This window comes from Cornus florida, unplaced genomic scaffold (genome assembly GCF_030987335.1).
Source record: "Cornus florida cultivar Cherokee Brave unplaced genomic scaffold, ASM3098733v1 CherokeeBrave_3.0.0_Hap2_Chr09, whole genome shotgun sequence".
In the NCBI taxonomy this organism is placed as follows: Eukaryota; Viridiplantae; Streptophyta; class Magnoliopsida; order Cornales; family Cornaceae; genus Cornus; species Cornus florida.
Genome location: NW_026775579.1, coordinates 18,299,167 through 18,443,345, shown reverse-complemented (window position 1 = coordinate 18,443,345; position 144,179 = coordinate 18,299,167). Strand labels below are relative to the sequence as shown.

At 38.0% G+C, this 144,179-nt stretch overlaps 1 protein-coding gene across 2 annotated transcripts; it reads left to right on the top strand.

Annotated features, from left to right (window-relative positions):
• Positions 1-60,807: 60,807 nt before the first annotated feature.
• On the top strand, positions 60,808-141,840 carry LOC132273567 (serine/threonine-protein kinase STY46-like). 2 transcript variants are annotated; one of them, XM_059774534.1, is made up of 16 exons: positions 60,808-61,381; positions 61,994-62,108; positions 81,044-81,153; positions 81,301-81,414; positions 117,389-117,461; positions 118,323-118,433; positions 119,042-119,092; positions 123,651-123,790; positions 123,888-123,995; positions 126,081-126,154; positions 131,028-131,203; positions 132,198-132,293; positions 140,425-140,505; positions 140,611-140,661; positions 141,503-141,643; positions 141,740-141,840. In XM_059774534.1, exons 1-16 carry the CDS (start codon positions 61,200-61,202, stop codon positions 141,767-141,769), a joined length of 1,653 nt encoding a protein of 550 aa, XP_059630517.1. In that variant the 5' UTR covers positions 60,808-61,199; the 3' UTR covers positions 141,770-141,840. The 2 variants fall into 2 exon arrangements, with proteins under 2 accessions (XP_059630517.1, XP_059630515.1); XM_059774532.1 differs by having other exon boundaries at positions 60,810-61,381; positions 81,295-81,414.
• Positions 141,841-144,179: the final 2,339 nt, after the last annotated feature.

The window sequence follows — 144,179 nt, the reverse complement described above, 5'->3', positions numbered from 1 at the left end:
TCTCTACTTATACGTGGATGGCAGTTTCTATGCATTATTTAATTTTGTATAAGTTTTGAACTTATTTTGGAAATACTTGGGACATTACACAATTTGACATGGCTAGGGCAAGGTCCTAGTATGGGGGATGAGAGTTTCCTCTAAAAATATAGTGCACACTTGGGTTGTTCACGGGGGTTAGTAGCCCGAAATAACTGTTGACATCTAGTGCGAACTTGGGTTGTTCCCCGTGGGTTAGTAGCCCGATCAATTGCCATGTCTTGGTTTTATTCCAGAATTTGATGTCCAAGATATTTCGTTATTTGATTTCTCGTTTAATTACAAGTTGGCAACCAATGCTTAAATGTGACTTGTGATTTTTGTTTATAAAGTTCTAAAATTGTTTTAGAGACTTGTGTATTTTTGTATTTCATTTCAACCATTTAAGTAGTTGAGATAATCCCTTAGTTCCCTTTTGAACATAGACGCTAGGTTGCATGAACCACTTTAGTTGATTTTGTATTTTAGTTTTCAAGTTGATGACTTTGAGAATCTATATCTTGTTGCGTTGTATAGTATGTTTTTACATTGTTTAATTTCACAGGTATTGTGGTTTATGCTAGAAATGTTTTAAAGTATCTTAGGATGATCCCTGAGTCTCACTTTTAACATAGACATTAGGTGGCATGACCTTTTGAATTGTTTCACATTAATGTGATAAACTTGTAAAAAGTTAGGTCTTTGCGTGCTCATTCCTTACGAGTAATACAAGTTACTCATCCCTCGCTGAATGCGACTTGTTTCAGGCAAGAAGACGTGGTTTCGGGATGCACAATATCCCTTGGATGTTTTTGTAGACTTGAAGTATTTAATTCATGCAAATGTTAGCATGAAATGTTATTTTTGATTTAAAATGTCAAAACTTATATATTTGGTTCTAAATATGTAATGAGCACTTAAGTGCGTGATAAGCGCTGAATACTGTATATTCAAGCTCCCTAAATTACATTAACAAAGTCCATTAATTGATTATTTTATGTAGATTAACTCCATTTGCATGTTTTTGTACATTTTCAGGTTAAAGTGCAAAAAGGAAGCAAAAATGATGCCTTGTGGAATTTTGAACAAAAAGGGTGCCAATTCTGAATTTCTGGCAGCAGTAGAACCTGACTTTTGTTGCCATTTTCGACCTAGCAAACTCAAGAACTGGACTTCCATCATAACATAAAAGATTTAGAGCTCTGAATCAGATTTCCAAATCTTCAAGCGGTTCGTCATTCGGAGTTCGGAGCAGAGAGTTATGATCTTCTTAACAGAGGTGCGCAGAACTGCCTGGCAGCACTGAAGTACTACCTTTCTCCCCATTTTCGACCAACCAGACTTGAGAATTGGGTCTTCATCAAAACATGAAGTTTTTAAAGCACTGAATCAGCTCTCCAAATCTTCAAACAGATCATCATTCAGAGTTCGAGGTACAAAGTTATAGCAGTTTTACCAAAGTTGGTCAGTGCTGAGCAAGAAGAGCATGTTGCACATTACACTAATTTAGAGTGCTCGAGACCACTCTTCGAGTGCTCGAAAATCAGGCAGATTGCACTCGGAAATGGCTCAATTTCAGCCACTTGCACATTGGTTTCCTCAATGCCATCTTCCTTCTTTATGAAGTGGTTGGAGGTGTTCCTTGGAGGAGAGAGAGCCTTGACTTGAGCTTGATAAGAGAGAGGAAGGACCACACAAAATATAATGATATATTCTACAAGATTAGAAGAGAGAGAAGAGAGCAAAAGATGTGTGTTCTTCAAGCTCCAAGAAGGTTGCACGAAAATGGCCATGAAGATGGAGTTTCTTCCTTCTTCTAGCTTAGCAATGGGTAACTAACTCTTTCTCTAGGGAGGTGATGAAGTCCCTCCCTTGTAAGCATGTCCTAGGGTAGTCTATATTGGGGGATTGCAATGTATATTTATGGTCTTTTTCATAGCTAAGAGCACTTCATTTGGTGTAATGAATGTTTATGTATGTATGGATGATTTCTTCAAGCTCATTATCTTATGTTAGGTGATGTCTTGTATTAATCTTTTTGCTTGAGTTTACATGGTGAGAATGGAAACAAGGTTATGAAATGATTTAATGGCATGTTGATAGGTGACTTTGATAGACCATTGCTTAGGAAATCCTTTGATGGTGTATGCTTAATCTCTAGCTCCATGTGCTTCATCATTTTGTCAAGAATTTGATAGTCTTTCATTTAAGTAAACGTGTATAAGCTACACCTTAGTTAGGTAGTCTAAACATGTTTACCCTTTTGATGGATTATACTTGTTTGAGACCTAATGTACCTCCTGATTACTTACATGGCAACTATGTGTTGCTATGTAGTTCTTGACCATCATATGTTGTTTTTCCCCTAATTTAGGTCTAATCTAGCATATGTATAGGGTTGGAGGTGGATTCACTTCCTTAGTCTTCTTTACTCATCTTTCATCTCTTAAATTCTTGCAAGTTTTTCATTAATGCATATTTCAATTCATAGTATAAGTGACAAACAATCAACAACTCTTTATTACACCTCATCATCCTAAGAATGATTCTAGACATTTAGGTTGCTTTAGACTAGCGCAGTCCCAGTGGTTCGACTTACCCGACCAATAGCCCTATTTTACAATGATTCGTGCTATTGCGAAGGTTGATGTATGATTGACCAACCGATCAATTTTTGGCGCCGTTGCCGGGGACTTGCATACGGTTTAGCGACCAAAGTTCTAGGGTTAAATTTAGTTTGATTGTGCATATTGTGTTTTGTGCATATTTTTCGTGTGGTTTAACCATTTTCGTGTTGTAAGATTCTAGGGACTTGAAGCGCCGTGGGAACGCTAGCAAATTGTAAGTCTAGAGGACCCGAGGTAAGTCTCTTGACTTCTAGTTTCAACTTGTAGATACAGTACATGTGTTAATTTTAGAAGTAGTTAATTTAGTTGTGAAGCCCTTGTAGAGGCTATTATCTTGTTTAATTTCGTGTACAAGCATCGGTCCTTGTCGTGGCCATTTATTTTCAGTCTTGATAATTGAGGAGAAAGGGAACATCGTATGTGGAGTATTGATGATGAATTGTGTTGTTGAATATATGCTTTGTTGTTGATGTTTGGCCATAGGTCACTCTCTCTACCCACACTTGACTCGCCTATTGATATAAATTCACTTAAAAGAACTCTTAGACGGAACCTTAGGGAACCCACTCTTACAAGGGATCTTGAAACTGAATTCAATACAATGGGGGATAACGTAGGAAATCCGGGGAATGAAAGGGCTGAAATTCCTAATGTAGAACCAATGACTCTTAGAGATCATTTCATCCCTACCACCTATGCTTCTCCTTCTTGCATAGTAATGCCAAACATCGATGCAGCTCAATATGAGATCAAATCAAGCACCATCCAAATGCTTCCATCATTTCATGGCTTTGATAATGAAGATCCATATAAGCATCTTGATGAGTTCCTTGAAATCTGTTCGACCATCCGGTTGAGAGGTTTTCCGGACAATGCACTCCATCTCCATCTTTTCCCATTCTCCCTAAAGGATAGGGCAAAATATTGGTTGAACTCCCTCGCTCCCAATTCCATTACTTCTTGGGCTCAATTGCAACAAGAATTCCTTAAGAAGTATTATCCAGTGAGTAAAACCAACCAAATGAGGCGTTCCATTCTAAGCTTTTCTCAAGTTGATGGAGAACAACTCCATGAGACTTGGGAAAAGCTACAAGATCTTCTTCGGAAATGTCCTCATCATTTGATCCCAAAATGGCAATTAGTGCAAGCTTTCTATGCCGGCTTGACTGAAACCCATAGATTCATGGTTGATTCTTCTTGTGGTGGTATGTTCATGTCCAAGAATGCGGATGAGGCTTGGACCCTACTCGAGAATTTAAGCGAAAATTCACTTCAACATAATTCTCGTAGGGCTCCGACCTCAACCATTGTAAAGAACACCAACCCTTGTCAACCAAAATCAATAAGGGAGAAATCATCTCAAGTGGATGCCATCGCTCATAAATTCTACCAATTGATGGCACCACATCTTCCTCCTTCATTGTCTCAAAATTCGGCAAGTTCAGTTTGTGCTTCATGTACAAGTCCATTCCATCTCTCGGAAGATTGCCCCACACCGGAGCAATTTCCCAATCCCAACCAAGAGCAAGCTAATGCCATGTTCTCGCGGCCCGGGAACAATCCATATTCCAACACCTACAAACCGGGTTGGCTAGATCATCCGAATTTCTCGTGGCGGCAACAAGCCCCACAAAATTCCCAATTCCAAAACCAAGGGCGGCAAAATCAGCCCTCTTCTCAATATCAAGGTAGACCTTTCCAAGCCTCTTCAAGCTACCGTCCTCCTTACACTCCAAATGTCTCCAATCAACCTCCTGTGTGTCCAACTGACGAGATAGTAGCTGCAAACAAGCAAATGATGGAATCATTAAATAAGCAAATAATGGATGCCAACAAGCAACTCTTGACATCCTTGCAGCCTACTCTCCAAATGGTTCACTCTCATACTCAATCCATAGCTAATCTCGAAAATCAAGTGGGCCAAATAACTAACTCGGTGAATCAATTGCTTCAAAAGGACAAGGGCAAGCTTCCCTCTCAACCTTTTGAAAATCCTAGAGGAATGCATGTGATTGATGAAACCCCTCCTCCGAGTGGGCCGACTCATGAACAAGTTCAAGCTATCACCACCCTTCGGAGTGGTAGAGTGGTTGACAACAAGGTTGATGGAGACACAAGTGAGAAAAACCCTCCTTTGAAAAATCCAAATCCAAGCTCTTCAAATCCAAATTCAAGCTCTTCTAATCCAAATTCTTGTCCAAATACCATTCACAGAAATCCCACACATGTCACCCCAAATGTGGAAACTACTTATGAGCCAAAAGCTCCGTTTCCTCAACGTCTTTAAGAGTCGACACATTTTGGGAACAAGAATTGTAAAATTCAAGACATGTGGGAAGTTTTCAAGCAAGTGAAGATTAACTTACCCCTCTTGGATGCTATCAAGCAAATCCCTCCCTATGTAAAATTTCTCAAAGATTTGTGCACTCAAAAGCGCACTTCTAAAAATCATTTGCCAAAAAAAGTGAGGTTGACTGAAAATGTTAGTGCTATCATTCAACACAGCACTCCTCCGAAGTATAAAGATTCGGGTGCCCCCACAATCTCTTGCGTCATTGGTGATAGCAAAATCGAGAGGGCTCTCCTTGACTTAGGAGCTAGTGTGAATTTAATTCCATATTCAGTCTACCTACAACTTGGTTTGGGAGATCTTAAGCCGACTTCCGTGGTTTTGCAACTTGCCGATAGATCGGTCAAGTATCCACGAGGTATTCTCGAGGACGTTATCATCAAAGTGGACAAATTCTACTTCCTGGTAGATTTTGTGGTTCTTGATACGGAACCGGTCCATGACCCAAAAAAACACATTCCCGTGATCCTTGGTAGGCCATTTTTAGCTACGGCTAATGCATCAATTAATTGCCGAACCGGGGTGATGGACATTGCTTTTGGAAACATGCAAGTCAAACTCCACATCTTTCATGCAACTCAACATCCCTCCAATGAGGATGATTGTTTTCTTGTGGATGTCATTGATGAAGTGGTCGAAGAATCTCTCCCCTTCATTCTAAGCAAAGATCCTCTTGAAACTTGCATGTCCCATTTTGACTTCTCAAACTTTGATGTTGATCAAGCCATTCAAGAAGTCAATTCCTTGCTTGATATTAATGCTATCATGGATGTACCTCCTTCGAAAATTCCAAAAGAACCACTTCCCCAACTTTCCACCGCTCCTCCAGTCCCATCATTGTTATCTCCGCCACAACTTGAGCTTAAGCCGCTCTCGGCCCATCTCAAATATGTGTTCCTTGGTCCAAAGCAAACCCTTCCGGTCATTATTACCTCGGACCTTCAAAAAGACCAAGAGACCAACCTTTTAGCGGTGCTCCAAGAGCATAAAGAAGCTATTGGTTGGACAATGGCAGATTTGAAAGGAATTGACCCCTCCATTTGTATGCACCGCATTCATATGGAGGATGACGCAAAGCCTACTAGAGAGGTCCAGCGCCGGTTAAATCCAAATATGAAGGAAGTGGTCACGAAAGAGGTGATCAAATTGCTAGATACGAGAATCATCTACCCTATCTCTGATAGCAAGTGGGTGAGCCCCACACAAGTTGTCCCCAAGAAATCCGGTCTCACCGTTGTTGAAAATTCAGCGGGTGAGCTCGTGCCACAACGAACCACCACCGGGTGGCGTGTGTGCATTGACTACCGGAAACTCAATTCATCAACTAGGAAGGATCATTTCCCACTCCCATTTATTAATCAAATCCTAGAAAGGTTAGCCGGCCAAAGCTTCTATTATTTTCTTGATGGTTATTCCGGCTATAACCAAGTGGCAATCGCCCCCCAAGATCAAGAGAAAACAACATTCACATGTCCCTTTGGTACTTTTGCCTATCGACGCATGCCTTTTGGTCTATGCAATGCGCCGGCAACGTTCCAAAGGTGCATGATGTCCATATTCTCCAATATGGTTGAAAAGTTCTTGGAAGTTTTCATGGATGATTTTTCCGTATTTGGCTCCTCCTTTGACTCGTGTCTCAAAAATTTATCTCTTGTGCTCCAAAGATGCAAAGAGACGAATCTCATTCTAAGTTGGGAGAAAAGCCACTTCATGGTCCAAGAAGGCATTGTTTTAGGACATGTCATTTCTAAACGGGGAATCGAGGTAGACAAGGCAAAAGTTGAGTTGATCTCTAATCTTCCTCCTCTGAATTCCGTCCGTCAAATTTGTTCTTTTCTTGGACATACCGGATTCTATCGTCGCTTCATCAAAGATTTTAGCAAAATCTCACGGCCCTTGTGTAATCTCTTAGCCAAGGATGTTCCGTTCAATTTTGATGACGCTTGCATGGAAGCTTTCATCAAACTTCGTACTCTCCTCTCATCCGCCCCAATCATGAAACCCCCTAATTGGTCTCTTCCTTTTGAGATCATGTGTGATGCATCCGACTATGCATTAGGGGCGGTTTTGGGCCAACGTGTGGATAAACTTCCGCATGTCATTTATTATGCTAGCAAAACTCTCTGCGATGCCCAATTGAACTACACCACCACTGAAACAGAATTGCTAGCTGTGGTGTACGCCTTGGATAAATTTTGCTCTTATCTTCTTGGCTCCAAGGTCATCGTCTTTTCGGATCATGCCACTCTTAGGCATTTGTTAGCGAAAAAAGAGACAAAACCCCGTTTAATTCGATGGATCCTCTTACTTCAAGAGTTTGACATTGAAATCCGGGATAAAAAAGGGACCGACAATGTTGTCGCCGATCATCTCTCTCGCTTACTTATTGAGAAATCTTCAGAATTCGCAGCCATCCGTGATTCCTTTCCGGATGAGCAACTTCTTCAAGTTTCACATTCTACTCTTCCATGGTTTGCGGATATTGTCAATTATCTTACGGTTGGCAAAATTCCAACTCATTGGTCCAAACAAGAGAAGGACCGATTTTTCTCCCAAGTCAAGCAATTCTTTTGGGAAGATCCGGAACTATTCAAGTATTGCCCGGACCAAATCATCCGGCGATGCATTCCTGAAACCGAGGCCACAAGCATTCTAAATTTTTGCCATACTCTTGCTTGTGGAGGCCATTTCAGTGCCAAAAAGACCGCTAACAAAGTTCTTCAAAGCGGATTCTTTTGGCCTACCTTATTTCGGGATGCATACAATTTTTGCAAATCATGTGAACGATGTCAATAACTTGGATCCATGTCCCGAAGAGACATGATGCCCCTTACCAACATTTAATTGTTGAAATTTTTGATGTGTGGGGGATTGACTTCATGGGACCATTTCCATCTTCTTATGGCTATGAGTACATCCTTGTAGCGGTGGATTATGTGTCTAAATGGGTTGAAGCCGAGGCTACCAAAACCGATGATCATAAAGTCATGATCCATTTCATTCAGTCTCACATCTTTAGCCGTGTTGGTACGCCCCGAGCAATCATTAGTGATAGCCGATCTCATTTCCGAAATCATTATCTCAAATCCGTCCTTACTAAGTATTCAGTCATTCATAAGGTTGCTACACCTTACCACCCTCAAACAAGTGGTCAAGTAGAGATTTCTAACCGGGAGATTGAGCACATTTTGGAAAAAACGGTTAGACCGGACCGCAAAGATTGGTCATTAAGGCTAAACGATGCGTTTTGGGCTTATCGGACAGCTTATAAGACACCCATTGGCATGTCACCATATCGACTTGTCTTTGGCAAAGCATGTCATCTCCTAGTAGAATTAGAGCACCGTGCTTATTGGGCTATAAAAAGGTTCAATTTTGATCTCAAACAAGCCGTCTCTAATCGTGCGTTGCAATTAAATGAACTTGAGGAATTGCGTAATGACGCGTATGAAAGCGCAAAAATCTACAAGGCAAAGACTAAATCTTTTCATGACAAACACATCGTCAAGAAGTCTTTTGCCCCCGGACAAAAGGTTTGGCTTTTCAATTCCCGCTTGAAACTCTTTCCCGGTAAACTCCGGTCAAGATGGGATGGTCCATACATTGTCACTACCGTCTTTCCTCATGGAGCAATCGAACTTCGTGATCCTGCAAGTGGATCACTCTTCAAGGTAAATGGCCAACGGCTTAAGCCTTGCATTGACGGCACAATCCTAACCCGAAGAGTTGAGGAAGTCCTCTTGACGGATCCAATTTATGAGGATTAGTGCCTGCTCTAGCTTTGTCTAGCTATCGACATTAAATTTAGCAACTCAAGGGAAGAAAATTCTTTCAATTTCCAAGCTTCCTTCTCTTTGAAATTGCTCGTGCCTTGCAAATTTTCTGGGAAACGGTTTAGAAAAGCCAAAAATTTGATTTTTCTTAGACCTTCTCAACTCTAATTTTTATTCCCGGAAGTCTCCATCGCTTTCTAGCAATTTCATTAGATTTTTCAAATGCGACTCATGTGCATATTTTCTCATTTTTAATGAAAAGTTTGAAAATTTTCTCAAAATTCTTCATGCATTTGAGATGATTAAAAAGTTAAAAAATTGCAAGGTTTCAAAACAAAACTTTCAAAATTTCCCATGCATTGGAATGGAATGAATTTTCAAGTTTAAAATTTTCTCCAGAAATTTCATTCATGCATTGTGTGATGTTGCAAAGGTTTGAAAATTTTCTTACATCCACCCATGCTTTGTGTGATGTTCTGAAAGTTGGTAATTTTTCCATGCATTAGAAAATTGCAAAAAGTTTCAAAAGTTTCTTAAATTCTTTCATGCATTAGAGAGTAGTTGCAAGATTTTATTTTATTTTTTTTTAAAATAAAAAATAAAAAATAAAAATAAATAAATAAATAATCAATAATCAAATCTATATATATATACATATTTTTATCATAATCATAATCATAATGCATGCAGCTTTGATGCCAACATGATGCACAGTTTATTCATGCATGCAAAGGAACTTGCATTGTATTAGGTTCAGGTTCAAGAACTTGCATTGCATGAAATGGTCAAGAAATGTTAGAGTTTAGGTTCACATGTTGCATTAAGGCATCATTGCATTGCATTCATGCATTGCTTTAATCCTCATGCAAGCTTTGAGTGCTCCAGTTTTCCTCCCAAGCTTCATTCATCTGAACTCCTCCTACCCAACACTCAAGCCCACTGCATGCAACAGCTTGATCGATCTTCAAATGCCCTCATAAAGCTTACACTCAAATGCACTCATCAGTTGAGCTCATTGTCCAGGCTTCGAGCACTCGAAGTTGAACTTCGAGTGCTCGAACTTCTCTCACCCAAAGACCCCAACTCTCTGCCTTACTCTCGAGCAATCCCAACCCCATTCCGAGTGCCCAAGCTTCTTAACCCAACTCACTGCCCAAATTTCGAGCACTCAAAGACCAAGCTTCGAGTGCTCGAACTCCATCTCAAAAAACAAGCCAACCCAACCCATGCAAACAACCTCCTCTCGGCCACCTTCACTTCTCTCTCTCTCACTAGCCCACTCCAACACCATACCACCCTCATTTCCCTCCTCATGCATGCACCAACCTTCCTTCCTCTCTCTCTCTCAACCCCAGCTTGCAAACCATGCACAACAACCCACTTCCACAATGCACCAACCTTCCTTCCTCTCTCTCTCTCAACCCCAGCTTGCAAACCATGCACAACAACTCACATCTCACGCACCAACCTTCACTTCCCTCTCATCCCACCATGCAAGCTCACACCAACCAGCCAACCTTCCCACTCTCAAGCTCTCGGCTTCCCCCTTCTCCCCACCAACTCCAACCAAACCAGCCTCTCTCTCCATCAAACCATCACCCTCGACATCAACATCACACACATGGTGGCTCACATCTCACACATCAACCTCACACACACATCTCACACATCATGCAAACCATGCATGAACCTCTCGACATGCACCCAAAACCCACCCACACACCATGTAACCTTGCCTGCATTCCAACCATCAAGCAAACACCCTGCACCATCATCAACCCACAGCACCCATCTCTCTCTTCCTGCATGCATCAACCTCAAATCATCCTCCCCCCATCAACCATCTCGGTTACCTCATCCACCACCCCAACCCACCCATCCCTCATCCCTCCTCAACCATCCATCACCCAACCATCTTCACCATTCACTGAACCACCAACCTTACCACCTTTCTTCCTCCTCTGAACCAACTCATCTCATCCCCACGACCCCATGCACACCATCCCCATTCAACCACACGACAAACCATTATGCCAACCTCCCGAGCCCTCGAACTCAACCAAACAACCCCAACTCCAACACCACGCCACCTTGCATACCACCACTTACACCAAACCCACCCTCGGCTAACATTCCCCATAACCACTCTCACTCCTTCTAACCTAACAGCCCACCCAACACCATCCCCAACCCCTCCTCAACCATGCATGCACCCAAACACACTGCAGCCAACCCTACCTCTCACAACCCTATCCAACCATCTTCCCTCATCTCCACCATCCAACACTACCTTGCATGCAACTCATCCACACCAACCCAAACCAAACCATCTCTGCCAGTTTCTAGAGCACTCAAAGCCAAGCTTCGAGTGCTCGCCATTGCCCGAGCTCTCTCACCCAAGCCAATCGAGCCCACTGCCCCATTCTAGAGCACTCGAAGTCCAACTTCGAGTGCTCGAACCAAGCCCCCCCCCCCCCCCCCCTTTTTTAAAAGCCAACTCACCCCAACCACCTTTCCCCTCTTGGCTAGAACCAACCTCATCACCTTCCTTCTCTCTCTCTCACAAGCAACCATCCTCAACCCAACACCCACACCACTTCTCACTCACCTCAATACCCCACCACCCCATCATCTCACCTCCCTCTTCCTGCCTTCCTTCTTGCTCTCGGATACCCTGCAATTCAGGTCTGTGTCCTCTTCATTTGTTTTTCTTTTCCTTTGTTCATTCATGGAGTTTTACAAGGAGCATGGGCTTGTAATGTTGGAGTTTGGTTCTGTGTTGCTTGTTGTTGATGTTGCTCTATGCTAGAGCCTTGTTTGTGCACAAAATTTTTGGGTTTCCTCCTCCATCCCACTCATTTTCACCTTCTCCTTTTTGTAGTGCACGCCAGGTGTTCGTTGAAAGTCCTCAACCAAGTCCACCTCTCTAAATGTCTCGTGCCGGTCCTTCTCGCCCTCTTAGACCCTCTGCGGGTGCCCGTGCTGTCAATCGTGAGCGACCACATGATCCTTGGGATCGCAAACAACTCAACTATGAGCTTTCTTTTCCGCTCATGGATGCCTTTGATATTCTACCCACAACTTCGTGGGCTGTAGCCGAATTGACTAACCGGCATCTGCAGCACATTTGCGCGCCCCTTGCCAGGGTTGCCTACCCTCGTGTAGTGCGCCTCTTCTACCAAAATCTCCAATGCCCTGAAGAGCCACCCATTTCTCTCACTACATCCATTGATGGCACCACCTATGCTTTCACTATGACTGACATCATTCAGGTTTCTGGTTGCCCCATTGAGTGCCCCGATGACATTGTTAATCGTGAGAATCTCCTTTTATATGAGGAGCCGGATACATTAACTGTGGAGCAGATTGTCGCTGCCATTTGCAATGTTGACGATCCTAATAGGCCCCGGTCTTTTATCCGCAAAACCAATCTTCCGGAACGCCTCTGGTTCATTGACACTGTTTTCAAGCACAATGTCTGCCCTTTGGTGCATAGCACCGAGCGTAGGGGCCTCCTTTTGCAAGCCTTATATGCCATGGACCAAGGCCAATGGTTCTTCATCCCGGAGCTCATTTGGACCACATTTATGAAGTTTTGGCATGACGCTCATAATGCACGGGTTCCGCGAGTTGAAAATCGGAAATTGCCTTTGCCGTTTTTCATCACTCGGCTCCTTCAGCACAAGGGTTTCGTTGTTCCTCCCCATGAACCAAAAGGCGAAAAGATTAAAATTTTTACCAAGCGCCGGTGGATCAATGTTCTTAGGCATTCTAGTACCCCTCAGCCTGCTGCCCCCCTGTTCATCCAAGCTCCACCTCCTCCTCCTTCTGAGGATGCTTCCACCGCAGCAGCCGCTGCAAGGGTAGAGCCTCCGGTTGACTCTCAGCAGGACCAGGCTTTCATCCGGGCTAGCATTGCCGGTATTCATGAGCGGCTGGATCGTTTTGAGAATTCTTTGTCCGCGTACACTCGGACTCTGTGTGAGACTTCTTCACGTGCCGAAGAAGATCGTCATCTTGCTGCTGAAGACCGCCGTGCCGCAGCTGAGGAACGTCGTTTGGCTTCCACCGAATGGCGTAAGACTCAATCTCTCCTCCATTCCATCCTCGCCCGTTTACCCTCTGGCCCGTAGCTTGTTGCGAGTGTTGGACCTTATCTTTTTGTTTCATATGTATATATTTCTCTTGTATCTTTTGTTTTCCTTTTGAACTTTCAGAATTTGCTATGTATAGGTTGCTCTAGTAGACATGATCTATGTACATCTCTTTTGTAATCATGTAAAAACTCTTTTTGAAATGTAAATTCTCTCTTTTCTGTTAACTTTATGTATATTATTTTTCTATATTTATGCTTGTGCTATTAATGCTTTTGTGGTTGTTTCTTTTTGTTCTTTGTGATACTCTCCAGGTTGCGCAGTCCAATTCAAGTTTGGGGGTTCTTCTCACCCTGCCGTTTCCTCCCCTGGGTATTTTTGTTCCTTTTTATACTCTTTGTCATTTTGGTCTCTAACTTACATCCATGTCCCACATTGAGGACACTGTGTCGTTCAAGTTTGGGGGTGCATCAAAGCATTCTTGGCATAGTTTTGGTATCATATTTTTGAAAAGCAATGATAGTGTAACTTGGAACTTGTCGGAGACAAAGCATATGTTTAATACCTTGTGTATAGAAACAATTGAGAAATTTTTGAAAATAAAGAAATTTGAATTTGAAGTGATCATACAAATACAATGTAATCTGTATAAATGCATCAATTAGATTCTTGCTGGATTTACACTCTTATAAGCTTCACAATGCACAGATGCACATTGGAAACTTAACTGTGAGGCATGCAACTTGATCAACCTTGACCTTGACCTTGGCCTAGTTAATCTGATTTGATGAACCTGATAGATGAATATCTTTAGCATGATTTAAGTTCAAAAAAATAAAATAAAAAAAATAAAAAAAATAATATGAGAAAGAAAGAAAATAATGACCAGTTGAAGTTCGTAGCCTTTCCAACTTGAGTTATTAAGCCATATGGAGTGTCTATACACTTAACACCCTAAAGCCGTCTGGTTTGGGAGTTGTTGGCCTAACGCTTGCTACATGGGTTGGTTAGAAAGCTTAAAGGACTTAAACATTGCACGGTCATTCAAAAAATTTGTAATAAACATGGTTCGCTAGAGTTCGTAACCTTTCCAACTTGAGCTATTAAGCCCTTTGGAGTGTCTCTATACTTAACACCCTAAAGCCATCTGGTTTGGGAGTTGTTGGCCGAACGCTTGCTACATAGGTTGGTTAGAAAGCTTAAGGGACTTTAGCATTACACAACCATTCTATGTTTCGTTAATGAGTTATAATAAATTGTCAACAGGCAACAAAAGTTGCCGTGGAAAAAAAAAATCATGCCTTAGGGACTTCATGTAAAGGGGAATTCATTGATTTGAAAACTTGTGCCTTGGAATTGGAAAAGAAAATAAAAGCCGCATGTTGAGAATTCAATTCACTTTCACTGGAGTTTGAGTTATTTCCATTTAAGAGATGACAATTGAATTATTTATATGGACTATGATGTTGATGCATGCATGTTGAAATGGTTTTTGCCAATTTTTATATCAATGTTTCATATATGCAAGGTAGTCTTCCCAATGATCCCGTCTCCAGCTCTTTATCTGTTTCAAGTTGTATTTGAGCTATGTTTATGTTTATTTTTGCCATGGTGGATATTTTTGTAATAGCATTCCCATATTTTTCATTCCATTGAGCTTTGCATTTTGGTTTTGCTAAGCGACTAGTAAAATGTAAGTTTGAGGGTGTGATAAGCGCTGAATACTGTATATTCAAGCGCCCTAAATTACATTAACAAAGTCCATTAATTGATTATTTTATGTAGATTAACTCCATTTGCATGTTTTTGTACATTTTCAGGTTAAAGTGAAAAAGGAAGCAAAAATGATGCCTTATGGAATTTTGAACAAAAAGGGTGCCAATTCTGAATTTCTGGCAGCAGTAGAACCTGACTTTTGTAGCCATTTTCGACCTAGTAAACTCAAGAACTGGACTTACATCATAACATGAAAGATTTAGAGCTCTGAATCAGCTTTCCAAATCTTCAAGCGGTTCATCATTCGGAGTTCGGAGCAGAGAGTTATGATCTTCTTAACAGAGGTGCGCAGAACTGCCTGGCAGCACTGAAGTACTGCCTTTCTCCCCATTTTCGACCAACCAGACTTGAGAATTGGGTCTTCATCAAAACATGAAGTTTTTAAACCACTGAATCAGCTCTCCAAATATTCAAACAGATCATCATTCGGAGTTCGGGGTACAAAGTTATAGCAGTTTTACCAAAGTAGGTCAGTGCTGAGCAAGAAGAGCATGTTGCACATTACACTAATTTAGAGTGCTCGGGACCACTCTTCGAGTGCTCGAAAATCAGGCAGATTGCACTCGGAAATGGCTCAATTTCAGCCACTTGCACATTGGTTTCCTCAATGCCATCTTCCTTCTTTATGAAGTGGTTGGAGGTGTTCCTTGGAGGAGAGAGAGCCTTGACTTGAGCTTGATAAGAGAGAGGAAGGACCACACAAAATATTATGATATATTCTACAAGATTAGAAGAGAGAGAAGAGAGCAAAAGAGGTGTGTTCTTCAAGCTCCAAGAAGGTTGCACGAAAATGGCCATGAAGATGGAGTTTCTTCCTTCTTCTAGCTTAGCAATGGGTAACTAACTCTTTCTCTAGGGAGATGATGAAGTCCCTCCCTTGTAAGCATGTCCTAGGGTAGTCTATATTGGGGGATTGCAATGTATATTTATGGTCTTTTTCATAGCTAAGAGCACTTCATTTGGTGTAATGAATGTTTATGTATGTATGGATGATTTCTTCAAGCTCATTATCTTATGTTAGGTGATGTCTTGTATTAATCTTTTTGCTTGAGTTTACATGGTGAGAATGGAAACAAGGTTATGAAATGATTTAATGGCATGTTGATAGGTGAATTTGATAGACCATTGCTTAGGAAATCCTTTGATGGTGTATGCTTAATCTCTAGCTCCATGTGCTTCATCATTTTGTCAAGAATTTAATAGTCTTTCATTTAAGTAAACGTGTATAAGCTACACCTTAGTTAGGTAGTCTAAACATGTTTACCCTTTTGATGGATTATACTTGTTTGAGACCTAATGTACCTCCTGATTACTTACATGGCAACTATGTGTTGCTATGTAGTTCTTGACCATCATATGTTGTTTTTCCCCTAATTTAGGTCTAATCTAGCATGTGTATAGGGTTGGAGGCGGATTCACTTCCTTAGTCTTCTTTACTCATCTTTCATCTCTTAAATTCTTGCAAGTTTTTCATTAATACATATTTCAATTCATAGTATAAGTGACAAACAATCAACAACTCTTCATTACACCTCATCATCCTAAGAATGATTCTAGACATTTAGGTTGCTTTAGACTAGCGCAGTCCCAGTGGTTCGACTTACCCGACCAATAGCCCTATTTTACAATGATTCGTACTATTGCGAAGGTTGATATATGACTGACCAACCGATCAGTGCGCCATTTGGGATGTATTTGACATGTATGTAATGAGGCCATGGGCCAAGAACTTTTATTTTATATTCTAAGCACTTTTACTTTCAAGCTTAATTGTTAAAAAATAAAAAAATATTATGCCTTAACTTCATAACATTTGCATGGGTGGTGGGAAGTGGGTTTTAACACTTCCATAAGGTCTCTTCAATCATGCATGAACTTTGGCCAAGGGCCAATCGGTCATTTGAAACACTTTTATTATTTTAAGTTTCAAATTTCTCTTTTAAAGTTCATTTTTGTCATTTTTAAGGTTCGATAGGTTATATTTTGCATCGGGCCTTTTTGGGGCTAACGGGTCATTTCCGTGCACTTAAAATCACTAAATATGTTTGTGTGTATAATCATTTTAGCTTAGAAATGCATTTAGAGTCAAATGAGCATTTAGTACAAAGTTGTATTTTCATCATTTTTGGCCTAGACTGTTTTAGGGATATTCTGGGCATTTCACAGCACGTTTTATTTTTTCTTTCTACATAGTCGAGTAGAAAACGTGATTTTAGGGGGGGTTTTCTTCACAACATTTTTTCAGAAAATGCCGTTTCGGTCTCGAAAACCCCGCGTCAAATCTGATTTTCTGTGCGCATATGCATTTTTTGAAAAAGTCTATTATAAGGGCATTTTAAGGATTTTACGTCAAAAATAAAATTTTCTTTTGACATGGTCAGCTTTGAAAAATTATTTTGAGGGGGGTTTCTTCTTTATATTTTTCCAAAAAATGTCATTTAATGCCTCAAAACGGCACACGGATTTCAACATTTTGTTTAGGTCACTATTCACTGCTGTCAAAACACTGTTCATTGCTGTCAAAACACTATTCATGGCCGCTGCAACGTTAAAACTTTGTTTTGACTTTTCTCTTCCATCTGAACTCCGAATCAAGTGATTCTCGAGTCTAACTTGATTGATTTTTCGCTGTCTTTCCAATGGTATGCTCGGTAGCACCCAGATCTTGCTAAAAATTACTATTTTGTCCTTGGGGTTAAACTTGTCCGGTTTTCTTTTTTTAAAAAAAAAAAAAAATTACTTCCGCTATGCTTTCTTATGAGTTCTGTGATTTCATAGGCTCGAGCACTAGGTACCATGCTTTCTTAGAATATTTTTGGGGTTGAACTCCTTTAACATTGCTCGATCCAAGCTTCATGGGCTCGAGCACTAGGTACCATGCTCGAGCATCTGGAGCTCAATACTCAAGCATCAGTGGATGATGCTCGATCCTTTGTGGATGGTGCTCGATCCTGGAGGTAAGGCATGAGACATGGGAGCATAGCCTTCAATTAAAATCAATTCATTAATTTCCGACGCCTCTTGCTCGAGCTTCAGGGTCAAGGCTCGAGCACCCTGAAGTAAGGTTCGAGCATCAAGGTACTGATGCTTAAGCATTTGGACCTTGTTACTTTTCTTCTCTTCTTTGTTGTGATGCTCGAGCCTCAACACTTGGGCTCGAGCTCTAAGGCTTGAATTGCCTCAAACTTCACTAATTCAGCTCTCGGCTTGCTCTGAATGACCGGCAACAACTCTGTAAGCTTCGATATCATCATAAAGTCCCGGTTTTAATCATTTATCTGGGAAAGTAGCTACAAACACACAATAAACATAAATTAGTCTAATATTCGATAGAAGTATCACTTCAGGTCCTAACATATACGTACTTAGGGGCTCGAATATGCATATATTCAGTGTTCATCACACCCTTAAACTTACATATTAGTTGTCCCTTAGCAATACAGAACTAAAAAGCCACTTTTGTGGGAATCACTGTTGCATTTAGCCTATGCAACAAGCCTTTAAACTCCTAGGTTACCCCTAGTAGACGAGTTATAGTCTCGTGAGGGTTTCCAGTGAAGATACCCACAAACTTCTCAAATCATCCCTGCAGTTCATTAATCAGTCAAACATTACAAGTATACCAATCATTTAATCAGAACCACTTTCAACTTTCAATTTCAATTAAACAACCATAGTTCCCACATATCAGTTTAATCATTTATTCAACAATCTTAATCCCTAAAGATGCTTTTTGAAAGTGATCCTACAATTCATCGTGTGACTTACTGTCCATACTTGCTTTCATTCCTTGCCATTCCTTAATTCACAAGCAGACTTTTCAAATTCCAACTCCCAAGGTATTTTATTATTTTTCTTCGAATATGAATTTTTTTAACAAGGATACTGTGCAATGTTCAGGTTAATTAAGTTTTTTAAATTACCCTTGTAGCGAACTTTCAGCCAATGGGTTCCAGACCAGATAGTCTTAGGGCATTAAGTGTTAAAGCACCCCTAAGGACTTAATTGTTCAAGTAATCTAGGCAACCTAAACCCCTTATGTAACAAGCTTTCAGCTAATGACTCCTAAACCAGACGATCTTAGGGCATTAGGTGTCAGAACACACCCCTAAGGACTTAATCACTCAAACAATCTAAGTACAAACCTAAACTTGATCCTTGTCTATTTTTTTTTTTTTTCCATCATGTTTTGTTTCATTTTTTCATTCACATTGGTGAAGAAATTTTTTTTTCTTTGTTGCATACATACCAATATTTCTCTATTTTTTTATTTTATGCCTCGGTCATTAAAACTATCAAATCTACTTGATCATCTCAATCTAACTCAAAACTCAACAAGACTTCCAATTTCTACCCCACAGACTTCATGCAAATGTAAATATTGTGTAAAGTGTAGCATCTCAGAGATCAAAATCATTAAACAATAATCATTCTAACATTGTGGACCACAGGTCATCAACCGATTTCAAAAATTTTTAAGGAATCCTGTTCACCTTATTTTAGCATACACACCATTTCTAACCAACATTAGACAGCAAATAGAGTATATAACTATCAACAGACTCAAGCACATGCTTATATCATCAAATAGCATATCATATTCTTGTGTAAGCAGATTAAAAATTAAAAATTTTCCAATAACAAATTTAATTTTCCCCCAAGCCAACCTTACCCCTAAACTTATTGTGCACATTGTCCTCAATGTGGGAGAACAAAAGAGAATTAGAGAGATATTACCATACAAGCAGACCAGCAAAGATGTAACATAATAATGCAAAGATGGGTAAAAAGAATTTCCAGCATCCCTCCTTCAACATAGTGGTTCCTTAAAACCACCCAAGGTTGCTATTAGTTAAATCACCCCCAAACTTAATCTGTTGTATCTGGCAAAACAATAAACTCCAACACACATCAGAGTAACAAGTATATATGGAGTAAGCAGAGATAGAAATATCAACACAAGGATAATATAACCAAAAAGCAAGTATATATATCAGAAATCAGTACAATGCTTTTGAAAGAAAGACTTAGGGCAAAAATACATCATATGGAAATAAATACAACAAAAAGACTGCCCTAGTCAACAAAAATATAGAAAAGTCCTAAAACTAATCCGTAGGTAGTGGTGGTGGAACGAAAGAAGTGGATGGATCGGATGGAGTGCGGCGAAGTAACTCCTCCAATATGCTCTGCTACGCAGTCAACATCTGACGCAGCACAGTCTGACCATTCTACAGCTCGACCACCCTGGCCTGTAAAGCTCTAATCTCAGCCTGAAAAGAACTTTCAGGCTGGGCTACAGGAGCGAGTCTCCTCCTAACTTGAGGCCTAGAATCGGAGAGATAGACTTCCTCATTTGTAGCCTCCTCATCATCATCATTGTCCTCATCATCGTCCGCCGCTGCCATCACCACATTAATAGGGTCGGTAGAAAGAATAATAGACGGGGGTGGATAAGGTGGAACATGCAACTCGTAAGGCACACCCCTCGCCTCGGCATCCCTATGCCGTCGATCCTCTCGGATCTCATCGTCAACACCCCACTCCAGCTTCATCTCCTTGGGCATATGCCCAAAGACGTTGTTCCACTGCATGAAACGGTACTGGGTGAAGACAGTAACATCAGCCTCATTCGGGGGTATCAGAACCCCCACTATCTCCATCAGGTATATAACAAGCCTAGGAAAATGAATATGATGAATAGGAGGGCGTCGGGCCTCTCCCATCTCCTCATAAAGCCGGCGGAGCTGTACTAAAACTAACTGGGGAATAGACACCCAGTAGCCGGCGTGGAATGCATAGGTCACATCCACCATCTCAACACATCGCACTATCTAGTGTCTGATAGGGCAAGCATTGGCCACAAGGGCCGAATTCAAAAACTATAAACGTCTCGGAAGCTGTGACTTCTGGATCGTCTCTATGGTGGAGGCATGTCACCCCTGGCCCAAAGCACGGACCATTGCCTCCCGGGTCGTGCCCGGGGGAATCGGTGGAAATCTGGCCTGAAGAGCGGCTGGGCACCTGTGATGGCAACCTATAGCTGCAATAATAGTATCACAACTCACTGTCAGCTGTATGCCCTCGACAGTGGCTGTGAAATGGTCCTCTTCATCCTCCTCCTTGTCTCTTGCATGGAACTGCAAGGAGCGGTAAAAAGCTCGCACCAGCCTGGGGTAGGAAATCTGCGCTGGATGCCTCAAAAACCCAGAAAGCTGGCGAGCCTGCAGAGCCTCCACTGCCCAAAATGTATCGCGGTGCCTCTGAAAATCCTTTATAACAAAATTCCTCTATAACAAAATTTGTCTCATCACAGATCTTGCTATACCGCCATGAATCATCTAACGCCATCGCCGGCGTCCTAACAATTCTCTGCCTCGGCCATCTCGGCATCGCTATAATCTAAGAATAATATCCAAGCTAAACCCCCAACTCTGTGCTCCAATGCTCGAGCCTGAAGTACTGACGCTTGAGCCGTGGACTAGCTAATGCTCGAGCTTAAGGTCCTGATACTCGAGCCTGCTGCAAGCAAATGCTCAAGCCTCAATCTGAAGGCTCGAGCTTCCTGGTTTTCAACCGTAGCAAAATCACTCCAAAATCTTCCAAAATCAGTTCCAAATCACTCCAAGCACACCCCTACTTCTTCCTTAAGCACTCAATAACCCCCAAAGTCCAACAAATTCGTCCAAAAACACCTCAAATCACCCTCACCCGTGTTCTTCAAATCCAAAGTAGATTTGGGATTTCTACAAGTTTTGGATGATTATAGGTATTAGATCTTGATAAAAATGAGTAGAACAATGTTTGTAAGGCTTTTGGGCATGAAATTAGATCAAAATAATGAGAGATATATATAATATTTACATATATATATATATATATATATGTATATAATTCGAAGTGAGAAGGAAGGGGAATTACCTTTTTGATGCCAATTGAAGCCCTGAAACAATGCAAAATAAGAACTTGAAGAGATTGGAGAGATTTGGAATGAAGAGGAAGCAAAAATGGGCAAAGAAATGAGGGTTTGAGTCTGTGGCTCGAGGGTTTCTTTTATTTTATCATACAAAGGCTCAAGCATCAAGTGTGATGCTTGACCAAGGCCGCTGAAAACCCTAGATCTAACAATGATTAAAGGCTTGAGCTTTAGGTACTGATGCTCGAGCCTGTAGCTGTTGATGCTCAAGCCTCAACTTGTATGCTCGAGCATTATGACAAATTTTTGGATTTTTCAATTTTTTTTTTTTTTTTCCATTTTATTCAAATCTAAACTAACCTAAAATCGAAATAAAGACTAAAAAAAATCTAAAATCTAGAAAAGAAAATACTAAAATTACAGAAATTAAAATCAAAATAAACTACCGTACAACATACAAATGTTAAGTTTAACGTCAATAGCTCGACAGCATGCTAAGTTTAACGTCGATAACTCAACGAAAATTTGACCTCTCTAGTCCAAGTAAATAGGATCATGAAGTTCCACTGCCTCAACTGTGCCTCTCTGCACACTACCCTCTAGTAGGGTTTAAGTCTCTGTTCATTAACCTTTGACAGTTGTCTAGTCTTGCAATCTTGTATCTATATCACACTGTAAGGTGTAATAGAAATAACCATATAGGGACCTTGCTAACATGACTTTAACTTTCTAGGAAAAAGTTTCAGTCTATATTAAACAACCAAACCTTCTTCCCAGACTCAAAAATCTTACGCAAGATATGGTTGTCATGAAATGCCTTAGTCTTTGCTTTGTAAACCTTAGCACTTTCATAAGCATTATTACGTAATTCCTCAAGCTCAGTCAATTGAAGCTTCCTGTTAGAACCAGCAGATGTCATATCAAAGTTGAGCTTTTTAATGGCCTAGAAAGCTTTGTGTTCTAACTCTACAGGAAGATGACACCCTTTACCATAGACAAGATGGTAAGGTGACATACCAATCGGAGTCTTATATGCAGTACGGTAAGCCCACAAAGTATCATTCAGTCTATAAGACCAATCTTTACGATCTGGCTAAACCATTTTCTCAAGAATTCTCTTAATTTCATGATTGGAGATTTCTACTTGGCCACTTGTTTAGGGATAATAGGCAAAAACAACTTTATGAGTGACGGAGTGTCTTTGCATCAAGGTATAGAAATACCGATTATAGAAATGAGCACCCCCATCACTAATTATAGCTCGTGGCATATCAAACTGACTAAAAATGTTCGTTTAAATGAACTCAACCACGACTACATGATCGGCGGTTTTAATAGCTACTGCTTCAACCCATTTAGACACATAGTCAACAGCCACAAGAATGTACTCATTTTTATTAGACAGAACAAAAGGACCCATGAAATCAATAACTAAGATTGGAGTTAAGGGCATCATATTTCTTCTAGAAATTGATCCTAGCTGCTGACATCTAAGGCATGACATACAGAATACATAGGCATCCCAAAAAAGTGAAGGCCAAAAGAAACCACATTGAAGAATTTTAGCTGCAGTTTTCTTTGCACTGAAATGACCTCCACATGCCAAACTGTGACAGAAGGTCAGAATACTATGAATTTTACTCTCAGGAACGCATCTACGAATGATTTGATCAGCAAAGTATTTGAATAGCAGAGGATTTTCCCAATAGTATATCCTAATTTGGGAGAAGAATCGATCTTTTTCCTGTTTTGACCAAGATAAAGGAATTTTGCCAATTGCGAGATAATTCACAATATCAGCAAACCAAGGCAAATCCTTATAAGAAACCTCAAATAGCTATTCATCCAGAAAGGAATCACAAACTGGAAGTGAAGTTAAGGTATCCTCAATCAGAATTCTAGAAAGATGGTCAGCTACAACATTCTCTGACCCTTTCTTATCCTAGATTTTGTAATCAAACTCTTGAAGCAAGAGGATCCATCGAATCAAACGAGGTTTGGTTTCCTTTTTGGACAGAATATGTTTCAAAGTAGAATGATCAGAATAGACTATGACTTTGGAACCTAATAGATATGATCTGAATTTGTCCAAAGTAAAGACAATTGCAAGCAACTTTTTTTCAGTAGTGGTATAATTCAATTGTGCATCTGAAAGAGTTTTGTTTACATAGTAGATAACATGAGGAAGTTTATCCACTCGTTTTCCCATGACAGCACCCATAGCATAATCAGATGCGTCACACATAATCTCAAATGGAAGAGCCCAATCCGGAGGATTTATGATAGGAGCTGAAGAAAGAAGAGAACGAAGCTTTTGGAAAGCTTCAAGGCATAACTCATCAAAGACAAAAGGAGCGTCCTTTGCAAGTAGATTACACAAAGGACGGAAAATCTTGCTGAAATCTTTAATGAAGCGTCGATAGAACCTGGCGTGCCCAAGAAATGATCGCACTCCCTTACGGAGGTAGGAGAAGGCAACTTAGAGATCAAATTTACTTTAGCTCTATCAACTTCAATACCTCTCTTTTAAATGATATGTCCTAAAACAATACCCTCTTGAACCATAAAATGGCTCTTCTCCCAGCTAAGAATAATATTCGTTTCCTTACAATGCTGAAGCACTAGGGAAAGATTTTGAAGATAGTTTTCGAATGTAGACCCGAAAACAGAGAAGTTATCCATAAATCCTTCGAGAAAATTTTCAACCATGTCCAAAAAGATAGACATCATACACCTCTGGAATGTTGCTGGCGCATTACATAATCCAAAAAGCATCCGTCTATATGCAAACGTACCGAATGGACAAGTGAAAGTAGTTTTCTCTTGATCCTTAGGATCAATGGCCATCTGATTATTGCCGGAATAACCGGCTAAAAAGCTATAATAGCTCTGGCCAGCCAATCGTTCTAGAATCTGATCAATGAATGGAAGTGGAAAATGATCTTTTCTAGTAGCGGAGTTGAGTTTTCTATAATCAATACACACACGCCATCCAGTGGTGGTGCGTTATGGAACTAATTCACCCTCGGAATTCTCAACTACTCTAATACCTATCTTTTTGGGTACTACTTGAGCAGGACTCACCCACTTACTATCTGAGATGGGGTAGATTATTCTCGCATCTAGCAACTTCACAACTTCCTTTAACACTACCTTCTTCATATTAGGATTCAATCTTCATTGGAGTTCCCGAGATGTTCGAGAATCCTCCTCTAAATGAATCTGATGCATACAAATTGTGGGACTAATTCCTTTCAAATCATCCACACTCCACCCAATAGCCTCTTTATTTTGCTCAAGAACTTTTAAGAGACTACTTTCTTGGGAACTTGTAAGATTGGAAGCAATGATCACCGGGATGGTGTCATTTAAACCCAAGAAAGCATACTTGAGCTTTTCCGGTAGTGGCTTAAGCTCAAGCTTAGGTGGAGACTCTAAAGAAGGAATAGGCGGAGTACTAGAAAGTGGTGGAAGTGGCTCTAACCTAGATTTCTATGAAGGAAAATCTATAATAGGAGTGGAGTCTAGCAAAGAATTCACTTTAGCTAATAAAGCATCGATATCGAAATCTTCATAGTTGAAGTGATTCAGAGAAGCTTCTAAAGCATCTTTAGATAAAATAGTTGGGACTAATTCCTCAACCAACTCATCAATAACATCAAGGAAGAAGCATTCACGATCATCGTGGGGATGATGAATAGCATTGAAGATGTTTAGTTTAACTTTCATATTTCCAAAAGAAAAATCCATGGCTCCAGTCCTACAGTTAATGCAAGCATTCGCTGTGGCTAGGAAAGGTTGCCCAAGAATGACTGGAATATATTCTTTGGAATTGTGGACTGGTTCTGTATCAAGAATTAGAAAATCGACCGGAAAATAGAACTTATCCACTTTTATGAGTACATCTTCAACAATACCTCGTAGTTGTCTGACAAAATGGTCAGCAAGCTGTAGAACAACCGATGTAGGTTTTAACTCTCCCAAACCTAACTTCTCATACATCGAGTAAGGAATAAGATTAACACTTGCTCCAAGGTCGAGGAGTGCTCGCTCTATCACATTGTTTCCAATGATACAAGAAATTGTTGGAGCTCTAGGATCTTTAACCTTTAGAGAAGTGTTGTACTTAAGAATAGCACTAACGTGCTCGGTGAGACAAACTTTCTTAGGAACTTGGCTTTTAGATTTTCTCTTAAGAGTGCACAAGTCCTTTAAAAATTTGGAATAGGCTGGAATTTGCTTTATAGCATTGAGTAGAGGAAGATTAATTTTGACCTGTTTAAAGACCTCCATCATATCTTGAATATTCTCCCCTTGTTTACCAAAGTGGGAAGGTTTTTTGAGACGTTCAGGATAAGGTGTTTTTGGCTCATAAGCTGTCTCAGGGTTAGGAGTAGATGAAAAAGTGACTCTACCTTCAACTCCTTTTGTGGATTGTGGAATAACACTTGAGAAAACTTCTTTGGGATGTGGATTATGAATGATAGGAATTATGGGAATCCTAAGCCTTTCTTTTTCCTCCTGTCCTTTTTCAACTTGGTTATCAACCAATTGACCACTCCTCAATGTAGTGATAGCCTGAACTTGCTCATGATGAATACCTGAGAAATTTGTTTCATCAATCATGTAAGTCTGCCCGTTCGGGTTGGCCATTGGCTGACTAGGCAGCATTCCATCCTCTTTTCGAGATAGAGTACTTGTTATTTGCCCAACTTGTGCCTCTAGCTTTGCTAAGGCTTGAGAATGAGAATTAAGAAGTTGGGTATTGGCTTTCAGATCGACAAGAGCATTGAGTACTTGTTCCTCAAACGCAGAATTTCTAGGAGGAGATGGAAGATTAGGAGCTTGAGTGGGTTGATTTCTAAACTGAGGTGGACGGTAAATACTAAATTGATTAAAAAAATTATTTTGTGGCATAGGATTGGATGAATTTTGATACTGCCCCTGAGATTGGGGAGCAGTGTTTCCTTGATTTGGATTATGCCATAACAGATTGGGATGATCTCTCCAGCCAGGATTGTATGTAGAAGAATATGGAGTATAAGATGGCCTAGAGAATGCAGCATTCACTTGCTCCTGTGGGATCTTAGATGATTGTCCCAGCATAGTGCAAGTATCAGCAAAATGGTTTGGATCTACACAGATTGAACAAACTTCCTTGGGTAAGGCAGTTTGTGGATTAGCAACAGGAGCAAAGCTAGATAATAAAATTTGATCGAACCTACGGTTTAAGGCTTCTATTTGAGCAGCTAACTCACTAGATTTAACTAACTCATAAAGTTTTTCAACCTTATGCATTCCAGGTGAAAACCTAGACCTAGAGGAAGAAGTATGTTGTACAAAGTTTTCACTTAGGGCCTCAAACAGTTCCCAAGTATCAGCTGGACTCTTACGCAGAAAAGCTCCATTACTAGAAGCACCGACCATATTTCTATACGAGTCTGTAAGACTATTATAGAAGATCTGTATTAAGTGCCATTGAGCAATATCATGGTGTGGACACTTTCGCAAAAGATCATTATATCTCTCCCTTGCATCATGGAGCTGTTCTCCTGAGATTTGGGAAAATGCCATGATTTCTCTCCTCATTTGTGTGGTTTTACCCACAGTGTAGTACTTCTTCAAGAACTCTTGTTGCTACATGTCCCATGTAGATATGGAATTTGTTGGAAGAGATTGTAACCAAGTTCTTGCTTTATCCTTGAGAGAGAACTGAAAAAGACGCATTCTGAATGAATCATTGATTAGAGTGGTCAACTTGGTAGTTGAATATAATTCCAAAAACACATCCAAGTGCTTATAAGGATCCTCTGTTGCATACCCATGGAAGGTAGGAAGCATTTGGATCATAGCAGGCTTGATTTCAAAATGGGTTGCATCAGCATCCGGAAAAACAAATCATGAATGAGAAGTGTATATGGTAGGAATAAAATAGTCCCTCACTTGTGGTGGTGGAGGGACAGGTGGAACCTGTTCTCCATTCCCATTACCATTATTACCCGGTGCATTACGTTGTTTAGCCATATTATCAGAAGAACTTCCTATCAAATTTAGATGTTTTTTAAGCTTTCTTAATTGTCTAAGAGTTCTCCCTATTTCAGGATCATGCACTAAAGGTGTTGTCCAATTATGGCGAGTTAACATGCACTGGTTCCACTAATCCTAATAGTAGCAAAAATAAAATATTCCAAGCAATAGAAAACAGTAAGAACTCACAAAAAGGTTAAATAAACCGAAGCTTTTTCTCCCTTAAGCGTCTTTGCCCTCACTGCTAACTTATACCTAAAAAGAAAAAGAAGTAAGATGAGATATTAGAAAGTCCGAAGATTGGTAAACAAAAATAATTAATTAAAAACTAAAATAAAAACAAATCTCCCCGGTAACAGCAAAAAAAATTGATGTGTCTCTCGCAATCGAACGATATCATGTAAGATAGTTCTACGAAGAGAGGATGTCGAACCCACAGGGAGATGAGATTTGTATTAGCCTTTAAATTAATTTCATGGTTTACAGATAACTTGGTTGGAAAGTTTGTTGATTGTCACAGTTTAATAAACTAGAATTAAAAGTAAAATATCAAATAAAAGCAAAGTAAATAAATTAAGTGATCAGAGAAAGAGGAATCTTAGGGCTTTGACTTCACCACAACCATATACTACAGTTAATTATATTAACTCTGGGAATTTGATAATGAGATTTTCCAAATGAATTGAACTCAATAACATTCGTTCAATTCGGGTTTTAAAGAAAGATGTTTTACAAATTTAGCTAACTATAACTTATCTGTAGTTAGCGTGGACTATTCACCTACCTACTCTACCTACTTTAACTATTTTGCGAATGAACCACCTTTCCTAAGCATAGATTATGAAAACGTTCTTTTGTAAAAAACATTAGAGTACCATTATATGACCTCTATTCTTATGTCCGGCAGGGCTCTGCCAGATACCGTACAATAAGGTAGGTTGAGAATAGAGAACAAAATATTACATCTAAGACAAGATAGTAACAGTTTATAATCTATTAAAGCATGAAAACCACTTGAGTTGTCTCAAGTGCTCATAGTCATATAATCAAGAAAATACATATATTAAAATTAATCCCAGAGTTAAAACAATCAAACCATAGTATTTAGGTTGGGTTACATCAATGCCCTAAGAAAGGATTTAGCTACTCATGACGAGACTGGATAACATATGTGCTGAGTTCATCTCTATCGTCACGGACTGCACTTTTCTTCTCTAGATCTGTACTTCTAAGCTTGTAGGAACCCTAAAAGCCACCACCCCTTCAGCCTTCTGAATAATACCAAAAAAAAGCGATTGAAATTTCGGACCCCTTCTATCAAAGCTTGCACCTTCTTTTATAGAAGAAAATAATATTTGGTGGGCTTTTAGGTCTTTTGGCCCAACTAGGATGAGATACGGCTAATAAAGAGAGGAATTCCGCAGTTTTTAATCTGACCTGTCATGGAAGGCTCGAGCTTCAGGAACGGATGCTCAAGCTTTAGGGTTCATGCTCGAGCATCAGGATCAATGCTCAAGCTTCTTTGAATAGATGCTTGAGCTTCAGTAGATAGTGCTCGATCATTACATTGACACTTAGCCAATTTTCTTCAAATATTTTCTAAAGCATCTTCTTCTTCAACACTTAGAATATTTTTGGGGTTGAACTCCTTTAACATTGCTCGATCCAAGCTTCATGGACTCGAGCACTAAGTACCATACTCGAGCATCTGGGGCTCAATGCTTGAGCATCAGTGGATGATGCTCGATCCTTTGTGAATGGTGCTCGATCCTGGAGGTAAGGTACGAGACCTGGGAGCATAGCCTTTAATTAAAATCAACTCATTAATTTTCGATGCCTCTTGCTCGAGCTTCAGGGTCAAGGCTCGAGCACCCTTGGTTAAGGCTCGAGCACCCTGAAGTAAGGCTCGAGCATCAAGGTACTGATGCTCGAGCATTTAGGCCTTGTTGACCTTTCTTCTCTTCTTTGTTGTGATGCTCGAGCCTCAATACTTGGGCTTGAGCTTTAAGGCTTGAATTGCCACAAACTTCACCAATTCAGCTCTCGGCTTGCTCTGAATGATCGGTAACAACTCTGTAAGCTTCGATATCATCATCAAGTCCCGGTTTTAACCATTTATCTGGGAAAGTACCTACAAACACACAGTAAACATAAATTAGTCTAATTATGGATAGAAGTATCACTTCGGGTCCTAACATATACGTACTTAGGGGCTCAAATATGCATATATTCAGTGCTCACTAGAGGCAACCAAGTGTTGACCAGTCACAAGACCTTTTCGACTTTCGAACGATGATATTTCGTTATCAGGGATAATATTTCCATTGGATAAGAATGATGACATTTCGTTATCAAGGATAAGATTTTAATTGGAGAAGAATGATGACATTTTGTTATCGAGGATAAGATTTCCATTGGATAAGAATGATGGTATTCCCTTATCAAGGATGAGGGAAGTGACTATAAATATGAAGACGACTTGGGAATAAGGTACACACAAAAAACTCCTACTAGAATGATTACGATAGAAATTCTTTCTCTAGAAACTCCCACTGACTTGATCGTCAAAGGGTCAACAGCCGGCACCATACCGACGTTTGACTTAGCCGTCTTTGTTTTGCAGGAAATGGTGTCATACCAGGCCATAGCGAATTTCAACCCCAACAGTTGGCACCATCTGTGGGAACTATGATTTCCTTAAATACTGTTGAGTTAGGTATATCCATTTGTGATCCGGTATGGTTACCGAAGGGGAAGAGTCGGTTACAGGGATCTGGTTAAGGGGAAGAGTCGGGTGAAAACCTAAATGTCCCAAACGACCAGGAACAGCTTGCAGCGTTGGAACTATAGGTCCAAACTCTGAATCATGGTATAAACCAGTTGCTCCAGCAAAATGCAGCGTTCCTGCGACATCTTATTTCGTCGGTTCAACAGAACTTGCCATAACAAGACCTCTCGAACCCAAACGGAGGTAATGGGATTCTTGAGGAGCGGGATAATTATCCTCCCCGGAATGAGATCGAAGTAGAACAAAGCCAGGTGGGGAATCAACATAGAGAGGTGATCCACTCGTCTCTTCCACGGAGTTCCCGACCCTATAAAGACACAACTGTCATTGAAAAAGTAGAGGAGATTTCCCATGTTGACCTAGAGATGCAGGATCTCAAGGTGAAGATGGAGGATGTGATGCAGGCCATGAAGGGGAAAGGCATTGCAGCCATAGATGGTTTGGTGCAGAAGACCAACTTGTCGTTTAGCCCTTCGGTTATGAAATGCCCCTTGCCGGGTAAATTTAGAATACCCTCAATTGAGAGTTTCGACGGAACTAAAGATCCTCTCAACCACTTGGAGACTTTTCAAGCGCTTATGCATCTGCATGCGATGTCAGATAAGATCATGTGCAGGGCCATCCCAACGACCCTCAAAGGATCAGTACGAGTATGGTTCAACAAACTGAAGCCAGGGACAATCAAAACCTTTAAAGAATTAAGTAAGCGCTTTGTGGGCTATTTCATTGCTGGCTAGAGGCATAGAAGGCCGGCTACCTACCTTCTTACGGTGAAGCAACAAAAGTAAGAGTCACTGCGAGACTACATTGGTCATTTCATTGCTGGCCAGAGGCATAGAAGGCCGGCTACCTACCTTCTTACGGTGAAGCAACAAAAGTAAGAGTCACTGCGAGACTACATTGGTTATTTCAACACGGAGATATTGCAAGTGGAGGAAGCGGATGACAAGGTGGCCCTAGTCGCCTTTATAGGAGGACTCCAAACCTCAAGATTCCTCTTCTCTTTATCAGTGGAACCCCCTACCAGCATGGCCAAGTTATTGGTTCGAGCTCAAAAACATATAAATGTTGCAGATACTATGACTACAAGAAAGGAAAAAGAAGGGGATGATAAAAAGGCAGACAAGAAAAGGCCAGCTCTGATAACCAAAGATGAAAAGGAAACCAAGTATAAGAAACCCATGGTCAACCAGAATGAAAGGGCATCTCATTATAAGAGCGTGGAGAGGTATGCAAATTACACTCCTTTAAATATGCTAATAGATTAAGTTTTCCGGCACATCCAGGATGAACCATATCTGAAGTGGCCACCAAAGTTGAAGTCAGATCTGATGAGGAGACCTCGTGATAAGTACTATAGGTTCCATAAAGACCATGGGCACGCTACAGAGGATTGTTTCGACCTCAAGGATCAGATTAAGACTTTGATCCAAATGGGACACATGCGAAGGTTCATTGTGGGGAATGATAAAACCGACATTAATCCACCAAGAGCAGGCCGAGATAACTGCCCTCTAATCAGCAACCAATGGGAGAAATCAGGGTTATAGCCGGGGGATGTGCAGGAGGTGGGGAATCAAGCTCAGTCCGTAAACCCATGCTAGGAGAATGCGAAATTCATCTGAGGTGTGCGAAGTTGGAGTACAGATTCAACAGATATCGAAAAATGCCTCGTCTAGGTGGTCCTATTATCACATTTTTAAATGAAGATATTAAGGATGTGCAACAACCCCATAACAACCCTCTCGTTGTCACCATGATGATCGTAAACTATAGTATTCTGCGGATATTGGTGGATAATGGAAGTTCGATTGATATCATTTTCCTTGATGCATTCAACAAAATGAAGATTGGTAAGGAAAAACTCAAACCTACTAGATCACCATTAGTGGGATTCTCGGGAGATAAGGTCTATCTTCTAGGAGCGGTCATTCTTCACGTTACTACAAGAACCAGCCCAAAAGAAGTTACTGTCATGGTAGACTTCCTGGTGGTGGATTGTCCATTTGCTTATAATATCATCTTAGGAAAGACGACCTTAAACTCGATGAGGGCCATCACTTCGGCTTATCACCTCTTGATGCGCTTCCCCATAGAGCATGGCGTAGGCGAACTAAGAAAAGACCAGACCACTGCCTGAGAATGCTATGTTGCATCTCTCAAAGAAAAGAAGCAGCAAGAGGCCTTGATTGTCGAAGAAATTGAAGAAAATGAGCAAGACCGAGCCAAGCCAATTGAGGACCTGGTAGAGATATGCCTAAATGACAATGACGTAACAAAAAAGGTGAGGATAGGGTCTCTGTTTTCCTCAGATTTCATGAATATTCTTGTACAGTTCCTCAGACAAAATAAAGATGTGTTCGCATAGTCACATGAAGACATGCCTGGTATTAATCCAGCTACCATCGAGCAACGATTAAACACGGATCCCACATTCAAACCTATCAGGCAAAAACGAAGAACATTTGCCGTAGAGAGGAACATAGCTATATCAGAAGAGGTGAATAAGCTTCTGAAAGCTAATTTTATCCAAGAGTTTAATTATCCCGACTAGTTAGTCAATGTTGTTTTGGTAAATAAGACCAATGGAAAATGGAGGTTGTGCGTAGACTTTACCGATTTAAATAAGGTGTACCCTAAAGACAGCTTCCCTCTGCCAAGAATCGATATGTTGGTAGAAGGAACGGCTGGCCATGAGTTGCTCAGTTTCATGGATGCATATTCAGGGTATAACCAAATCTCAATGCATCCATCAAACAGACAGAGGTTTATATTGCTACAAGGTGATACCTTTTGGGCTCAAAAATGCTGGTGCAACATACCAGCGGCTAGTCAACTTGATGTTCAAGAACCAAATTAGAAGGAATATGGAAGTATATGTGGATGACATGCTCGTAAAAAGCTTGAAAGCTCAAGACCACCGAACTGATCTATAAGAGATATTCCAAGTCCTCAGGAAACACCAAATGAAGTTCAACCCAAACAAATGTGCCTTTAGTGTCTCTTCTGCGAAATTCCTTGGTTACAGGGTAAGCAGGAAAGGGATAGAGGCCAACCCCGAGAAAATCTAGGCACCTTTTTTTCGTGTGCTCAGGAAAGCTTTTTCATGGACACCTGAGTGTGAGCAAGCTTTTACAAAGCTGAAGGAGTATCTCACTTCACCACTGTTACTATCACGGGCGATGCAAGGAGAGTAGCTATATTTGTACTTGGCGGTTTCTCCATCGGCAGTAAGCTCAGCCTTAGTCCGCGAAGAGGATGGAATCCAGAAACCAGTATATTATACTAGCCGTACATTCAGGGGGCAGAAGAAAGGTACCCAAGGATAGAAAATTTGGCATTTGCTCTAGTTGTCTCTACAAGGAAACTCAGGCCTGAAGGTGGCCGTTCTTATACGCCAAAATAATGTAGTGAATGTACGGTTCAAGAAAAGCCTTTTGGGTTAAGTTTAAATTTATAAAAAAACCACTACTACCACTACTATTAACGTAGCAAGGGTGAGTAGGGATCGTCCTAAGGGATTAGAGGGCTACTAGTAATGGAAACAATGCTTGGGTTAGTAGGTCGAGTGATCAAAGATAAATTGTTTGGTTAATTAAACTATAATTAAGATTAAACAAGCTCAATATAAAACAAGTAATTAAAGGATAGAGAAAACAAGAGAGAGAGGTCTTGGGACTTAGCGATCACCACTAAGCATCACCTTTTTATACACTCAATTCACAATTAATGAGGGGGAAAACATATGTTGCAACAATAGTAAGTGTGTGTGGTTGTTTCAATAAACATGGATGACCGATTAAGTATATATTGTCTAAACAACACAATGAATAGCACAATATATCAAACTAAGCCATTAATCCTTCTTTAAGCTCACAATCCAAACACATCACATAATTAGAGAAATATACTACTTGCATTCATAAGTATGGAACATCAAACAACAAGCATGGATTGTCCTCCTATTTAACAACTAAGGTAAACTACACTACATCTAAGCTAATGACATGAAAATTAAACTAATTAAACTAAGGGAGAGGCACAATGCATCAAGAAATGAGTATGAACCATCAAATAAACCACAAGAGCATTCTATTAAGCACTATGTCTTGACAATCTCTCGATCTATATCATCAACACACATAGACATGCATCAACAATACAAGAGATAGAGATAAACACATGAACATCTATTCTAGCATACATAGACATATGGATAGAATGAAATGATCAATTGGAAGAATTAAACCATACAAATCATTGAATAAACAAGATCTATGTATATAAAGATGTCAAAACATGTATTACAACACAAATCCCCTTAAAAATACATAAATCAAGGTAAAGAAAGTATGTTTAGGGCTAACTCTAGCCCCATGAGGATGTCTAGCCACTCATGGATGGTGTCTAACAACCGAACCCTTGGGACCTTCTTCAACCCTAAGATGTGATGAGTCGACATCAAGGTGCCAAACGACTCCGTCATTAAGAGCTCTTGGGAGTCATCAGCCTGTTATCCCCGGCGTACTTTTGATCTGTTGAGTGAGAGCCCTTCCACACGGGACTCCCGCATCACTATGGCCGACTTTCGTCTCTGTTCGACTAGTCGGTCTCACAGTCAGGCAGGCTTATACCATTACGCTCACGAGCTGAATCTTAGCTTGAGCCTACCTTCGCACACCTCCGTTCTCTTTAGGAGGCATCCGCCCAACCCTCAAGGGCTATCTCCATGGTAGAAATGCTCTTCTTCTTGAGTTAGATGGAAGACCTCCCAAGAATGTGTCTCTAGCCTCCTCTTCTCTTTTCTTCCTTTCTAAGAAAAATAAAAAATTATATCTATCAACTCCTAAAAGCATATGTGTAAAAGTGGCTCATAATCCTTATATAGGTAGCTCAAATATCACACCCAATGGTCTAGGCTCGTACACAAGGGCTCCTCTAATTATTGCACCATGAGACAACTTTTAATGAGCTGGAAATTGATTTAATTCGCACTTGAAAGGGTTCGATCGATCGAACCTATGCTAAGATCGATCAAACTTGGCTGAGATCTATCAAACTTTGGCTAGATCGATCCACCCATGGCGGCGCCTTTTTGGATGAGGACAGATGTGAGATATTTTGGGGAAATAGACAAAAGTGATAAGTAGGGTGGTACAATAGGATAAATGGAATCTTTTCGATCGATTTCAGAATTGTTGGATTGATCGAACTTTGTGGGATCTTTGGATAAGGATAAAAGAGCTTGGATCCATCTTGAAATGTCTAGATCGATAAACTTTCGATCGATCGAAGTATTCTTGAGATCGATCGAATATACTGATTTCCACACTTTGCTTCATTCTGCTTCCACTTTGCTCCTTTCTTCTATTCAGCTTGAGTTAGCTTCTTTTAAGCTCTTATTTTGCTGGATTAGCTTATTTTGGGGATAAGCACCTAGAAAGGATAATAATACGAATTAGTCTAAAACTGGAAAGTAAGATAGATAAAGGTCCTAGAATACCTAAGCTTAAGGGGTTTAAATGTGCAATTTTCAGCACTCATCACACCCCCAAACTTAAATATTGCTAGTCCGTAGCAATGAACTATAAAATAAAGGAATGAAATGAATAACTATACAATTATGAATCTAGAAAGTAATAAATGTATAACGCCACTTTCGTAGGGAACACGATTGCATTTAGCATATGCAACAAGCCTTTTAAACCCCTAAGTTACCCCTAGTGGACGAATGAAGTCTCGTGAGGTTTTCAAAAAAGATACCCACAAACATTAAGCTTTTTCTCACTAAAGAGGCACCAATATTACAAACAAGGATTAGGAGAAAACTACCTCAAGTATGCAATTTTTCAACCATTTCCAAGCAATCTCCCAAAATCTCAATATCAAACAAGCAAATATGGTCCTCCACACATCAAGAAAATGATCATGCAAATCAAAACAACACTAGAATTCTTTTTGAGTGGACCGGCATCAAGTATGTTACTATCTAAGCCAACTAAAGAAATGATCACATCCTTATCCTCAAACTAGCACACAAATCTAGTTCCGATCATCAAAACAAAGAGTAGGGCTTTTATTAAAGCTTTATTAATCTAGGTGCACTTATTCTTTTCACTCAATTTTTTTTTCTTCATTTATTTATTTATTTATTTTATGACTACCCTAAGGATCAAAGATGGAAGGATGGTGCAATGTGTGATCTATTAAGCTTTCTAGTGATCCATGAGGTCGAGCGTTAGGTCAATGACTCCCAAACCGGACAGCTTTAGGGCATTTGGTATTCAAACACCCCTAAGGACTTACAAGCTCAAATCAACTAGGCTACAAATCAAAACAGCCTCCATCTAATCATTTCCCACTTTTCACCTTTTAGGAGAAGTCCTCACTTTTTTATTATTTTTGCAACTTTTCTTCCTTTTTTTTTTCTTTTTTTTTTAAGTTTAATTATTAACCTAGAGTTTGGGCCCTCCATCTTTCGGCGCGAGAAATTCAGTGCTTGATGAGGCTAGAATCCCGGCTACTCAATGAAAAGAGTTTGTTATCCACTTTTATCAAGATGAAAGCTTTCAATGCACTACTAGCCCCATTGGGATATAACCAATTCAATAGTCAACAAAGCATGTACCCCACAAATGAATGCTAATGTGCGTCTGTGCTAGTATAGAATCCTAGAGTGAATCTCAAAATAATCACAAAATCAGGATGATGTGGACCACAAATGTAAGCAAGATATCAATCTTTTGAAAAATTTACTCCTAAATTGCATTCATAAAGCATACAAGGAGTATTGGACTCTCAAGTCAAGCAATTTTTAAATTTTAAGCAATATAGTCCTCAAAAGATTAAAGTCATAGCTAGTTATGGATCAATCATAGACAATCCCTCAAATACACAAGTCATGTTTAAAATTTTGAATTGAAAGCAAATACTGCAATTAACACCATTACCCCCAAACTTAAATGGCACAATGTCCTCAATGTGAAAAGAGAACAGAGGAAAGAGTATACCAGTGCAGCTATGACGAAGAATGGCCGAGACACAAGTATCCAAAGTGGGTGGAATAATCCCCCCCAAACTTGGGATTAACTGTGGTCCTAAAAAGATGGCACTTGGATAAAACTCATTAGATAACAAAAGGGATAATAATAGTGCGCAGTGGACATGCAAGTGTAAATGGGACAAGAATTGAAGTAAAGAGAGAAGAAAAAGGGTGGTCCTAAAAATTTGGGCAGCACTCTCTCTCACTGAAGTCACTGTGATGCACCTGATGGAATCAATCACAGACAGATATATCAATACAAAGATATGACATCCAAAATATAGCATGTATAGAAAGATAAAAATAATGTACATCACAATGTCTGGGCCAACAGACTGGCTGCAAAAATATCATAACAGTATCAATGTATCACAGATATATGAAATGAAGGTATAGAGATAGAGAGATCAGGAATATCATGCTGAGGAGGTAGGACGGGTAGGGCGCGCTCTGCGGATATCTCGGGATATGTCTCGCAGCGCAGCCATGACATCCATATGCAGGGAAGAAATTTCAGCTCGGATAAAGACACTGTCCGCTCGAATAGAGACTACGGCATCCTCCAAAGCCTGGATACGCTCTCCAAAATCGGGTGTCTATGCTGGAGCCTCAGGTACCACTAAAATCAAGAAAATGATGTGCATCCTAAGCCTGCTCCGGGAAATGTAATGGTGACCCCGCTGGGAGTGATGCTGTATATCCTTTGCAGGATACTGCTCCAAGTCTATGTCTAGATGTTTGAAAGCCGGATCGACTGCTGGGTCGTTCACTGTTGCTGGTGTTGCTACCTCTGCTTCCATCTCCTCCTCCTCAGCCTCCTCAGCTACAATCATAGTGTCCTCCAGAAGACTCTTGATAAGAGCATTGTAGTTCTTATTCCAGTCCTTCTTGCTAAAGTGGCAAGGTCCTGTCTCTGGGCGCTCAACTGAACGGAATGGATAGCACTGATCTTGCAAGATCTGAGTAATAAGGTGGCCAAAAGGAAGGTACTTAGCCTGCTTGGGCTTGGCCTTGCTGATGTAGTCTGCGTAGAGCTTCATCATGACGCTCCAATATAAGGCCAAAATAGAAACCCAGTACCCTGTGTAAAAAGCATATAGGCAGTCAAATAGTCGCCTCACCTCTGAATCTTGTGGCCGGCCATAAACACGTTTCAGTATAAGACCAAATCGAAGAACCACAGATCATCAGGCAAATAGGTCCGAGTAGCAAATGTCTCACCCTCACTGTAATGGCCTGTAAGTGCCACAGCCATGTCTACATAAGAAGGCCTCTTCTCCAGAATGGGATAATTGAGCTCAAGATTAGGAGGGTAAACATGTGGGCATCGGCAAGACCTAGCCAGCGTCTCCACTGTAATGCTGATAGGATGGCCATCAACCATAGTGCGCATCTCTGCCAGATTACTCGAGGCAGGTCGAAGGTTCTGGAAGAACATCTGAACAAGCCTTGGGTAAACTGTGTATGTGACAGGGGCTAGAATAGCTGAAATGCCCCTCCGATCTATATCCTCGTAAGCTGCCCGGGTCAGAATGTACCGGGAGAAGAAGAGATGTTGAAAACTGACTCATGCGCCACTGTAAGGCGTGAGTATCTCAGAAGAGGTCTGTCGAAGGCCTGGCCTTGCTGTGCATGAGGTGGAGATGGAGAAGGTGATGGTGTATGCTCAGCCTCATCACGGGATGATGAAGATGCATAAGCTGAACATTGTAGTCTAGAGTCAGCTGAGGGGGACTGAGCTGGATCTGCCTTGATATAATCCTCTAACTACTCTGGCTGCTCCTAAACATGAGAGGGCTCGCCCGGCCCCTCTATCCTGGGCCTGACTCTCCGCTTATACTATCGTTTGGCGATAGTCTTTACTCGGGCTATGTCCTGCAAAAGAACGAAACACTTGCAAAATCAGTAATAGATAATAAAGTTAAGCATAGTATATAGAAATATGTATGTCAAATAAGATAAACAACACAGAACATGAATCTACACAAGTGATGATGGAGCTAAATAAACAGTGACATTAAGTGAAGCATGCTAAACAATATAAGTATGGAATGCATCCAATGTGGAAAACACAGGCATTGGGCATGTATAAGATTGCATGCAATCACAAAAGAGGGTGTGTGAAGTGTGGGAGGCAAATCTGTGAAATTCGATCAATCACAAAAATGTGAGATCGATCTTTGCATGATCGATCGAAGAAAACTTCGATCGATCGAACTGCTTTGGGAAATTCAAAAAGTCACAGATCTGTGACGTGTATGGCATGGGGGCACCTAAGCAAGCTTGTGGAGCCCTCTCACACAACAAGATTGGTAACTTGTTTGGCCCATGACCCCCAAAATCAATTCGAAAATGAAATATATATACAAAACCATATATATATATATATATACACAAAAGCTTGACAACTTCAAATATGGCAAGAAATAATCATGGCATCTCAAGATCTAACAAGGAAACATCAAAATCATGTACATTGAGGCTCAAAAATGGAGATTAAAAACCCAACTTACCAAGTCCAACGAGAGAAGTGGTTCGAAGGAAAGAGAGATCAGATCTGAGATGAGGGGAGAGATTTAAGGCTCAGGAAGCTTGCCGGAGAGCTCGCCGGAGGTGAAAGAGGTTTGCAACGGCGAGGGAGATGAGATGAGGGTTTGAGATCGATGTACAAATTGATCAAAATGACCCTAGGGTTTTATTTTAAAAACTGGTCCTGACAAGTTCGATCGATCAAGGAAAACTTTCGATCGATCAAATATAGATTGATCTGAAAAATGTTGAGATCGATCTCCCCCCACTAAACGACAAATAAATTTTTTTTTTTTTTTTTTTTTTTTTTTGAAAATTGTGAATATTTACAAATTAAAAAGTAAAAATTAAAATTCAAAATATTTTTGGATTTTTTGGAAATAAAACAAAAGAAATTGGTGTTGGGATTTTTGAAAATTTTAAAATGAAAATAAAATAAAATAAAACAAGTAATTGAAAATAAAAGTGGAAAATAAAATGAACTTTTTGGAGTTTTTGAAGATATAATAAAATAAACCAAAAATATTTTTGTATTTTTGAAAAATTTGAAAACATTCTCTTTTTTTTCTTTTTTTCTTTTTTTTTTTTTTAAATTTTGAATTTGAATTTAAAATGCAGTCAAAACAAAAGTCAACAAAGGGTACATATCGATCAAGCTGAGATCGATCGAGAAAATGGTTCGATCGATTGAATAGGTAAAAACCTGCAGACAAGTTCGAATGATGCACAAAGAGAGCTTTTTCATGGATCTCAAAAATTTTCTAAGTGTGGAGTGAAGATCGGTCCAAGGATAATTTCGATCGATCTTGGAGTACTCAGATCGATCGAAAGAAATTTTCGAACGATACATAGAGAGCTGATTTATGCAGGAAATTTCAGATTGATGGAACAGAGCAATGATTGGATGCAGGGATGGGTGTTCAATCGATCGAACCTCATCTGAGATCGATCGAACAGGGACAAAATGCCTATTTTCAGAATGAAAGTACATGCATACTCAATCAAAATCCTAGCCATGTGTATGAATTCCAAAACATATCTAGACGACGCAAGAAATGAAAGATAAAATAGAAATAAGGGAGGAATAAGGTTATAAACCCTACGAAACATTTACTAGTCTTTAACGTCTCTAGCAAGATGTTGGGCTCTTTTAGCCTGGATCAAATATCTTGTTATGCAACCCCTCCTTAATGGGGTGATAGGTACTTTGAATTTCACCCAACAAACAGTTCCCTAAAGAACTTGTTGGATTAGGTTCAAAGGAGATTGTTGGTCCTTTGTCAATATGATCTTTAGGCTTCCATGCCCTCTCAAAGTAAGTTTTTAAAACATCATTCTTTAGTTTCAAGGTCGAAAATGAACTTTTTGAAGTTTTGGTTTCAAGCAAAGACTTCATTCTTTTACATTCATTGTGTAGACATTTTTCTACAACATTTACTTCTTCATGCTTGTCAAATGAATTTGGGGTCGGATTGAAGATATTCAACTTTACTTTCATATGCCCAAATGAGATTTTCATTACCCCCGTCCTACAAGTGATGTTGGCATTTGCGGTTGCCAAGAAAGGACGGCCAAGGATAACGGGAATTTGGCTCTTAGGATTTGGAATCGGTTCCGTGTCAATGACAACGAAATCGACCGAGAAGAAGAATTTATTAATTTTAATCAAGACATCATCAATGATACCCCTAGGCTTTTTGATGGATCGGTCGGCAAGTTGTAAAACTACCGACGTCGGTTTCAAGTCTCCTAAGCCTAATTTGACATATACTAAGTATGGAAGAAGGTTAACACTTGCTCCTAAGTCTAAGAGAGCCCGATTGATGACATGGTCACCAATGACGCAAGAAGTAGTAGGTGAACCGGGGTCCTTGAACTTTGGGAGGGTGTTATGTTGCAAAATAAGCTCACTTGCTCGGTCAAGACCACTTTCCTAGGTGCTTAGCTCTTGTTCTTCCTTTTTTGGGTGCAAAGATCTTTCAAGAACTTGGCATAAGTCGGAATTTGCTTAATTGCATCCAAAAGTGGAAGATTAATTTTCACTTGCCTAAATATTTCAATGATTTCATTGGTTTTGATCTTTTGTTTATCAAGATAAATGGATCCTTTCAAGGCATCCGGAAATGGAGCTCTTGGCTCAAAAGCTTTTTCAAAAAATTTCTTTGAAGAATCTTCAATACAAGAATTTTTAAAATCCTTTTTCAAAGCTTTGTTCAATTCATCTTTCAAATCAATTTTGGACTCACTTTTCAAATCACTTTCTCATTTGAATGATCATGCATATACAATGAAAGAGGAATAGGATGTGAAATGGGACGGGTGTCAACTTTCGGTTACACCGGTTCACTCTCTTCATTGGACACACCTACTTGATTGTCCACAATCTTCCCACTTCTCAAGGTTGTCACGGCATTGACATGCTCAATTGTGGGACCTTCCGATGAGGAATGAGTCTCCACAACACATTGTTGCTTTGGTGGTGCATTCAACGGCATTTTCCCTTTCTCTCTAGCATTTAAAGTACTAGCTATTTGCCTGACTTAGGTTTCTAGCTTAGCAATGGATTGAGAATGGGAATAAAGCAATTGAGTGTTCGCCTCTAGAGTGCTTAGAGCAGTCAAAACTTTCTCTTAAAAAACGGGAATCCTAGAATTTCCTTAAGAATATGATGGTTGATTAGGGAAATGAGAATTAGAGAATTGGTTTCCATGCGATTGAAATGATGATGATCTAAAACCTTGGGAACCTTAGCTTTGCATTAAAGGCGGAACATACTTTCCTTGAAAACCACCTTGGGGAGGGTTTGAGCCTTCCCTTTGGCTTTTCCAAGAAAAGTTTGGATGGTTCCTCCAACTCGAATTGTAATGAGTGCCATAGAGATTATTCCCTTGATTAACAAATGTAGCATTGACTTGCTCATGGGGCTCACTTTGCACATGTCCATGGGGACAATTGGAAGTAGAATGCAAGACACTTGAACAAGTCATGCAAGATTCATTAGATACACGATGATGAATATGAGTTGGGGAGGAAGATACTTGATTTGCCGAATTTTGGTTGATCAAAAATTGATCAAACCTTTGAGATAAGAATTTCATCTCGGCGGTTATGTCATTGGAGTTGTCAACTTGATATAAGCCGACATTCTTCCTTCCGCCTAGGTTCCTACCATTTTTAGAAGATAAGGACCTATGCATTGAATTCTCACTCATACTTTCATACAATTGCGACACATCATTTTCATGCTTATCAAGATAAGAACCACCCATAGATGCATCAACCATACCCTTGTGATTATCCGGTAAACTTTCAAAGAAATATTGAACTAATTGCCACTTAAGTATGTCATGATGTGAGCACTTCCTAAGCAAGTCATTGAATCTTTCTCATGCCTCATGAAACATTTCCCCATCCCCTTGAGAAAATTCTCTAATTGAAGTTCTCATGGCATTGGTCTTAGAAATCGGATAGTACTTTTTCAAGAACTCTTATTGCATTTCCGCCCAAGAGGTTATTGAAAAAGGCCTAAGATTGTTGAACCAATATTTTGCCTTGTCTTTAACGGTGAAAGGAAAAAGTTTAAGTCTTAAAATTTCTTCCAGCATGTCCGTGTATTTCACGGTGGAACACACTTCAAGAAACTCATCCAAATGCTTATAAGGTTCTTCACTTGGAAGTCCATGATAGTTAGGAAGCATTTGAATGGTTTGTGGTTTGATTTCATAGTGATGTGCTCTAAATGGAGGCAATTGAATACAAGTGGATGCATTATATTCATTAGGCACATAATGGTCTCTTAAAGCAAGAGGGGGATTTACAACCGGTGGTGCTACTCGAACACCGTGGTTAGCTTGAACCATGGGAAGTTGTGGAACAAATATTGGTTGAGGCATTCCTAATGGAATTTGGCCTTATTGTTGTGGTGGAATAAATGGTCTAGGCATGCCAAATGGTACTTGGATGTTTTCATGATGCACATTAAGGTGGAGGATGCCTTGTTGGTCTATGTGACCAAGGTCCTCCACATGGTTATTATTTTGCTCCTCCATTGATGAAATGGAGTGATGAGAACTACCCCTTCCCCTAGGATTACGAATAACCAATTCAAGATGAAAATTAAGAAGGACAAGAGTAGGATTTAACGACCTACAACCATGCATGCACTAGCAAAGACAAATAACAAGCAAATAAATAAGTAACAAACACTTCGCCTCCACAACAAATCAATCAACAAATCTCCACATACAATGATCCCATGCTCTCATGCTTAAACAACATGCAAGGAAAAGTAAATTGCCTCCACGCGGGCTTACGATTTATCTAAGAAATGAAAAACAAGCCTCAACGCGGGCCGACGATTTAACTAGAGCTTGAGTTAGAAAGATCTCACAAAAGGTCCTTAAGCAACTTTAATTTAACTTTCAACTTTCTAGCCTTGCTTTGCTTTGCAATTTTTTTAGATTTTTAGTCCTTTTTTGTACTCAGCTTAGCTCCTTACTTTGAATTCTCCTTTACTCAACTTCCTTCACTCAATTTACCTAACCAAATAAGAACAAACACAATAAGTAACCAAAAATAAAAATAAAGCAAAGACACGATCAAAAGAGTACTAATTCCTAAATGTTTCCAAAACACGGCATTGCCAATTCAAATCCCCGGCAACGGCGCCAAAATTTGACGGTGGCCATTCCTATATGCCAAAATAATATAGTGAATGTACGGTTCAAAAAAAGCCTTTTGGGTCAAGTTTAAATTTATAAAAATCACTACACCACTACTACTGACGTAGCAAGGGTGAGTAAGGATCGTCCCAAGGGATTAGAGGGCTACTAGTAATAGAAACAATGCTTACGGTTAGTAGGTCGAGTGATCAAAGGTAAATTATTTGGTTGATTAAACTACAATTAAGATTAAACAAGTTTAATATAAAACAAATAATTAAAGGATAGAGAAAACAAGAGAGAGAGGTTTTGGGACTTAGAGATCACCACTAAGCATCACCTTTCTATACACTCAATTCACAATTAATGAGGGGGAAAACATATGTTGCAACAATAGTGAGTGTGTGGGGTTGTTTCAATAAGCATGGATGACCAATTAAGTATATATTGTCTAAACAACACAATGAATAGCAGAATATATCAAACTAAGCCATTAATCCTTCTTTAAGCTCACAATCCAAACACATCACATAATTAGAGAAATATACTACTTGCATTCATAAGTATGGAATATCAAACAATAAGCATGGATTGTCCTCCTATTTAACAACTAAGGTAACTACACTACATCTAAGCTAATGACATGAAAATTAAACTAATTAAAATAAGGGAGATGCACAATCCATCAAGAAATGAGTATGAACCATCAAATAAACTACAAGAGCATTCTATTAAGCACTATGTCTTGATAATCTCTAGATCTATAGCATCAACACATATAGACATGCATCAACAACAAAAAAAATAGAGCTAAACACATAGACATCTATTCTAGCATACATAGACATATGGATAGAATGAAATGATCAATTTGAAGAATTAAACCACATAAATCATTGAATAAACAAGATCTATGTATATAAAGATGTCAAAACATGTATTACAACACAAATCCCCTTAAAAATACACAAATCAAGGTAAAGAAAGCATGCTTAGGACTAACTCTGGCCCCAAGAGGATGTCTAGCCACTCATGGATGGTGTCCTCCAACCCTCAAGGGCAATCTCCATGGTATAAATGTTCTTCTTCTTGAGTTAGATGGAAGACCTCCCAAGAACTTCTTGAGTTAGATGGAAGACCTCCTAAGAATGTGTCTCTAGCCTCCTTTTCTCTTTTCTACCTCTCTAAGAAAAATAAAAAATTGTATCTATCAACTCCTAAAAGCATATGTGTAAAAGTGGCTCATAATCCTTATATAGGTAGCTCAGATGTCACACACAATGGTCTAGGCTCGTACACAAGGGCTCCTCCAATGATTGCACCATGAAACAACTTTTAGTGAGTTGGAAATTGATTTAATTCGCACTTGAGAAGGTTCGATCGATCGAACCTATGCTGAGATCGATCGAACTTGGCTGAGATCTATCAAACTTTGGCTGGATCGATCCTCCCATGGCGGTGCCTTTTTGGATAAGGACAAATCTGAGATATTTTGGGGAAAGAGGCAAAAGTAGTAGGTAGGGTGGTACAACAGGGTAAGATGGAATCTTTTCGATCGATCTGAGAATTCTTGGATCGATCGAACTTTGTGGGATCTTTGGATAAGGACAAAAGAGCTTGGATCCATCTTGAAATGTCTAGATCGATGAACTTTCGATCGATCGAAGTATTCTTGAGATCGATCGAACATGCTGAATGCCACTCTTTACTTTATTCTGCTTCCACTTTGCTCCTTTCTTCCATTCAGCTTGAGTTAGCTTCTTTTAAGCTCTTATTTGGTTGGATTAGCTTATTTTGAGGATAAGAACCTAAAAAGGACAATAACACAAAATTAGTCTAAAACGGGGAAAGTAAGATAGATAAAGGTCCTAGAATACCTAAGCTTAAGGGGTTTAAATGTTTACTTTTCAGCACTCATCAAGGCCTTACCTCCAAACGCATACAATAATAGTACTGATAGACCAACCACTTAGGCAGGTCCTCCGCAAACCTGATACTTCAGGGCGACTCATGAAGTGGTCAGTAGAACTTAGAGAGTTCGATATCTAATACAAACCCATAATGGCCTTAAAAGCCCAGGTACTGGCAGATGTTATAGTAGAATTCACACCAGAAGATGGGCACAAACATGGCTTAAATGAACAAGAAAAAACTGAATCTACTTGGACATTATATGTGGATGGGTCAGTCAATGCTCGTGCAAGTGGGGCAGGGCTAGTAATTGTCTCCCTAAATGGGGAATGGATCAAATATGCACTCAGGTTTGGATTTAAGGCAACCAACAATGAGGCGGAATATAAAGCCCTCCTGGCAAGCCTCAGGATGGCTAAAGCCTTGGAAGTTGAGCAACTAATAGCGTATACTGATTCTCAACTAATAGCTAGACAAGTCTAGGGGGAATATGAAGCCAAGGATGAGAAGATGAAGACCTATCTGCATAAGATAGAAGATATCAAGGGCTGTTTTAAGATGTTTTCCATCTATTGGATCCCCCGAGAAGATAATGAGCAGGCAGACGCCCTAGCTCGACTAGCAACCGTAGAGGAAGATAAAGCTATACCCGTGGAACATTTGGATGAGCCTAGCACAGTCTGGGATTGGCCATAGAAAATACACAAGGTGATCTAAGGCATGGACTGGGCAGAACCCATTGTCAGGTACATAGAGAACGAAGAACTACCCCAAGATCGCATGGAAGCACGAAAGATCAGGAAGCGTGCAGCAAAATATTCCCTCATTGATGGGGTTCTCTACAAGAAGGGATTTTCTCTACCCTACTTACGTTGTGTCTCCATTGATGAGGCAAACTACATTCTAAAGGATATACATGAAGGCCTTTATGGAAACCATGTTGGGGGCAGATCACTAGCGCATAAAGCTATTCGACAAGGATACTTTTGGCATACTATGAAGAAAGATGCGCTTGATTTTGTGAGGAAATGTGACAAGTGCCAGAGATTCGTCAATGTCCCAAAACGACCCGCAGAAGAGTTAACCCCTCTTATAGGGCCGTGGCCTTTTGCCCAATGGGGAACGGACCTCATCAGCCCCTTACCCCCAGGGAAGGGATAAACTAAATATGCAATTGTGGCCATCAATTACTTCACCAAGTGGGTGGAGGCTGAGCCATTAGCTCATATTGGAGCAAATGAAGTAAAGAAATTTTTCTAGAAGATAATATTCTGTAGGTTCGGAGCACTAAGGGTGATTGTGACAGATAATGGGAAGCAGTTTGAAAGTGAGCAGATCCTTGATTTTTGTAATGAGCTTGGGATCAAAGTTCATTTCTCTTCTCGAGCCTATCCCCAAGCCAATGGGCAAGTTGAGGTCACGAATAGGACAATACTAAAGATGATCAAGATACGTCTAGAAAAAAGCCAAGGGCTTGTGGCCTGAACAAATATCTGGAGTCTTATGGGCCTATCGCACTACCATGAGAACCCCTACTGGGGAGGCCCCCTTTAGGTTAGCTTTTGGAAGTGAAACGATGATCCCGGTAAAAACAAAGGTTGCCACCTTCAGAACCAAGTATATCGAACCTCAACAGAACAAGATGGAATTACGGTTAAACTTGGACCTGGTAGAAGAAAAAAGAGAGCAGACCAAAGTCAAGGTTGCAGCTTACTAACGGATGGTATCCAAGTACTACAACGCCCGGGTCAAGCTAAGGAGGTTCGAGCCAGGAGACCTGGTGCTTTGCGAGGTTACCCCGGCTACTAAGGAAAAGGGGGAAAGAAAGTTAGCTCCCAACTTGGAGGGCCCCTATCGAGTAACCTATAGCAACAGACCGGGGGCATATTGGTTAGAGACACTTAGTGGAAGCCAAGTTCCCCACCCATGGAATGAAGAACATTTGAGGAAATATTACCAGTAAGTACTTATGCCAGGTTATGTTTTTTTTTTTTTTTTTTTTTTTTTTTATCTCACTTTTAAAGTGATAGTATGTTTTTAGCTTCAATAAAGTGGACCAGTGTTTAATGAATGCTGATGATCGACTGTCGAATATTATTTTTGATAAGTTTTTAAATAAAATAATTATTCATCTTTATTTCACATTTTTTTACTGCTGACGACATTACTATTGAATTTAATAAGTTATGAAAGGACTAGTAAAACGTTAAGTCCATTTCTTTATTAAAAGAGATAATTGGCATTCCCTTATTAAATAGACGAGCTGGGTGAAGCTCGTAAAAACACATTCCTTCAGAAAAAGGATGGGCTGAGTGAAGCCTGAAAAAGTGTTTGAATATTTCTTTAACAAAAATGTGTTCAATACCACAAAGGGAGAGCCGCATCAATAGAAAAAGAATTCTGCATAAGGAAATAATAAGTATGGAGCAACATCATGAAAGACAAAATGTCAAAAGCAACACAACTATTTTTTGAATTAAGAGAGATTCTGAAAAGTTTTAAGGGATTGACATGTTAAGAAAGCAAAAAACCTAATATATATATAACTACTACTACGAAGCTCAATCTTCCTCTTCACTCTCAACTTGAATATCATATATAGAAAAATCTATATCTGGACGATCTTTGCTGACAAGGGCTTTGAACTGGTCAAAACCATTACAGCGAGCTTGCCTATGAGCACATTGAACTCATCAAAATTTTTAAAGCTTTCCACGGCAGCTAGCTTCTCAAGTTCCAGCTTATCAAAGTATTCTTTGGTAAGTCTTACTTTCTCATCCTGAAAGCTTTATTTTGCATTAGCTAAGTCATCTTCTTTATTTTTAAGTATAGAAGTAACAACTTCTTATTTAGCCTTGAGGGAAGCTATCTCTAGGGAAAGCTTTTCGTATTCTTTTGCAATGACAACAGAGTATATAATACCCTATAAATAAATAAATAAATAGTGGTAAATAGTTAAAAAAAGAAAGGGATGCACATGATAAGAGTAAAGTCTCACCTGGCTAATTAGATGAAGAAATTTTAGTGAAAGCTCAGCTGCCGGCAGGTTTTGCAATCTGGCAGAGTCATCTTTTACCACCATTTTATGTAACCTATCATACGCGACACTAGCGTTATCAAGAATCGATTTCCCTTGGGAAAAGGCTTGGTTGGTGGAAGTCGACACCGAACCAAAACTTTCGAATCCCGTAGGAACCCCACTAAATTTATCGAAACCTAAAGATGTAGGAGTAGGACCTAATAACACTCCTGAGCTTGAAGGTCTACCATAATTTTCCTCTCCTACCCTTCGTAATTTTTTGGAAGCAGGAGTAGAAGGAGGATTACTTGACCGGACTTGGGCCAGAAGCCTTTTACTGAGTTTCTTGCCTATATAAAGAGTAATAAAAAAATAATAATAGTAATGAAAAATTAACTAAAATCAATAAGTATATATATGGATACCTTCATTTTTCTTACCTTTCTCTGAATGAGTGGGAATTTCAATTGAGTTAGTGTGATACCCCCGAATTTTCGAATACGGGTTGGCCAGGCCCACGCCCGAATACCCGAGGATATCAAAACAAATCGATAATAAACGAACACAGAGTACAAAAAAATAAATAAAAATAAATAAAATGCTGATAAGAAACTAAAATAATAATCTAATAACAAACCTCATAATATATTTCCATTAATTAATAAACTCTTCTGATACAACTAATCCTCCAAAATACAACTCGGGAATCCATACTGTGTGGACCCCTTGAAAATCCAAACTAAACAAATGACAGTAATCTAAAACAGGAAACTGAATCATAAAGGAACTCCTATGTAGCATCGGAAGAATGAAGTAGACTGATCCCCGCTCAGCACGAACAACCTCTACTCGTGACGAACACCTGAAAAATAATGGTGGGTCAGGCCCACAAACAAGTTCTACTCTACTACAGTCCAAGCAGAGATCCGATACACGTATACATCCTAGTCAATCCAACAGTAACTAGTAGTCCGTATATATATATATATACACTAAAGGAACCTCACTAGATTATAGGGTTGTCTCAACCTGAATAGTAGGCAACATGCAAAACGCACATATAGTGGGCATGAGTACCTAGACCTACCAGGGTACACAACTACACTATATCTAGCTACACATCCCTGGCGATATATGCGCCCTAACCATTGATCCTGAGACTCAAGCTCATATTATGGCACCATACTTATATATATATAATCTAGTAACCATCCTATCCAGTATAAATTAATCCTCCATAAGTCATTCAACTTGTTCAGCTGTCCTGACTTGAATATAAGTAGGACTTAACATTTTAGTTAATCCATTCCTTTATATAATAAATTAATCCTCCATAAGTCATTCAACTTGTTTAGCTGACCTGACTTAAATATAAGTAGGACTTAACATTTTAGTTAATCCATTCCCTTATATAAAATAGGTAGGACTTAACTGATAAGTTAATCCATCCCTAAAATGCCACCGTCCCATACCGGTGCATTAAACCACACAATCCAACAATTGATGTAACAATTAAGGAAATACATCAAACATTCCATAAATAACTATGATAAATATGATATCAAGTTATCACATAATAGGAATGACTTATTATTTCTTTAAACTTCCTATATCATATGTGCTACACAAACTGAATCTTATACATGATGATATTTTATTATACCGTTAAATAAGGATTCTCTATATCCAATTTATCCTACACATTTAATCTCAATTGCTAAAATATTTTAAAAGATTAAATCCATTCATTTGTTTAAAACATTCAAATAGCAAGCATCATTATGATTGAGTCTATTTAAATTTATTAAAACCCAAACCTAGTCCCTATTTAATGTTCAGGAATCCTAGGCATGTTTTTACGTTCCATCATTCCACAGATATGAAAAATACATAATTTAAACATGTAAAAATTCCCATAAGAAATTAAATCAAAATCATGCATTTTATCAACTCATAACACAAAAACAGATATGAACCAATTTCATAAAACCTATGTTCTAACCCAATTAAACATGCATAATTATTTAATTTTATGTGTTTAATAAATCCTGGAATTTCCTAGGCATGTACAGAAACACAAATCAAAGGGAAAGAGATAGAAGAAGAACTTGCCTTAAACTTTCGGATCGAAAGTCAAACTTCTTCTTCCTTGATCTTCTCTCTACAGGATTTTTCTCCTCATTCCTTCCTTTTCCTCCTTCCCTCTCTAACACTATCTCTCTAGTATATATCACGTGAATATTTCTAACCCCCTTTTACAACCTATAGCTATATATTTATAGGCTAAATAAAATAACCCTAACCCTTTTCCCAATCCAAGTCAACTAAAAAAAATATTAAAAATAAAAATATTAAAAAGGTAAGCAAAATATGTTACGTATATAATTTATGTATATGTTTATTAAATAAATAAATTATACACATTCCATTATTTATTAATGGATTATCTAATAATATTTAAGTTACCATAATATTATAAAGTAACTTAAAACATAACACGTATCAAATCTATGTATATTTTTATTATTTAAATAAACATATACATCATATTAAATATTACTACCCAAATTACCATAAAAGTAATTAATAAATTACTTTCTCTTTTATATATATTAAAAAAGGTAAGTAAAATATGTTACGTATATAATTTATGTATATGTTTATTAAATAAATAAATTATACACATTCCATTATTTATTAATGGATTATCCAATAATACTTAAGTTATCATAATATTACAAAGTAACTTAAAACATAACACGTATCAAATCTATGTATATTTTTATTATTTAAATATAAAACATATACATCAGATTAAATATTACTACCCAAGTTACCATAAAAATAATTAATAAATTACTTTCCTTTTTATATATATATATAATATATATCTATATATATACATACATTATCCATGGGTAATAATTCATACACATCCAACCTCCTATCCAAGTAGTCCATGGGACCCAATTGGTTGGCCCATTACTACTAACTATAACCATAAAAGAAAAATAAAATAAAATAATAAAAGAAAAGAAAACATTTAATTTACAATTTATCAAAACACCATTTAAGCACATAATCTAATTAAACAATTAACACATAGACAAATACAAATAATACATAGACACATAATCAAATAATCAAGTAATACCTAATTCAATTAAACACATAAGCAATTAGTCAAATAATTAATTAAATAATTAAAAAATACAATTAAAACAAATAAATAAATACCGAGACTATCCTTTTAAAATTAGGGGTATTACAGTTAGTAGCTCGTACGTACAATTCTAAAGCTTCATCAGTCATAAGAGCACTGAAGGTCTTCACTGGGTAAGCAGAGACATTTCTTACATATTTCTCCTCTTGGGCTGAGAGAATAGGTTTGTCCTTAAAGTTTGGAAAAAGGAATTGTAAGTTGTAATTCTCTAAAATAAAAAAATAAAAAATTACTGTTTGTTGTCTAAAATTCTTTAATCTGGATCATGACTCTGAGTTTCTTATGGATCGTTGTAGTTATTATTGTTTTTACTTGGGTTCTTCCAAACCTCAATTTGCGAGATACATAGTTGGGTCCAGTCGTCTCTGTCGAGTTGTTGGTGTAATTCTAAACTGGTTTCACTGTTTTCACGATATCCACAATCTCATCATGTCTATGCATGAAGACAACTTGAATGTTGAATCCCAATCTCAAGACTCAAATTCTGAAAGTGTTAAAGAACTTGATCCTGATTATGCTGGCGAATCTGGGGTTTATTATCCCTCAAAATCAAGGAATGTGTTTTCTAGCAACCCCCGCGTGAAGGAGAATCCTTAATTAAGGATGAAAATTTACATAATTGTAGATTGAAATATTTCATTCCTTCATCTATTCATCTTCACAAACCCAAACCAGAGGACAGATGTTCTTCTGTTCGTTTAGGTGAGGTATGCTTTTTCGAGTCGACTTTTACTGCTGGTTTGTGTTTTCCGATTCATCCGTTTGTAGAAGATTTACTTTCCCATCTGAAGATAGCTCCTTTTCAAATTGTCCCTAATTCATGGAGAATTATTATAGGCTGTTTGGTTATTTGGAGAAGGTGTGGCAATAGTCGTCTAATAGTAAATCAATTCTTGCATTTTTACTATCCCAAGAAAAAAGAGAACTTCTGGTACTTCCAGTGTAGATCAAAGAAGATATTCCTCATTGTTGTAGCTCTTGAAAATAATAAAAGCTGGAAGAGTCGTTTCTTTTTAATTTCCGATGCATATGGGAAGTTTCCAAGTTTTTGGAGTAATTCAGATCCTGCAGGTAAAAATTTATATATATATATATAATTTCTAACCCTTGGGTGGCCCTACAAATTTTGTTTTACGCTTGGCTTTATTCCTCGCGGTACTGTTCCTGGAATAGGTTTTTTTTTGTTTTTTTTTTGCCCTGGGCACTGTTCCCTCGGGAAGAGTGCTCGCGGGTACTGTGACAAAGTCCTACTAAAATTTGGAAGGAGGCTTGTAGTAAAAAGGAAATAAATAAAATATAAGAAAATATATATACATCTTAGTCACTATTTCTTTGGTCCAAAACGTACCCTGAAATAGGGGGCAACTGATAGGGAAAAATAAACCTAACCTACCTTGACCTAACAATAGAGGCAACCAAGTGTTGACCAGCCGCCAGACCTCTTCGACTTTCGAACGATGATATTTTGTTATCAGGGATAAGATTTCCATTGAATAAGAATGATGACATTTCGTTATCAAGGATAAGATTTTCATTGGATAAGAATGATGGCATTTCGTTATCGAGGATAAGATTTTCATTGGATAAGAATGATGATATTCCCTTATCAAGGATGAGAGAAGTGACTATAAATATAAAGACGACTTGGGAATAAGGTACACACAAAAAACTCCTACTAGAATGATTACGATAGAAATTCTTTCCCTAGAAACTCCCACTAACTTGATCGTTGGAGGGTTAACGGCCGGCACCATACCGGTGTTTAACTTAGCTGTCTTTGTTTTGTAGGAAACGGTGTTGTACCAAGCCGCGGCGAATTTCAACCCCAACACTAAATATTGTGGATTCCTTTCTTAGTCTTTGTTCTATTACCTTTTTTCATATTTCATTTTATGAATAATTTATTTGATTCATCTACAGTTGTCACAATTTTGTATATCTTTTTTTTTTTTTTTTTTTTTTTTTTTTTTGTAAATTGGTATTACTCACTCATATAAGATCGTGCCCTATGTTAGGATGTTATTAAACAACTTTGTTATAGTCCGTTCAATTCCTATGTTACCTAAGGTTTACCAAGCTTTTATAGGTATACTATTAATTTATTTTTCTCTATCTTTTTAAATGTGTCCTCAACCTCTGTGACTTTCTTTATCATCCCCAAAAAGATGTTCGGTAATTGTATACAATATAAATACAATAAAAAAAAGTTTCATTAACAAAATGATATTTGAATTTTACAACATAACCACTAATTTGAGATGCAATTAATAAGGAACATACTTGAATAATTAAAATAAATAAATATTGGGTCATTCTTATATCCAAAAGTAAATAAATTGTACAAGCTTAGAGAATGTTGATTGAGTGTTGTGTGATTGGGCATATAAATTTCACCACGTAATATTATCATGCCATCATATAGTGGGACCTATACCCCCATTCACATCCCTTATTCGGCATCTTCTGAATTTTAAAAATGTATATGGCTATTTGATAAAAATATAAATAAACTAAGTTTTGATATTGAAAAGTTTGATAAACACTATAAAATGGACAATAGACCTATAAATCATCTTTCTTAAAGGAGAGATTGGTTGTTCCTACTTCTTCTCATCCAAACATCTACAAAAGAAGAAGAGGATGTATAACCAAATCATGTGTACTCTTTCCTTTGAAGTGATCAAATTGGAGTAGGGACGGAGCCAAATCACAGTTTGTGGGGGCAACTGAAACCATTAATTTTATTTATTTATTTATTTTTTTATTTTTAATTTTTAATTTTTATCTTGATTGGATCTTTTTCTCTTTGATTTGATCTTGTGCGGGTTTTTGTGTGTTGGAGCGCCCTGTGGCTATAGCTTTGGAACGGTTGTCATGATGATGGCCGGACTTTTGGGTCTCTCCTGTTTGCTGTGTTCTCCCATGGTAGTTCTGTTTGTAGAGTTTTGGGCTCTGTTTCCTCCCTAAATCTGGAGCTTGTTCTTCATTTTTTATTTATGCTTCAAGATTTATATGTCTTTTCTGGCTTGACTTTATGTCTCTGTACTACCGCTTCGGCTCGGCCTTTGAGCCTTTAAATGACAAAAAATAGTTATATATATATATATATATATATATATATATATAGCTATAAAATTTTCACTTTACCCTCCGAAATTACAAAAAAAAACACACTAAGGCTCCGTTTGTTTCAACGTAAAATATTCTTTTTGAATTTTTTTTTTTTCAGGTAAAATATTCTTTTATTTTTATTTTGTCGGTGTTTAGCAAAAGTCTACGTCAAGATTGATATTAGGCGCTGAATATTATACATTTTAGCCCCTTTACTTGCATGTTTTATTCACTTAATAATAGTTTATTTGTGATTTTACATTGTTTTATTATTTTTATTTATTTCAGGACTTTAATTGTAAAATCAGTCAAGACCAGTGATTCTGAGCTTTAAAATGTGGCATTCCGTGGGACCAAACAATGTTGAAGATCCAAGTCTAATTATACTTAAAAAATAGTCCAAATGAAGTCACAAGTTGATGAGAATGGAAAGAAGAAAAAAAGGAAAAATCCTTCTCCAAAAAGGAAACTTCCGCCAAAGTTGGTAACTTGAACCCGTTTTGGTAATCTGGCTGTATCTCTCACCTTGAGTGTCAAAACGGCTAAATTCTCGCAATAGTTGAAAGGAAATTCGAAGAGTTACAATTTTGTATTTCATGATGATTCCCTAAAACAGCTGTTTGCTTTGTCAAAATTGACTTGGAAGTCTGTACGAATTTTGGAGTCTTTATTTGACAAAATTTCTATGTATGTCTTCTATATGGAAAAACGGAACTTTAGGGCTGATCTTTTATTATTTAAAGGGAGTCCTCTACAACATTGAAATATCATACAGAGGAGCTTGAGGCTGAGATTAGAGAGGAGCATTCAGAAGAAAAAAGAGATCGATCCATGGCGGTGAAGATGTTTTCCTCAACCATGAAGAATTTCACTCCAGTCATGCTTGGCTAAACATTTTGTTAAGGTTGTGATGTAGCCCTAGCTTAGCACACTGGTTTGATTGTATTTAATCATTGGAGAACAATTTTATCATGCATGATTGTGTAATTTATAGGGTTTTTAATTGAATTTTCAGTAAGAAATGGTTTTAGAGTTTTAATTCAATTACAAATATTTTTCTATCTTATCTTAGATATTTTAATCTTGTGATTGAACACAACTCATTCACTTCTTGTAGTTATGAATGAGATGATTACACAATAGTATTTCTCTGAATATGATGTTAGAGATTTGATGGATTATGCCTAGAAAAGATAGACCATGCTACACCCTAGAGTAAAGTAGATAGGTAGATGATTTATACCAATCGAAGATAGTCCATGCTTAGCTTTAAATTATATTATTTTCTAGGGTAAAGTGCATTAAACCCCCCTGAACTGTTGGGGTATGTGCAATAAACCCCCCTGAATTATAAAAGTTGCAAAAAATCCCCTTCAACTATTGGGTATGTGCAAGAAACCTCCCTGAACTATAAAAGTTGCAAAAAACCTCCCTGAACTATTGAGGTATGTGCAAGAAACCCCCTTGGACTAAATATTTTTTTGCAGTTTATCCCATCCGCACGAATTGATTGACTGAAAGGGATGATGAAGTCGAGGAATTTGTTGCTGGGATCGGTGGGTCTCCTATCATAGCTCCATCATAGCCGTTGCACCACCCGCCAGATCTGTCGGCCATATATATCGCACTTCTTTGCATCGTTACGTCAGCCTATCACCGTCACCGCCTTGCCTGCCGTTCAGCTCACCTTGCTCGCCGGTCCATTCCATCGTCTATTCTAAGCTCGTTGGCCCATTCTGCCAGCTCCATAATCGAACACACCGCCGTCTGTGTTTCGAGCACACAGCCGTCCACAGTTCACCGCCGAGCCCCCTTGAGCTCGCCGCCGCCTCCACAGTTCACGGCCGAGTCAACCGAGCTCTCATCACAGCCGAGTCCTCCGCGCACAAGCCGCCATCATCCGAGACCGAGCCATTCCGCCGACCTCGGATTTCTTTGGTCTTTTCTCTCTCTCTTTCTCTAGCTCTTTGTTTTGGGTTGTGTTGAGTGAAAAATATCTTTTGGCAGAAAAAAAATGTAAGAAGTGTATAAGTTAAAACGACACAGTGTGTTATAAGGGTAAATTAGTCTTTCAAAATTTTCAGTGCCGGAAGCTGATGTCATGGGGGTAAATTGTAACAAAATTATAGTTCAGGGGGGTAAATTGCAACAAAGTCATAGTTCAGGGGGGCTTTTTGTAGTTTAGGGGGGTTTCTTGCAAATGACCAATAGTTCAAGGAGGTAAATTGCAACAAAATCATAGTTCAGGGGGGTTTTTTTGTAATTCAGAGGGGTTTCTTGCAAATGACCAATAATTCAATGGAGTTTAATGCACTTTACCCTATTTTCTAACTGAATGAATATGTGCTTGAAGTCATGATTAATTCCCTGTGCATGTTATATGATATATCTCCAATAAATTGATGCAATTGACTGGTGGTGCGACGTTAGTGGTGAAATCATACCCCTAATTTTCTTTCTCTATTTACTACATCCTATTTAATCATTGTTTTTTAGTTTATTTTATTTTTCGACTTAATTAATTTAGAATTAATCATCACAATTCGATTATCCTACTTTCAAGTTAATTTAGAATTTAAGAAATCTGTTAATAAACTTATTTTATACAAGTTCCTTGGGTACGACACCCTTACAAGTAAACCCTATCTGCAAAGATTCGTGCACTTGCGAGTGATACATATAAATCTGACAACAATTGAGATCGAGTACTTCAGGCGGAACATGTAAAATAATTTACCGAAAATTTATGGATAAATTATTTGTATAATATTTTTTTTTCTTCATAAATATTTTACGACAACTAAACATCAGAAAATAAAAAAAATATTTGACAAAATGCTGATTATTATTATTATTATTTTCAATATTACTATTCCAATTTTAATTCCCTACATATTATAGAGACTTCACGGATCCAGGAAGTTCTGGGGGGAGGGGGACAAAAATAAATTTAGGTTATGTTTGTTTGGATGTAAAATATTTTCCATGTGGGGAGTCTTTATGATATGTAGGGAATTAAAATTGGAATAGTAATATTAAAAAAAAGAAAAAGAATAATAATCAGCATTTTGTCGTGACTACCATAAATATAATTTAGTTTGTGAAATAATATTCATAATAAATTCACAAACAATACAGGAACGATATTCTTAATCTTGCGCCACCGTAACATTACTTACCTTCAATGCAAAACGCGTTTTGCGTGACCATTGCAATAAATGGCATGAGCAGGCCTTTGGCCTTATTTTAGTACGTAATGGCATTATCGTGATTTCATCGAATCCTTAGACCATTTGCCTAAAGTTTTTAGAAAGTCTTTAACGTGGTATACGTGTAAATTTTATAATCATAAAATACCTTTTTGTAAATTCCCTCAATTTTCAAATATTGCAAGATCAGAACCTTATCCACTTTTTTTTTTTTGGATTAATTACAATGACACACCTTGAGGTTTGTCCTAATGACAGCCATATACAAATTAACCTCTTTTTGAACAATAAAACCCTTTTAAGTTTGATAAAATTAACAAGGACACCCCCACACAAGCTAAAATGACCTTAATGCCCTTTCACTTGTGAATTAACCCATTTGAATTATAAAATTACCTTTTTAACCTTTCTAATCATTTCAATTGACCAATTTAGCCCTCAAACCACCACTAAAGCTGAGAAGCCCTACACAGATTCAATCAGCTCTGCGATCATGGATTCTCCATTGGAATCTCAGTCACATCCCCGTCGTCGACCACATCAGCCTTCCATCATCTCCATCCTCCAAGAACCTATCAAGTAGCTCCTCCTTAGTCGCCGCCCCGACTGCCTCTTCACCGACACATTCACCGCAGGTCCGGTGGTTCCCTGACGTCGTTAACGCCAGCGGCATCCCGCGAATCATCTTCAACAGAAGTTATTGCTTCGCTCGTGTCTGCGTAGGCAAAGGTCGAGTTGTTGGCGGTGGCAGTGAACCCCCAAATTGAGGCGTGGTTGCCCATAGCAGATCAAGAGGTCGTCACGGAGACGAAAGTTATCGCTAATAGATCTGGTGAGTCGAAGAACGAGATCCTTCTCGACGCCGACCTAGCACTAGCTGCAAAAACTCCAACGACCGCTTATCCTGAAACACTGGCGGCCGCCTCGAGTGCATCGGCATCGGCGGCGCCACCCTCGCCCATACCACAGGTGTATTAAGTGACCAAATAATTTTTTCCCTTTCTTCCTGAGTTCACCCTATTCTCTCCATCCTCCCAAAAGCACCTATCATTCCACCGCTACCCACAGCCACATCCACCACTTCTCTTTACACACACACACACACACACACACACACACACACATATATATATATTTATAACCCTAGTTGCCGTCGACGTCGCAAATGCATCACCGCCGTGTCATCCCCGCTGCTAGCTAGTCACCCTCATCGGAACCCAATCTCGTCACCCTGGTCGTCACCATCACGGGAGCCCAAAAGAAAGACTTGCAGAAGTTCTAAACGATCTAATTTTCTCTCATGTCGACCGATCTCATGAACTACGAATGTTTCCATCAAAATTTTGAATCCAAAGGTTGTGGGTGAAGAGGTGGTGGTCCGGTGGTGGCTGCGATGGTGAGTGATTTAGTGGGTTTGGGTAGACAGAAGGTGATGAGGGAAGAAAAAATGGGTGGCTGGCATTGATCTTACACAAAGGGTAATTTGGTCTTTAAAGAGTTTTGATATTTTATCATTAATAGTAATAAAATATTAAAGGACAATTTTGACTTTTCATAACCTTTCAGGGGTTGTTTGGATGCAATTTTTTATAAGGGGGTGTCATTGTTCAAAAAAGCTCCAACTTGTATATAATTGTTAATATGACAAACTTCAGGAAAGCTTTTTTTTTTTTTACCCCCCCCTCTCTCTCTCTCTCTCTCCAAAAAAAACCCACTGCTACTCTCAACTTGTTTGACCTCTTTCTGGACTAGAGACCAAGTCCTCTTTTTCATTTACTCTCTCTCTCTTACGAAACCTGACATTCTTCAAACGTTTTTCTTCTCTCTCTAGAATTACAGTCAAAGAGGAACCTTCGCTGCTACAGTAATGGCGGATGGCGAAATTGCCCTCGGTTTTTCAACATAAATTCCAATCTGTGACTTCTCTTCTGTGTAGATTCCATCAACAGTCAAAGATCCTCTCTCCTGTCTCTGACCGTCCTCCGATCTTCTCCGATCACTCTCTCTCTACTTTCTCTCTCTTATTTCCGGTTCTTCTTGATGCGGTTATGGAGAGTTCTTATGGTTTGGATTGAGCTTTGAAGAGAAATATACACAGATATAGGTGTTTTCATATATAAACGGTATGGATTTGGTTGAAGGAGTGGGAGAGAGTTCGTCGCCGCCTCGGAGTTTTGTAGGCTACAGTGGATATGATCTGAGGAACGATGTGTATAATCGGTTGCTAGAGAGTGGAAATGAAGAGGCCGTGTGTAATCCCGAGTTACGGGAGCAGTTGGATGCTCACTTCAGTAGATTACCAACTAGGTATCATCATTATCTTCAATACTTTGCATTCCTTACATGTATATATATGCACATAAATATATATAAGTATAAATCTGTTGTTTTATGCATTTTTGTATATATGAACGTATGTATTGCTGGGATTTCAAGTTCTGAATCGTAAGCGTCACTTTTTAATGAAGCATTATTTGTTTTTGCTATATTTTTGTGTATAAATTAAATTGGGTTGCGGGTGGCTTTGTATCTCGATTTAAATAAAAGCACTGTGGGATTCAGAAATTGTGGATGAAATATTTATGCTCCATTTATATGACTGTGCATTAAGGGTTGCTTGATTATGAATTAAGGGTTAAATTTCTTGCTTCAAATGTAAACGGAAAAGATGATATGGATTTTGAAAATTTTATTTTTGTTCACCGAATTGCGTTTATGATCCAGTGTATGCTTTAAGTTTGTTGGTCTAATGTTCTCGATCTGGAAGTGCTAGTAAATTTGAGTTTTTGTTCTCTATCAAGTGTTGGTGGATTTTTACTACTAAAGGCAACCTTGTTTCAACTTTAGGAAAACCTTTTGTGTTGTAGTGCAATGCAAAGATCTTGTGTTTGTTGATTAGTGTGGGCTTTTTCGTTACAGTTATGGGTTGGATATTAATATGGATAAAGTGGAAGATGTATTGTTACACCAAAAGCTTCTTGTTCTGGCAAAGGATCCAGATAAGCGCCCCGTTTTTCATGTTCGTTTTCTGGAGGTACTGCTCTTCATTTGACCCAATTAAAAATGGTTGGACTTCATAGAACTAATTTCCATCTAATTTAGAAAAGAAACTTACTCTTTTGGCTTGCTTGTTTTAAAGTGCAATCATCATGATATTACAATAATTTTGTTATTGTTCTGTGTTTAATGTGGATTATTGTTTGCAAAACCTAGAAGGGAGACATTAAATTTGATTAAAGTGACTTGATTTGAGCTTATAAAGAAAAAAAAAAGTGACTTGATTTGAGCATATTGTATGCATATGAGGTGGGATTCACATCTGTTCCCATACATATTTATTAGTTTCTTTTATCTTGAGTTCATGATATATGCATATATATTTTATATCTCTCAGTTTTTGGGTTTATGGGATCTTAGCATTGTTTGATAGGACTATAGATTGTTTCTTCTTTTTATAAGAACTATAAATCAGAATAAAGATAGAGTTGGGGTATCCTTCAACATTCCTCCAGGTGTAGTGACCTTCCCAAGCCAAAATAAAAACTCCCTGTTAAGTTGCCCTTGTAGCAGATGAAAAGAAAGTGTTTCTCTTTTAGTTAAACCTTACGTCTCCTTATTTTCCAATCTAGGAGTCCATCTTGGATTTACACGCACAGCAGAATACAAGTCTCTAATGTTGTTGATCATATGACCATATTGCTAAGATCCCAATATGGCTGAACTATATTAATGAAGGATCACAACTGCCCCCTAGACATAATATTAGAAATGTGCATGCTAGCCGTTTCTAACAAGGTTTCTAAGAAAGCAAGGATCTGAGTTTTGATGATATAAACACTTAAACCAGTTCCTATTGGCTTCAAGGCAGAAGAATCATGTTGCCACTACGATCACTAGACAGACCCCTGAATTTCCAAGGACTGGTCATGAAAGTTGAAGCTAAATCTCTCCCAACCGGAGGAGGTACTGAAGCTCAAACAGGCAGAAATCGATAAAATCCTATCTCGTGAAATAGCTGCCTAAGGGCCCCTTGGAATGCTTTAATGACAAAGGTCTATAGAGTGGACAAATAAAACAATCTCATTTTCAAAACATGTTAATTGAAGATTACTTTATCATAGAGATCTTTGGTGTTCCATTTGATCCATGTGAACCAAATAACGGTCAAAGAGTCACATGACCATGGAACTCTATTTCTAATCTATTCCCAAAGCCTCCAAAGGAAATCACCAGCAGAGAAGTAATCTCCAAAGGATCTCTTCAGCTAATGTCTGCTAGAGAAAAACCCCACTGAAGGTGTATAAAAAGTTGACGATGGCCATTACGATGTTTTAAATTGTACGAATTATTATGTTATATCATAATTATGTTCCAATCATAGGTACAAAACTTACTCCGTCTTGGTGAAGTCATCTCTGATTAGGCCTATGCCAGGGTTGAGACTTAGATAGGCGTTGGGTAGGTAAAATTCACAACCATCTCGGCTCGACTCGAGTGGGTTAGGGGGTTGAGATGACTGAATTTTCACATGGGGTTTAAAAACCCCATTTCCAATTCCCCTCTCAAACTTTTCCAATTCCTAAGGTCAAAATAGGTGAGTAGTGGGATTGCCTACTACTATCAGAGGCTTACACAGAGACCTACAGACGGAGACCCCAACTTGGCGGGCTTTTCTTTGATTCGATTTCAGTGTTGGATAGGGATGGGCTTGAGGTGCCTTTCTCCAAGAAGCAAGTGTTGACAGCTTTGAAGAACTGTAATGGTGATGGGTCTCCGGGTCCGGATGGGGATGGCTTCACTATGAGTTTTTTCAACTCCTCCCCCAACCACAACACACACCCACACCCACACCCACACCCACACCCACACACACCCACCAAAAAAAAATAAATTTTGATATTGTTATATGATAAACTATAAAACATCGTCTTTCCTTGAAAAGAGGTTGAGATGGATTAGCAATTTTACAGAAATGATAGAAATATAAAAGAATTTACCCATTAGAAAGTAGAAATGTCTAACGCGGAGCTATAATCTGGATCTCTGATCCATTCTTGCATGAGGAGTTATAATATGAATCTCTGATCCATGCTTAAATATTGTAGGATGGGAGACTTGATAGTCGACCTATGCTCAATGAAGGATTTAACATAAAATATAGATATTGAATTGTGAAAGGGGATTTTTTATGTGTTGTAATGGCTATTGCCCTTGACGTACTTGTTTTGACGCAACATGACGTTGGTATACGTATGGAAAATGTCTGACATGTGTAATTAAGTTGGACACCTCGATCCTTTAATTGTGATGATGGAAGAAGAAAAGCTCAAATTTGATAGCCAAGAAGGGTCATCTATTTATACTTATAAAAAAAAAGAAGGGTCATCTATTTATGAAATAAATGAAATCTCTTTCCCTCTCATTTCTTCACCGTATTCCATTTAATTTTTTATTGAGTTCACCTTTGAAGAATAATGACATCATATAATATACTTGTATGTAGTATACTATGTATTTAAGCGTGTAAGACACATCCATGTACTTGTATAGTAGTTTCGGACACATTTCAAACTGAATTTCCGCTTACTGAAATTTGAGATTGAGAGAGGTTTGACACTAAGACATATATCCGCACCCGACACACGTCCTCGAGTTTAGGTAACATACTTTGTAGTGCTTTCTTGAGCTAAGCTGATTTAGGATTTACACAACTGGGTAAACAATATTATTTAGATCATTTGGAGTGTTGATGTAGAATTTTTTTATTGATAAACAGATAAAACAATTGATTTATGAGATTTGAAAAATAGATTAGGAAAAAAAAGAAGAAGAAGAAAACTGAGAGAAGAAAAGAACGTGACAGCAGAAAGAATGGAGCATACTGACTCTCTCTCACATTATATTATTTATACTATCTTAGATAAACACATAATTACTCATATACCCTTCAGCATAGAAAAAATAAAATAAAAGGATACTTTCCAACACTCCCCCTCAAGCTGGTGCGAAGATATTACACATGCCCAGCTTGTCCAGAATTGAATAAAAACTTGTAGTTGCCACTCCTTTCATTGGAATATCTGCAAGTTGATCACCTGACTACTCATAAGGAGTACAAATCAAACCTGCACTTAATTTCTCTTTAATATAGTGTCTATCAACTTCAAGGTGTTTAGTACTTTAGTTCTATAGTGCTGGACTGGATTGTGTGCAATGTTTATTGCAGCTTTGTTATCATAGTATAACCTCATTGGATCCTTGGAGTCAAACCCCAATTCTTGCAGCAACAATATCAACCACAACAAGTCACATACTCATTAGCCATATCTCTAAATTCCGCATCGGCACTAGATCTAGCAACAACTGACTTTTTTGCTGTGCCATGTTACTAGATTACCTCCTATGAAAGAGCAGTAACCGGATGTGGACCTCCGATCTGAAATTAATTCAGCCCAATCTGCATCTGTATAGGATTCTACTCGCATATGATTATGTCTACAAAATAACCCTTTACCAGGAGCAGACTTTAAGTATCAAAGAATTCTATAAATTGCCTCCATATGAGAATCACATGGTGTATGCATAAATTGGCTCACAACACTAACTGCGTAAGCAATATCCGGACGAGTGTGACAATTAAATTAATTTCCCCACAAGCCTCTTCTATCTACTTCTGTCAATTGGAGCATCTTGACTACCTTCTCCTAATTTGTGATTTCGTTCAATTGGCGTAACAATAGGTTTACACCCTAACATTCCTGTTTCTTTGAGAAAGTCAAACACATATTTTCTTTGTGAGATGAAGATCCCTCGCTTTGATCAAGCAACTTCAATACCTAGGAAGTACTTCAACTTCATAGAATGAGAGAAGTTATGGATGGGATTATTTCAGATTCCCAGAATGCCTTTGTTGGAGGACGGCAAATTCTTGATTCAGTTCTTATTGCTGGTGAATGTGTGGATTCAAGGTTGCGTAGTGGTGTTCCTGGAGTTCTTTGCAAACTTGATATTGAGAAAGCTTATGACCATGTCAATTGGAATTTCCTTCTCTACTTGCTTAAAAGAATGGATTTGACATGGATTGACACCTGTCTTTCATCTCTCAAGTTCTCAATTCTTGTGAATGGTTCTCCAGCTGGCTTTTTTGGGTGTTCTCGAGGTTTAAGACAAGGTGATCCATTGTCATCTTTTCTTTTTCTAATTGTTATGGAGGGTTTAAGTAGACTCATGCGACGGGCAAAGAATCTTGGTCTTATCAAGGGATTCCGGGTGGGAAGAGATATTGACAATCAGGTGGAGATTTCACATTTACTTTTTGCAGATGACACTCTGGTTTTCTGTGATGCTGATGTGTCTCAACTTAGATACTTGAGATGCATTCTGGCTTGCTTTCAGGCAGCTTCCGGGTTAAAGGTGAATGTGGCCAAGAGTGTGCTTGTCCAGGTCGGGAATGTTGAGGATATCTCTTCTTTAGCCGCACTTCTTGGGTGCAGGGTGAACTCCTTTCCCATCCCTTATTTGGGATTGCCCCTAGGGGTTTCTTCCAGGTTAGTGGGGAGTTGGGATTCTGTGCTTGATAGGTATGCAAAGAGGTTGGCTGGTTGGAAGAAGCAATATTTATCTAAGGGGGATAAAGTAACTCTTATCAAGAGCACTTTATCAAGCCTTCCCACTTATTTTCTTTCTTTGTTCCAAATTCCATGCTCCGTTGCAAATAGAATCGAACAACTTCAAAGGAATTTCCTTTGGGGAGGAAGGGGAGATGAGTTCAAGTATCATCTTGTTAGATGGGAGCAAGTTTGCAAGCCTATAAAGTTGGGGGGTCTTGGTATTAGACGATTGATCCCTTTTAATAAAGCTCTTTTGGGTAAGTGGTTGTGGAGATACGGGAAGGAAAGACATCGTCCTTGGCGCAGATTAGTGTCTTGCAGGTATGGGGAAGATGTTGGTGGTTGGACTACACGTCCGGTTTCTATTGCGGGAGGAGTTGGGGCGTGGAAATCCATTCGACAAGGATGGGATGCCTTTTCCTCTCATATCATATTCAGAGTTCGGGATGGTAGCTGCGTCCGCTTTTGGGATGATCTTTGGTGTGGGAATCAGCCTTTATGTCGTACATTTCCCAGGTTATATAGTATTGCAGTTGATAAACATGCCATAGTTGCTAACTGTTATCACCTTGATAATAGTGGAATTCCGTGGAATGTTCATTTTCGGCGTTCATTTCAGGCTTGGGAGTTGGAAGAGGTGAGCATTTTCTTGGATCAATTGTATTGGCAAGAAGGAATTGGCAGGGGTTTTGACAGTTTAAATTGGATTCCCTCCTCTCACGGGCGTTTTACAGTTAGGTCCTTGTTTTTCTGTCTGTCTAATTTTGCATCCTATGATTTTCCTTGGAAGACTATTTGGTGTTCCATGGTCCCTACTAGGGTGGCATTCTTTGTATGGACTGCTGTTTGGGGAAAGATTCTGACGATCGATAATCTAAGGAAAAGGGGAAATTTTCTTGTTAATTGGTGCTGTTTATGTAAGCAGAATGGGGAGTCAGTCGATCATCTCCTAATGCATTGCTCTGTAGCGCGAGATTGCTAGAATCTCATTCTTGGCCTATTTGGCATGTGTTGGGTAATGCCACGTTCTACTAGGGAGCTAATTCATACTTGGAGAGGTTGTCGTGTGAGTAGGAGCGTTCGTGGTTATTGGAGATCTGTACCACATTGTATTTGGTGGTGTATCTGGAAGGAGCGAAATAGTAGAATGTTTGAAGGGAAGGAGTCGTCTACAGCGACACTGAAACTTTTTATCATTCGCTCTCTTTTTTGTTATGTGAACAGAAGTTCGTGTTCCTCTTCTGTTGATTTAATTTCTTTTCTGGATTCTTTAGGGCCTTGAATCCCGGTTCCTTTGTCCACGGGACGCCTTTCCCTATTGAACGCCCTTTTTAATTTATTATTATTTATCAAAAAAAAAAATTCACTAGCTAGGCAGGTCCTCAATTTTGACATTTCTTCTACATCGTTTCTAGTCAACACTATATCATCCACTTATACAATAAGTGCAGTTACCTTTCTTTGATGTGAATGCTTAATGAATAATGTATAATCTCCTTGGCTTGGGTTATATAGCCAAATCTTCACTTAACTTTGGTAAACCTCTCAAACCACGCTCTAGGAGATTGCTTTAACCCAATGTTGTTAAAGGTGCGCGCCTAGGCTCTAGGCGCAGGTCCAGCGCCTGTTGTCATCCCAGACTGATGTTTACTAGGTGCGCACCTCACAGTTTTTACTTTTTTTTAAAAAAAAAAAAAAATTGATTATTCTATTTCTTAAGCCAAAAGGGTACTATTGGCAGCTTAATAAACAAATAAGAAAGCCCAACCATATGAGAGAAGGAACTTTTGTTCAAAAGAATAAACAGTTCTCCTCTCTCTCTCTCTCTCTCTACCTACTGTTCCTTTCTTTACCTACTGTTCCTTTTGTGCTCTTTTTTTTTTTTTTTGGCTGTCCCTCTATTATGTCTGTTTTCTTGTTCTCTCTCACTCTCTCTCTTCTTTGAATGCTGTCACTGAATTTATTTATTTATTTATTTATTTTGTTAACAGATTTATTTCTTTTTGTGCTCTGTTTTGCCTTTCAGAAAAACAATTTCCATTTTTCCTTTCAAGAAAACAAATTTGTGCTTTGTTTTGTGGTTCTTAGATGCTTATATAGTTGATGGTATTGAAGATTTAATGGAGGAATCAATGGAGGAAAATCTTTTAGTAATTGATGTTTCCTATTATTGAAGATTTGGTGTTACTAGAGAAACAGTGGAGAAAAATCCTCCTTGTTTCCTATTTTCTATTTCTTTCCATTCTCATAATTTCTTCTCCAATATAAAGGAGCCTCCACCATTGTATTGTGCCATGGATGTAGGCCCTAGTGGCTAAACCACGTTATATCGGTGTGTTCTTGTTTCATTTCTCTCTTCGCTTTCGTTTTATTATTTACAACAGATTTACCTTTTTATTTTTTTATTTTTTTTATTTGATATTAATTTTTAGAATATTGATATGACTTATGAGATATGAATACTTTTATGGTAGCTTAATTTTCAATTGTGCGCTCACTTCGGCGTGCGCTTCATGCCTAGGCTCCAAAGTACCTCTAGCGCCTTGAGCCTTTAATAACACTACTTTAACCCATACTGTACTTTCTTCAATTTACATACCTTGCCATTAGATGATGTAAACTCAAAGCCTGGGGGAACAATTATGTACACTTCCTCCTCTAGATATCCATGAAGGAAGGCATTCTTTACATCAACTTGTCGAAGTGACCAGTTCAAGTATCTCTATTATTATTATTTTTATTTTTATTAGCTGTTTTCAGCCTTTTATTAGGTGTTTTATGTAAGATCCCTATTATCATGGGATCACGTATATAAGATTCCCATAATCATGGGATCATGTAGGTTTTGGCGTATTTCCTGTTTTTCTTTAATTTGGTTTCCTTTGTTTGTACCCTATTCTTGTATATAAATATAGCTCTTGGCTCTCGATTTGAGTAAGCCAAAACCCAAAACTACTTCTTTTTGGTATCAGAGCATAACAAAAACTTTCGCCTCCCCATCTTTTTCCCCGGGGTCGCCACCTTCTCCATAGTTGTTAAAGGCTAAAGGCGCACAAAAGCGCAAATGCCTCTTGGAGCCTGAGGCACAAGGCGAGGCGCGTGCTCGACTGAAGCAAGGCGCACGCTGAAAAAAAAAAAAAACAAAACCCACCTAATAAAGTATTAAAGATGCAATAGTATATATAAAGATGCAAAATGCAACTAAATGACAAAGATGGTGTACTCTATGGTCTATGCACTCACATATCAAGATAAAGATGGATATAACAACATACATTTATATACACACACTTGCAGATAAAAATTATTCTAGGGGTGAATAAGAAATGTGTGGGTAAATTCAATGGGGTTTATTGCCAATTAGAATAAGAGGAGCAAGTTGTCAAAACTTGATATTTAGGATTTTTTATTTTCTTTATAGGATTTTGCCCTTTTTTAATATTAATAATTGATAACTGTATTTGTATATATAATGCCAAAAGTTTGTATTAATTTTTTTTAACAACAATTTTTGTAATACAGGAACAAGAGAAAATGAAATTGCATAACATCTACAAAATTGGATATAAAGAAACATCACATTTGAACCCAAGAAAACAGAAAATTGTAAACATCACATTTGAAAACTGCAAACTGAGAATAGTAAACCTGTAAAGATAAAAAAAATATAACTAAACAATCAAACATTGTAATTACTATTTTGAAGAGTTATAATATCTAAAACGAAAATAAGGAAAACATCATCCTCTGTACTAGCGAAGAGAACTAAGGAAAAAAAATAAAAAGAAAATAAAAGTTAGTAGAACTTTTATTTTAGCCCCACTATTACTCTCTTTATTAGTTGAGATTTACTAATGGAAAAAAAAAAAATAGTTAGGATATAATAGGTATAAAAAAGAATAGAATTCTTTTAAACCACAAAAAAAAAAAATAAAAAAAAAATAAAATAAAATAAAAAGAAGAAGAGCAGAGAGAGCCGAGAGAAGAAGAATAGAAAAAAATAAAAAATAAAAAATAAAAGAAGAGCCTAGAGTCTTAGACTCGGCTTAAAGAAGAATAAAAAAAAATAAAAGGAGCAAGAGACTAGACTCGAGAGAGAGAGCCAAGAGAAGAAGAAGAACTGAAGAAAAGAGAGAGAAAAAAAAAAAAAAAAAAAAAAATTACCGAGAAGAGAAGAAGAAGCAAGAAGGAGAGAAGAAGTAGAGAAGAAGAAGCAAGAAGCAAGAACTTACCGGCAGAGACGCAGATCCGAGCTTCGGCGCTTCGCACTTCGCAGATCTCGACGTCTCGTACTTCTCTAGTTCTCTGTCTCTTCTTTCCTTTTGTTTTTTTTTTTTTTTTGGCTTTGTAACTTGCTGCTTGCATGTATAAGTTTTGTAATAAACAAATAAAAACTAAAAATAAACAAATAATAAACTAAAATAAACAAATAATAGTAAAAAAAATAATTTTTCATTCAGGCGCCTTTGTACTGCGCCTTTTCCTCAAAGGCGCTCGCCTAGCTAAAGTGCCTCGCCTTAAGTCTTTCAAGGCGCCAAGGTGGCGCCTTAGGCGCGCGCCTCCGGTGCCTTTAACAACTATGACCTTCTCTATCCCTTTCTTCAATTTCCATCACTTCCGGCGCACCTCCATCTCCTCCTAGCCCTTGTGTCGGACCTCTCGGGTAACCCTCTTTTTTTTAGGAGAATTCCCTTAGTGTGTGTGTGTATGTTTTTATTTTTATTTTTTTATTTTTTATGACCTAAGGGTCCTGGTGTTTTTTATTTTATTTGTGGGTTGCCGGTGTTTGTTCGGCAACATATTTAGAGGAAAGCGCCAATTTTTCCGGCCTTGTTTTTTTCTCTTTCCTCCTGCTTTGACGTGTGGACCAGCCTTATTTTGGTACTATGACTGATTCTAGCAAATGGACACTTTATCCTCAGTCCAACATACTTTATCTTCGGCACATCATACTCTGGCATAGCGGGTTACTAGTGTGCTCTTGAATGGGCGCAACTTCGTATCTTGGTCCCGTTCTGTTCAACTCTATATTAGAGGGAAAGGGAAAACTGGTTAGCTTTTGGGTCTAGTCAAGGAATCGGAAAGGACGGATACTAAATATATTGCATGGGACATGGACAGGTGCCCCATTCTGGGTTGGATCTTCAACTCAATGGAGGAGTGCATGTATAATATGCTCATGTTTCACACTTCCGTTTTTTGTCTGTGGCAAGCCCTTAACAAGATGTATGCCCATTCCTGCAACTACGCTCGTATCTTTGAACTCTATCAGGAGATTGCTCGTGCATCACAAGATACACGAAAGCTGTTAGTATCAGAGTATTTTGGGCACCTCCAGTCTAGGTGGGAAGAATTAGCACATTATGAACCCTCTTTCCGATTTCTCTGAAGAAGTTGCAACTCTTTTGGTTAAGAGACTGTACCGCCAGCATGCCTACCAGTTTTTGATGGGTTTACGATCTGAGTATGATGCTCTCAGAACTTATATCATAAACACCTCTCCTATGCCTTATTTATATGATGCCTTCGCTATTGTTGACCATGAGGAGCATAGACATCAGATCTCTCAGCCAGCAGCTTTACTAGACTCCAGTTGATTAGATGGCTATTGCTGCTAATTCTAGACTTTCAAAAGGAAAGGTTATTTGTCAACATTGTGGAGCCATGGGTCATGTAAAGGATCGTAGCTTTAAGCTTCATCTCGAGATAAAGCAAAAATTTTCTCGCAATCCTCCTTCTGGCCGTGGCCGTAGTAGCCGATACTATTGGTGGGTATACTACTCCACAGATTGTTGTCCCTCCTGCTTCAACTCCTCCCAGACCATCTATTCAGGACTTCAATCAGTTACAGTCCCAGATTGGTCAGCTTTAAGAGCAATTCGGAGCTTTATCTACCAGGGCTGGCTCTTTTATTCCCACGGCTACTATAGCTATAGGTACTTGTTTTGCTTGTCATGTTAAAGCGGGAAAACCTACTTGGGTTATGGATTTCGGAGCCAATGATCACATGACTGGTGAGTTGTCATTATTTTCTACTCCCTTTACCCCTGTTAAACAGGCTGTTAGTATAGCCGATGGGTCAACCACCATTATTCGTAGTAAATGAGATGTTCATCTATCACCTGATATTATTTTGCCATCTATTGTTTATGTTCCTAACTTTGCATTTTTAATCTTCTATCTGTTAGCAAACTTGCCAAATCACTAAATTTTGCAGTGATTTTCTTTCCTCATTACTGTGTTTTACAGGACCTGTGTTCAAAGAGGATTTTTGGCAAGGGATATGAGCACGATGGCCTCTACTACTTTAGGGATCCTCCACCGACACTTCCTCCACTTGCTCCAAGCCTTTGATCTTCCAGTTTCTAGGTCTTATGATTTTTCTTTTCAGACTTAAAATTTATGGCATGCTCACCTTGGGCATGTAAACTTTCAGTATTTATGTCTGTTTTTCTCTTCATTAATAACGGCTTGTATGGATAATAAGTTTCAATGTGAGATTTGTGAACTTTCTAAACATACTAGAACCAGTTATATTTCTCGTATGCATCGTGCACTTAGTATGTTTGATCTCATACATTCTGATGTGTGGGGTCCTTCTCCTGTTACTGCTTTTTTGGGGCATCGTTGTCATGCCACATTCATTGATGATTATTCCCGTTGCACATGGATATATTTACTTAAAAGAAATATAAAGTTTTTCCCTTGTTCACTCAATTTTTTCAAATGATTAATACTCCATATAAAATTGTAGTTAAAAATATTAGGTCTGACAATGGTCGTGAATATGTTTCCAATGAGTTTCAGTCTCAACGTAACCTACAGGGTATTCTTCATCATCCATATACCCCTGAATAGAATGGTGTGACAGAGTGTAAAAATCGTCAACTAATGTCAGTTGTTCGATGTCTTTTAAGTGGTATGAATGTGCCAAGTCATACTGGCACATGGCGATTCTTACATATACTTTTCTCATTAATCGTACCCCTAGTAGAGTATTAAATGGTACGGCCTCTTACAATTGCTTTAGCCTGATATTACTCTTTTTTCCATCATGCCTCGGGTGTTTGGATGTATATGTTTTGTTCAGAATCGTAGCCCTTCTCGTACTAAACTTGATGACAAGGCCATTAAATGTATCTTTTTAGGATACTCATCAATGTCAAAAGGTTACCGATGTTATGATCCTGTACACAAACACATGTATCACTCTCTTGATGTCACATTTCATGAGCATGCCCCATTTTATGGTTTTAATACTATCTTGTAGGAAACTTCTACTCTTGATCAAGAGGCTTATCCTCTTGCTCGTCCTCTTCCTATTTTTCAAGAAGAGTTTTCTCTTGTGGTTTCCTCACCCCTTTTGCAGGTCTATTATCGCTGCCCTCGTGCTCTGCCTCCACTGCCTTCATCTTCCTCAGATACAGGTTCAAGTACATCTCCTCTCCCTCCTTTACATTTCCCTGACCTTGTTCCCTAGTCTTGGTATCCCACTCGGGACCGCAAACCCCTTACTCGATTTAGATTCGCTTGCAGTACTGATCATCCTGTTTCGCATTATATCTCTTATGATGGTCTTTCAGGGTCTTATCGAGCCTTTCTAGGCAAGCTTGATTCCATTTCCATTCCCAGAAATGTCTCTGAGGCTCTCCGGAATCCCAATTGGATGTCTGGTATGATTGTAGAAAATGGGTATTCAATGTTAAATATCTGCCCGATGGCTCTATTGATTGGTATAAGGCCCGTTTGGTGGCCAAAGGGTTTACTCAGATTCCTGGTAAGGACTTCAATGATACCTTCGCTACAGTAGCTAAATTGACTTCAGTTCGTTTGCTTCTCTCTCTGGCTGACTCCCACAATTGGCCTTTTCATCAACTTGATGTGAAGAATGCTTTCCTTAACGGTGATCTTTTTGAGACTATTTATATGGATCCTCCACCTGGATTTCGGGCTGAGGGGGAGTATGCTGGAAAGGCCTGTTGATTGCGGAAGTCTTTGTAGGGGTTAAAACAATCTCCCAGAGCTTGGTTCAACCGCTTCAATGATGTAATTCTATCCATGGAGTTTGTTAGATGTTATTCTGACCATACATGTTTTATCCATCGTTCTTCCATTGGTCAATGTATCATTCTTCTTGTCTATGTTGATGATATCATCATTACTGGCAATGACATCCCTGGGATTGCTCAAGTAAAGCTTCAATTGGCTAAAGCTTTTGATGTGAAAGACCTTGGGCAGCTCAGATATTTCTTGGGAATTGAGGTTGCTAAATCTAAGCAGGGTATCTCTTTATCACAAAGGAAGTATGTCTTGGATCTTCTTCGAGACATGGGTATGCTTGGGTGTAAACTTGCTTCCACTCCTATAAATCCTAATCTGAAGATCTCGGCTGAGTCTGGAGATCTCCTTTCTAATCCCTCGCAGTATCAGCGCTTGGTAAGAAGATTGATTTATCTTACCAACACCCGCCCTGATTTGGCTTTTGCGGTTAGTGTTGTGAGTCAGTTTATGTATGCTCCTTGTACAGCTCACATGGATGCAGTATATCATATTCTTCGATATCTCAAGTCCTGTCGTGGATTTGGATTATTCTATTTTTCTAGCAGGTAGGTTGGGTTATCCTATGTGATGCAGACTATGCTGGGTCCAAGACTGACAGACGTTCGACATCTGGCTTTTGTACTTTCTATGGAGACCATCTTATATCCTGGAAAAGTAAAAAAGCAAACTGTAGTTTCGAGATCTTCGACATAGGCTAAGTATCGTGCCATGGCGTAAGGTACTTGTGAGATTCTCTGGCTTCCATCTTACTTGGAGGAGCTAGGGCTAAGCGAAAAACAGTCCGCAGACTTGTTTTGTGATAATAAGTCAGCCATCATATGCTTGCTTCAGATTATGTTCTTCATGAGAGGACTAAACATATAGAGGTGAACATTCATTTTATCAGAGAGAAGGTTCGTTTGAGAATTATCAAGCCGTGCTTTCTTCAGTCCTCTAATCAGTCGCCAGATGTGTTTACCAAATCCGTTGGTCCATCTTTGCCTCATTTCTCGATTACCAAGCTGGGCTTGATTGATATCTTCACTCCAAGCTTGAGTGGGAGTGTTGAAATATCTATATTATTATTATTTTTATTTTTATTAGCTGTTTTTAGCCTTTTATTAGGTGTTTTATCAAGGGATCACGTAGATAAGATTCCCGTAATCATGGGATCACGTAAATAAGATCTCCATAATCATCGGATCATATAGATTTTGGCATATTTTATGTTTTTCTTTGATTTGGTTTCCTTTCTTTGTACCCTATTCTTGTATATAAATATAGCTCTTGGCTCTCGGTTTGAGTAAGCCAAAACCTAGAACTACTTCTTTTTGACCAACCAAAATTTGCAGCCAAAGACAACAAAAAAACTTGGACAGAATTCATCTTTGCTACACAAGCAAACTTCTCCGCATTCTGCATCATTGTGAACACCCATTTGCATCCAACCGTTTTTTCCCTCTTGGCAACTCAACTAATTCCCCAAGTATCTGAAGAGCTTTCATCTCTTCATAGATTTCTGCCTTCCATTTTGGATCAGAAAATGCATCTTGTAATTTTGAGGAATAGATACAGAAGACAACTGGGCTGCAAAGGCACGATAAAAACGAGAAAGATGTTGATAAGAAACAAAATTAGATATTGGATGTGTTGAGTACAAGACTTAACACTCTTACGAAGAGTAGTTGGAACATCATTATCACAAACATCAGGAGTATGATCATCAATAACAATGGGTAACTTAGGATTACCTGAGTCAGAGGGTGATGATTGGCAAGGAGGCGATGAAGCAGTCGTATACTTGTGTCTTCTTGCATATACCTCTAACTCGTCATCAGAGTTGCTCCTGCTCTTCATGATCCTGTCATTGGGTTAATTGCTGTTCCTTTTCTAACAAATATGAAGGAACAGTGTTAGGCAATAGAAAGGACAACATTGTAGGCAATACTCCCACAATGGATTTCTCTTCATTCATATTCTCCCCCTGAAGAGAAGCCTTTCGTGAAAAATAAGCTGTAGACTCAAAGAAGGTAACATCCATAGAGACAAGTTGCTTACCCGATGGAGGATTAAAATATTTATAACCCTTTAGGGTTGGAGAATACCCTAAGAACACACATTTAATAGCTCTTGGATCTAACTTACGATGTGTACGATTAAGAACATGAACAAAACAAACGCACCCAAATACTCGAGGAGGAACTAAAAAAGATTTGGAAGAGGACAATAAAGGCGAGAAAACTTCAATTGGTGACTTGAAATTAAGAACTCTTGAGGGAAGTCGATTTATAAGGAATGCTGCAGTGAGTACAGCATCTCCTGTATAGTTTAGGAACATGCATAGAAAACATTAAGGCCCGAGCAACCTCTAGAAGATGTTGATTTTTTCTCTCCGTGACCCCATTTCTCATCGCCATTATCTGGACGAACAATTTTTATTTGTGTATTAAACTGAGTGAGCACCATTTTTTTCCTTGGAAGTCAAGCTAAGTGAGCATCATTTTGTGATATGTTTTGAAACATGAAAAAACATCACCTTTTTCTTTCAACTAGTTAACCCAAGTGGTATGAGAATAATCATCAATGAATGTAACAAACCATTTGAAACTAGATAAACTAGCAACACGAGAAGGACCCATACATCAGTATGAACAATAACAAAAGGAGATGGACTTCTACTAGAACTTGAAGGAATGAAGTTCAATGATGTTTTGCAAGTTCAGACACTTCACAATAAAACTTGGAGACATTTATTCTTGAAAATAAAGAAGGAATATGTTTTTCCAACAAAAGAAATGATGGGTGTCCTAATCGTCGATGCCATAGTCAAATATGATCCATAGGGGTATCACAACTTGTTGAACTTGATTTATCTTTTCCAATTTAGCATCCAAAAAATTAAGACCATCCCTCTCTCTACCACTGCCAATCGCCCTCCTTGTGACTAGGTCCTGAAAGACGCAATGTGAGGGAAAGAAAGTTATACTACAGGTTAGATGTTTTGTAATGCTACTGACTGGAGAAGTTAGGAACATGGATGGACATGGAAGAGGTAACATGAATTGAACCTTGGCCAGAGACAGATGAAAAAAAACCGTCTGCTATTTGAACTTTTTGTCCTGAACAAGTAGTATAAGAAGAAAATAAACTAGAAAAACCAATCATATGATCGGATGCACATGAATCAATGATCCAAGGGTGATGAAATGTGTTACAAGATGCACTTAGAGCGTTAGCCAAGTTACCTGAGAGGGCAAAAGAGGTGGATGCTGTTGCAGGAGTCTCTAATTGTGTGATATTATGCACCTGAAATTCTCAACTTCCTCCTTAGTAAGATTTGGTGTAACACATTGAGTTGGTGGAGTCGTAGTGGCTGAAGAAGATTCAACAGTAGGGTGAGAACGGAATTGAGAACCACCACCTGACCGACCTCTTCTACAACAACTTTCTCTAGTATGTCTAGTTTTGTTGCAATAATCACAAAACAATTTGTCTTTGTTTGAAGTATCCATTAATTTTTGTTTATCATATTTCTTGGTCCCTCACTTTCCCTCTTACTGGGTAGAGGCTACAAGTGCAGAGCTCTCCTGTGGCATTGACTGAAACATAACAACGCGTTTGCTTTCCTCACTTTGAACATATTCATATACCCCCATCAGAGAGGGAAGGGGCTCTTTACCTAAAATCTGAATTCAAACCTGGTCATATTCAGGATTTAAACCAGATAAAAACTCAAAAATGCGTTCTTGTTCAATCAACTTGTGCAACTTAGCAACATCTGCTGCACTATCCATATCTAGCCTTTGATAATGATCTAACTCCTGCCACAAACCCCGCAGAGTATGAAAGTAAGTTGCCAATGATAAATTTTTTTGTTTGGTGTCATGGATTCGGTGCTTTAAATCATAAATTTGTGCCACATTACCTAAGTTTGGGGTACCGCATCCCAAACTTCCTTGGCGGTTCTTAAGAATGTATCCATGAGTAATTTCTGGTTTCATTGAGTGAAGAAGCCATGACAGAACGGTTGATTTTTCAGCCTCCCATTTCTCGTATGAGGGGTTATCAAGCTTTGGTTCCTCTATCTTACCAGTCAGATAACCCATTCTTCCTTTACTTTTAATTAACAGTGTTACCGACTGTGACCAAGCGAAATAGTTTTGGCTGTCTAACTTCACTGTTGTGATCTGGAGAGTAGGGTTTTCGACATGAGTACTGCCTTGGCCCACTATCCCCTGTTTTGGGATTTGGGAGATCTCACTTTCTTGTGATGTCTTGTAGCCAGCCTCAAATACCAATTAATCTCTTCCAATCACACAAGATAAAGCTAGAAAATAAATTAAACAATCACTAGAAAGACGCAATCTGACAGAAGTGAAATCTGTGCTACAACGTCAAAAAAATTGAAATCAGGCATACAGAATAGTTACTGCAGCAGATCTATAAACAAACCCATCAGCTGGTGAGAAATAAAAATCCATAACTCTCAGCTGTTTCTTCACATATGCACAACCACACAAACTTTCCTATCAGACTCCTTCGTTACAGATTGGAGCACATAAATCTTGTCAAGAAACCCTAGATCCGGATTCCTTCAAATCCCCTCTTTCAAAAAATAACAAAGAAATAGCAAATGGAGTCACATCAGGCTTAAAAAAACAGAGAATCCCCAAACAGTGGCCAACATGGTGGCAGGTTTTGCCATGTTGATGTCAGCATTCGTACACTGACATCAGCATTTCTTTTGTTTTTGGTTTGTAGGTTCGGTTCCTCTATAAGATGTTTGTCGCTCTAATACCAAGTTGATTTATGAGATTGAAACATACATCAGGAAAAAGAAGAAGAAAACTGAGGAGAGAAGAAAAGAATGTGACAGCAGAAAGAATGAGAGAGCATACTGACTCTCTCTCACATTATATTATTTATACTATCTTGGATAAACACATAACTACTGATATACCCTTCAGCATAGAAAAAATAAAATAAAAGGATATTTTCCAACATAAACTTGATATGAAATTATGACAGTAAAGTTCTAGCTGAAGTAATTTGGTTGGTTGTCGAAACAATGTATCTTGAGGTGGCAGTTGGCATTGATTCAGAATATTGTTATAAACTTATATGTTGATTTCATGCTGCACGCTGAGAGTGTTGAGAGTTATGTTTATGTGGAGTCAAGTTTAGAGCTAAAATGGTTAATGGGGATCTAAAGTTGTGCTGGGATTTTGTTTATTGCTTCTCCTGTTGTGCTTTAAGTTAACTATGAATTTTGGTTCAATCCAGATGGGTTTTTTGTCTTTAGCGCAGTATTGGGGGATATCTCCAGGTCTTTAATTTGATGCGAAGAGATCTTATCGAATTGCATTTCATGCATTTATCCCAACCAATTCAAAAATGACTTACCCTGATTTCAAATTTTATATTTTTACTTTGGCAAGAAACACATTCACGCACCCACTTGTCCCTATGGGGACTTGAACCCTCGACCCTTTGGAAGGCGAGGAAATACCACTGGGCTACAGCCTTCGGTTTTACCATGGTTTTAATGACCTTTTGTTTTATTTATTTGTTTTGTTTTGGGGAAGTGGGAGGTAGACTTTGTGGGTATTTTGCTTCTTTTCATTCTTATTTTAATAAGTTTTCCCTCATTTTTTGGACAATTTTTTTCTTTCTTTTGTATATTTTATACACCGGTTCTTCTATTTTAAAGATATTTAGTGGTATTATTTTTCCATGTAAAAAAGGTTTTGCTTAAATGGCTTGCTTTGAAGGAAATTTTGTTTGAGTATTCTGTTTAGCTGATTGTTCATACTATGTTGTTTTAAATTTATGTGCGATAAATTTTTATTGTCAAGTCTTCTTCCTTTTTATTCAAAAAACCTCAACATTGGCAGCATAGCTGTATTGTATCTTGAAGAATTCTATACGATGGCAACATTTTCTTATTCTTTTTCTACAATATACTCCCTCTGTCCCACAAAAAATGTCCCTTTTTGGGAATTTATCTTTTTAAGAGTGTAGTTTTTAATATATATATTTTTTTATTATAGAGGTAGGGAATGAATTTTCTAATATACCCTTCTATGGTGGGTCCACATGCTTTTATAACTTCAAGGCAAGGAGGGTAAATTAGGAATATTTAAAAAATAGTACATTGGATTTTGAATTGGGACAGCCAAAGTGGAAAGGTGGACATTTTTTGTGGGACGGAGGGTATATTAGTTATAATTCTTTCTACCATTTAGTTTGGTAGTTGTTTTATTTATTGCTTCCTTTTTGATATATCACTACTTGTTCTCCATTGCATATTGCTGGGCAGAATTTTTGGAACAGAGCAGATGGTAATGATGAAGAACAAGTTACAAGTGTTCCTTCCACCTCAAGGCCATGTTGTAATGCCCATACTGGAGTTATGCCATCATATGATAGGTATTCCAGCTGTTACGGTCTCATATAGTCCTTTCTTTTAGACTTCCTTCCAATGTGTTTCACTGATAGTTGTTTTTGTTTATGTTTATTTGTTTTCCATGGTGCTTATGTCTTGTTAATCATTTCACTTCTTGATATTAGGAACAGAGACCGTGAGACTGACTTTGAACCCTGCTCTAAGCTCGAGGACCTAAATTTGGATGTTAGAAAGAATTCTATAGACACTGAAGGAAGACTTCTTACAGATATCTTCTCTAGAAGGTAGGTTCTCAGCAAACTCTTGTCATAATATCTCCTGTCTTCCTGTGAATGATGTTTTTGGAAGATAAAAAAGTTAGTACTACCATATTAGCATTGATGATAGGGATGTGACAGATTGTTCCAATTTCTGTTTGCTCAGTGATCTTACCTTTTGTATGCATAGGATGTTTAGAAGCAAACTAGAATCTCAGTTAGCAGATAGATAATGCCCAACAATACCATTTATACATCTGCGCGATTATTTAAAGGCCATGCTGAATACAGCTATTTTCTTCCAGGAGAAGGATATAGACTAAGTTCAATATTGGTATATAGAGGTTGTAAGGGCTCGACAAATCATCCACATTTGCCTAGAGACACTGTTTTTTGAATAAATTATTCAAGTGCAGCCATTTGCTTAGAAAAAGGTTATACACTAGATTCAATATCCCAACTCCTAAGAGTTTCTAGGGGCTTGACACACCATTTTTATTGCTTAGAGACAATTTTTTGAATTATTTACTTTTTTACAGTGTTAGGTATTTGAGTCGTGCTGGCGTATTCGTATTCAAAATGTGTCTTCTAACGTCTCAAGGTGTGTTGAATTGTTTGAGTAATATCTGTTCAAGACATGGCAGATACAGAATGCGCCATCCTTAATCACATTGACATAGCTAGGGCACATGTAAAATGACCTTAGAAAAACCTAAATTGATGTAGTCGGATCTTGGTGAGGCTTATAAATGATTTAAAAAGTGTTTTTGGAAAATCACTTCTCAAATTTCATGTTTTACACTTTTTCAGAATTATATTTTAAAGGGTAAATTACACGGATCTCGCCTATGGTTTGCCATAATTAAAGGGACCTCTCCTTTGGTTTGGGAATTTACACGGACCTCCTCTAAAAATGAAACTAATTGTTAGCAGATATGATAGCCACGATTTATGGAATGACTTACCATATTAGGTAGAGATTTGATTATGCTATAGAATATGTCATACAATATGCTGTAATTTGATTTAGATTTGATTTTATTTCCTTTCTTGTAATATGTGCATGTGCTCTTTTTTATCTATAAAAGTTAGAGCTTTGAATGAGTGATTTATCTTATTCAAGTCTTTGCACAATTCTCTCATTTTCTTCTTTTTCTATTTCTACTTGATATCAGAACCAGGGTGGTCTGACTGTAATGAGGGCATTGCGAGTTCGACACCACCCATTTGGGAATAGTCTAAGGTGACATCGCCCATCTGGGAGGTGTTGGGTAGGCAGGGTGGTCCGACCTCGATATATATTTTATTTTTTTTTATGGTCTGAGGAGACATTGTAGATTCTTTCATCTACATTGTTTAAACATATGTATGAAGGGGAATGGTTTGACGAGACATTGTTGATTCTTCTATCTACATATTTTAAACATGTGTATGAAGGGATATGGTCTGAGGAGACATTGTTAGTTGTTTATGGTCTGAGGAGACATTATTAATTGTTGATTGACACTTCATCTGAGAGAAAATCATCGCTAGTCAGATTTGCACTCCATTTGTCACAAGCTCTCAGCAGCTTGCAGACATTCTTACAAAGGGCGTCGGCAAGATTGTGTTTGAGAATGCATTGTCCAAAATGGGCATTTCAGAAATCCACACACCAACTTGAGGGGGAGTGTTAGCATATATGATAGCCACGATTTATAAAATGACTTACCATTTTAGCGGAGATTTGATTATGCTATAGAATATGCCATAGAATATGCTGTGATTTGATTTAGATTTGATTTTATTTTCTTTCTTGTAATATGAGTGTGTGCTCTTTTTTATCTATTAATACTAGAGATTTGAATGAGTGATTTATCTCATTGAAGTCTTTACACAATTCTCTTATTTTCTTCTTTTTATATTTCTACTCTAACCTACACGGACCTCCCCTCCTTGTGACGGACAGTCAAATGGACTAAAGGACCTGTTTAATTTACTAAAATGCCCTTAAGTTATTATAGTAAATGACTGAACTATCCATATTCTTTTAGAAATATATATATATACCTCTCTTCTTCCCTTCATTCTCTCTCTCTCATCGCCACCTACCATTGCCACTCCCACCATGGCCACCTCATTCACCTTGGTGGAGTACATTTGATTGTATATATAAAACCAGCCAGTCTAAGAATTTGATATGATCCTCCTGAGTTTGTGATATTGTGAATCTAATATTAGGGGAAAAATGTTGAAACCCTCGCTTAGCCAAAACCTAAAAGCCATGTCTGAATTTTCATCATCAATACCAATGATCTTACAAAACCCAATTCATTCTGCAAGCTCTCTAGGGCTTAGGTACTCTACTTTCTAAAATCAACTGCGATCTTGTGAAGAATGTGGTCAAGAACTGGGCATCGACAGTTTATGATGCATTTTACGGGTACCAGGAAGGGTTTGGGTTGCAGATTGAGGTGTTCTGGAGGAGGAATTGTAGGGTGCTGTTGGGTGCAGGAGGGATCGTGTTGTCCATTGTGTTGTGGAAAATTAGGGTTTTGTTTGGGATTGTTGGGTTATCCCAAGGCATGACGGTTTCTTGCTCTTTACGCAGCAATCGTCATTGTCATATTTGCTGTAACTGTAAGCTCTTTCTTTTGTTTTCAAATTCTTAGGAGGCAGAGAGAGGAGAGAGAAAGAAATATCCATATAAGAAAGAAGGTGCTGATGTGTGCATTTGGTTAATGCTGATTGTATTGTTTGCTGAGATGGACGGCTAGGATTGTTTGGGACCATGGATGAGGTGGTGGTCCCTGGACTACTAATAATTTTTTTAGAACCAATTTATGGTAGGGATAAGGGTATAATGGACATTTGACTTAATTTAGTACATGACGTCAGCACAATTCGTTATTGACTAACGTTGACTCTAACATAAGGGAGGTCCTTGTAGGTTAGTTTCATTTTTAGGGGAGGTTCGTGTACTACTAATAATTTTTTTAGAACTAATCTATGGTAGGGATAAGGGTATTATGGACATTTCACTTAATTTAGTACATGACGTTAGCACAATTCGTTATTGACTAACGTTGACTCGCATAAGGGAGGTCCTTGTAGGTTAGTTTCATTTTTAGGGGAGGTTCGTGTAAATTCTCAAACCAGAGGGTAGGTCCTTGTAATTATGGCAAACCATAGGGGAGGTCCATGTAATTTACCTTATTTTAAACTAGTTAATTATCTGCATAGAATGGTTGATCAATCGAGCACCTTCGAGTATCATCGATCGAATGGTTAATTGATTAAGATTTTATAGAAAATTATTTTTGAAAGTTTGGCCTTGTGTAGCTTTTGCGGGCTGTGTTCCATTTTCTAAACACTTTTTAATACAATCTTACTTATCAAAAAAATTATTTTTGAAATCAATATGCCAATCAAAATGTTGATCCATCAAGGTTAGTCCTGATGGGTCGAACGATTGAACCAAACGGACTTCTGCTTGTGGTGTTCCTCAAAACACAATTTTGTAAGGGTTTTACTTACTAAAAGGGGATCAATATTTGCTATAAATATTGCGGCGACCTTGTGGGCAGGTGCGAGGCACTGGCAGGCTACGGATGCACAATCCCACATCGCTTGGGTAAGGTGAAGTGCTTATATGTGCTAGTGCTGTCTCTAAATGGATAAAACCTAAAAACAAAACCGTGCGGGCTTTAGGCACAAAGCAGACAATATCACATCATATGGTGGAATGGCTGTTACAAATGGTATCATAGCCAGAGGCCAGTCGGAAGTGTGGCCAACGAGGATGTTGGGCCCCTAAGGGGGTGTGATTGTGGCGACCTTGTGGGCGGGTGCGAGATATTGGTAGGCTACAATGCTGGCCGGCTACGGGTGCATAATCCCATATCGCCCGCGTAAGGTGAAGTGCTTATATGTGTTAGTGCTGTCTCCAAATGGTACACAGCTTTTGGGATAAAACCTAAGAGCAAAACCGTGCAGGCTCAGACCCAAAGCAGACAGTATCACACCATGTGATGGAATGGACTATTACAAATATGTGGTTATAGTCAAGGTTGTTAAAATTGGGATCTACATAGAATCGTTTTGGGCTCCGTAGAATCAGAACTGTAGAATTGGATTGAGAATTGTAAGATTCTACCAACTAGTAAAAAAAAAAAATTCAAGCTAACTACTTAAACAATATAATGTGTAAAATATAGCAAGAATAAGGCCAAAATACACACAAAAAGAAAAAGGTACCATTCCAAAGTTCAAATATAATATAAAAGAGAATGTAACTCAAAAGGTAGAGCTCTCATGACAATTATGCAATTTGTAAGTTGTGAAGTTGTGGGTGAAAAGATGAAGATTTGAATCCTAATCCATAACATAAGTTCACAAATCCTAATCCAAACTTCCAACAGCTCCCTTAAAAGAAGAGAACACAAATAAAATAGAAAAGGAACTAAACATGGTTACAAAACATAATGTAAAGAAGTAAAGAACAGAACAAAATTAAAGGGTCCATTCTTCATGCTTAAAAAAAAATAAAAAATTGATTAGAAACAGGAAAAAAAAAATAAAAAATTTGAATGGCAACAAAAAAAAAAAGAAAAAGAAAAAGAATTGGGGATTAGGGCTAAATAGTATTTTTTTCTTATTTATATGGACTTTTTTTTGGCCCCAAAACTGTGGACCTTTCTTATTTAGAGAACCCAACACTTAAGAAAGTGAACTAGGCCAAAAAAATATAAGCCCAAACAAAAAATATCTTAGAATCTTGTAGAATCTTGCGATTCTACTACGATTCTATATGATTCTACTACGATTCTGCACAAGGAAATGATTTCTATACAAGTCGACTTGTTTTGGGTTGGTATGATAGCAGAATCCCAGGATCGCGATTTTGACAACCATGGTTATAGTCAGTCTAGGTCTGAGCTTGAAGTCTTTAATCATTTAGAAAGAGAAAATCCTTGAGAGAGAAGGAGAAATCACAAATTGCTTAATCTAGGGTTTTCTTGGACCACATCATATGTGATTGAGGGTTTATCAAGAAGGAGTTCAATAAACCAATCAATCTTTAAAGCAAAAAAGGTAAGCAATCACTTGAAAAGAATATTCGTGAGGAGTGAAGTCTATTGACGAGCGTGACGAGGCCGCTTGTATTTGTCAAAATAATGTAGTGAATGTGCGGTTCAAGAAAAGCCTTTTAGGTCAAATTTAAATTTATAAAAACTACTACCAACACTACTACTAACGTAGCAAGAGTGAGTAGGGATCGTCCCAAGGGATTATACGTGTTGGAATTTAACTTCAACTCTAATGTACCAAATGATTGCAAAGAGAGAGATTGGTTGATTAAACTAAGATGCAAGGAAATTAAAATGCAATTAAAATAAACTAAGTTAAGATAGGGATTTAAGAGATATGAAGAGAGGTTTTAGGGTGTTGGAATCACCACTAAGCTCATGTAATTAACCACTTGCTTTCCATTAATGGGAAATACATTGTTGTGAACAAAATACGACTATCAATTGTAATATTAAGCATGGAACATCAAATTAAAGAATGAATTGTCTACTTAAACTAAGTGTAGCACAACCCATCAATTCTAAGCATGACCCATCAAATTAGTAACAATTGTAGCACATATCAATATAAAGAATCATGGAATTTGCAATAATAAGCCATGGAATATCAAATCAAGTATAGATTGTATACCTACTTACAAACATGAATTAAATTGTAGAACAACCCATCAAGTATAAGTATAATCCATTAAATTAATTGACAAACCCATTCAATGAAAACCCATGCTTAGCCATCACTAAATCCTTAATTAATCATACTTAGACATGCAACCAACATAGAGAATCTAGTGTAGAGATCAATTCCCAAATAATCACACATAAAACAACATGTAATCAAATAGAGAATCAATAGAAAGAATTAATCCACATGAATCATGTAAGAAATAATTCCTAATTTAATCACACATAGACATGTAAACAAATTAGAGAATTAATAGGAAGAATTAAATCATAGAAATCATAGAAATATACCTAGATTCATTAAATTCACAAGGTTAGAACACTAATCACAACAATATATATAAATCCCCAAAAATAGAAATACAAGGGTTTAGATTACATAAGCTTAGGGCTTATCCAAGCCCTAAGTGTAGATCTAGCCAATCATGAAGGAGGTAGATGTGGTCATGGAACCCTCAAGGGCAAGCTCCAAACATGGCTCCATCTTCTTCTTCTTCTTCTTCTTCTTTGAAGCTCTAGAGATGGAGAGAGAGTGGATCTAGAGATGGGTCTTGAGATGTGCCTCCACTTCCCACTTTTCTTCTAACCCTAATCTCTAACTTTACTAGAGAGAGAAATATAAATTACAATGTAAAAAAATAAAATGATAAAAGCTTCTTTACAAAATGGGTCACTTTCCTTTATATAGAAGGTCATTTTCTTAGTCACTAAGTCAGGAATATAGCTCCAAAAATATCTAATTCCGTACTATGTGGTAGGTGGGAGTTTTGGGCGCGCGCGGGAATAAGACAACTCGTTGCCATTCGATTGATCAGACTTTTTCTTCGATCGATCAGAGAAAAGTTCAATCGATCCAACTTTTATTTTCGATCGATCCAACTTCGATCGATCTAAGAAAAAGCGATCGATCTCAGAAAAAGTTGGATCGATCCAACTTGGCAGTTTTTCAGCATAAGCCTCCTTTTGCTCCAAATCAGCTTCCTTTTGCTCCGGATCCTCACTAAGACTTAGTTTGACTCCAAAAATGCCTTAAGAAACCATTTTTAGCCCATTTTAACATTATTGACCTGAAATAGACAAAAACACAACTAAGTACTAAAACGGGAAAATAAGATAGATAAAGGTCCTAGAACACTCAAGCTTAAGGGGTTTAAAAGCGCACTTTTCAGTACTCATCACACTCCCAATCTTAAATATTGCTAGTCCATAGCAATAAACTACAAAGTAAAGAAATGAAATGAACAACTAAACAACTACAAACTCGAAAGCAATAAAAGGATAACGCCACTTTCGTAGGGAACACGATTGCACTTAGCACATGCAACAAGCCTTTTAAACCCCTAGGTTACCCCTAGTGGACGAGTGAAGTCTCGTGAGGGTTTTCAGAAATGATACCCATAAACATTAAGCTCATTCTCATAAAAGAGATACCAATATTGCAAACAAGCATTGGGAGAAAACTACCTCAAGTATGCAATTTTTCAAATATTTCTAAGTAATCTCCCAAAATCTCAACATCAAGCAAGCAAGTATGGTCCTCCACACATTAAGAAAATGATCATGCAAATCAAAACAACTTTAGAATCCTTTTGAGTGGACCGGCATTAAATGTGTTATATCTAAGCCAACTAAAGAATTAATCACATCCTTTTTTTTTTTTTTTTTTTTTTATAAGTAAGATTTTATTAACAAACGCTCAAGAAGGGGAGCGAAACCCAAAGAAACAAAAGGAACACAAGGGCCAGAGGGCGCCTTAGACCTTCAGAGAGGCCAAAAAAACAATAATTTTCTCCATAGATCTATAATCTCTTCCTGAAACCCAACAAAAAAGAGTAGAAATAATAGAGAACTTAAGCATAGAGACATGCTTCTTTTTCCTGTCAAAATATCTCCTATTTCTCTCAAGCCAAATACACCACCAGATACAAAGCGGCGTAGCCCTCCAAGCATCCCTAATGCCAACCCCAACAGAGACGCCTCTCCAAGCCTCAATCAACCCTGTAGAGGAGAAATGCATTGCCCAATGAACCCCAAATAAATGAAGCATCAAATCCCAACAGTCTCTGGCCATGCTGCAATGTAAAAGGAGATGATCAACAGACTCTTCATGACACAAGCACATGTAACAGTGATTGACCACCACCTGATTCCTCCTCCTCAGATTATCCTGGGTTAAAATCTTACCCAGAACAGAGGTCCAAGCAAAAAAGGCGACCTTGCGGGGAGCCTTGGACCGCCAAATAGACTTCCAAGGGAAGGGATCTCCATGACCAAACGAAAGGCATATGAAAAAGGACCTAACCTCAAAACGGCCATGCGAGGTAAGAACCCAGAACCACCGATCCGATCCCCCAAAAGAAAACACCTGGCTATACAACAACTCCAGAAAACGAGAAACATTCTCGATCTCTCAATCCTGAAAATGCCTCCTGAAATGAACATCCCAAGACAGTCTCCCGTTATCAAGATGATAACAGTCAACAACCATGGCCTGTCGATGAGAAGCAATCCTGTAGAGCCGTGGGAACGCGAGAGCAAGAGGGAGATCCCCACACCAGAGATCCAACCAAAAATTGATCCTCCTTCCATCTTCAATACGAAAACGAACATGCTTGCAGAAATCATCCCATCCCCTCCGAATAAAATGCCAAACTCCCACCCCCCTTGGACCACGCATCTCCAGGGAGCACCACCCACCACGACTTTCCCCAAATTTGCAAGCAATAACTTTCCTCCATAACCAATGCCTCTCGATCCCAAACCTCCAGAGCCATTTACCAAGAAGAGCCTTATTAAAAGGTAACAACCTCCGAAATCCTAAGCCTCCAAACCGAATTGGACGGCACACTTGTTCCCATTGAACCAAGTGAAATTTGAACTCTTCACCTTTCCCCCCCAAAGGAAGTTGCACTGCAATCTTTCAATTCTCTCAGCCACTGAAGAAGGAATCTGAAACAGAGACAAGAAGTATGTAGGCAGGCTAGAAAGGGTGCTCTTAATCAGGGCAACCCGACCCCCCTTGGACAGGTACTGCTTTTTCCAACCCGCCAACCTCCTCTCGACTCTGTCCACAACCGGATCCCAGCTCCCCACACATCTCGACGGAGCACCCAAAGGCAATCCTAAATAAGAAATGGGAAAAGAGTCAGTGCAACAGCCAAGGATGTGAGCAAACACCTCAATCTCCGGAACATCCCCAACAGGCACAAGAATACTCTTACCAACATTAACCTTAAGGCCGGAAACAACTTGAAACCAAATCAGAACGCATCTTAAATACCTCAACTGGGACTCATCCGCATCACAAAACACAATAGTGTCATCTGCAAACATCAAATGAGAAACCTCCAATTGACTAGCAGCATTCCTGCCCACTCGAAAGCCACTCAAAAAACCCAGTTCCACAGCCCTCTTTAGCAATCTGCTAAGAGCCTCCATCACAAAAAGGAACAGGAAAGGGGAAAGCGGATCCCCTTGTCTCAAACCCCTCGAACTAGAGAAGAAACCCGACGGTGCTCCATTCACAAGGACAGAGAAACGAGCGCTAGAGATGCAAAAAAGAATCCATCTCCTCCATCGCCCTCCGAATCCCATCCTCTCTAACAAGTAGAGAAGGAAACTCCAGCTCACATTATCGTATGCCTTTTCAATATCTAGCTTACAAAGAACACCCGGAACACCGCTGCTCAAACGGGAATCAACACATTCACTAGCAATAAGAATAGAATCCAGGATCTGCCAACCTCCCACAAAAGCATTCTGAGAGTCAGAAATGGCACCATCCATCACCTTCTTTAACCTAGAGGCCAAGACTTTCGCAATCAACTTGTAAAAACATCCCACCAAACTAATAGGGCGGAAGTCTCTAACATCCATTGCCTCTCCCTTCTTCGGAATAAGAACAATAAAAGTTGCATTCAAACTTTTCTCAAAAGAGCCCTGCGCATGGAAGGCATGAAAAGAACCCATCACCTCTTCACGAACCACCTCCCAACATTCCAAAAGGAACCTCATAGTAAAACCATCCGGACCAGGAGCTTTATCCCCATTACAGCTCTTCAGAGCAGATAGAACTTCCTCTTCTGAAAAAGGCTCTTCCAAAACAGAGCCCTCCTCTCCCGAAATAGAATTAAAATGGAGCCCATCAAGCAAAGGACGCCAATTAGCTGACTCAATGAACAAAGACGAAAAGTACTCAGAAAAGCTCTTACTAATCTCCTCCTCTTTATTAATCAACACCCCATCCACCCTAATCCTCCCAATGTGGTTGCCCCTTCTGTGAGCGTTAGCAAGTCTATGAAAGAATTTAGTATTATTGTCACCTTCTTTAAGCCACAAAGCTCTAGATTTCTGTCTCCATGAAATCTCCTCCATAACAGCAATCTCAGCAAACTCTGCTTGACACTCCACCCTCCTAAGTCTCAAAGGACCCGTCAAAAGACCCTGAATCTCCATCTTATCAATGTCAGCTATCTTAGAGAGAACCCGATTCTTTCTCCAGACTAAGTTACCAAACACCTCTTTGTTCTAGACTTTAAGATCATTCTTCAAAAAGCGCAACTTGCCTGCCAAAGAATGACTCGGAGTGCCAACCACTCCATACCCTGCCCACCAGGATCGAACTCGCTCCAAGAAACCTTCAGCCCAGAGCCACATATTCTCAAATCTAAATGGGGATCTTCTGCTACGCAGCCCGCCACAGTCCAACAATAGCGGAACATGATCAGACAAAGGACGAGCCAAAATGGTCTGAACAACATCAGGAAACTTCACCTCCCAATCACTTGACACAAAAAATCTATCAAGACGAGAAAGTGTGGGAGGAGAACGACCACTAGACCAAGTGAAAGGCCCACCCACCAAAGGCAAATCAAGCAAGCAGCAAGCATCAATAAACTCTGAGAAAGCCTCCATGTCAGTTGTCCATCTGCCCCCTGTTGATCTCTCAAAAGGGGGACGAACAACGTTGAAATCCCCCCCGATACTCCAAGGCAACGACCATCGCCTACGAATCTCCCCCAGCTCCTCCAAAAACAGATGGCACTCATTATCCTCCGTAGGCCCGTAGACTCTAGAAAAAACCCACCGAAAGCCATCCTCCACCATGGAAAGAAGACAGGAAACCAAGAACCGATCAGCCTGAGAATCCAACAAAGAGATCCAATGGACATCCCACATAATCAGGATACCATCCGAAGAGCCAACCGCATCCAAAGCACACCACTCCACGAATCTCCCACCCCACAAACTTCGAACAATCACATCCGTCATGGAAGCAATCTTTGTTTCCTGAAGACATACAAGATGACCACCCACTTTCCGAATCACCGATTTCACCACTTTCCTTCTAGCCGGGTCATTAAGACCCCGGACATTCCATGAGAGAATTTGGAGCTTCATAGGGAAATAGTAGAATTAACTGTCTCACCCCTCCTCCCACTGGCCCTCTCCCTAGCCCCCCTCCTCCTTTAATAAGTAACCACAGTCGAGGGACTTGGAACCCCTCTCTCCTCACTCACCACTGGAGCACTCCCCCTACAATCCATTCTATCAGCAAACTGAGCATTAAGAACATCTAGGAATAGATTAGTCGCCTCCTCCATCCGACCCTCAAATGACACACCCAAAAGAGAACCTATCTCGACACCATTTTCTTTCATCCAATCATTCTCCGAATCAGTCAATCCTGCATCAAATACCCTTCCTTCCGCAAAATTCTCTTCTGGTCTAACAACTGCCAGAGATGTAAGTAAGTCAACATCGGACTCACATCCGTTCCACACAACCATTCCCGCCTCCCCATGAACAGAGGAACACGACCCATCTTCCCCAAACTGAACAGAAGACACAGATGGAGAGCAACAAGAAAGAGGACTTCCAAACACCTCCTCGGCCAAACGATCATTCCGTTCAGTGACCGGGCCCTTCGACACAAGATGAGTTCTCAATTCGTTCAAGAGCACAGCAACTGAAACATCATCAATCCGTATCTTCACATCCCGACCCCCACACACAGTAAATCCGTCACTGTTAACATCACACAACCGAGTAGAACCCACCTCAAAATCACCATCGTCACCATGTCTTCTCTCAAAACCAAGCACCGGTTCCCTTTCAAAAACCGGAGATAAACATTGTGACACAGAAGACACAACTCCCTTTTTCGGCACCAAACTCCTTCGAGACACCCCGTAAGGATGAAAAGTGGATGAAGAAGGGAGAGAAAGAGAGTGATTAAGCGAAGCAAAGGACATACCCGATCCTGCGGCGAACTACGAAGCCGGAATCCACTTCTGCTTTTCCTTACGAGACCATTTTTTGCGCATAGGGGGAAAGATCACTTTCTTCTTCATACGGTGGCCCTGCACTTACCCCTTAGCACATCTACTTCTTCTAGAGCCTTTAGGAAACTCTCTGTTCGGCTGAACTTCAGTGACATCAATACCATCACTTAAAGGCCCAAACCGGTTGCCCAACACTGGCCCAAAAGAAACAATAGTAGAATCCGGTCCTTTCTTCAATTCACAACCCGCGACAACGGATCCTTGTCCACCACATACAACATCCAAAGTTTGGGCCGCACTACCTCCATCCGGCCCAGCAGATGGCACTTTATCTTTGTAAATCAGGCCAGGCTTACCAACCATAGGCCTACAAGAGGGAGATAATGAGTTGGATCCAGAAGGCTTACCCCTCAGCCCAAAATTAGGCCCAGCCACCGACTTAGCCCCAAATTCGGCCTTTCTTTTATTTGTAGCCCAAGACTTTGAAACAAAAGTGGATGCAGTTGTCATCCACTTTGAACGGCCAAGTCTTCTGCGCCAACCACGTGTAAGGCCTTCATCGCTCGCCCTCCCACGCGCTTGATTGACGTGAGAAACATCATGACGACGCTACTTTCTCCACATCTGCATGAACGTCGGCCGGCCAAGACCAATGAGACCACCCTCCTTATGCCTTTCCCGGGATCTCTCTTGCCTTCGAACACCAGTTCCATCCGATAAGCCTTCTTTCCTTCTCAGAGAGAAAAACCTCCTAAAACAGTCCGAGTTTCGCTTCCATAAATCGTCCCTCCATTCCTCCCATCTCTGAAACTCAGCCAAACCTTTCTTCCCCAACGATTCCCACCTTAATTATTCTTTCTCCTTCAGCAGGTGCGAACCATCACCTCCTTCCAAGCTATTCGTTGTCGGAACAAGCTCAGGAGGCTTCTCTTCTCACACCTTCACTTTGTAACAGAGACGATCATCGTGGATGAAAACAAAAGGAGGACAAACCTTGCCGTCGGACACTGTTATGCGAACCCTTTCAGCATCAATTGTTTCATTGGCATCCACCCAAATGAAACCACCGCATAGATCGCTGACCATAACAAACAGGGCATGACTCCAAAGATGGAGCGGGAGGCCATAAAACATCACAAACTTCAGCCCCTACACCCCACCCTAAAACACCAAGATTCCAATCGAAGTGTGGCCGTCCCCCAAACACGACGACCTTCTTTAAGCACACGAGACGCCTCCTTCGGAGAAGGAAAACGAAAAAGCAACAACGAATCCGGTAGAGGTGAGATAACAACACCGGGAGAAACCTTCCAAACGCGAGAAGCCCAAGCCGCGATTTGAGTCCAATCACCCACATCCTTGTCGAACTTTCCTACCAAACACGATCGAAGGTCCTCTCTTCTTCTTTCCACCGAATCATTATCCAGAAAAAACGAATGCCCTCGATAAGTGTTTGCAGATCTAACAGATCCGCCTTGAAACAGACGGGGCAACCTCGCAACATCCACGAACGACCTCATTCTTTATTTCCTTTCTATGATCAAGCCCTACTTCACTTGAAAATTGAATTCAATACTTCGATTTGTTTTTTATTTATGTTATTAAGTCATGAGTAATAATTTGAAGAGTTGTGAGTCTTATTAATCACTTCAATTATGAGGCAAGTTCAAAAGTCATGACTTAAACTTTGTAATTAATCATATCCTTACCCTCAAACTAGCACACAAATCTAGTACTGATCATCAAGACAAAAAGTGGACTTTTTATTAAAGTTTCATTTATTTAGGTGCGCTTATTCTTTTCACTCGATTTTTTTTTTTAATTTTTTTTAATTTTTTAGGATCAAAGATGAAAGCATGGTGCAATGTGTTGATCTATTAAGCTATCTAGTGATTCATGAGGTCGAGCGTTAGGTCAATGACTCCCAAACTAGACGGCTTTAGGGCATTAGGCATTCAAATACCCCTACGGACTTACAAGCTCAAATCAACTAGGTTACAAATCAAGACAACCTCCATCTAATCATTTCCTACTTCTTACCATTTGAGAGAAGTCCTCACTTTTTATTGTTTTTGCTTTTGCTTTTTTTTTCTTTTTATTTTATTTTTATTTATTTATTTTTTTGTAAGCAAGTTCAATTATTAACCTAGAGTTTGGGCCCTCCACCTTTCGGCGCGAGAAATTCAGTGCTTGATGAGGCTAGAATCCCGGCTACTTAGTGAAAAGGGGTTGTTATCCACCTTTATCAAGAATGAAAGCTTTCAATGCACTACTAGCCCAATTGGGATATAAGCAATTCAATAATCAACAAAGCATGTACCTCACAAATGAATGCTAGTGTGCGCCTGTGCTAGTGTAGAATCCTAAAGTGAATCTCAAAACAATCACGAAATCAAGATGATGTGAACCACAAGTGCAAGCATGATATCAATTATTCGAAAAATTTACTCCTAAATGGCATCCACAAGGCATACAAGGAGTATTGGACTCTCAAGTCAAGCAATTTTTAAATTTTAAGCAATATAGTCCTCAAAAGATCAAAATCATCGCTAGCATAGATTTCCAATCTCAATCATGCATTTAAAGTTCAACTTTAAGTAGAATGCAATAAGATACCTTACCCCTAAACTTAAACCGCACATTGTCCTCAATGTGCAATGAGAACAATGGAAAAGATGGAAAGAGTATACCGTGGTGGTGAAGACATGAAGCCCGGTCATAATCCAATATGAAAAGGGTCTCCCCAAAACTTGGAATCAACAATCTATTTGAATAACCACACTAGCAAACTCACATCAAATATCAAATGGGATAAGAATAATCAAATCATGCATTCTAAGGCAATATAATACAAGATGAAAGAGAGATATGAGATCAAGCCCTAGCTAAAGCATGAAAGTATGCATGACTACACATAAGGGCACAATGGTGAAACAAATTTTTGTATTTTTCATTTTATGAAAGCATGTATATACAAAATGCAAGAAAAACAAAGAATAAAATGCAATAACAAAATGCAAAAAGAAAAATAAAGAAGGCAAAATGCAATAAAAGAATATGTACAATGCAAAAAATGAAAATATGTACAATGCAAAAAATGAAAATATGTACAATGCAAGTATATACAAAATTTTCTTACTTTTTGTTTTTCATTTTTTTTATTATGACATAACAAGTATGTAAACACACACAATTAAATGCAAAGAAATAAAAATGCAATGAAATAAAAAATGCAAATTTTTTAATTTTTTTAATGAAAGTATGTACAATGAAACAAAATGCAAGAAATATGCACAAGGATTGCTAAGTTTAACGTCTCTAGCAAGACAGAATGCTACTTTAAAAAACCCTTTTTTTTTTTTTTTTTTAAACAAAACAAATATGTATACAAACAAAAATAAAAAGGTAAGTAAATAAAAATGCAAGAAAATAAAGAATGCGAAGAAATTTTTTTTTATTTTTTTAATTTATTTTTCGAAATTAAAAATTAAAAATTGAGAAAAATTAAAAATTAAAGTTAAACAAAATATTTTTGGATTTTTTTGGAAATAAGATAAAAGAAATAACAAAAGTCAAAGAAGATGAAAAATAAAATAAAATAAAAATAGAAAGAAGAAAAAGTCAAAAATTCAAAGGGGCAAAGCTGTGATCGATCTTGACTTGGATTGATCACACCATGATCGATATATGCTCGCACGATGGGATAGAGAATATGAAATTTGCAGTACTTTGAAAATTTTCTAAGTGAGGAATCTCAAGATCGATCCAAGAATGAAGTTGGATCGATTGAAGAACTTTAGATCGATCTAGAAATGTTTTCGATCGATCTGACAGAGAGCTGAAATATACAGGTTCAAAATTTTTCTAAGTGTTGAAACTACAGATCGATTGAACTTGATGTTTGGATCGATCGAAGGTCTTCTGATCGATCTAACTGAGAACTGAGATATGAAGATTTTCTTGGATCGATGAGACAGAGAGTGATTTGGATGCAAGTTTGCTGCAGGAATGAAGTTCGATCGATCGAACTCTCATTTGAGATCGATCGAACTTATGCAAAATGCTCAATTTTCAACATGAGAGTGCAGAGAACCCTATGCTAAGCCCAAATGATGGTAACAAAAATAGAGATTGAAAAATGGATAGAAGAATGTATACAAAAACGAAAAACAAAAAGAAATGAGGGAGGAATAGAGTTTTGAAACTTTACGAATACTAGTGTTTAACGTCTCTAGCAAGACGTTGGGTCAACTCACTAATCAAAAGAATCAAAAACCGGATATGAAACATCCTTATTGATCCTCTTTTCACTCTTCTCATTTAATGTCCCACTTATGACAATGAAATCATCCTCCAAAAGAATGACTTGAAAAGAAATGAAAGAGATGATATTGTTCCTTTCATCTACGGTCTTGAAAACAAAATCAATCATGGTTAGCCTTGCCTCAATTTTGTGCTCTTGAAGTGTATTCAAAGAATCACTTCCCTTGTGAATTGGCAAGTCAATGTCTTTCAAAGACTCATTTGGAATATCAAGGAACACCTTCTCTTCATTCTTTTTCTCCTCCTCAAAAATAACTATCTCCTCACCTTCCAAGTTGGCTAAGGAGTACATTAGAGAGTTTATTTCATTTTTCGAGCTTTCAAAGTCAAAACCACAATTTTTATACTTTTCAAAAAGGCATTCCTCAAGAGGGTCTTTGGAAATAATAGAAGGAAGGTCCTCTTCAACAAGTTCCTCCTTCTCCTCTTTTACCTCAAGTTTGGTCAACATCTCCTCACTCTCTAAAGTAGCAATGTCAGAGATAAAATCATAATTAAAATAAGGAAAGTCCTCATTAATCATGTTATGCTCTATTGGATTAGCCACTCACTCACTTGCCACTTCCTCCTCTATACAAGATAGAGTGCTAGACATTAGCTCACTTATCTCATCCTCCTCTTCACTCTCATTATCCTCATCTATATACATTGAAGTTCTTGCCATTTTTTCATTTGCCTCTTCCTCCTCCTCTTGACGATAAATAGTACTTGTAATTTGCTCAACTTGAGCTTTAAGATTAGCTAAAGTTTGAGAATGAGAATTAATAAGTGGAGTTTGTGAAATATGCACATCAAGTAAAGCTAACACTTTTTCTTCAAATCCGGGTGAGCACCTAGAAGGTAGTGGAGTTGGTTCTTCATAAAATGGTGGGGGAGGGTAATAGTCATAAGAAGGATTAAATGAGTGATCAAGTCCATAATAAGATGATGTATGAAATGAATTGGACTCAATCTCATAAGGATTAAAATATGATGGAGGAACATAAGGTGAATGGATATAATTTCCCTCCAAACTAGGATCAAACAATTCCTCCATTCACAATTAAAATCCAAATGCAAGAAAATATTGGCCTCAACAAAGGCCTATGCTTGGACTTAAAATAAAGCAATGAAATAAGTCTCAACAAGGGCTATCACAAGCATGCAAAGAAATGCACAATTGAAATACAAGAGTTCCAAGAATTGCTCAAAATGGTCCTTAAGCAACTTCAAAATTTAATATTATTAGCTTTAAGCTCCAACAATTGCTTCAAGTTCCAAAGTTTGCCTTCCTTGTAGTTAAGTACCTAATTGAACAAATAATAATGAGAACAAGAGAAAAGAATATACAATAGAAAATAAAATAAAAATAGAAACAATCAAATGAACACTATTGTCTAGTTTAATTCCAACAAAACCGTTACTCCCCGGCAACGGCGCCACAATTTTGACGAGGCCGCTTGTATACGTCAAAATAATGTAGTGAATGTGCGGTTCAAGAAAAGCCTTTTAGGTCAAATTTAAATTTATAAAAACCACTACCAACACTACTACTAACGTAGCAAGAGTGAGTAGGGATCGTCTCAAGGGATTATACGTGTTGGAATTTAACTTCAACTCTAATGTACCAAATGATTGCAAAGAGAGAGATTGGTTGATTAAACTAAGATGCAAGGAAATGAAAATGCAATTAAAATAAATTAAGTTGAGATAGGGATTTAAGAGATATGAAGAGAGGTTTTAGGGTGTTGGAATCACCACTAAGCTCATGTAATTAACCACTTGCTTTCCATTAATGGGGAATATATTGTTGTGAACAAAATACGACTACCAATTGTAATATTAAGCATGGAACATCAAATTAAAGAATGAATTGTCTACTTAAATTAAATGTAGCACAACCCATCAATTCTAAGCATGACCCATCAAATTAGTAACAATTGTAGCACATATCAATATAAAGAATCATGGAATTTGCAATAATAAGTTATGAAATATCAAATCAAGTATAGATTGTCTACCTACCTAGAAATATGAATTAAATTGTAGAACAACCCATCAAGTATAAGTATAATCCATCAAATTAATTGACAAACCCATTCAATGAAAACCTATGCTTAGCCATCACTAAATCCTTAATTAATCACACTTAGACATGCAACCAACATAGAGAATCTAGTGTAGAGATCAATTCCCAAATAATCACACATAAAACAACATGTAATCAAATAGAGAATCAATAGAAAGAATTAATCCACATGAATCATGTAAGAAATAATTCATAATTTAATCACACATAGACATGTAAACAAATTAGAGAATTAATAGGAAGAATTAAACCATAGAAATCATAGAAATATACCAAGATTCATTAAATTCACAAGGCTAGAACACTAATCACAACAATATATATAAATCCCCAAAAATAGAAATACAAGGGTTTAGATTACACAAGACTTAGGGCTCATCCAAGCCCCAAGTGTAGATCTAGCCAATCATGGAGGAGGTAGATGTGGTCATGGAACCCTCAAGGGCAAGCTCCAAACATGGCTCCATCTTCTTCTTCCTTTTCTTCTTCTTCTTCTTTGAAGCTCTAGAGATGGAGAGAGAGTGGATCTAGAGATGGGTCTTGAGATGTGCCTCCACTTCCCACTTTTCTTCTAACCCTAATCTCTAACTTTACTAGAGAGAGAAATATAAATTACAATGTAAAAAAATAAAATGATAAAAGCTTCTTTACAAAATGGGTCACTTTCCTTTATATAGAAGGTCATTTTCTTAGTCACTAAGTCAGGAATATAGCTCCAAAAATATCTAATCCCGTACTATGTGGTAGGTAGGAGTTTAGGGCGCGCGCGGGAATAAGACAGCTCGTTGCCATTCGATCGATCATAATTTTTCTTCGATCGATCAGAGAAAAGTTCAATCGATCCAACTTTTATTTTCGATCGATCCAACTTCGATCGATCTAAGAAAAAGCGATCGATCTCAGAAAAAGTTGGATCGATCCAACTTGGCAGTTTTTCAGCATTAGCCTCCTTTTGCTCCAAATCAGCTTCCTTTTGCTCCGGATCCTCATTAAGACTTAGTTTGACTCCAAAAATGCCTTAAGAAACCATTTTTAGCCCATTTTAACATTATTGACCTGAAATAGACAAAAACACAAATAAGTACTAAAACGGGAAAATAAGATAGATAAGGGTCCTAGAACACTCAAGCTTAAGGGGTTTAAAAGCGCACTTTTCAGCGCTCATCAGAGCGTATTGTTGGCTTGATTTGTGTGAAATTTTTTTGGTGTTAGCTTTGATGTTAGATCTTTGGGTAAACTACACTGACCTCCCTTGTGGTTTGGGCAAATTTCACACGGATAGAGCATTTGAGTCTTTTTTTTTTTTTGATAAGTAAAAGTTTATTAGAAAAGCGTTCAAAAGGGGAACGCGTTCCTAATACACAAATCGAAAACTGAACCTAAGGACCAATAGAGTTCGAAAGATCAACTAAGTCATTAGTCGAGTAGCTAGCGCTTCCTCTCATATAACAGAAAAGAGAACGGAGAATATGGATTTTTAAGTTTGCCAAAGAATGTTGAGGATGAGATTCCAACAATCGTTACAGGACAGATGAGATTCCAGTAATCGTACACTACAGGACAGTGCATACGAATGTGATCCACAGACTCGCCGTCTATTTTACATAGACAACACGAATTAACAATAGTGTTACCTTTCTCAAATTATCCAACGTCAAAATCTTACCCCAGGTGGCAGTCCAAACAAAGAATGCCACTCTAAGTGAAGCCTTAGAGCGCTAAATAGTCTTCCATGGGAAATCGTGACCAATGAAATTGGACAAACACAAGAACATGGACCGGACACCATATCTACCATGGGTGGAAGGGACCCACAAAATGTTGTCACTACCTCTGCCAACATCCTTCTACTGATACAACATATCAAAAAAACGCATGCTTCTTCCATCTTCCAATCCTAAAAAGAACGCCTAAAACGAACATCCCACGTAACCGCACTGTTATCAAGCAGATAACAGTCAACTACGCAAGCGTGCTTATTTTCGGCAATACTGTAAAGTCTAGAAAAAGAACGAGACAACAACTGATCTCCACACTATAAATCCTCCCAAAATTGTACACACCTACCATCGTGAACCTTGAATCTAATGTGTAAGGAAAAAACATCCCAACCCTCCCGAATGAATTTCCACACGACAACGCCTCCCGTAACAGAGACTGGACGGGAGGGCCAGCCACCACTCTTCTCCCCAAAACAACACGAGACGACCCTTCTCCATTGGCGATGTCGTTCCTTGCCGAATCTCCATAACCACTTTTCTAATAAAGTTCTATTAAAAGGAACCAACTTTTGAATGCCTAAACCGCCTAACTTCAAAGGCTTGCAAACTTGCTTCCTAGTTAACAAGATGATACTTGAACTCCTCTCCCCTTCATCCCATAGAAAGTCCCTTCGAATTTTTTCAATCCTTCCAGTGACAGAGCATGGGATTTGAAAACAAAGATAAAAAAAATAAGTGGGAAGGGACGAGAGAGTACTCTTAATAAGAGTGACCTTCCCCCCTTCGAAATATACTGTTTTTTCCATCCTGTCAATCTCTTCTCATACTTGTTAATCATCGGGTCCCAACTCCCCACCCTCTTAGAGGAAACCCCCAAAGGCAATCCCAAATAAGGAAGAGGAAAAACACCCACCCCACACCCAAGAATTGCAGCTAAGGAGGAAATATCTGGAACATTCCCCACTGGGACAAGCACACTCTTTCTAACATTGATCTTAAGTCCAGAAACCACTTGGAAACAAACAAGAATGCACCTCAAATATCTGAGTTGAGAGACATTGGCATCACAAAAAACCAAAGTGTCATCCGCAAACAACAAATGGGAGATCTCCATCTGATGAGCAACATCTTTGCCGACTCTGAATCCCCTGATATAACCTAAATCCTTTGCTCTCCTCATTAACCTGCGCAATCCCTTCATGACTACAAGGAATAAAAAAGACGATAAGAGGTCTCCTTGTCTCAAACCTCGAGAGCACGCAAAGAAACCAGTAGGAGATCCGTTCACTAGCACAGAGAACATAACGGACGAAATACAAGTTTCGATCCATTTTATCCACCTAACTTTGAACCCCATCCTCCGAAGCAAGTAAAGAAGAAACTTCTAATTAACGTGATCACGTAATCATAAGCTTTCTCAATGTCGAGTTTGCATAAGACGCCATGACCCATTCTTCAACCTGGAGTCTACATATTCCCATGCAATAAGAACAAAATCCAAGATCTGCCATCCACGAACAAAAGCATTCTGTGACTGAAATAATTCCATCTAAAACATTACTCATCCTAAGAACAAGAACCTTGGCAATAAGCTTGTACATGCATCCCACTATGCTAATTGGCCGAAAGTCTTTAATATTAGAGGCGCTACCCTTCTTAGGAATAAGGGCAATAAAAGATGCGTTTAATTACTTCTCGAATATGCCATGAGAATGAAATTCCTGAAAGGTGCCCATCACCTCACTGTGCACCACCTCCCAGCTCTCCTTAAGAAACCGTATAGTAAACCCATCTGGTTCCAGAGCTTTAAGCACTTCCTCTTCAGTGAATGGAACCTCAAGCCTGTTCAGAAATGGTATCAAATTGAGGTCTCCATTCCAACGTCTCAGTGTAAAGCTGCTGATAAAAAGAAGCAATTCCCCCGCGCACCTCATCCTCTCTCCACAACTCTGAACCATTCACATGGATACACCCGATGTGATTACACCTTCTGTGAGTGTTAGCAAGCCTGTGAAAGAATTTTGTATTGCAGTCCCCTTCTTTTAGCCACAACGCCCGAGATTTTTGACGCCACGAAATCTCTTCCATAGCAGCGATCTCAGCAAAAATCGCCTGACAAGAGGCTCTCCTAGAGCGCAGAGACTCCACATCCTGCCCCAACTCATCAAGATGATCGAGCTCAGCGATATCAACTAGAACTCTATTCTTCTTCTATTCAAGATTCCCAAACACCTCTTTGTTCTACCTCTTAAGTTCAGTTTTAAGAATCTGAAACTTCCTAGCTAAAACAAAGCTAGCGGAACCTGTAAATATCGCCTCCCCCCACCAAGACTGAACTTTCCCTTGGAAATCCTCAGATCTCAGCCACATATTTTCAAAACGGAATGGTGTGCGCTGAGATCTTAATCCTCTGCGATCAAGAAGGGCACATGGTCAAATGTCACCCTAACGAGAGTTGCCTGAGTAACATTCGGGAATTTCTCTTCCCGCTCCCCAGAAATCAGGAATCTATCCAGCCTTGAAAAAGTAACCGGATCCCTGCCATTAGACCAAGTAAAGGCTGCTGCCCCTTCCATTGGCATATCAATTAGAAAGTGACTGTTAATAAAAACTGGGTCATTTCCAAGGACCTCCTACCCCCTGTGGACCTCTCAAGTGGAGACCTAACAGAATTAAAGTCCCTGCCTAAACACCAAGGCAACGACCACAATCCCTTAACGTAGCGGAGCTCTTCCCAAAAGGCAGGTCTGTCACTATCGATAACTGGCCATAAACTCCAGAAAAGTCTCATTTGAAATTGTCCTCCTCCATCTTAAACACACATGACAAAGAGAAATTTCCTTTCTAAATGTTCGTCCTTGACAGCCACCTTCGATCCCACATAACTAGAATTCCGCCCGAGGTGCCGGAGGCGTTTAACGCTTTCCATTTCACGAACCTTCCTCCCCAAAGGCTCCTAACCACCCCGTCGGAGATAAAGGCTATCTTAGTTTCTTGCAAGCAGACAACATGGGCACTCCACTTCCTCACAGCTACCTTGACTACCCTCCTTTTGTCCGGATCATTTAGACCACGAACGTTCCACGTAATAATTCGTAGCTTCATTAAGAACCATAAACAATCATCTCCCCTCCTCCCTGTTTCCCCTTTCTCTTGTCACTCCATCCGTCCCCTTATAGTTAACATAGAAAATGAGGTTCTTGACCTCCTGATCCCCCTTCTGAGACGTTAAAGGTCTTTTATTTTTGACCTCTTTCGTGCCTTGAAAGGTCTCTGTATCATCTTTCCTTGCCACAATTGCATGAAGAATGGACAAAGTTTGATCATCATTACCCTTTGAAGAGACACCCAACGCTTCACTGACCACGCCAATATTCTCTACCACCCATTCCATACCCAAATCATTAGTCGTCGCTAAACTATTGGGTCGCACTACTCCCAAAGGTTCCACTGTGCGCACATCAGTTTGGTCCGTCTCCATCCAAGGATATAAATCATTAGAACAGACCTGCTGAGAGGAAGCCCAATCTCCATTCTCCTCCCCCTCACTCTCTTTGCCATTGACGTACATATCCGTGGTGAATCGGGCCGGGCTAACATTGGAATCTATCTTTAGCTTTTGGTGAGCAATAATGCCGCGTACTTCGCAATTCAGAGGAAAAATAGATCATAGCCAACAAAATACGAGAGGCATATCCAAATCTGTTCCAGAATCATCCGTATCAGCTGTCATCAAACTATGAAAATCGTTAGCCTTTGAATCGGACGGTAAACAATTTAAACCTTTCAAAGCTACAAAAAGTTGAAGCTCTTTGAGCAGAGCCACAGCTGAATCGTCTGTCAATTTGAAGTGAAGATATCTTCCTACACAAACTGTCACCCCATCAAAAATGCCTACACTTCTAGACGTATCCTTTGAGACTTTAGTCATTGACCTATCAATCCGTGGAACAATAGACCCAGAAAAATCACTCTGTTGAACAAAACCATCTTCCAAGCCATCGCCACTTCTCAACACCCCACAAGGAGTAGAAGAAGGAGCAGAAAGAAAGCTCCGAAGATGAGTACCAGAGATCGTACTTGGACAAATGAAGGCGTGAGAGTGTGTTGCCCACTTCTGTTTTTCATTACGAGACCATTGGGAGCCATGGCAAGATGGCTTATATCTTTGGCTCATCTCATCTATGTTTTGACTAGTCATACTTGCACTCATCTTCCTCCACCTCGCTTTCTCAGACAAGGACCAGTGTCTGCTTACAGATGATATATTCATGTGTGAGTCTCGCTGTGAATAAAAATGAGCCTGAGTCTAGCCTGGACTTGGGCTTGTCCTTCATCACTTGGTCCCAATGGAACATTTGAAACGGGCTTGTTATTTAAAAAAGAAATGGACAAGGAATTGGGCCATCTCTGGACCCATCTTTTATTTACTTGGGGCCTGAGGCCCAGACCTAGTCAATGCTTTGGGCTTGAGAAGCCCATTATTCAAACTAGGCCCATCATGGCCTATAAACTGACCCTTGGCCTACCCTAACACCCTCTGGCCCAAACTACCACCAATCCCAGCCCAATTTGAATCACGCCCCCCTAACTCCACCTTATCACCAACCCTATGTACTGTAGCTAAAGATAAGGGTATGGAAATTGCATATGCATCTCTACAACCTCCTTGTGTAGCCTTCCTCCATTCCATTTCAACGCTCCTGATCGGCGCGTGCCGTCCGCTTCTTCTTCCCCCCACATACTTCACAACCCTTTGAACCTCCCTTTCCTTCAACCATTGTTGGATCTCAAGCACCCCTTTCTGCCCTTTACTAAGGTGCCTAGTCCATTCTTCCTCCGTCATTAGATGTGACCCATCGCTTCCTTCTAAACTCTCTGTTGAGGGAACAAGCTCCGGTAGGACCTCTTCCCAAATCTCGACTTTGTGGCCGAAGGGATTATCATGAATGAACACAAACTTCGGACAAACTGAACCATTTCTCATTGTAATCCGAACACTTATAGCATCCCTCGTCTTATTTGCATTAACTCTCACAAATCCACCACATAACTCCCCAACTTCAACAAACATGGCCTGACACCATAGATGCAAGGGAAGCCCCAACAACCGAATCTGCTTAAGCCCTTTGTCTCTGAGAACACCACAACAACCTACCCTGAAAGACCACACATCAATCCTCAAAGTTGCAGATCCCCACTATCGTCGGCCTTCCTTCAACACCCGTTGAGCCTCCGCCTGAGATGGAAACCTAAAAAGAAGCAGTGAGTCAAATAAGGGCGTCACCCCCACCCCACACGACGTATTCCATGCCCGCGCCACCCATTCCTCCACTCGATCACACCCCCTAACCTCTTTATTGAATCGTCAAACCAAACAAGATGAAAGCACCACCTTTCTTCCTCGGACAGACTCCCCGTCGATATGCAATGAAGGCCCTCGATGAGGGATCGCCATCTTTACATCCCCCCCGAGCGAGATCCTTGGAATCCTTGTAATCTCAAGAAAGGATTTCATCTCTGACCTAATCTCTCCGCAATCGCCCCTAGTATGGTGAAATCGCCTCTAGTGACGTCATTCCTTTTGCACAAACGTTTTTTTTTTTTGATAAGTAAAGATTTTATAAAGTGTTCAAAAGGGGAACGCATCCCTTAGAAAATACACAAGGCCTAACAGGGCTTCTAAACTCTCAGAGAGTCCAAAAAATCAACTATCTCCTCCGTGGATTTACAATATCTTTCTATATAACCTAACAAAAAAGAGTGCTAATAATAGATAATTTTAACTCCCCCATAGGTGTCTCATTAGGAGTCTCCTTTCCTTCGAAGGACCTCCTATAAACACCACCAAATGCAAAGAGTCTTAACCCTCCAAAAATCACGAACTTGGGCCCCCACTATGCAACCTCGCCAAGCCTCAATCAAATTTATGGGGGATCTGTGCATAACCCACTGAACCCCAAACAAACTCGATATCAATCCAAAGCCACGGGGCAACCTCCAAAAACCACGGACTTGGCCCCCACTATGCAACCTCGCCAAGCCTTAATCAAATTTCTGGGGGATCTGGGCATAACCCACTGAACCCCAAACAAACTCAATATCAATCCCAAGCCACGGGGCAATGCAGAAGAAGGTGATCAACCGTTTCCCCATCTCTCTTATACATGTAACACTAATTGACCACTACTTATCTTCTCCTTCTCAAGTTGTCTTGGGTTAAGATCTTCCCTAACACTAAAGTCTACGCAAAAAAAAAAGGCCACTTTGAGAGGGTCCTTGGATCTCCAAATAGCCTTCCATGGGAAAGACTCCCCATGAGCTTCCGTAATGCACCTGTAGAAAGACCGAACACCAAAACAACCCTGGGAAGAAGGAACCAGCACCATGAGTCAAAAACATCGCCCGCAAATCTTTTCTGTACACCATTTCCAAAAGACCAATGGCATCCTCGATCTCCCAATCCTGAAAGTGTCAAGAAACGAATGTTCCAAACAATTCTCCCACTACGAAGACAATAGCAGTCAATCACAAAAGCATGTTTGTCCACCACAATCCTAACAAGCCTATTCTCTGGGAAAAGTGATGGCCAGAGAATGATCACGACACCAAATATCCTCCCAAAAGCGGATCCTCCTCCCATCCCCCACTCGAAATCTGATGTGTTTTGAGAATTAATCTATCCGGAAATGTTTTGAGAATTCATCCCACCCTTTCCGGATGAACTTCCAAACCCCAACACCTCAAGAAGGATACTCACCTCCCTGGAATACCAACCACCTCTCTCCTCCCCAAAGCTGCTCACAACAACCCTTCTCCATAGTCTACGCCTCTCCACCCCAAATCTCCACAGCCACTAGCCCAAAAGGGCCTTATTAAAAGGTATCAGTCTTTTAATACCCAGACCACCAAAATGAATTGGACTGCAAACCTGATCCCTTAGAACCAAATGAAATTTGAACTCATCTTCCATCCCAACCCTAAGGAAATTACGTTACAGCCTCTGAAAAAGAGAGAGAAAATAGGTTGGAAGACTCTATAAAGTACTCTTCATCAAAGTGACTCTCCAACCTTTTGAGAGAGATTGCATCTTCCACCCTGCCAACCTTCTCTCAAACCTTTCCACAACAAGGTCCCAACATCCCACTCGCCTCGACGGTGCCCCAAGCGGCAACCCCAAATAAGAAATAGGAAAAGCGCCAATGCTGCAACCCAGAATGTCAGCAAAAGTGGATCTTCGGAACCTCCCCAACGGAAGCCAAGACACTTTTACGCACGTTCACCTGTAAGCCGGAAATGACTTGAAACTATGTCAAAAGACAACTCAAGTACCTCATATGAGACTTATCCGCATGACAAAAAACCAAAGTGTCATTTGGAAACATCAAATTGGATATCTCCAACTGACTAGAAATGTCTCTACCCATCCGAAAACCTCGCAAGAAGCCCATATCCACAACCCTCCTCATCAATTTATTGAGGGCCTCCATCACAACGAGGAACAAAAAGGGAGAGTGGATCCCCCTGTCTCAAGCCCCTCAAACTACTAAAGAATCCCGTCGGAGAGCCATTCACAAGGACTGAGAAACGAACACTAGAGATACAAAACTCGATCCATCTCCTCTAAGTCTCACCAAATCCCATCCTCTCCAATAAATAGAGAAGGAAGCGCCTGGGATCCCACTGCACAGTCTAGAATCCACACACTTTGCACCAATAAGAATGGAATCAAAAATTTGATGGCCAACAACAAAAGCGTTCCGAGAATCCGAAATGACCCCATCCAAGACATCCCTCAACCTCAACGCAAGGACCTTGGCTATTAATTTGTAAATGCATCCCACCAAACTAATAGGCTTGAAGTCCCGCACATCGGACACCCCACTTTTTTTAGGAATGGGCGCAATGAAATTGGCATTCAAACTTTTCTCAAAACAACCTTGAGAGTGGAAGCATGAAAAGTACCCATCACCTCTCCTCTAACCACCTCCCAACTCTGAAAAAGGAACCTCACAGTGAAACCATCAGGACCCGGTGCTCTGTCTCCATTACAGCTCTTCAGCACATTACGCACTTCTTCAGAAAAAAGGCCTTTCCAAACCTACACATTCCGCATTAGAAATCGTATTGAACTGCATACCCCCAAGCAAAGGTGTCCAACTATGAGTCTCTGTGAACTACTTCTAATAGAAGGAGGCAACCCCCCTACAGACCTCTTCTTCCTTGCACAACATCTCTCCTTCCACACAAATCCTCCCAATATGGTTAATCTTTATGATGAACATTTGCAAGACTTCGTGTTTCTATCCCCTTCCTTAAGCCACAAGGCTCTAGATTTCTGCCTCCAAGAAATCTCCTCCCAGGTGGCAATCTTTGCCTTGCACTCTACCCTCCTTTTCCTTAAAGCCTCCTCAAGGTCACCTATCCCCTCCTTCCAATCAATCTTGCAATATCAGAAAAGACATGATTCTTTCTCCATTCCAAGTTCCCAAAATCCTCCTTATTCCAGTTCCCAAAATCCTACTCCAAAAGATGCGTTTTACCCGCCAAAATAAAACTCGGGGTACCGCTCACATCATAACCTTCCCATTAAGAACGAACTCTCCCAGAGAATCCCTCTGCACGAAGCCACATATTCTCAAAACGAAACGGAGTGCTTCTCATGCTCATTCCACCACAATCCAAAATCAAGGGAACGTGATTAGAGATTGGTCTAGCCAATTCCGCCTGAACAACATCTGGAAACTTCTCCGTTTGTCTTATTACTTTAACCTCCCCTAAAGCCGTTTGTATGTTGATAGACATCCAATTTAAGAGTGAAAAGTCACTTATGACCTTTATATACTTAAATAGTAAAGTAACCTTTAATGAAAAATTACTTTTCTGTCAGGGTCTGTTTGATACTGCTATTCAGCACTTAACACAGAACATGGTAAGAGATTTATTAAAATTAGCATGTTTGATAACCATTTAGCTACTACTTAAAATATTACGTGGTAGCTTAAAACATGCCAAAATTTTAAGCGAGACGGACATTGATTAACGCTTATCGCAGAAGAAGGCAAGTGATTTTAGGTTTTAAAATATTTTATTAATACAATTTTACCCTCAAATATTATATTTTAAGTTCTCCAACACTTGTTTGTACACTTCAAATTAAACCTATTGATTTGAGTTTCTATTTTCCCTTTGTATTTTTATTCTCTCCTTGGGTTCTGATGAATTTTTGTTTTTAGTTTACTCCAATTTCTCAAAATTTTCTTTGCACTTCTCTTCTCAAATAATGTGAATACAAATAATATTCAACAAAATATAAAAATATATATATATACATGCTTCACTCAAGTTTATAATCAATAGTCATGCAATACAACCCCTTACACCATTTTTATGATGCAAAACTGCTATATAAGTAAATATTGAATGATTTGTGCGAGAATTCTAATTTCCTTTTCATAAATATTTCATTTTCATTAGTTATTCATTTTCTATTTTGATTTTGGAATTTTTTTGATCAGTTTATACATTAATATCCATTGTTAAATTGATATATTTCTTTGGTGAAATTCACAATTTTATATATGTGTTTATGTTTTAATATAGTATCTTTTATAATAATGTTATTTGTATAAGATTTTCAAGGCAAAAATGTAATAAATACAACATTCAGATTTCAGCTTTTGCATTTAACAAACAATCTTAATGAATTCAGCGCTTTAAATTAATACAGTATCAAACACATTTTCAGATTAATACATTCAGTACTTAAAATTCAGTATTTGAAATTTTCAGTGCTTAATTTTCAGTTTTATCAAACAGCACCTTAGTATAATATATAAATGTAAACTTCGTTTCTCTCTGTTCCCTGTTACACACTCTCCATCTCTATCACTACCACCACAAACACAAGCATAAACAAAATCAAACAATTCTAAACCCTAAGTGTGTGTATACATTTATTTATAAACTTGGTTTCTCTCTCTTCCCTATTACACAAACTCTCCATCTCCATCACAACAAAACCACAAACACAAGCAAAAAAAAGGAAATTAAACAATTCAAAACTCCAACTCTAAAAAAAAAAAGGGCAATTTGAATGAGATGTACATGATTACATGATTTCCACAACATTTCCAAAATGGAAATAAATAAATTAGTCTTACATATTAGAAAAAAAAAGGGGCAATTTGAATCTGAGGCCCATTAAGAACGAACTCTCCCAGAGAATCCCTCTGCACGAAGCCACATATTCTCAAAACGAAACGGAGTGCTTCTCATGCTCATTCCACCACAATCCAAAATCAAGGGAACGTGATTAGAGATTGGTCTAGCCAATTCCGCCTGAACAACATCTGGAAACTTCTCCGTTTGTCTTATTACTTTAACCTCCCCTAAAGCCGTTTGTATGTTGATAGACATCCAATTTAAGAGTGAAAAGTCACTTATGACCTTTATATACTTAAATAGTAAAGTAACCTTTAATGAAAAATTACTTTTCTGTCAGGGTCTGTTTGATACTGCTATTCAGCACTTAACACAGAACATGGTAAGAGATTTATTAAAATTAGCATGTTTGATAACCATTTAGCTACTACTTAAAATATTACGTGGTAGCTTAAAACATGCCAAAATTTTAAGCGAGACGGACATTGATTAACGCTTATCGCAGAAGAAGGCAAGTGATTTTAGGTTTTAAAATATTTTATTAATACAATTTTACCCTCAAATATTATATTTTAAGTTCTCCAACACTTGTTTGTACACTTCAAATTAAACCTATTGATTTGAGTTTCTATTTTCCCTTTGTATTTTTATTCTCTCCTTGGGTTCTGATGAATTTTTGTTTTTAGTTTACTCCAATTTCTCAAAATTTTCTTTGCACTTCTCTTCTCAAATAATGTGAATACAAATAATATTCAACAAAATATAAAAATATATATATATACATGCTTCACTCAAGTTTATAATCAATAGTCATGCAATACAACCCCTTACACCATTTTTATGATGCAAAACTGCTATATAAGTAAATATTGAATGATTTGTGCGAGAATTCTAATTTCCTTTTCATAAATATTTCATTTTCATTAGTTATTCATTTTCTATTTTGATTTTGGAATTTTTTTGATCAGTTTATACATTAATATCCATTGTTAAATTGATATATTTCTTTGGTGAAATTCACAATTTTATATATGTGTTTATGTTTTAATATAGTATCTTTTATAATAATGTTATTTGTATAAGATTTTCAAGGCAAAAATGTAATAAATACAACATTCAGATTTCAGCTTTTGCATTTAACAAACAATCTTAATGAATTCAGCGCTTTAAATTAATACAGTATCAAACACATTTTCAGATTAATACATTCAGTACTTAAAATTCAGTATTTGAAATTTTCAGTGCTTAATTTTCAGTTTTATCAAACAGCACCTTAGTATAATATATAAATGTAAACTTCGTTTCTCTCTGTTCCCTGTTACACACTCTCCATCTCTATCACTACCACCACAAACACAAGCATAAACAAAATCAAACAATTCTAAACCCTAAGTGTGTGTATATATTTATTTATAAACTTGGTTTCTCTCTCTTCCCTATTACACAAACTCTCCATCTCCATCACAACAAAACCACAAACACAAGCAAAAAAAAGGAAATTAAACAATTCAAAACTCCAACTCTAAAAAAAAAAAGGGCAATTTGAATGAGATGTACATGATTACATGATTTCCACAACATTTCCAAAATGGAAATAAATAAATTAGTCTTACATATTAGAAAAAAAAAGGGGCAATTTGAATCTGAGGCCCTTACGCCCCCCCCCCCCCCCCCCCCCCCCCCCCCCCCCCCCCCAAAAAAAAAAAAAAAAAAAAAAAAAAAAATACTGCAAATCAAATGAGATATACAAAGCTTGAACCGGAACAAAAGGGCAGATTGAATCTGAGGCCCTTGCGACCCTTTGTGGCTCATCTTCTGCATGATTTGAGCCAACACAAAGTTCAATTTCACAACGGCCTCACCTTCAAACAATGAATTAAGTAACCAAAGCATGAGTAAAAGGGCTAAGGCAACCATGCAATGCACCACACCTGAATTGAACTTGAAGACGGAGATCACGACTGGATTCCTGAGACTAGTCGCGACGCAATCCATCTTCGTTTTGGGATTTTTTGATGGTGAGTTTTCTTGGGTTTGAGTTGATCTTCAAGGTCTTGAGCTTCTTGGAGGTTTTGTCCATGGAGGATTTGTAGAGATTCCGATGACGGTGAGGCTGTCGGAGTATCTAAAGTTTGAGAACACTAGGATGGCCATGGAGAGAGTGATACAGAAGTTAGAGAGAGAGAGAGAGAGAGAGAGAGAGACATAGAGACATGCGCCTTCATCTGAGTGTTGGGGTTCTGGGTTTTGTGGGTTTGATTATGCTGTTGGGAGATTTCGTCGATGGTGGAAAGGAGAGAGACAGATAAATTGCAGGCATGGGAAGGAGAGAGAAGAACTTGGGGGTAATAGAACCTAAGGGTAACATGGTCATTTTATAAAACTTGGTTAACGGTTCTGACTGATAGAAAACGGCAGGGGTTTGATTGAGCACAAGTACCAAACATTAGGGGAGATCAAGTAATAAGCCTCAAAACACTCCATCCGTGTGTGATTTGCTCAAACCTCAGGGGAGGTCAGTGTAATTTACCCAAGATCTTTCTACTGGAGCTGTGTGGAGCCACGGGGTCATTCCTTTCCTTGGAAGGCTATTTGGCGCACTAGAGCACCCCTCAAGGTGGCTTTCTTCGGTTGGACTGTGGCTTTGGATAGGATTTTGACGATTGACAATCTTTGGAAGAAGCGCCTCGTTGTGGAGAATTTGTGTTGCATGTGCACGAGAAATGCAAAGTCGGTGGACCATGTTCACCTGCGTTGTTTGGTGGCTAGAGGCGTTTGGTTATGATTTTCTATATGTTTGGTGTTCATTGGGTTTTTCCGGATTCCACGAGGAGCATGCTCGAGGCTTGGGGAGGTTGTGTGGTGGGTGGGCATGCCTAAGATGTTTGGAGAGTCACCCCCTTTTGTTTATGGTGGGGTTTGTGGAGGGAGAGAAATAGGAGATCCTTTGAAGGGGGAGGAAGCTCTTATTTGGGTGCTTAAATATTCCATTTTAAGCACTTTATTTTTTTGGGTTAAAGGGCACCATTGTAAATTCATGGAGGGTATATTTTAGTTTGTGGATAGTTTTGAGATCTTAAAGGATTTTTGTCTTCTTGAAGTTGTACATGGGTGAACTCCCCATTTGAGCGCTTTTCTAAAATATATTACTTACACAAAAAAAGACTTGGGTAACAGCCTCACAAATTTATCGTACGAAATTCATCTCAAGTCGTGTTGCTGTTAATACCAGCCCATAAATTGACCTGTATTATTGTAATAGTCAACTATTTTAGGTGTTGATATTGTCTTTAGCTGTGAATAACTTGCATTAATACATATGTCATCATGTTTTGAGCATATTCACATTGCAACTGGGTAACACTGCCAGTATCAGCTTGCTTGAGATAATGCATGCGTCTGCTTGAAGTTATGTAATTGCATGTAGCCTGATTCGCTTATTCATCTTCATATGGTTCCATTTTATTGTCAAATACTGGTTGATACTAAATATAGACATATATAATGTGTGTATATATATATATGTATATAATTCTGTAGCTATAAGAAGATTTAGATAGTGGTCCCTGTCACCTCCAAAATAATTGAGCCCAAACTTTGGGAACTGGATTCCGTATCCAGTTGATTTCTTGGCCCTTTTTCTTGATTCATATATGATGTGTTGTTGTCCCCTGATACACAAATTTACTCGTCGAGAACCATGGTGTTCATATTGCTTTGTATATGTGAACTTTTGCCTGCAAGTGATGGTCAACTGCCTATGCCCTCCCTTGCATTTTTTGTCATCTCCAAGATGTCCCTTCATCTCATTTTCTTCTTAAACATACTGTGGATGCTTGACCTCACTTCTTTAATTGCCACTTTGTCTGTATGAACACATCTGTGTCGTGTGTGTTGGCAGTGTAATCCTCTGGAAAACAGTTATTCCTCCTACTTGGATCCAAGAAATTGCTGTTGATCTTGATTGGCCATGCTATCTTTATCACCTTTTCTATTCCTTGCAATTTGATTTGCTGATTTTTTCATTGTCAGTTTGCTATTTCCAAAACTTATGTCATCCACCAATTGGCTACTGTGAATGGCTTTATAATTCGCATATTTGTAAATTTAAATTGTGATATAGGCTATATAGCTCCTAATTGTTATGGTTGTCTTTGACACAATAAAGGTCCATTTTCCAAAATGTCTTCCTGCATATCCAAACAAACCCTCCCCTCCCTCCCGGCGTCGGTATCATTTGACAATTTCAGGGAAAGAAAAGCAATAATGAACCTCGCCTAATTCCTTAATTGATTTATTCCTAGAAAGTTTTGTACCCAAGTGGGGAAGATTTATGATAGCGCGTCATGTCTGTTGGAGTCTCCTATGGTGCACTCATGGTATTTATGGTTGGTTCAACTTACAGGCTGCTCTCCTGGTCAAATATGATGCAACTGATCCGAGTATAAAGTAAAAAATATACAGTCAGATACAAAAAATCTACGAAAAGAGGATGAGCGGATTACTAACCTATCATATCAGGCATAAATATTTTTGAGAGGCAACTTCGTCTCTTGCCTTATTTCATTTTTGTCCTCTTTTTTTCCTCTCTTCTCTCTTTACTGGTCTCGAAGCGTTGACCTTGAGTTTGGGAGTTTAGACCCAAATTGTTACAAGGGTTATTTGTCCTACATCGGATTTGGATGGAAAGTGAAAGGGATATAAATGGGTGGGTATGCAGCAGTATCCAATAGTTTAAGCATTTGGATAAATGTGCAAGCGTCCACCCATTACCGTTAGTATTAGAGCCAAACGTAGTCCTTGATCTAGTGCCACGCTGCGCTCGGCTCGGAAGGCGTCCGGGTGAGCCACCCGGGTAGGTAGGGTGGCTCGACCACAACGAGGGTGTTGCAAGTTTGGGTGGGGGAGAATGTTACAAGGTATATTTGTCCCACATTGGATCCGGATGGAAAGTGAAAGGGATATAAATGGGTGGGGTATGCAGCACTACCCAACAACTTAAACTTTTCGGTAAATAGGCAAGCACCCACCCGTTACACAAAACCACTAGGACAAAGGCATGTTTGTTTTCTATTACCAAAATTGATATATGAATGACACTGTTATGAACTTATGACCAAATAGTGATATATGATTGATACTGATATTCTGCCATTTCTCACTTTCTAACATCCATTGAATTTGGAAGTTGATTTTATGTGTGTGGCAATTTAGCCGCATAATCCCGAAGGGTTGGTTTGAGATTTGATGTTTAAACTTCCCAGCCTATTACGTATTGAAAAGAAGATAATTATCTACTCAAACTGGCCCGCCTATCATCTTTGCTAAAGCCAATTTTCATCCCCAGTTTTTTCATATGGTGGCTATCTAGTGTGATCTATTTCCTTGCAATCCCTGTACTGCCTAACTGCTCAATGTTTTGATTGTAAATTATAATGCATGGTCTAGTATATGTGTATTTATTTATCTCATCTCTTTGTATTTAATTTTCACTATTATGATTTACTTTTTGCTACTAACGGTATGTTTGCATGTGATTTTTAAATATGCTTGTACATGTTCATACATCATCTATACAATTGTGGTTTGCATTAGCATCACCAGCAGCTTCAGTTGAACTGCCGGTATAAATTAGATATTACATTTCCATCCAGTGCCAGATAAAAGCTGAGCATTGGAAGTATATTGCAGGCAGGAAATTTCACATGTTCCAATTCATGAAGTAATATTTTCTACCATTGACAAGCCCAAGCTTCTTAGTCAGGTATTTCACGGAAGAGCTCATTTCTATTTTAATTAGTGAATTTTGTGTTATCACTCAGAAAATTACTTCAGATTTTTCCATTTTATAATTATCATGTTATTAAATTTCAAGAGTCGGTATCATTTGTGAGTGACTGATATTTCATTGTTAGTTGTTCAAACTCTCGTATGCATTAGACTTGAATTCTATCACCATACTCCAATTTCACTGTGATCTGATTTTGACTTGAAGCCAGAATAAAAAACAAAAAAGTTTCTAAAACAGTGGCATAGCTTGAAGCCTATGTTGCTGGTCCCTCTGTTTTCTGCTAACCAAGCACAAGCTCCATGGTATAAAATGGTCCAAAGTTGAGGCTGATAAAGAGGGTTTCATTAGCATATTTGGCTTTTGTTACTGCACTATTCTGTGTTTTTCTTCCATGATTAGATCTTTCCCAGGCTGCATATTGTTTTAAATGCATTTGCATCTTGTTGTGGTCTATTAGAACAAATGCTTTTGTTGTTTCTGCGGCAGTCCTCTTTATCTTCGTTATTATTGAACGACAATCAGCCTGCAATTTTGTAGTCAGAATTTGACATGATGGCGTTGAAATTCATTTTTCTTAATGAAAACTCCTAATGGAACATATGAGCAAGCTATGAGATGAAAACCTCATGCCAGTTTTGTGATTGATTACTATGTTTTTGTAGAATGGTTTCTGATCTCGCTGTACCATATGCAGTGGTTTGCATATTGTTGTTATTATGTTAACTTGCATTTGCGATGTAGAGATCAGCATCCATTTTTTAGTTCTAAAATTTGCTTTCTTCATTGTAGTAAGACAGCCCTTCCAATTCCTAACTATGTGCCGTTTTCTTTTAGCTTTCTGCTTTGCTTTCAGACATAGGTCTCAACATCCGTGAAGCACACGTCTTCTCAACCACTGATGGCTATTCTTTGGATGTATTTGTGGTGGATGGATGGCTTGTTGAGGTATTTGTTGTTCTCTAAGTAATGTCTTCATACTTATCATAAATTGCTTTCTATTACATTGCTTTACTTGTTTAAAAAATTACTCGTAGCCGATAAATAAAGGTTTATTTTCATTTCTCACATGTGCTATGGTCTCTGCTTCTTTAATTGTTTTTGTTGTTGTTCTGTCCACTCCTACGAGAAAAAAAGGAAAGAGAAGAAAGAGTGAAAGACGAAACAAATCCCGTTGTGCTGTTGCTTATCCTCTTGTTGAATAAGCTATTTTCAGTATTTTCTTTTATTTGTTTGTCATACCTAAACTCTTTTATCTAAGCATTTATATTTATTTTAGTGCCTTGATATCAACGGAAGTGCTCTACATTATTATGATTTCATATTTTGGTGGTGGCATATGGATTCGAAATAATCTCATTGAGAAAAAGCTTATAGATTCAAAATCAATATTGGTGACGTTGATGCTACATTTTATCTGAGAAATTAATATAAATAAACTGTGCTTATCATAGGACATTGTGGACTTGTAATAAGGAGCATTGTGATTATATCTCTTTTATGACAGGGATCTGTGGTGAGTCCAAATGTTGCTGACTTTGCAATGTTGTGATCAGGATACAGAGAGTTTGCATGAAGCTTTGGAAAAAGCAATTGCTAGAAGCGAGGTAAATTTATTTCTGAGTAAAATCTAATGCATGGTTTTTGATTTGTTTTCAAGTCTTCATGCCTTTTTATGACCACCAGTATTTTAGTTGTTTAGGGCCATGAATTAAGTTCATATCAATATCTGCTATGATAGTTTCCCTGTTGAAGTGAATCTAGTAAAATTCCGGTCGAGTGATTGTTTTCTCATAATTATTGCAATTAGTCATCGCAACTCTTTGGGACAAGCCCTTTATATATCTTGTTAACTGAACAGAATGCATACATGCATAAACGATATTTAATAAATCTTACTGAAGTTGGTTCCAAATGTTATCATGTTTTAGTGGATTTCACTACCTCTGTTACATTGTACCAATGAGGACCTGTTTTGGCACTATCTCTACTGTTGAGAGTTAATAAGAAGTATAGGTCCTCGGTAACTTTTTCTTGGTCCTGCATACTTTGTGTGCAAGGGTTGCGCCAGAGGTTAGGTTCTTGGTCCTGTATGCTCCTCGTGTACATGGGTTGCATCTCTTCTAACGCTTTGTTTATGATGCTATCTTGTTTACCAAAATTAAAATGATTTATGATTTCTTACCGGGAAAAAATTTACTATTATTTCTTTAGTGCAATGAATTGACTTGCTGTGAGTCCACCTGTGTACGGGCAGGCAGCGGTAAGATCAACACAAGGGTGTCTCAAACGTCATTCTCCAACTAGTTACCAGTTGTATGATGGAGAATAAAAAATGAGAAAATGCAGGACTGTGTTTTGGTTGGTGAGAAAATATACAAGGTTGTAAGAACACTGAATTTAAGAGAGAAGAAGAAGAAATAATTTTGAAAAGGAATTTTGATGCTGTACTCAAAGTTTGTAGAAGGTATGAAGTCAGTCAGGGAGGAAGAATGCATAAAATCAGAATTTGTGCAGTATATATGTAGTGATACTTTCCCTACTTTCTCTAGTTGTTCTACTGGTACTTTAAAATTTGTCTTTGGGAAAGTTACAAACCCAATGACAAATTTTGAGCTTTGACAAATAAAGGAATGTCCACGTTTGCTAAATTTTCTATTTATACAACCAAGAAAGCATAATTAAAGATACGAAGACAGTTTTGGACCTTTTGCAATCTTTAAAAATATATACAAGGTGCATTTGGTTTCGGTATTTATGCTTCGACTTCAGAAAATTGATTCTTACTGGATTTAGCTCGAGATTATAACTAATATCTGATTTAGTTTTTATTTTATTTGATACTGCTTTAAATGTCTGTGTAAAACGGGGTTCTAGCTGAATGGTCTTTTTTTTTTTTTTTTTTTAATCCTGAATGGTCTTTTAAGTACTTGAGTGTCTTCATGTCTGTCTAACCGTGTGAATTAAGAGAATCTTAGAAGGAATATATGTAAAAGCCTGAAATTTGGGTTGATTGGGGATTATTAATTTTAAGAACAAGGAGAGAAGTTTGGTTACATGTCTGAAGAGACTTAAGATATTAAGATAGGGTTGTCTTCTCCTATAGAATTGTCTTTCACTATGGATGTTCATCCTATGGATCTTGCTGTTAGGAATACAGCTGTAGAGCTTGGAATCGAATGATGTTTTGACTACAACTATTTTTGTTTTGGGGATTAGTTTATGTTGAAAGAAATAAAAAGTTGAAGAGAGAAATTAAAACATGAAGAACACAAGAATATAGCGTGGTTCAGCCACTAGGGCTTATATCCACGACACACAAAGCTCAAAGGGCTACATCTCTTTCATTACATTCTCTCTTAATTTTGTTTACAATAACCACCTCTATTTATAGGTGAATTGGGGAAGACTTGTAACTATAATAAAGGAATTACACAAAAAGTCGAATACAAATATGGCAACAACTTGTTGCCCGAGTACAGCAACTTAACATCTAGTCAAGGAGTGATTTAACATATAATTATTCTCCAACAGTTTACATGGAAAACTCTAGCTAAAGAGAAAACACTTGATCATGTTGCCCTTATTATGCCTAATAATTATAAATTCATTATCGAATGCATTTTTTTAGGTTTGATACTTTTGCATCAACTCTTTGGTAGAGAGTACTTCTTAGGTATGGAGAATTGATGGTGGCCAAGACATGAATTGATAGCTTGAACTGATGGGGGCCAAGACATGAATTGATAGCTTGAACCGCATATGATTCACACCTTCTACTAGAGAAAAGGAAAATATAAATAGAACTAGGGTTTTTGTAAATTAGGATTACGTATTTATGTTTATTATTATTTTTGGTAATGTAAAGTTTTATGGTTTGTTAGGTGTATGACTTGTGTTAGCAATTTTCCACTCAAAACTTGGGTTGTAATGTGTCAAGTATCTTGAGTCATATGAGTAGAACCATTGAAGACAAATACAGATGAAGAATTGTGAAGAATGCGACGAGATCCATATCGTCAATCATAACTTGACCTTATTTGACCTGGAGATGCTCAAAGTTCTGTCTTAAAAATTTTTAATTTTTTTTTTTCCTTTTCTTTTTCTGTAAAGATAACACTTCAATAGCGAAGTTTTTACCATATTTTTGAAATTTGAATGTTAGCTGAAAAACTGAAGATGTCAATGGATTGAACACCATCAAGAGACTGTTGATCAAATGGTCAATCGATTAATGGATGTATGAGTTACAGGGTTGAAAACCTGAGAAGCATCATTAGAAGCATCGATCGATCGATATTTTCGCAAAAAAACTATTTTTATATCCAGAATGCCTCGATCGATAGGTCAATCAAAGTCTTGATCGATCGAATCCTTTGGACCTATATATTTTAGACACTCTCAAAACAAAATTTTACAAGGATTTGACTTGCTAAAACGTATGGGCTACCTATACTGGCTATAAATATGAGGTTATAGTTAGTTTAGGTTATTTATTATGATTTGAAGCCTTAATCATATAAGGAGACAAAATCCGTGAGAGAGTGATATTTCCAATTACTCAATCTATGGTTTCCTTACTCTATTATATGTCATTGAGTATTCATCAAAGATGAATCGTGATGCTTATCTAGTCGAATCAGATCAACTAATCAGATTTTTTAACAAGAGGATGGACAGTAATTAGAGAAACGAATTCGTGAAAAATTTGGCGTCACCTTTTGTCAAGAGTTAACTAGGGGTTCTAGGTTGTGGGAGCTGTTAACTAAGTTGTAACTTCTTTGTTAAATATATTGGATTGTTCCTGAGTGGACTAGTTCCCGTAGTTTTCCTTCATTTGGGGTTTTCATGTAAAAATAGTCTCTGGTTTGCTTTACTTTCTATGGATGCATGATTGTGGATGTGTTGAAAGAATTTTGAAATCTAATGGATACAAACTAAAATTCAAATCACAATCAATATAAGTTACTAAAATAACTGAAATTATTATCCGTTAGACCTATTCACCCTCCTAAGTCTAAGTCATTGCTTACACTTTGACGTATCAGAGCCTTGGGTAAGACCTATTCCCCATTGTTTCTTGTATTCTCCTTCCCTCAGTCTATTCATCTGTTTTTCATCTCCTTAATCTATTTCTCCCTCCCTTTCTTCTAGCTTCATATTTTCTTATTCTCACACCTTTCTTTCTTTCTTGTTCTACATCAAGTTGGTATCAAAGCATATTGGTCCTACATCATTTTCCTTCTCTGTGCTTGTAGATTCAATTTTTGTGGGTGGATTGTTAGATCATATGTTAGATTTAGAGAACTTTTTTTTTATTTTTACTTTATTTTATTTTATTTTTTTAATTTTATTTTTAAAATCTCATCTTTCTCTTCAGTTTCTATTATGAATTATTATTAAATATAGTCTTAAAATCAACTTCTTCAAAAACCTTGAATCCCCAACTTCCTCTTCCTTGAAACTATTCCATCCTTAATGGACATGTAATAGAAAAGATTGGAGATAGATAATTTATGTGGTCGACCCTGTTCATACGGGATAAAGGCAGAGATGATGATGATTCTCCAATTTTGTTTATTTTGAGGACTGTCCTATATCACAATTGTCATTACCTTTATGTTGTTACTCCGAAACCTTTCCAATATGCTTCTTTCATATATTTTTCTTTTTAGTAGATGAACTTTTTTTGATTCCTAGTTTCTTGTGATTTCAAACATTGTCTTATTACCTTTGGTATGACTTGACTCTCATCACTTTTCAGTGCCTTATTTATATTCTATGCTGTGATAAACTAAATATTGTTATACCAATTAAAATATTCAAAGTTCTACACTGTTTATATGGTTCTTCAATATGTTGTGTATCTTTGATATCTAAAGGTTACTAGCCTTTGAACTGATCTCTATTCTATTTTTATGTTTTTATTTCAATTCTGTTTGATGCCATTTTGCACTTTTTATGCATTTCACTGTTGCTGCAGATTTACAATTGAATGTCGTCTTCATTTTTTGCTTGATGTGTATTTATTTTACTGTCCTAGTTCTTTTTTTGACCAGGTGAATTCATTTTAGTGCTTGTAGTTGACCTTAATTCTACTGCTCTGTTTAAGTAGATTGTGAGGACTGATATTTGTAATGAATATTCTCGTTGGACAATATACAGGGGTCATGGTCTGGCTCGATGCATTCTCAATCAGCTGTAGAAAAAGCATTAACAGCACAAGCAAAATCCGGAGATTGGGAAATAGATAGAAGATTATTAAAGATAGGAGAAAGAATTGCATCTGGATCATGTGGAAATTTGTGAGTTGGGAAATGTTTTTATGGGGCTGCTACTTCTATAATTTATCATTGTTTGTGTTGTTTTATCTCTAATCTTTCTTCTGGTGTTCTTGAAAAGGTATCGTGGTGTTTACCTTGGTCAAGATGTTGCTATTAAGGTACTTAGATCTGACCATTTGAATGACGCTTTGGAGGTCGAGTTTGCTCAAGAAGTAGCAATCCTAAAGTAAGTACTTCTATAGCTGTTACTATTGAGTTAATATTGTTAACACTGTTGTTTTTATCTAAAGTAAAGTTTCACTATTTTGCTGATATATTGGTAAAAAGACGCGTTAAAATTCTAAATTTTTTCTCAGAAAATTAAACATATTTTTATGTTAGATAAAAGCCAAAAGGATGTATTATGTCTATGCCTTGCTTAGAAACCCTCAAATAGATTTTTTACTGATTTATGTTTTCCATTTCATGCATCAAATATCAGCTAATTTCTTTTCTTTCACATTCCTGTGTGGCACTTGCCACATTTTTTTGTCTCTACTCAAAATGACCCTCTTACTTTTGCCCTTTTTGCTCTAGGAATTAGTAAAATATTGACACTTATGGCAGCCCCTTTAGCTGTATTTTCTTGTTTCTTTTCAATCTCCATGTTAAATGACCATCTTTTGTTGAGGAAGAGAAGACATATCATTGTTAATAGGTGTTGTCTTTGCAAGATTAATGGGGAGTCGGTGGATCATCTTTTGTTGCACTGTCCTGTGGTTCATGATTGTTGGAGTTTGATGTTTGGCCTGTTTGGTATTCATTGGGTCATGCCTCGGACATCTTGGGAGTTGTTGGATATGCGGAGGGGCCAATGGGTGGGGGCTCAGGTCAGAGTTTTTTGGAGGGTGATCCCTTTTTGTATTTGGTGGAGCCTTTGGAGAGAGCGTAATGAAAGATCTTTTGAAGGAAAGGAATCCTCCATTGGGGTGTTAAAATTTTCTATCATTTGTAATTTGTTTTGTTGGGGTCAGGGGAGAGACTACTCCTCTCTTGAGGAGATTGTTGACTTTATGAGTTCTTTGAATTCATAGGCTCCGTTTTGTCTTTGTATAGTTTGGGTCGCGTTCCCCTTTTTGAACGCTTTTAATACAATTTACTTATCAAAAAAAAAAAAAAAAATGTCTGCGTACTTTATGTAGTTTTACTTATTTTACTTGATGTGCATCAGAGTTCTTTTAAACTCTCATATCACGTGAAACACTGACTCCAATTTTCTACATTTTTCTCAACTTGATGATTCAGGTGGCTTATGACAATTGTTTATCTTCCATTTACTTAACTTAGACATTGCATAGTTTACCAAACTATTGGATCATGCATAGTCATACATTATTGCTCTGTGCTACTTCCATGTTCTGAGATACTTGCGATCTGTACCATGAAGTCCATTACAAACCTTTTTACTGTATTTCCTTTTATTCTAGGACGAGTTATCTCTGAATTAGAATTAGATATTATCACTGAGCACTGCAGTTAGCTCCTGTAAGAAGGAAGAATCGTGTTGAATCATTTTAGTGCATTTTTATCCATAAATCCACGTTTGTTTTTCATTTTGTCTGGCAGTTAGGATTTTGAAACCAAAGTATGGTTGTACCAGTGCGTGGATTTCTCAATGTTTTTGCTCATTTTTAGTTGTGTAATTCTGAATTTGTTAATTTAAGTGCTATCGTGCTCTTATAGTTTAATATTGGGATGGAGATCCTATTTTGTGGTCACTCTTAATTGTCAATTCATAGTTGTTAAAGGCGCGCCTAGGCTCCAACAAAGCCCCAGGCTCGTCAAGGGTCAGCTAGAGTGCCTCAACCTACTATGGACCAGGCCCCTTCAATCAGGCTCACACTTTTTAGTAGGCTCTAGGCTCAAAAAATGGGCGCGCCTTGTATTTTTTAATCATTTATTCATATCATTTTCTTTTTTACTTGATGACTAGTAAATTAAAAGGTTCTATATCATATCGTATTGTTTTACCTTGTGAAATATTTGCAAAAGTTCATAAATTTATGGTTCACTACTTACATTAACTGCAATTACTGCTTGATTATGAATATGTATAATAATATATGTTTAAATATGCATTATTATATACATGCGCCTTGCGCTTGGGCTCCAGAAGGCCTTTGGCACCTTAGTGCACCTGGAGCCTTTAACAACTCATGCAATAATTGATCTTTTCTCTTCTTCTTCTTCTTCCTCTGCTGCCGCTGCCGCTGCTTCTCCTCCTCTTTTATGTGGTCCTCTTTTATGTGGTTTTATGTTCATTTTGATGCAGGGAGGTTCAACATAGAAATGTTGTTCGTTTTATTGGTGCCTGTTCAAAGTCTCCTCATATGTGCATAGTAACAGGTACGAAACCTATCTGCTTGTAGAATAATATTTTTCAATAAGGAAAGAAAAAGAAGAAAAGAATCAATAAAAATAAAATAATTAATTGTGGAAAAATATAGCTCTTTGTTGATAATAAAAGAGAGCCTGTAGAGGAAGAAAGAGGTTTGTGATAGGAAGAAGAGGACAAAAAGGAAAAGAGAGGATAATGAGATTTATCGAAGGAGGAGAAGAAGATTTGTAGACAGTCAAGGAATTGTTGTGGCAGGTTCGAAGCTTAGTTGCAAAAGAGTGGCGTTTTTCAAGTAATAACTATGAAAAGATCAAGTAAATAAAATTGCTTGATAAATTAGATTTAAAAAACTTCATATTTTTTTTTTCATGTTTTGACCTCCATTTTATTGGAAATTTTCACTTTCCAAAGAGAAAAACACTTTAAAAGAATTCCACATACTTTATATTTTAATCCATCTTCTTTATTTATTTATTTATAATTAAAAATCCTCTTTTAATCCGACACGTGTTTGTGGTGTGTCGGCGTGTCCGTCACATGTCCACGGTGTGTACGTCATGTGTCTACGGCATGTCTATGACGTGTCCCCAGCTTGTCAGGAAAGAAAAATATGCAGACATGTTTTTTTGGCGTGTCCAACATGTGTGGACCGTGTCTGACACAGACATTTCGACCTTTTAGGCATATTCATGCTTCCTAGTTGAAGCATTTGTTGTAATGCTGTACCCTTTGAAGGCCTATTTACTTGAGACACAGGCTGCTACCTTGGACTTGGTATCATCATTGTGATGAGGAAACTTAACACCATATCAAATTCTGTGAAGCTTTTACCTTTGCGAACCATTATCAGAACAAGCCATGTTCCAAATGTGTCACTTTCCTATCAGTCTTAGAGGAAATAAGCATTGCATCCCACTAATATCTGTTCAACCTAGCCTGGATCGGAAAGAGAACAAGCGTCATGTTTTTAGGACCCCTGTGGGTAGGAATTTCTCTTACTTGACAATATCTTTCAAACTCTAATATGACTAAACCTACTTATTAACTCAAGCATTAAGATGACTAGACCTGCTTATTATCTTGTGCATTTGTTAGCCGTGTTAGGATTGAACTCAAAAGCGTGCTTTGCTTTGATGATGGGGAGTTCTAATGCGGAAATGTCTCTTGTTGAAGCCTGTAAGGTGGAAAAAAGGGCTGCAAATGAGCTGCACCAATCCCATTAGAGACCTGTTCAAGTTCCACTTGATCATTTTACAGGAGCTTTTAAGTTTAGTTTGAGTTCAAGTTGAGCTCCCTTGTTAGTTTTTGGGCTTGGTTCATTCGTAGTCGAGGACGCTTAAGCTCAGCTCAGTTAACTTGTCAATTCTAAAGAAGTGGAGATTGTTTTCAGTGTCAACTGTTGTATATATCCTTAAAAGCAAAACATACTACATTTTTTGTTTGAAAAATTCACATTCGATATGCTCTGATACCAGTCCAAGCAGATTAAATCATTCGACCTAGTCCAGGCAGATCAAATCCACTATGAGAGAGAAGTAATGCAATTAGGTTTACTAGATTTCTGAACCCTTCAATCTCCTAGTTACTTCTTGATTGAGATTTATGCTACACTCCACTCGAGCTCTTGCTGCTTTTGTCAACAGATTCGCTCTCTTCATGATCTGCTGCTTCTTCAGCACTTTGATTGTAACGACCCTAAAATGATACCAGTCATAAAAAAAAATTCGGCATGACCTCTGCTAAAAAGGGTCCTACCACAACCTGTTGAAATGCATAAAAAAAAAATGTAATGGCCTCACTTGGCCATAAACTAATCTATCCTATCCTAACGCACAATGCAAATAATATAAAACATATCCAAAACAACAATATACATATAAAAAGAGTCCCTTTCCTCCAATTCCTTAAATAAAATAAAAAATGGAAGCGCCAGTCCACTACCTATTCCCATACTCCTTTACAAGGAACATAATCTAATTACATCAATTTACAGTCCATGAAATACGGCTGAAATTGAAAGTGTCCATAATTTACAACATTATACAAATTATACTAAAGTTTTACAGAATAGTCAAGACTTACATTTACAAAATATTAAAGTTCTAAAACAAAAATAACAAAATATAAATCTCCAATCCCGTCTAAACTTGTGGTGGATGGTCGTTCGCCACCTCCTTTCTGTGTCCTGAAAAATATTAATAATAAGGGGTGAGCAAAATTGCTCAGTAGGTGGTGCCTAAGACACACTTCTTGTGACCCCGTGAATCCAAATAATGAATAGAAAAATAGAGAAGCAGGATCAAGCCATACCGGGGTAAACATAGCAACAAAATCGAAAGTCAAAATCATAACTAAATTATGCCGTGGAATGGGATGCAATGTCATGCATATCACTCCCCATTTTTCCAAAACCATTTTTGCCATCATTCCCAAACTGTTAATGTAACCCGTCCCATGGCAGCTCCATGGCGGTACGAGAGGAGGATTGGCTAACTGTCCTTGACCACAAGGCAAGCTCCAGGGCATCATTTGGGGGGCCTTGTTAACTCAACCACGCTAGGGCAATCTCCCTAGTTCTCTCTAGGTCACATTAACGCCACAGACCCATAAGCAATCTCCTAGGCGACCTGGTTTTCGCAAACTTTCCATCAAAAACCTTTCCCAAAATATTTTCTTTTATATCTTTCAAAAACAATTTTCCATTTCAAATCAAATTTTCGCCCCTTTTCATGCCCAATGTCATGCATGAACATCACCTACTTTTCCAATGTAATGACAATAAAAGATTTTATATTACACAATTCAACATACTTTCACATAGCAATTTCTAGCAAATTAATAAGCACCAAAGGTATGGAATTTAACACATTAGACATGCTTTTCATACAAATCAATTAATACACATATTCAGAGATTTCATATTACATAATTCAACATACTTTCACATAGCAATTTCTAGCAAATTAATAAGCACCAAATGCATGGAATTTAACACATTAGGCATCCTTGTTTCACACAACAACAACAATACGCATAATTATAATTTTCAAATACAACAATTGAATCATATTAAAGAAATTCATCACAATTATAGCATGCTAGACAACAACACATGGAGAATAATTCACTAAAATCCAAGAAGTTATGGATTAAACACCCCTACCTCAATTTTGTAGAAAACCCTCAAATGGGTCTAAATTTTTGGAATTCTTAGAGTGGCCAAAAGCTGAAATTGTTTATATAGACTTGAAGATCTCACCGAGCTCTTTGAATTGCCGCAAACGGCACTCAAAAATTCCAAGTAATGAGGAAGAAATCAAAGGTTGGATCTTACGGGCAGAGAGGATGAGAGACCAAATGTGATCTCTTTGATCACTAAAAATGGTAGTGGTGGGTCCACTTTAAAATACTTTTTGATTTATTTTCCTTCTAATTTTTCCACCACAAAATTATATACATGCACACAACCATATAAAACCCACATAAACACATAAAATAAAATATATATGCAACAATTCCGGTAGCGGGTCCCACACGGGACCGTTCTGTCCGAAAAACGGAAAAATGCAAAAATGACAACTCTTGCATTTCAAAGAGTCCTGAACTCAATGAAATGCCCCAAATAACTCTCTAACACTCCCAGCACACCCTACGGTGTCCGGCATGCAACACGTGAAAAGACGAAAATGCCCTCGAAAAATCAGAAAATTCCAGAAATTGGAAAATGGTAAAATTTGGAAACATTACATTGATCTCCAGGATTAGTGGCATCCAATGTCAGTGTTCTTCGTGTAATTAATATTGATGTTGATTACGCCGTGTAGCACAAGGATACTGGTGATAAACACTGATACCATGAGTCACCATCTTGATGCAATGATGAAGTACATGAAATGAACAAAATCTAGAAATATGAAATATTTTAAAGTAATTCTCACACACACACACACACACACACACACGAAAATAAGTATGCATATTAAGAGAAGTTTGGAAATCTCTCTCTATGATCTGCTTTTTCTGCTACAAAAAGAATAATTAACTTACACATGAACTATTTGAAGTAATTTAAGCATTCTTGAGTTTTACTTTACTTTTGGGATATAGGAAAAAATAGCAACTTCTATTAATTTGCTTTAATAATGATGAACTTTACAGTCCTATTCAATTTTGTTTAGTATTTTATATTTTAATATAGAATAATTATGAAGAAAATATTTTGATGGTAAAGGTCTACTTGGCCCCTAATGAAAATTTTCGGACTGTCCATGCATATCCTGTGTGTGTATTACAGTTTTTATATAAAGGTCTTTGCAAAATTGAAGAGAGAAATAGAAAATGAAGAACACAAGGATACATGGTTCAGCCACTAGGGCTTACATCCACTACACACAAAGCCCATAGGGCTACATCTCTTTCATTACATTCTCTCTTCATTTTGTTTACAATAACCACCTCTATTTATAGGTGAATTGGGGAAGACTTTTAGCTAGAGAATAGAAATTTCTTGCTCTGCAAGTATTTAATAATAAAAGAATTATACAGAAAGTCAAATACAAATATGGCAACAACTTGTTACCCAAGTATAGCAACAACTTGTTGCCCAAGTATAGCAACATTAACATTCTGTCAATGAGTGATTTAAGGGCTTAAATCACTCCTATAATTATTCTCCAACAGTCTTCATTCCCTGGGAAAAATATATATATTTTCATGTCTGAATGTGAAATTTCCCATTTGGATTTAGTCCTATATGCTCTCGGTTTCAACTACTGGAAATAGTCTATATACATATGCTTCAATATGTGTTTATCAGTCTCTATACACTGATTAATTCTTTCCCACTTGATTGAACACCATGTCTTCTTGTCTTGCTTGCAGAATACATGCCTGGAGGGAGCCTTTATGAATACTTGCACAAGAATCACATTATCTTGAATCTCCCTCAATTGCTGAATTTTGCAATTGATGTATGCAAAGGAATGGAGTACTTGCATCAAAACAACATAATTCACAGGGATCTTAAGACGGCAAATTTGCTAATGGACAATCACAATGTAAGTCTATTTGAATGGTATGTTGATGGTGGTGGATATATATATAAATTTATATTGTTAAGCAATAGAATCCATACTCAGTTTCTAAGTGTAGAATCCATGCTCAGCTTCTAGGTGTGTGTCAAGCCGAAACTGCAATAAATTTTAGTGATTTTCTTCTTTTAGTTATTTAATTTTGTTGGAAGATAATGAGTTATAGATATGTGTTTGAGAGTTATTCAGTATAAAATTCTTATTAAGAGTTTAATCTGCTCTTAGGAGCACATTTTAGCTAAATCAGGAATAGATAATAACTATGTGGCCTTTTAGAGTAAGGAGCAGAATATAAGGAAAATTTGATTCCATTATAAAGAGTGGGAATGTGGGATTGAGGACTGTAGGTTTTGGTTGCCTCTCACTGAAAGTTTATATGTGAAGGATTCTTTTGTTATGATGATTTCTCATTTGAAATTAATTTATATTCACATAATGATATCAAACACTTGCAATTTCACTATATCAAGGCATTCATTTACCAAAAAGTATATCTTTTGAATTTTTAGTGTTTCCTTTTAAGTACTTCCAGTATGTAAGGACTTTTTTGATACAGTTAGGTGAATTTCTTCTGATGAACAACAATTTGTAGCTACGTATTTATGGAGATGACTTGATTACACATTTTCTTTTTGTTAAAATAATTCTTTTATTATCTATATTCTATTGGGCTTAGTTGTACTTTTGTCGTTCTTCTGAGAACTCTTGGATGTTTTTGGTTTGACTCTTGCATGAATTCTGTTACATTATCCACTTCTTGAAATATTATGTTTCAAAGCTTATTAAGATGATAAGTACATGCAAAGCTCTTCTTGAACATGAGGACCAAGTCATCTCTTTTAATTTGTTGGTTATGGATAGTGACATGCTACATATGTGTGTTCATAGTTTTCAAAAGATAAAAAATTTACACGGTTTGCAAATTTTCTTACTTCCATTTTTTCTGTAATTCTTTTTCAAGGTTGTCAAGGTGGCAGATTTTGGTGTTGCTCGATTTCAGAATCGAGGTGGTGTTATGACAGCAGAGACTGGAACTTACAGATGGATGGCTCCTGAGGTCTGACTTTGTTACCTTTGACAAATTCTCTCTTCTTAGGTTGATCTCGTAAAATATGTAGACATATATCTCTTTCCGCTCAGCTTTTGTCTTTTAATGCTAGTTCTGATTGTTGGTTTCTACTTATAGGCTTTCTATCGACCGAGTTAGCCCTCTTACCCTGATTCCTCTCATGGATTTGTTTTGTTGATCTTTGACATTTAGTTCAATATTGATCTTTGCTTTGTCCCCTAGCCATTAGTTATTACATCCACCTTGGGGTGAAAAATGACTATAATAAATGGTAGGGAAAAGGAATACTGGATATTAAAAAATTCTTCGAGTACGAACTTTTATTGAGTGTTTTTTTTCCTTCCTATGAGCAGTGGTACATTACAAACATTCTACTAATCTGTTTCCATGGGTTCCTTTCCATTTGGTATTAGGGCATAATGAATGAGGGATTTATGAAGTAAAGTCATTCTATGTCATTCTTTTCCCAATTGTGTAAAGAAGAGCTTACTATTATCTTTCAAGTACATGAAGTTAGACATTTTGTGGAAACAGATTAGCAGTTCCATAAAATGCTGACATTATGTTCCAGTTGAAATGTATTACCAAATGATACTAGGCTTTGGAAGATTAGGGTTTGAGATACAACATGGAGTGAAGAAAAGAGAGAAGATGTAAGAAAAGGGTTTGAGAGCATGTCTAACATCTCTACATGCATCTATTTATATTATTTTAATAAGAAACAATTACAAAATTACACAATCGCTAATTACCTAAATATTCATATATTTCCAACACTCCCCCTTTAGTTGTTGGTGCATATATTTCTATCATGCCCAACTTGCATATAATAAAATAGAAAAATCTTCTTGAGAAACATGTCAATGGATCAAGGTATCGATCAAATCCTTGCTGATTTTTCAATTTTTGTTTCTCTACAATTCTCTATCGACCGAGACATTGATCAAACCCCTTTGGATTGGCTTTGATCGACCGAACTGTTAATTGAGGCTTTTTGGAATCCCTTGCTAAATTTTCTCTAATTTATTGATGGATCGACCTATTGATTAACAACCACCCTTTTGGTAATTTTTGAGTTTTTCAACTTAAGATTATGTCTAAAAATAATATAAAATCTATCCTAACCCCTAAAAACTTTCTAAGACCACAAAATTTAAATATTTTTGGCACTTTTCAATTTATTTATTTAAGCATAAAGACAGCATATATATTTTCATGCTAGAAAATTTTAATTAAATCTTGTGGAAAACTTAAATCATCCTGAATCTATTCTAGGACTCCAGAAATTCTTAAATCTTCAAACCAATCAAAAATACAAAGTCAATAAATTTCTTTTTAAGTTTTGTGCATTTATAATCTATTAATAATAAATTCAACGACTCTCAATTCTTTAAAGGATTAACTTAAACACAAATAGAACCATTGATTAACTTGCATTCCAAAACATAGGTGTACTTTTTATTTTTTGATAAGTAAAACATAGATGTACTTTTAATAAAAAAAGTTTACAAATGGCGACTTACGTACTGTGTAATCATTGAGAATATTGTTTTTTCATTTCTTTTCATCTCCCTTCATTTGACAATTTTAATGGCAACTTTCATACTTGTGGGCGGCCAGCTCTTTTCTAAGACAATTCTATTATCTGTATTTTTTATTTTTCCTTATGACTTATTGTCTTGGTAGCTTTCGACAATTCTCTTCGATAGCTGTTTCCATGAAACTACCAGTCATATATTTTCTCATTTATTTATTTTCACTGTTTTTCTTTTCACATTTTTTTTTTTTTTGGATAGGTAAATATCATTGAAAGAGCGCTAAAAAGGGGGACCACATCCCAAAACAACTACATAAAGGCCAAAGGAAATCTATACCCTCTGACTATCCACAAAATATCTACAAAATCCCCCATAGATTTACAATCTTTCCCATGGATCCAAAAAAATAAAAAACTTGAGATGAATTTAAACGCCCAAATTGAAGCCTCCACACTGTTGAAGCAGCTCCTATTTCTCTCCCTCCAAAGACTCCACCAAAGACAAAGGGGAGCATCTCTCCATGCCTCTTGAGCATAAGGCATGGGTGCCACTCTTCAATAGCGTTCTTTTAGAATCTGGCATAACCCAATTAATAAAAAAATGGACCGATTCATGCTCCACCCATCCCTGGCCATTGGACAATGAAAGAGGAGATGATTCACCGACTCCTCATTCTCTTGCACTTGCTGCAATGACTTGCTGCCTCTTCCTCATGTTATCGATCGTCAGAATCTTTCCCAATGTCGTTCACCCAAATGAAGCCACCATAGGAGGAGCTTTGGTGCACTAGATAGCCTTCTAAGGAAAGGGATCCCTATGAGGGACTACAATACTTCGAAAGAAGGGCTGCACCTCGAATCTCCCTTGACTGGAATCTGAAAAAGTCTGCTAATCCATCTCCTTGAAAGCCTCAATCTGACGATAAAGCAAGGCCAGCAAATCTCCAACATCATCCACCTCCCAGGCCTTGGAAAATTTTGGCCAAATGCACATCTCAAGACAACACCTCTTGCTATCAGGCTGATAACAGTCAGCAATCAGGATCTGGGAATCAACAGCGATCCAGAACTATCTCAAAAAAGCATACATAAGTGATCTATCCCCACAGCAACACATATCCAACCAAAATGGGATCTGCTTCCCTCTCCTCAACTTCAAAGCGAATACGTTTTGGAAATTTATCCTATCCTCTCTGGATGAATTTCTAAAACGCCCACACATACCACTGCCCTTGCCTCCACAGAGCACTAACAACACCTAGAATCACCAAATTTGCACGAAATGACCCTCCGCCGTAGGCTGCTTCTCTCCACTCCAGAACCCTATAACCACTTGCCTAGCATCGCTTTGTTGAGCACGTCCAACCTTCTAATGCCCTAGTCCCCAAACTGAATAGGCCTATAAACTTGCTCCCACTTCATAAAATGGTACTTAAACTTCTCTCCCATGCCTCTCAAATAAGAAATTCGAAGCCTCTCAATCCTCCTTACAATCAAGGAAGGATATGATACAAAAACGTAAAGTAAGTCGGAAGACTTAAAAGGGTGTTCTTCAAGAGAGTAAGCCTCCCTGATGTTCTTGGACAAACATTGCTTCTTCCAACTGGCCAGTCTCCTCTCAAAACACTCTACGGCTTGATCCTAAGAGGAACCTCTCCTCGATGATACCCCCAAGGGAAGCCAAAGTATGAAACTGGAAAGGGAACTCCACACTCCAAAATATCCGTCAATGAGAGGCTAGCTACCCAATCTCCCTCTATTTACAGTCTCACTCTTTGCAAGGTTAACTGTCAAGCTAGAGATTGCTTGAATACACACCAAGACACATCTCAAGTGCCTCACCTCGGCCTCATCTGCATTATAAAACACTACAGTGTCATCTGCGAACAGACCAATTGGCTCTTTGTGTGCAATGGAAATCCACAAATGAATTTACTTTGTTCACTTCTCTTTCGCAAGGCACCCACACACCCAACCCTCAATGACCAGATGTCCAGATATAGAAAAGCTTCACCCCACTTCACCCCAAACTCTTCTACGCTCCATTAATACCCTTCTTGCTTCTTGATGTGATGGTAAATGGAAAATACTCCCACCCCACAATCGACTTTCCAATCCCTCAAAGCCCATTTTCCAATCCGGTCTAGGTTTCCTACCTCCCTATCAAACCTGCCGACCAAGCATACTTGCAAAGCTTCCAATCTTTTTGTACACCCCTCTCTTCGACTCTAAAGACGACCCATCTTGCCGATGTTGTCCATGTCGTCACACCATCGGTGGGGAATCATGGAATACTCTCCAGCTCAATGAGTGATATCCTCAACCTGAAACAATCGAGCTCTTTTATGGAATACTTTGTCTTCATTTCTTTAACTTTTATTTTTATTTTCATATATTTATTTGCAACCATACATTCCAAACTTAATGAGCCGATCGTCACATATATCTCAGTTCTCATTTCAAACTTGTGTACGTATATGTGCAAGTTGCATATTCCTACTCAAAACTTGTGCTGTAATGTGTTAGAAGACTATCTTGAGTCGTTCAAGTACATCCGTTCAATACAAGACACAAAATTACTAAACACATATGATGGAGTACCAATAGCTATGGTTGGATCAATGGAATAGCACTGCTTTGGATATAAAACCACCTTCCTTACGACTATCCATCTTCTACCCGTTGATTTTGAGTAATCTGCTCTGATACCAATTGAGAATTTAAGGATTAATTGTTCATCAGAAAACCGAGTTTCCTCCCAATAGAATCACTTAGTTTAATGTCAGCGGTAGCACGCCACCCTTAGATGAGTATGAACTCCACAATCTTATCAATGCAATGGAAGGATGACCAAGACTTTTCTAGACGACTGCATAATTATCCAACACACGACAAAAAGTCAGGTCAAATCTACTATTCATGAACAGTGAAAAGTAGATTCGATTACTATTCATGAAGAGTAAAAAAGTAGATTCCTTTACTGTTCATGAACAGTAAAAGTACCTTATTTTCTATATAAATTATGATGATTTGTAAACAATAAGGCATCTGAAGTTTTCTTGTTTTTTTTTCCTTGTGTAGAAATAGTAATATTAAAAACTTTATACATCGTGATCCTATTTTGATTTAATCCTATAACATCGTGATCCTATTTTGATTTTTAATCAAAATAGGATATTGGCTTTGAACAGAAAATAAGCATATTCGATTTATAACAGCTATAAATAAGACACATGAATTAAGATAACTGAAGTAGAAATAGTAATATTAAAAACTTTATACAAACACTTATAGTAGTCCAAGCTCGTCGGCAAGGCTCTGATACCAATTACAAAACAAGGCGGAAAATAAAAACTTAGAGAGAAGAATACAAGGAGAGAGAGAAAACGCAAGGAAACTTCAGATGCCTTGTTGTTTACAAATCATCAGAATTTATACAGAAAATAAGGTACTTTTTACTGTTCATGAATAGTAATCGAGTCTACTTTTCACTGCTCATGAATAGTAGATTTGACCTGATTTTTTGCCGTGTGTTGGATAATTATGCAGTCGTCTTGAAAAGTCTTGGTCATCCTTCCATTGGATTGATGAGATTATGGAGTTCATACTCATATAAGGGGGGTGGTTGATTAAACTAATTTAGCCAATCAATATCGGTTTGCTCAACTCCCATCAAAATGTCATCTGGGATATCTATTTTTAGTTCTTTGATGTTGTCAAGGAATCTTTGTGCTTCAACTACCTGTTCAGCTGAAAGAATTTTTCAGGAGAGCAGTAAAAAGTAGATTCTTTTATTGTTCATTTTCCTCAGTTTTCTAAAAGATAATTCTTTTAGATTCTACTCTAAAAGGACTTTTGAACAATTCAGTGGAAATACCAGAGCAGAATACACTTCTCATGGTATGACAGATTTCACCATCTTCAGTAAACAAAAATTGAAAGGTGGAAATCTCAATATCCCGAAGCCCGGTATATCCATATAGGAATGGTTCAAATCAAGATCACCTCTCTATTCAGAAAAGGAATTGATCAACCAATTCTAGTTCTGGTTATGGATAACAGATTCCATAATCCAATTGAAGCATTGATTGGAGGTGTCCAATCCAATTTGGTCAACAATATTATTTGGTTTAAACGAAAACCAAACTTCTTTGTTTCAATTGATGATCCTAATATAGAAAAAGTTTTGAAAGTAAAAATCAAGCTTCCAAATCTGAAAATGGATCATGATTCTTTCGGCCTAGCTATTCAGTGGAAAGTTCTTCATGAACTAACTAAAGTTACTGAAACATCAACCCAAAAGATTGACCCAAAACTAGTCACTCTAATTTAAGGTTTTAGTTTGGTTTAAACTAAAACGAAACTAGAGTTAACGCGAGATCCATTATCTAACCTTGAGGGGGTGAATAAGCATTGAAAACTATGTCAGCAAACTTTACTAAATTTGAATAAAATTCCAATAATTAAAAATTTAAATTAATACAGTAACTCAGAAGCCACTCAACCCGTTGTGCAATTCACATATAATCATTCAAACATGTAAAATAACAGTAGTAAAAGCACGGGATCTAGTCGAAATAGATCAAATCCATTTTAAGAAAAAGGTTTTCAATAGGTTAAAAGTTCATAACCCCAGAATAATTAGTTACCTCTTGACACAAACTGATCCACCAAACTCTCCACTCGAGTCCTCAGGCATATAATCTGCTCCATCAACCAATTCCATTCCTCACATAATCTGCATCTCCACTAGTACTTTGATTTCTAGGCTAGTCGTCCAATATAACAATGGGAGAAATCACCAAAACAGCTTCAAGTGAAGATATTAATCAAACAATAAACCTTAAAAATTAAGACAGGTTGATTCATGTAGGATTTATGTAGGTTTCATTGAGTTCTGGGTGTATGTTGGAATTCTGCTGATGATTTGAGCGCCAACCCCCTCTGATGTTTCTCAGTCTTCTTTGATGATTTAGGGACTCCCATTGAAGGCTATGATATCAAGTTGAATTGTATTGCCAATTGATGCTAGGCTTGGGAAGATTAGTGCTTCAGATACAATAGAGAGGGGAAAAAAAGAAAGAGAGAGAAGACTTCAGAAAAGCATTCCATAGTATGGCTAACATCTATACATCCCATCTATTTATATTATTTAATAATGAACAATTACAAAGATATCCCAAACGCTCAAGATGCACTAATTACCCTAATATTCCAACAGTTCATTTTCCCTTCAGATTTTGAGTTTCAAGGAGAATAGGTTCATTAACAATGCACTTATTTTATTATAGGGCAAGGTATATAAAACCTCCCTCGACTTGTAACCTTTTCCAGTAAACCCTCTTGTCTATTTTTTTTACCAAAGACCCCCCATCGACTTGTAACCTTTTTCCAATAAACCCCCCTTGTCTAATTTTTTACTAAAGAACCCTCTCAACTATCTGAAAGGGGTAAAATAGTTGATATTTGGACCAAAATGCCCTTTTATTTAAATCTTAATTCTTCCGAATTTAAAAAATTCATATCTCACAAACCATACATTTAAAAATTGTAAATATTATATGCACGGAAAGCTTATGAAATAAGGATTTTAGAAATATAAGATTTGTACAACAAACCTTCATAACCAGAGAGAAATAGGCAATCTAAAAATCTACTCCAACAGTCTTATTTTATTTGTAAAAAATAAAATATTCGAGATATTTGTAAGAAAAATTTCAGAATTATTCATTTACATATGGAGCCGAATATATAAAAAATTTAGCCTCAATAGAGATCGATTTTATGAGATATCATATTTTGCGTCAAAGTATTTTAATTCTTTTATAGACTCACCATTTAAAAAATAAATAAAAATGAATATTGTGGCTCTATTGTGGCTAATTTTTTTTATATGTTATGCTCCATATGAAAATGAATAATTCTGAAAATTTTATTGCAAATAACCCTAGTATTTATAAAAAATAAAATAAAATAAGATTGTTGCAGTAGATTTTTAGATTGTGTATTTCTCTCTGGTTATGAATTTTTGTTGAACAAATCTTATATTTCTGGAATCCTTATTTTATAAGCTTTCCGTGCATATATTATTTGCAATATTTGGATGTGCGGTTTGTGAGATATGAATATTTGAAGTTCGGGAAATTTAAGATTTAAATAAAAGGGCATTTTGGTCCAAATATCTACTCTTTTACCCCCCTTAAATAGTTGAGGGGGGTTTTTGGTAAAAAAATTAAACAAGGGGGATTTATTGGAAAGGGTTACAATTCAAGGGGGGTTTACTGGAAAAGGCGATAAGTGGAGGGGGGTTTTCTGTACTTTGCCTTTTATTGTATTGCGCCAACTTGAATACCATAGCTACACATGATATATTCATAACAATATACCCTAGTTCCAACAAAATTGATACACATCTTCATGATTTTATTTTATGCCAAAAATAACAACGCCTCATTTCTTTCATTTTAGATTCTAGATCTCGTCATAATTTGATGATGTTTTGCTATCATGCATCTAACTCATCGGAATTCACTTCTTATATTGATATTATATTTTACTTTCTTCTTCTTCTTCTTTGACAAGGTTATAAACCACCAACCATATGATCAAAAAGCAGATGTGTTCAGTTTTGCTATTGTTCTGTGGGAGCTCGTGACAGCCAAGGTATTTTGTGAAGTTTGAAAAGCTTCTGATGTTATTTTGAGTATATTTCTTTAAGATTTTACCTTGGGAAAATGATCTAACTCTGTTATGTTTTTGATATTTCAGGTCCCATATGATACCATGACTCCTTTACAAGCTGCCCTGGGAGTTAGACAGGTTTGCCCACCTATATGTCAAGTTATACAATGATTTAATATATAGCTTAAACATCTCCATGACCAGTCTCTAATATTATGAACATTTAACTGATCTGTAAAGTAACATTCTTTTCATTTTGGTAATCTTAGTCTTTATACTCATCAGTTAATTTTTGTTACTTACACTGATCATGGTTGCTTATAATAGTGGTTGTATTATGTGGAGTGGGTCCTCATTATTTTATGCATATACACTACCAAACATGTTTCTTGTTTACTGTTTACAAAATTCAAGAAACAAATTAATGTTTCGGAACGTTGATTCTGTTTTTAGAAACACGACATGCCTATAAATAGAAATAGGAAATGAAAAACACATAAACGTAAGCGTTACCAAACGACCCTTTAATTTTAAAAAATTCTAAAAATACTATAATTCAATACCTAATTTTTGAGAAACTAGAACATAACTAAGTTATTAGCATTCTGCAAACAACATTCATGGTGAAATATCTCCCGTTTAAAACTATTGTGAATGGATATGAATTTAATGTTCATCCTTGGTGCAATCAAAATTTTATGATACTTTTAAGTTGCTATTGTTTGGATTCATCTTGTAATTCAAAAGAATGTGGGAAAAGTTAAATATATATACATATATAACAAAAAAATGTAAATGTAAAATGGGAATCCGTGTTGGAAGGCAAAGATTGGAGAAAGAAAGGGGGAAAAAAAAAGGACTTTCCAAGTCTATCTGTAAAAGCCTTTGGGTATTATTTAGTTATTTTAGTGCACTAGGGTTGACTCAAACTCCTTAGTGCAACTGTACTAACCGACTTTCTTGATCTTCTATTTGCTAGGGCCTGCGACCGGATCTTCCTGAAAATACGCACCCCAAGCTGTTGAACTTGATGAAGAAATGTTGGGAAGCTGTTTCTGACAACCGGCCTTCCTTCTCTGAAATACGAATCGAACTCGAAGAATTTTTACAAGAAGTTCAGGTAATCGAACTCAAAGAACTTTTACAGGAAGTTCAGGCAGTGTGGTTTAAATTTTCTTTTGCTTCAACTCTTGTTCATTTCTCCTATTTCTCTCAGGAAAAATTAGAAGCACCAAATGGCAAGTGAACATATTCAGTTCATTATATCCCAAACAGCACAATTCCACAGAATGAGTAAGGGGAATTTTTTTTTTTTTTCTTCCCTAATTTTAGGCTCTTCATATAGTTATAGAGATCAGGTTTAACGACTGAGGGAAAGAGATTTAGTAAGGCGCTTCAGCACAAAATTAGTGAAAAAAGAAAAGAAAAGAAAAAGAGTAATGATAAATTGTATCATTATACTGTTGTTGGAGTTCCCCTTTGGACTCAAAGCAACATGTTCAGTTTCCTTGTAAACACTGCTTCAAGTAATGGTATATGATGCTTTCCTGCAGAAAGTGGAATTATAGCATATTGCATCTGCTTTTATAATTGCCAATGTTTAATTTGATATTGCGGCCTTGTAGTAACTCATGTTTTGCTAAATAGATGTTTATCCTTTACAGATTACCTCTTATTACTTGAGATTCATGAAATCAAATTGAAGCCTTTATTTATTTATTTTTTATTCCGTGAAACCTGATTGAAGAATGGAGATCTCACTCCGACATCTTTGTCAAATAATATCTAGAAGTCTTCAATTTTCCTTTTCTTTCTAGTAGTCAGAATTTTCTTCATGTTGGGGGGTAGACACATGTTGCATCAATGAAAACTAGATCATATAAGGCTTGTTTGCATTGTAGCAAAATTGTTAGATCATCATCTTCTTCATTGTTACTTATGATATGTGCTACCAGTGTGTCTACAATACATTTCGAAATTGAGATATGTCTACTGCCAACTGGAGCTGGTGCTATACGAGAACTATTAAGCCAATCTGGATTTACGAATTATTATGGATTATTCCTTGGTAGAATGGAAAGAATTAGGGGAACAGGGAATGAATGGGAAGATTGAAAAATTGGAAGTAGGAAGGATTTTTGTGGTTAGACATTAGCGAATAAGCATTTTATTCTAACAAATATAGAACTAGAATGGGTGATGGTTTTGTCTATAACCAGTTCTTCGTGCTGAGTTGAGACCAATCAGTCAGATAGACGGGGGTTAAATTAATGAGCTCGGATATTAATGGACTCAATGGCATTTGGTAGACTGATAGCTAATTTGTATCATCTTATAATTTAGTTTTGCCTTTTCAAAGTAGCTTGTTCCAAGTTAGAGATGGGGATCTGCATATAAAGATAAGATGGGGATTTTCCCTCTTTTTGCGCATTCCATTTCTGACACATCCTGATGAACATTGCCATTAAAGTTATGTTCAGATCATCTCCGTAAACAATCTGTGGTTAGTGTAGAATCCATCATTCAACCCAGTGATAAGCAAAATTTGAACTGGTATGGGGTGGTGGTGTTTCTTTAGCCTGCATTAGTAAAGTGCCACTGTTTCAGAGAAAAAAAAAAAAAAAAAAAAAAAAAAAAAAAAAAAAAAAAAACACATTAGCAGGCAATGAAAGTTGAACTCTTGCCTCATCAGTAGTGGGTTGATGGTTTGAGCCTTCTTTATGAATGATGGGTTTTGGATTGGTGGTGACTCTTGCCAAGTCCTTGTTTGCACCCGTTTAAACTATTAATGTCTTCCAGCTTTAGTGGGGGGTAAAATTTTGGTTGCATTGTTATTTTTTGCTAATTGTTTTAACCTTTATATGATGCTATTTGACTGTGAAGGTAAAGTAGAAAGGATATGGATGGAAGAATGGACAGAAATGTGTGTTTTTAATATGTTTGAGGATCCTCTAAGTTAGGGACCTTAATTCAACTTGATCTTCTAATTAGCAAATCTAATCATAGTGTTATGCTTTGGGTCGCCAGCGAAACACACCCTTATGGTATGTGTATATAGAGTGTATAATCCTCTATACATTTTGAAAATTTCTAAACATTCAATTTTTGAGCAAACAACTGAATGTTGAAAAGAGTAGAGTGTCTCTCTTTAACTAAATAAAAAATGGTAAAACAATAATTACATATGAAACAACTAAAGTGCATCTCTTGTTTGTTTGCTTGTTTTTTTTTTTTTTTTTTTCATCTATAAGGGTATTACTGGAAGTCAAAAGTGTATTTTTGAAATTTTATATCTTAAAAATGTCCATTCATTGCACGTAACCAAGTTTGTAACCAAACATAGTTAATCAACGAGAGACTCGCCATACTTGTGTTGATGGATTATTAGGTGAGCTTTTTCAAACGTACAGCATGAGACATGGGATTGATTCATGATTTGCGGTCGCGGTGTAAAGGATTTGAATGAATATCAGTATTGGTGTACATTAGCCGAATTGATCAGTTTATATAGGTAGGTAACGATATCGGACCCTTGAGAAAGGGTTATGAATCGACTAACTACGGGTGAACCAATTATCAAACTTCTAGTATGATATTCAAACCCGAAAATGATAAAAAGTTCAAATTGTTATTAGTGATTGATTTGTAGACAGATA

Coding starts and splice junctions, on each gene's coding strand:
- LOC132273567 (XM_059774532.1), top strand. CDS start 61,200: ATGGATTTGGTTGAAGGAGTGGGAGAGAGTTCGTCGCCGCCTCGGAGT. Junction 123,996..126,080: donor CAAGAAGTAGCAATCCTAAA/GTAAGTACTTCT, acceptor ATTTTGATGCAG/GGAGGTTCAACATAGAAATG. Junction 140,662..141,502: donor CTGCCCTGGGAGTTAGACAG/GTTTGCCCACCT, acceptor TCTATTTGCTAG/GGCCTGCGACCGGATCTTCC.